We start from the raw sequence: 144179 nt of genomic DNA on the forward strand, positions 1-144179 counted from the left end.
TGTGGAGATTCGATCCAACACTGAAACACCAGTCTAATGTCTCTCTTTTAGTTCTCAATAATTGTAATTGGGAAATGGTTAACTATTTTCACAGGTAGTATATTCTTTCTACGATATTACATTATTTTTTCCCCAGTATATGCCTCATAATTCCTAACAAAACAAAACAAAACAAAACAAAACACAGATTTGTTCAACAGCTGGCATTGTGGAACTCTCATCCATATTCTTCCAGCTGATAAAAGACCAGAGCCACCATCAGGGGGGGACTGCCAGGACTGCAGTACCGGGCCCAGAAAGATAGGGGGCCCACCTCTGCAGCTGTGAGGATATCTGTATAGAAATGTTGGCAACAAAATTGGCGCTGCCATGGAGGAGACAAAACATGACAATATGGACAAACAAATACATTGGAACACAAGGGAAAATCAAGTTTAACATAAGCCAGAGAGAAGGCAACATTGTGTCTGCAGTATCATGGCAGACTAAGTAGCACACTGTGAAACTCTGGCTGACAGAGGTGAGGCAGGCTATGGTATATATATCTGTGAGAGGGAGGTGGCTGTGGTATACTGTATGTGTGTGAGAGGGAGGTGGATGGGGCAGGGCTTGGGTATCATTTATTTATATAATAGTTTGACATGTTATAATAACACCTGCACCTACAGCCCAAACTTTGACATTTTTTTTAACTGTTTTGCGTATCAAGTGATGCCCCACCCCACTGAAGCTTCATCCACATGATACACAGCTCCACACCGGGCTGCCTATTTTGTTAAGCCCAGTACTCACGGGCCGATCAAGGAGAGATGCGTGCTGAGCGAACCGCTCAGCACACATCTCTCCTGCCGCTCAGCACAGCGCGATCTGTGCTGAGCGTGCGGGGGGAGACGGGGGGGCCGCTCACTTCACCCAGCGGGTGAAGTGAGCGACCCGCTAGATTGGCCTGCATGCAGGCCAATCTAGCAGCGGCGATAGCGATGTGCGGGGCCGCGCATCGCTATCGCCGAGGGGGCTACACACGGAGCGATCCTGCCGATATTCTAAGCAATCTAGTCAGATTGCTTAGAATATCGCTCCGTGAGTACCCCCCTTTAAGCCCAGTACTCACGGGCCGATCAAGGAGAGATGCGTGCTGAGCGAACCGCTCAGCACACATCTCTCCTGCCGCTCAGCACAGCGCGATCTGTGCTGAGCGTGCGGGGGGAGACGGGGGGGCCGCTCACTTCACCCAGCGGGTGAAGTGAGCGACCCGCTAGATTGGCCTGCATGCAGGCCAATCTAGCAGCGGCGATAGCGATGTGCGGGGCCGCGCATCGCTATCGCCGAGGGGGCTACACACGGAGCGATCCTGCCGATATTCTAAGCAATCTAGTCAGATTGCTTAGAATATCGCTCCGTGAGTACCCCCCTTTAGTCTGAGGCCCCACAATTTCTGATGGCAGCCCTGTGAAAGACACACAACGTATTTTAATCAATAAGAATACTTAGGTAGCTCTGTTTAGTAAATATCACAAAAAACTCAGACTATCTATGTGCAGCAGTCATATACTGTATATAATTATCTCCTCCCAGAGATTTCTAAATTGGTATTCAATAATAAAATGTGAATACAATGTGCTATGTCTGCTTCAGTAAAAGGATCACATACCTATTTTTGGACAGTTATTCTAAATCCAGTAAAGTGCTATCTGTTATTTATTATATATCTTTTTTTCAATGTGTAAACTGTCTACAAGGGTTACTTTGCATCTTTATAATACTCTTTCCCTTTTTTATTGTTACTTGAATCCTCTTTTCTTTCCTTTTCACTATTTTGTTTTTATGTTTTTGGGTTGTTTACTTTCATAATCTTTAAACTCCTTTTTGGCTGATGTCTGCATATGCTTCCCAGACAGTTGACAAAACATGCACTTATCTAAAACACAGATGCAAATATTGGTGAGTAAAAAGGGTCACCTTTATTTATTTAATTAATGTTACTAAATAGATGCTAATAAGGGGATGTTATGAAGAAAGATCAGCCCTACTAACAGCATAACCGTCTGCACAACTCAGAATACCAGACTAAGTTGGGGGCCTTCTGCCCACTCATCATACTACAGTTAAGGTATCCAACTTCCCTACCAATTACACAAACCCATAAGGCCCACGTGGACCAGTAATACAGCCAACCAAATTAGGGTACAATCTTCCAAGTCCATGTATTGTTGGGAATAGCACCTCAAGATCTATATCAAGGTGGCAAATGTAGAGGTTCTTTCCCCATCAAATAATGTTGCTAAATGAAGTTGCCACCATTCAAGTCAAGGACTCCCTGTAAACCCCAAACTATTTCTCTAAAAACAAAAACATGCCATTCTGAGTAAGATGGATCCCATTGGGCCAAATAAAATGCACATCTCTAAATCTAATTAATGGATAACTACTACATTACCAAGCAACTCCTCACAATGACTCATAAACACAATAAGTCTCCTACAAGCCATATCCAAAGCCACCACAATGTAGCAACAGCTCCGCGCACAGTAAGGAATCACATGGCACTAAATCTAGGTACAAAAAGCCTCCTGATATACAAGGTAGACAGTTCTTGAATAATAGTTCAACATTGATCCAGACAAGGATGATCTGCCAAATCATTGCCTCCTAAGTGAACCAGGATAATGGATGGGCAACCAAAAGACTCACTGTACTACGATAACAAAGATAAAAAATGGTAGGTGGAAAAAACTAAATTCCTCATGGACTCCACCTGTGATGGTGAGTGACTAGTTCACAGGTTAGGACATGAGAGATAGCAAAATCTGATGTCTCATTTGTAAACATCAGATTTCCATGTCCGCTCTCTTTTATTTCTAAGGTCGAAAAACAACTGAGGCAGACGACATAGCAACAACAATTTGGAAGGAATCCCCTTGTAATAGTCTTATAAGTAGAATGCAATGCTTCAAAACCCAAATGAACTAGAACTTAGTGGCCAGGTATCCAGCTTTGTAACTCAGACATGCACCATCAAACTGAGGTGAATGAACTAAATAAGTAGAGGCCACTGGCACAGGACATATAGTAACATCAGCACAAACAGCTATAGACACACAATGTCCCTTACCGAGCTGGTCAGCCTTGGAGTGTGGAATCCCACATATAAGGCAAACAAGTGCTAAAAATAACATCAGAAAGTGGTAAAGAAAGTTATATTTGGAGGGGATACTAACTCACTAACATTTGAAGCCCCATGAAAACACCATAGCAAATTAAAAAGCAAACATTCATAAAAAGAAAAACATACCAACTTAACTCTCAAAGCAATTGTGGAATTAAAAAATAGGCTGTAGAGAACCCACAGCCATAAAGACAATTCTCACTCAACACTTTAACGCCCTAGACATGAGGAAGGACTTAGTAATGTTGTGGGCCCACAGCTAAGGACTTAGGTCTTGATTCAGGTTTGTTAGCAAAGTAAAAAAGCACACAACTGGGCAAAACAACGTTGCACTGCAGGTGGGGCAGATGTAACATGTGCAGGGAGAAAGTAGGTGTGGTCTACTTGGAAATTAGCATGGCACCATGGGGAACTGGGCATGACAATTACTAATCCAAACTACATATGGTATCAAACAGAGCCGGCCCTAACCAATATGATGCCCTAGGCAAGATTTTGGCTTGTGCCCCCTAACACCACCGCTGGTTCCGCCTCTGACCTTGCACCTCTTTCCCAGCACCATCACCCCTCACCCATAGCAGTCTTTATTTTGGTGTTTGTACCCCCTATACTGTAAATAGGAACAGTTCGCACATTTGGCGCACAGCCCAAAAAGGGGTGTGTTTTTGCTGGCAAGGGGAATGGCCACACAATAGTAACCCCAATTCAAATTACGCCACACAGTACTGCAACTTTATTCACATTTGATCATGCGATAGTGTCCATAATTCATATTACATCCCACAGTAGTATCACTTTACCTTATAAACATTACTCCTCACAGTAGAGCCCCTTATTCACATTACATCACACTGAATTGCTCCTTATTCACATTACACCACACCCTATTGCTCTTTATTCACATTAGACGACACAGTAGTGCTCTTTCTATACGCAATGCCACATATTAGTAATGCATTTATACACATAATTCCGCACCGTAATGCCCCTTACACATATGAGACTCATTATTAATGTCCTTATAAACATAATGCGCCTTACACGTTATGACAACCTTTATCAATGCCCTTTTACACATAATGTCCCTTACACATATGCCGCACATTATTAATGCCCTTATACACATAATGACACACATTGTGCCCCCTACACATTTGCTGCACATTATTAGTGCCCCTATACACATAAAGACACACACATATTAGTGCCCCTTACACATATGTTGCACATTATTAATGCATTTTTACATGACACACATAATGCTCCTTACACATATTCCAAACACTACTGCACAACCAACCAACTCACATGCACACAGCACTCACACTGCCGCTAACACTGTGACCTCTGCCTCTGCTTGGATACAGATGTGTCCTCATAATTCTTGCTTCAATGCTAATGTTGGGCAACTTTTTTTATGAAAATACATCTTATTTGCATTGCTATGTGGCTAGGATGCACAAGCCGCTTCTGCTGATTAAAATGATATGCAGTATGCCTATATACTGTGTGAGACTGTGGCTGTATCTGCATATAAAATGATACACACAGAATATAGGCATGCCGCATATCATTTTAATCAGCAGAAGCTGCTGATGCCCCTAGGCATATCAAATGCCCTAGGCAATTGCCTAGTTTGTCTATGCCTATGTCCAGCTCTGGTATCAAATAATTTGTAGTCAGGCAAGTCATACTGATTGTTTGCCTATTCTATCTACAGTACAGTAAAAGTTATTTGGGAGATGTACTAAACCTTGGAGAGAAATAAAGTGGAGAGAAATATACTACCAACCAATCAGCTCCTAACTGCCATGTTACAGGTTGTGTTTGAAAAATGTCAGGAGCTGATTGGCTAGTACTTTATCTCCATCCACTTTAACTCTCACCAAATCTTAGTATATTCACCTCTATAGGCCGGATGTATTGGAATTTGAGACAGCAGGAGCTCCAAGACTCCGGCGGAACTCGTACGTTTTTTTTAAGCAGCAAACATTTACAAGGCAAAACCTGGTTGGTTTTGCCTTGTAAACATTTTCTGCTTTAAAAAAACGTACGAGTTCGGCCGGAGTCTTGGCGCTCCTGCCGTCTCGCATTCCAATACATCCGGGCCTATACAGTATGTCAAAATACAGGTACTAACCATTTGAACAATGACATCACTTTGGTTGAAAGACCTAACTAAAGGGAGTATCCAAGACATTAAAAGTGTCAAATTAAAAAATCACCTACCCTTAAGTAACCATTTTAATTTTAAATATACACCAACCACACTCAGGTTTACATACTTTTCCAGTACATAATATAGACATTCAAGGGCCTTATTCAAACTGGATTGCAAAATCTGAGAATCACTATCCGGCCGATATTCGATTGACTGCGCACAATGGGAAATAGAAACAGAAATTGCATACAGATCGTAATTGCAATGCAGCCGCTGTCTGACTTACAGGTAGCCGGTGTTTCTGGGCGGAAACCTGCCGTTTTCTGGGTGTGTCTGAAAAAACTCAGGCGTTCCCAGGCGTTTTAAGGGGGGGCTCTGACGTCAGCAATGACCACTTTCAGCCTCTTGCATCACCAAAATTGTGGACGACCTTGCCTGGCACAGATAGGGGAAATCTTTAATGTTCCAGTAATTGCGAATGGTTTTGCGATCAGAACCCACATTGCGATGCACTTGCATTTTCTGCAATGGCCATTTTTTTCTCTATTTCTGGGCAGCAGCTATTTGATCGCAGCATCTGCTTTTTAGCAGAAACTGCAATCCTTACTGAATGAAGTCCTTAGATGCATTATATAGCTATAAATAATTCGATTCAATGTACTCATTTAATATCTGTCCTCATTTACTTTCTCACTGTGCTTATTTGAATGCATTGCACTTCTGTCTCATATTTATTATAATCTTTTGTTCTGCCTTTTAACAGTATGTTCAGGAAAGCAGACAGTCTCATACAGAATGCAGTCTTAAGCTAAAAGCATACATTCAGCTTGTGTTATCCTCATATAACCTTACTTACTGCCTGTAAGTGTAGCATTACAGCTCATGCATTACCCGAATGGAAAATAAGTCTCAGAAATTGTTGCTTTTACATTGCACATACTGTACAGAACGTACTGCAATAATATCAAGTATTTAAGAGAATTTAGGAAAAAATTATGCTCCCAGACACAGACAGTCTATTTTGAAGAACCATTATGCATAGTGAAAAAACACAAAGCTGAAAGTATACGGTGTGTCCTTGGCAGAATTACAAAGTGTAACAGCTAAATATTCAGCCTTCTAGACTTTTTCTCACAGACTTAAGGTATCTACTACTCACAGTTAGGAATTTAACCCAATATTTAAGTAGGTTTATTCTCTATTTTTGATCTATATTATACAGTAACGCATCTTGCCAATCATTCTATGGCCATCATGGGGCCAAATGTGTAGTAGTGAAGCTTTCTCAAGGCCCCCACTCTGCTCTCCTTTTCTGCTTTAAAAAAACGTACGAGTTCGGCCGGAGTCTTGGCGCTCCTGCCGTCTCGCATTCCAATACATCCGGGCCTATACAGTATGTCAAAATACAGGTACTAACAATTTGAACAATGACATCACTTTGGTTGAAAGAGACCCCATTTTGTTCTTCTGGAAGTAGAGCAGATGTCTGGAGTGTCATTGCCACGCCCTCTGCATATTTTACTATGGGGTCCAGTGATACAGATTTACTAAAAACACTTGTAACACTGATAGGTGAGATAGAAATTATAAAGTACCTGGTTTGTAATTATGGACAAGAGTCCAAAAGTGTCTACATTTTACCACATCACTGGCCAAAATTGTAGTTAGAAACATATTGTAGTTACATGGTATATAACCAAAATCTGAAAAGAGTAATAAACAAAAGCTATCATGAATTACTTCTATAATCATCAGCACCATTACTGTATTTCATGCCACTGGAATCAAGCATAATATTCAATAGTAAACAAACTGACTAGTCTTAATGACTATTGGACATGGTAAATTATATCACTTAGTTGCCTCCACTATGTTCTCAATACGTTTTGAACATTTTACTTTGTTTGCAGTATTTATTACCTAACAATTTACTGATCAAGTTTTCTAGAAGTGGGGCAAAGCTTAACTGCTGAAGACCCATTCAGGGGTGTAGCAAGGGTGGCTCCGGTGGAGCTCAAGCTCCAGGCGCCAGAAAAACTAGAAGGCGCGCTGTTTCCTGCCCCCCTCCCTTGGCCCACTATACCATGGCCTGCTGTACAGACTGATGCAGAGCAGGAGGAGGAAAAGCTGAAGGCGCTCACTGACTCGGACTCAGAGACTAGGTAGGGAACAGGGCAGGCCAGAGGCCACAGCAGGAGACACTGACAGCTGGCACATGCCAAAGCTCTGCTGCCCTCTTTATATTTCTCACTGTCTGCTTGTAGCTGTGCAGCAGGATATTTATGTCCTGCTACACTACTCTCTGCCCCTGCTGGCTGCTGCAGCGCTTCTTTCTGCCCCAGCTGCTGCAGCCTCTCTCTCTGCTTCGGCTGCTACAGCACCTCTCTCTACATTGATGCTGCAGCTCTTCCCTCTGTCTAGCTGCTGCTGCTGCAGCACCTCTCTCTGCATTAGAAGCTGCAGAGTAACATGTATACGTGGCTCTACTGTGGCATAACATGTATAAGTGGCTCTACTGTTGTGTAACATGTTTAAACGGCTCTACTGTGGCATAACGTGTATAAGCTAAGTGTCTCTACTGCTGTGTAACATGTATAAGCAGCTCTACTGCGGTGTAACGTGTATAAACGGCTCTACTGTGGTGTAACGTATATAAGCAGCTCTACTGTGGCATAACATGTATAAGCAGCTCTACTGTGGTGTAACGGATATAAGTGGCTCTACTGTGGCATAACATGCATAAGTAGCTCTACTGTGTTGTGTAACATGTATAAGGGGCTCTACTGTGTGGCGTAAAGTGTATAAGGGGCACTAGCATGTGGAGGTATGTGAATAACGGACACTACTGTCTGGAGTTATATGAATAACAGACACTACTGTGTGGTGTAATGGGAATAACTGACACTACTGTGTGGTGTAAACTGTATTGGTACTATTCTGTAGCCATACCCCTTCCCCATGAAGCTACGCCCCTATATTTTTGTTGTGCGCCTTCAGCGCGCACTGTCCCTACTTTATACATGGGGCACCCAAAGGAAACTTTTGCCCTGAGCTCCACAAGGTCTAGAACTGGCCCTATCACTAATTTTTTTATATTTTTTATTTTCAAATGTAACATGCACCCAAAATACGCTTGCTCTGGGCACCATGGCACCTAGCTACACCTCTGGACCCAATATGTTTTTATTTAAAAAAAAAAGGTAAGATTTGTTACTCCATGAAAGTCAGAACACCTTTGAGAAAGTCAAGTGAATGTGACGAAAAGCGTTAGGACTGCGCCCTCTTTCAGCTGCAATCGATCCATTTTATTGGATTCTCCAACACCACATACCGCTTTTGGCTCCGGTCCAATTTGGGGAGATACGGTCAGCACACACGTTGAGGCAGCATCCCTGCAAGCGGCTAGCTGGGACTCACGTCTGTCAGCTCCCTCAATAGAACAAAGCAGCTGCCACACTTGAGGTGAGCAAAGCCTTGCTCCAGCTCTCCCTCCCTATACGGCCAGGTAACTAGCACTGTGGGACGCCACAGAATCACCTGGTCCGTCTACTGATATCTCTTCAATTACAAAGAGCAAAGACGGCTTAGCTGCTTTCTATGGCCATTGTATTCATCACATACCCCATACAGCTGTACAAATTCGGACCACAACGGTGATTGGAGTAAGTGATGCACATAATATCCATGAACTAATTCTATACAAGCCTGTGAGAGTTATTATAATACACACAGGGGCGTCGGAACTGGGGGGGCAAGGGGGCAGCTCACCCCCCCAAACATAGAGAGGCACCGATCATGTATAGGAGGAGCAGAGGTGTGATGTGCGGTCAGGTGAAAGACCGCACATTACATCCTTCGCTCCATACAGTCAGTGAATGTAGTCACAGCAGAAGCAGCATCGTGCATGTTGCGCCCCTCCTACTCCCTGCTGGTTCCGGGTATCATACAGAGGGGTGAGACTGCAGGATGAGTTTGCAGCTCCCTCCTTGCTCTCCTGTTTGCTTCATTTAACATCAGTGTGTGCAGTGCTGAACAGGAGAGCCCCAGGAAATTTGAAAGTACAGGAGTATGCATCCAATTATGTGAAATAGAGGAGCATAAATTAGCACAATCTCATTTTAGCTAGGTTTATTTTAGCTGTACCGATGACTCCATGCAATCTCTTTGACATCCCCCTTCTCTCCTTCTCTCTCTCTCCCCTCTCTGCCCACTCTCTCTCTCTCTCTCTCTCTCTCTCCTCTCTGTGCCTCTTTATCTCCTCTCTCTGCTTCTCTCTCCTCTCTCATCTCTGTGCCCCCCTCTATTCTCTCTGTGCCTCTCTTTATCTCCTCTCTCTGCCTCTCTCTCCTCTCTGTGCCTCTCTTTATCTGCTCTCTCTGCCTCTCTCTCTCTCTCTCTCTCTCTCTCTCTCTCTCATCTCTGTGCCCCCCTCTCTCCTCTCTGTGCCACTCTTTATCTCCTTTCTCTCATCTCTGTGCCCCTCTCTCCTCTCTGTGCCTCTCTTTATCTCCTCTCTCTGTTTCTCTCTCCCCTCTCATCTCTGTGCCCCCTCTCTCCTCTCTGTGCCTCTCTCGTTCTCTCCGCTCTGCCCCCTCTTTCTCTCCTTTCTATGCCTCTCTAACATCTCTCTCCTCTCCACTCTGTGCCTCTCTCTTTCTCTCCTCTGTACTTCTCTATCTCCACTCTGCCCCCCTCTCCTTTCTATGCCTCTTTCTCACTCCATGCCTCTCTCTCTCTCATCTCATTTCCTCTCTGTGCATCTTTCTCTCCTTTTCTGCATCTCTCTCTCCTCTCTGTCCTCCTATCTCTCTCCTTTCTATGCCTCTCTCATCTCTCTCTGCCCCCCCCCCCCTACTATCTGCATCTCTCTGCTGCTCGCTCTCTCCTCTCTGCCTCTCTCTCATCTCTATTCTCTATTCATCTCTTTCTATCCCCCTACTCTCTGTGCATCTCTCTCTGCCTCTCTCTCATCTCTATTCTCTATTTATATCTTTCGGTCCCCCTCCTCTCTCTGCATCTCTGCCACTCACTCTCTCCTCTCTCTCTCTCTGCCTCTCCTGCTTCTCTCTCTCTTCCGCCGCACTCCTCTCTCAGCATCTCTCTGCTGCTCGCTCTCTCCTCTCTCTCTGCCTCTCTTGCTCTCTCTTCATAAACATCTACCACCAGATCCCATCTTGTTCCTTGCCCTTGTTCACAGTCTCTCTCTTCCCTTTGTTGTTGCTCCCCTTTGATTTCCTTCTCTCTCTCTAAACCTGCAACACAAACCTCTAATGGGCCCTACACACTGGCAGATAGAATGCACAATATGAAAGTTCTCATTCATTAATGAACGAGAACTCGTTCATATCGTGCAGTGTGTAGGCACGAACGATTAACGATGCACGGCCACGCGCATGTTAATCGTTGGTGCCCCATCGCTTATGCATGCAAGCCAATATGGACGAGATTGTCCATATTAGCATGCAGTGCTATGGAGCCGTCACTGCCCCCCTGCCGCTGGGTCGCCCGTCGGCCATATCTGCTGTCGGGCAGCTCGGCTGCAGATCTGCCAGTGTGTAGGGCCCATTACAGTGGGTGATGTCAATTGTCAGCTCCACCTAAGGAAAATAATAGAACTGTCCCTGTTGGTGCTGCTCTTTGGGGACAATTCTGCTCATCTCCAGTCTCCACCGCCAGCAGCTCTCCCAGCAGCAGTGTGGCTATAATTTAGCGATTCAGCAATTTAGGGGCGCTGAAATGAGATTGATTATATGTTGCCCCCCCAACCTAAAAACATTCTGACACCCCTGAATACACAGGACCGTTATAACAAAATCTGACTGTGAATGTATGAACTCTTAAGGTCCAATTAATACGGCCCTCAATTGAGACACACAGCTTATTACCATTGTTGCTTTTTTCTTTTAAAACAAATCTGAAACATTGTATTAACTCAATGTCTATCTGACACATGTTTGCACAGTACTATTTTAATATTTTTTTCCCTTTTACTATAAAATTGAATTTGTATAAACATATTGAGCGGTTTTAATTGACACAAGGTGGTATTCTATATACAAATATTGGTACATAACATCAATACCCGTTTAACCCAAGCACAGATGGTTTTTTTCTTTAAAAAAAAAAAAAAGCTAAGATTTGTTACTCCATGACAGTCAGAACCCCATCATCAGAAGCAGCCATTTTGCTTTACTGTACATCTTTATTAACTGTTTTAAGAGGGGAAGAAACTGATACAAGTTAAGTCTCCCATATCCAAAATTCCAAAATACGTAATAATCCAAAACACAGAATTTTTGGAGCGTGACTGAGATACAGTACTGATACTTTTGCTTTCTGACGGCTCAGTGTCACAAACTTCATGCACAAAATTATTACAAATATTGTATAAAATGACCTTCACTTTATGGACCTGATATAATGAAGTCCGAGGCTGACCTGCAGTACAGGTTCCCGGCTGAACTCGGATGTTTTTTTTAAAGCAGCAATCATGTACAATGCACAGCCAACTTGCACTTCACTAGATCCAGCCCATGTGTATAAGTTGTATATGAAACATAAATGCATTCTGTGTTTAGACTTGGGTCCCATCCAGTGGTGGCACAAGAGGTGAGGTTACAGCACAGTACAAACTTCAAATAGAGCCACACCAACTGCCACCCCAAATGCTGCCAAACATTGTCCTAGAAGCCCCCTTGGACTTTCCTCCATGGTGCCCTCCACTGTCTCCAGAAGTTACACCACTGGTAAAGGGAATTCAATTGCCCCTTCAGCTGTGATGTCAAGATAACAAATTGAGGTACCGATCAGTTTGTTCATATGATTACCTGCAGTGGCCGCACTGTTGGAGCAATAGCAGATCCACCATCAAGTTGACAAGGTGTGTCAACAGCCTAACCTAACCAATAATAGGCCTAATTCAGACCTGATCGCTGCTGTGTGTTTTCGCACAGCAGCTGATCAGGTTTTGAACAGCACATACGCCGGCACGAAGTGCGCCGGCACATGCCAGACAGCCGATGGCTGTCTCAGCACTGCGATCGCCTCTGCCTGATTGACAGGCAGAGGTGGTCGCTGGGTGAGAGGGGGCGGGCCGGCGGCATTTGCCCGCCATTTTAGGGGGCGTGGTCCGGGCAACGCTGGCATGCCCGGACCGTGCAGGGGGCAGGCTGCAGAGGCTGCGTTATGTCACACGCAACCGCTGCGACCCAGACAGCGACGAGTAGCTCCCTGCCAGCGCGCAGGAGTTGCTCTGGTAGGGAGCTACTCTTCAAGTACAAAAGGATCACCGCCGTGCAATGCTTTTGTACTTGTGCAGCGGGGTAGGGCCTGACATGTGGGGCGGACTAGCCCTGTGCTGGGCGTCCCACCGCATGTCAGGGAAGCTGATCGTAGTTGTGCTAAAGTTAGCACATCTATGATCAGGTCTGAATTAGGCACTATGGGGGTCATTCCGAGTTGTTCGTTCGTTATTTTTTTGTCGCAACGGAGCGATTAGTCGCTAATGCGCATGCGCAATGTCCGCAGTGCGACTGCACCAAGTAAATTTGCTATGCAGTTAGGTATTTTACTCACGGCATTACAAGGTTTTTTCTTCGTTCTGGTGATCGTAATGTGATTGACAGGAAATGGGTGTTTCTGGGCGGAAACTAGCCGTTTTATGGGAGTGTGTGAAAAAACGCTACCGTTTCTGGGAAAAACGCGGGAGTGGCTGGAGAAACGGAGGAGTGTCTGGGCGAACGCTGGGTGTGTTTGTGACGTCAAACCAGGAACGACAAGCACTGAACTGATCGCACTGGCAGAGTAAGTCTGGAGCTACTCAGAAACTGCACAGAGATGTCTTATCGCAATATTGCAAATCTTTCGTTCGCAATTTTGATAAGCTAAGATTCACTCCCAGTAGGCGGCGGCTTAGCGTGTGCAAAGCTGCTAAAAGCAGCTTGCGAGCGAACAACTCGGAATGACCCCCCATGTTTTGCTATTAAAAAACAAATTGCTGTTTTAAAAATATGCAGGCAAAAATCACTGAAAATCTGCAATTTCAGAGTCAGATTTAACTATGAGTATTCTTGTTATCACTGGCTTCAAATGATAAATGGTGCTCCAGTTAATCAGCTCCTAACTGTCATTTTTCACATGACAGTTAGGAGCTGATTGGCTGGAGTGCTATCTATAATTCATAACAAGTGATAACAAGAATATCACTCATTGTTAAATCTGCCTCTAAATATGCAAACTCTCCACTTTCTCCTGTTCTGTAGACATGACCATTTTATTTCGCTTCAGGATCCAATGGTACCAGTGCAAACATGAATTACAGTAACAAAAACCATGGTTTATACTGTACATAATAGATGCATAAGTTTAAAACTAGAGATGAGCGGGCCCAGATCTGAGAGATCCAAGCCCAAACAAATTTACCTAATCTGAGGAATCCAGAACTGCTGTTCAGATCTACCCGCCATTTCGTCCCTACTTTATACATGGGGCGCCCAAAGGAAATTTTTGCCCTGAGCCTCCACAAGGTCTAGAACCGGCCCTATCACCAATTTATTTGTATTTTTTTCAAATGTAACATGCACCCAATTCAGTACAGGGGAGTACAGGGGAGGGGGCACCGAAACATACGCTTGCTCCGGGCACCATGGTACGTAGCTACACCTCTGTGTGTCCATCAACTCCAGTGGCTGCTGATGTGCTGTGTCCATCAACTACAGTGGCTGAGACATTTTCAAGTGCTGGGCAATGTTGCTGATAATGGTATGCAGAAGAGGGCACTCGCCACCCAAACAAGTGCTGTGCCGGCAATATCTGGATCAGGGGCGTAGCCAGAACTTTGTGGGCCCCATAGCAACATTTTGAAGGGGCCTCCGTCCCAATGCTTCTAGAGAGACACTTCTCTGCATCAGTTGTTAATTTTATGCCCTATAATACTGCCCTAGTTAATTTTCTGAATCATAGTAGAGCCTTATTTAATGTTGTGCCCCATAGTAGTGCCCTAGTTTCTTTTATGAATCGTAGTAGTGCTTAAGTTCTCCCTATGTCACACTGTAGGGCTACCAGTACACATTATGCCACACAGTAACCCCAATTCACATTATGATATATAGTGCTCCCTGTTCATATTGTGCCTCATTACAGAGCCCCCGTTCATATTATATAACATTAAAATGTCCTCCAGTTCATTTTATACCACAATACAATGAGCAGGTGTAGGGGCATACCTAGATATATTGCAGGCCCCAAGGAAAAAGTTTTAAAGGGCCCCTATGTACCACCCAAGGGTGAAACATGTATGTAACACATGTAACTGTGACAGGAAAGGTGGGCCCCTCTCAGCTCTGGGCCCCATAGCAGCTGCACTGCCTGCACCTATGGTAGCTACGCCCTTGATCTGGATCAGAGGTTCTCAAACTCGGTCCTCGGGGGCCCACACAGTGCATGTTTTGCAGGTAACCCAGCAGGTGCACAGGTGTATTAATTACTCACTGACACATTTTAAAAGGTCCACAGGTGGAGCTAATTATTTCACTTGCGATTCTGTGAGGAGACCTGCAAAACATGCACTGTGTGGGCCCCCGAGGACCGAGTTTGAGAACCTCTGATCTGGATCATCAACAAATCACTGAACTGTAGGGCAAGCAAGGGTCCATTCGCTTGCACACGACTGCCAATCCATGCCCCCCTCTCCCTGGCCCAGCAACCAAGTTACATGACAGCCACTGCACTGTAAGCACAAGACTAGGGGTGGCTCAGATGTATGAATTGAATGGGGATGAATGGGGGTTGTTAGGTTTCGGGGATTAGAGTAGTTCTGGGACATGATTCTAATTGAGGGAGAAGGAAAGGTTATAAGGCATTGGAGGGTAGTTCTGGGGTGTGATTTTAATTGAGGAAGAATGGGGGATTGCTAGGTTTAGAGGGACAATTCTGGGGCAACAGAAGAAAAAGTAGAGGTGTCAGATTTAATTTTTTTTTTTTTTTGGGAGGGGCAGTTCTGGGATGTGATTTTAATTAATGGAGAAGATTGGGATGTCAGGTCTGGTAGGACAATTTTGGGACATGAGTTTAACTGAGTTTTAAGGGGGAGGTTGTCAGGTTTAGTGTTCTAGGAAATTATTTTTCACAAATATGTTTTTAATTGAGGGAGTTGTCAGGTTTGAGACTGATTTAATTTATTATTTGTTTAACCAATATAAATTAGTCACTATTTTGCTGAAGTGGCTGATGTACATGTAGCACGTTTTTTGTTTTAAGGGTGATGCTGGGGGAGAGAAAGTGTGTGAGGGAAGCTGCTGCTGGGGAGAGTGAGAGTGTGCTGCTGGGGAGAGTGAGAGTGTGCTGCTGGGGGAGAGAAAGTTTGTGAGGGCTGCTGCTGCAGGGGAGAGTGAGAGTGTGCTGCTGGGGAGAGTGAGAGTGTGCTGCTGGGGAAGAGAAAGTTTGTGAGGGCTGCTGCTGCAGGGGAGAGTGAGAGTGTGCTCCTGGGGAGAGTGAGAGTGTGCTGCTGGGGGAGAGAAAGTTTGTGAGGGCTGCTGCTGCAGGGGAGAGTGAGAGTGTGCTGCTGGGGAGAGTGAGAGTGTGCTGCTGGGGGAGAGAAAGTGTGTGAGGGAAGCTGCTGCTGGGGAGAGTGAGAGTGTGTTGCTGGGGAGAGTGAGAGTGTGTTGCTGGGGGAGAGAAAGTTTGTGAAGGAAGCTGCTGCTGGGGAGAGTGAGAGTGTGTTGCTGGGGGAGAGAAAGTTTGTGAAGGAAGCTGCTGCTGGGGAGAGTGAGAGTGTGCTGCTGGGGAGAGTGAGAGTGTGCTGCTGGGGGAGAGAAAGTGTGTGAGGGCTGCTGCTGCTGGGGAGAGTGAGAGTGTGCTCCTGGAGAGAGTGAGAGTGTGCTGCTGGGGAGAGTGAGAGTGTGCTGCTGGGGGAGAGAAAGTTTGTGAGGGAAGCTGCTGCTGCAGCCACAACCTTCGTGAGAGAGGTCTGCGAACTGTGGACAAAGTAGGTGCCGGAAGCTGGGTGCACGGCAGCAAGTGATGAGGTGAAGAAAGCTGGAGCAACTGCAAGGAGGAGTATCGGTGATGCAGGAGAGGGCCCACACAGAAAAGTATTGATTACTTACTTCATTGTAATTGTGATTGAATTTGCTGTTTTTGCTGTGTTCTGAATATTGATTCTCTTCACAGCTAGGTCATAGTCAATATCGTATTGCATAGTTTGTGTTGTTTTGCATTGTTCTTCAGAAGGTAATAGGGAGTTAGAGCTGTCAAGCAATGGGAGGGGCCGTGACTGAGAATCTCAATCCCTATTACCTTCTGAAGAACGTGTTGTGCACCTGGAGCAGACGACCCACTGTGAATACATATGCATGAGGTGTGTGCGAACATTTGCCCTGGAAGCCCAGGTAGCTGATCTAGAGCAGACAGTTACTCGACTGAGGGATATTCATAATCTCGAGCAAAGTTTAGATAGAATGGTGAAGGAGTTGCAGGGGGGACACTGGTAGACAAGGATAATCAGGTAGCTAGCTGGGTCACTGTTAGAAGAAAGAAAAAGAGGGGGAGGCACGACATCTCTGACATATCATACCCGAACAAATTCGCCCGATTGGACGAATATTCGGTGGATGATAGTGAGGAAATGATGGAGCTGGAGGAGACTGTTCCCTCTAGCAACCGGAGGAGTGGTCCCTCTGGAAGAAATGGGATGAAAGATAGAGAGGTACCTAGGCAGATTGTGGTGGTAGGGGACGCTATCATCAGGAAGACAGATAGGGCAATCTGCTATCGGGATCGCATTACGGACTGTTGTCTCCTGGGTGCTTGGGTATGGCACAAATCGCAGATGAGTAGATAGATTGTTGGGAGGGGCTGGGACAGACCCTGCGGCCTTGGTGCATGTTGGCACCAATGACAAAGTTAGTGGTAGGTGGGATGTCCTTAAGAAAGATTATAGGGACTTAGGCCAGAAACTAAAGTAAAGGACATCTAAGGTAATATACTCTGAAATACTACCTGTGCCATGCGATATCCCAGGGAGGCTGAAGGAGATCAGGGAGGTAAACGTGTGGCTTAGAGACTGGTACAGAAAGAGTGTTTTGTGTTCCTAGAACACTGGGTGGACTTCTCAGTCAGGCGCCATCTTTTTTGTCAGAATGGATTGCACCTGAATGAGGAGGGAGCTGCGGTGCTGGGGAGAAGGATGGTTAGAAGGTTTTAGGAGCTTTTAAACTAGGAGCCTGGGGGGAGGGTTTAGCTATAAACTATGGGTCATGCAGTGAGAATAGTAAGGATAGTGGTAGTGAACTAAATGGGGGTGGAGAAGGGGGGAGGGTAAGAGCAGCCGGTAAGGGTATTTACATGGGTAAAAAAAAAGGGTATTACCAAAGGTATTGCCAATACATTAATTAACAACTATGGGTCATCATTGCAGCATATAGAAAATGATGCATGCAGCATAAGGAAAAATACTTATGTCGGGGCGGAGAGTTTTGAAAGACTCAATGTGTTGATCAAAGAAAATAGTAAGGTGGGCTGTATTAAGTATGATGGGGTTGAGAGGGAGGGAGGAGAAGAACAGTCAGTAAGAGTAACTCTAGGAAGGCACTTGTGAACAATGAGAGGATACCTTTAAAAAAACAAATGGACAAGGGAAACACTAAACTAAAATGTATGCTTGCAAACGCAAGAAGCCTAGCAGGTAAAATGGGGGAATTGTTAGCATCAAAGGCTCAGTATGATATTATAGGTATTACAGAAACATGGTGGGACGACTCTCACGACTGGGTTGCAAACTTGGAGGGGTATTCTCTTTTTAGGAGGGACAGGGCTAACAAAAGAGGAGGAGGTGTATGTCTTTATGTTAAACCATGTCTTAAACCATACTTAAAGGAGGTTATTTATGAGGGGACTGGAGATAATGTGGAGTCACTATGGGTTGAAATCTCAAGTGGGGAGTATTGATGCAAAAAAACTAGTTATAGGCACATGCTACAAACAGACGGATATTAGCATACATGAGGAAGAACAACTTTTGCAGCAAATTTAAAAGGCTGCGGGATTGGGGACATCCTAGTGATTGGAGATTTTAATTATCCTTATATAAATTGGAGTAACGATTAATTCGTTAAAGCTAGGGGCAACAGGTTCTTAAATACGTTAAAGGATTACTACTTGTCTCAATTAGTCGAGGACCCAACTAGAGGTAAAACTACTATGGATCTAGTAATTACCAATAATGTGGACATTATATCAAACACTAAAGTTGGGGGGACTTTGGATAACAGTGATCACTATATGATCACATACGACATCAGTTTCAAGAAGCATAGCTATAAGGGATCAACCAAAACATTTAACTTTAGAAAAGCTTACTTCAGTATGCTGAGATGTGCACTAAACGACATTGACTGGGAAGCTTTGTTTCATGGCAAAAACACTACGGAAATGGGGGATGCTGTAAAACGGTTGCTAGATAGCAATATTCACAAATTCATTTCCATGGGCAGTAAACGGAGGAGTAATAAACTCAAACCGACGTGGCTTAATAAGGTGGTCAAGGAAGAAATTGCTAAAAAGAAGCATGCTTTCCAAGCATTTAAATCTAATGGAAAGGAGGAGTCATTCCAGTACTACAAGGAATGCAATAAAAGATGCAAAAAAGTAATAAAAGTAGCTAAAATTGAAAACGAAAAGCAAATCGCTATGGAGAGTAAAACCAACTCTAAAAAGTTTTTTAAATACATAAACAGTAAAAGGTTAAAAAAGGAAAACATAGGTCCAATAAAAGATTAGTTTTGAGTATTGATAAATGATGACGAAATAAAAGCGGTAATACTGAACAAATTTTTTTCATCAGTGTTCACCAGAGAAGAACTGACGGTGGGAGTAGTGCATAACGATAGTGGCAGTAATGATTCGTGGCTAGATACTTGTTTAAGTGAAGAACTAGTCTGGGAGAGACTAAGCAAAATTAAGATGAATAAATCACCTGGCCCAGATGGACTTCACCCGAGGGTTCTTATGGAGCTCAGGTCACAACTAGCAAGACCTCTATACTTGATATTCAATAGTTAAATTAGATCAGGCATGGTACCGAAAGGTTGGCGAATAGCTGAGACAGTACCATTATTTAAAAAGGATCTAAAAATCATCCGGGTAACTACAGACCGGTTAGTTTGACATCTATAGTGGGGAATATATTGGAAGGAATTATAAGGGATAGCATACAGGAGTATCTGCAGACCGCTAAGATTATTAGCAGGAACCAGCATGGGTTTGTGAGTGACAGATCATGTCAAACTAACTTAGTTAGCTTCTATGAAGAAGTGAGCGACAATCTTGACCAGGGAAAAGCAGTGGATGTGGTTTATTTAGATTTTGCAAAAAAAGCCTTCGATACAGTACCTCACAGGAGACTGATCATCAAATTAAAGGAGCTTGGCCTAGGAAAACTATTTGTATATGGATAAGTAACTGACTGGATAACAGGGTACAGCGAGTAGTGGTCAATGGGATGTCCTCCAGCTGGGCACCAGTAGTCAGCGGAATACCACAAGGGTTCGTACTCGGGCCACTACTGTTCAACATATTTATCAATGACCTAGAAATAGGCCTGGAAAGCACAGTGTCAATTCAGATGATACTAAACTGTGTAAGGTAATTAATTTGGAAATAGATGTGGAGTCTCTACAGAATGACTTATCTAAACTTGAAATCTGGGCGTCTAAATGGAGAATGAGGTTCAATATAGAAAAATGCAAAGTTATGCACTTTGGGACTAAAAACAAACTTGCATCCTACACATTAAATGGGGAAAATCTAGGGGTAACAGTATTGGAAAAAGATTTGGGGGTACTCATTGATAATAGGCTTAATAACCGTATACAATATCAAAGTGAAGGCAAGTAAAGTGCTAGCATGCATAAAACGGGGAATTGAGACAAGGGATGAGAGTGTAATCCTGTCGCTGTACAAATCATTGGTACGTCCGCACCTGGAATATTGTGTTCAATTTTGGGCACCACATTATAAAAAAAGATATCTGTGAACTGGAAAGGGTTCAAAGGCGAGCTACTAAATTGATTAAAGGGCTAGAGGGACTGGATTATGAAGAAAGGCTTACTAGGTTGAATATGTATACACTAGAAAAGATGCGTCTAAGAGGAGACATCATTAATATCTTCAAATATATAAAGGGACATTACAAAGAGTAATCAGAGGAATTGTTTATGAAAGAACTCTGTATAGGACACGAGGGCACCCGCTGAGGCTAGAGTAGAGAAAATTAAATACGCAATGTAGAAAAGGGTTCTTCACAGTTAGGGCAATAAGAATTTGGAATTCCCTGCCAGAGAAGGTGGTAATGGCGGACTCTGTAAATGCATTTAAAAACGGATTGGATACATTTCTGACTGAAAAAGATATCCAAGGTTATAGCATTTAAAATATTGACATTGATAATCTGGGAAGAACAGGATTTATAGTTGTTAAATAGACATACAACATTACTTCAGCAGGGACAATATAATGAACTCAGCTAATACAGGATACAGGTTGAACCCCATGGGCATTTTGCCTCTTTTCAACCTCATTAACTATGTTACTATGTTACTATAAATGTATGTAAATCAGTAATATTTTTATTTGTTTTTACCTTTAGGGGTCTGTGAAAGTCACACCGAGAGGGTTCACCCCGCATGTAAGTGCAGCTATTTGCCACATTTATGGTAGCTACAAACTAGAGATGAGCGGGTTCGGTTCGTCGAGATCCGAACCCCCCAAACTTCACATGGTTTACACGGGTCCGAGGCAGCCTCGGTTCTTCCTGCCTAACACACAAAACTTGAACGGGAGAAAATGTCATCATCCCATTGTCGGATTCTCGTGAGATTCAAATTCCATATAAAGAGCCGCGAATCGCCGCCATTTTCACTCGTACATTGTCGAGATAGCAAGAGGATGTGGCTACGTTCTCTGCCTGAATAGCCCAATATCAGCTAAATCTCAGCTCAATATCTGTGCTCAGTATCAGTGCTGCATTGTGGTGACCTGTATATATGTAGTAGTACAGTACAGTAGTCCAATGCTGTATTTTGCTGCCCCGTGTCAGTTCTATTATCCAGAACAGTGCTCAGTATCTGTGCTCATTATTATCATTGCTGCATTGTGGTGACCACTGACCAGTATGTAGTAGTACAGTACAGTAGTCCATTGCTGTATTTTGCTGCTCCGTGTCAGTTCTATTATCCAGAACAGTGCTCAGTATCTGTGCTCATTATTATCATTGCTGCATTGTGGTGACCACTGACTAGTATATAGTAGTACAGTACAGTAGTCCATTGCTGTATTTTGCTGCCCCGTGTCAGTTCTATTATCCTGAATAGTGCTCAGTATATGTGCTCATTTATTATCATTGCTGCATTGTGGTGACCACTGACCAATATATAGTAGTATAGTAGTCCATTGCTGCATTATGGTGACCAGTATATATATAGTAGTACGGTACAGAAGTCCATTGCTGCATTTTGCTGCCCCATGTCAGTTCTATTATCCTGAACAGTGCTCAGTATCTGTGCTCATTATTATCATTGCTGCATTATGGTGACCAGTATATATATAGTAGTACAGTACAGTAGTCCATTGCTGTATTTTGCTGCCCCGTGTCAGTTCTATTATCCTGAACAGTGCTCAGTATTTGTGCTCATTATTATCATTGCTGCATTGTGGTGACCACTAACCAGTATATAGTAGTACAGTACAGTAGTCCAGTGCTGTATTTTGCTGTCCTGTGTCAGTTCTATTATCCTGAACAGTGCTCAGTATCTGTGCTCATTATTATCATTGCTGCATTGTGGTGACCACTGACCAGTATATAGTAGTACAGTACAGTAGTCCAGTGCTGTATTTTGCTGCCCCGTGTCAGTTCTATTATCCAGAACAGTGCTCAGTATCTGTGCTCATTATTATCATTGCTGCATTGTGGTGACCACTGACCAGTATATAGTAGTACAGTACAGTTGTCCAGTGCTGTATTTTGCTGCCCAGTGTCAGTTCTATTATCCTGAACAGTGCTCAATATCTGTGCTCGGTATCAGTGCTGCATTGTGGTGACTAAAAGTCCAGTGTCTTGTGCTGCATCTTGCTGCTGTAGGGTGTTGTGGTAGTGTCCTGTCACTGTGCATAGGTCATCATCATTCCAGTCACAGTGTTATCTGGTATCTATCTAGTGGTATCTAATTCCAGACATTACTGCCATCTAATTCCAGATATATTACTGGCATATAATTCCACACATTAAAAAATGGAGAACAAAAATGTGGAGGGTAAAATAGGGAAAGATCAAGATCCACTTCCACCTAGTGCTGAAGCTGCTGCCACTAGTCATGGCAGAGACGATGAAAGGCCATCAACGTCGTCTGCCAAGGCCGATGCCCAATGTCATATCAGAGACCATGTAAAATCCAAAAATAAACGTTATGGTAAGAACTTACCGTTGATAACGTGATTTCTCTTATGGCCACAGGTATCCACAGGATAACATTGGGATATACTGGAGCGACAGCGGAAATGGCACCAAACGGTCACGAGCCTACTGGCCTCCCAGGATGCATCGGGGCTTCTCCATATAATCCTACCCACTGACTCAGTCAAATCAGTTCTTTCCACAGCAATTTAGGCAGGAGCATCAGGTAGAAACCTATTCAGGCGATAAGAACACACATGCACACCATTTCATGCAAGAGGGAAGAGGTTTAGTGATTGTAAAGATCCTCAAATCAGGTGCGACAGGGTGGGACCCCTGTGGATACCTTTGGACATAAGAGAAATCACGTTATCAACGGTAAGTTCTTACCATAACGTATATTTCTCTGGCTGGGTCCACAGGTTATCCACAGGATAACATTGGGATTCCCAAAGCCAGTTTTAGTGGTGGGGACGCTCCTGATTAGACAGGAGAACCTTTCGCCCGAATTCAGCATCATGAGAGGCAAAAGTATCCAAGGCAATGTCTAATGAATGTGTTAATGGAAGACCATGTGGCCGCCTTACAAATCTGTTCTGCTGAAGCACCATGTTGTGCTGCCCATGAAGGACCTACCTTACGTGTAGAGTGAGCAGAGACATTAGCAGGAGTAGGGAGATCAGTACGAGAATAAGCTTCTGAAATTACCATTCGGAGCCATCTTGCCAGCGTCTGTTTACTAGCAGGCCATCCTCTTCTATGAAATCCGTAGAGGATGAAGAGAGAATCTGTTTTTATGATGGCACTAGTACGATCTATGTAGATTCTTAATACTCGGACCACGTCCAGCGACGCTTCTCCCTCAGAAAGTCCCGATTCCTGAAAAGCTGGGACTACAATCTCTTTGTTAAGGTGAAACTTTGAAACCACCTTTGGAAGATAACCAGATCTAGTTCTGAGAACTGCCTTATCTGGAAAAAAACTTAGGAAAGGAGACTTACACGACAGTGCTCCTAAATCTGACACTCTTCTAGCTGACGCCATTGCCAGTAGAAAGAGCACCTTAGCCGTCAACCATTTAAGATCTGCTCTCTTAAGTGGTTCAAACGGAGGTCCCTGAAGGATTTTAAGAACCAGGGGGGTCATTCCGAGTTGTTTGCTCGTTGCCAATTTTTGCAACGGAGCAATTAAGGCTAAAATGCGCATGCGCATGGTACGCAGCGCGCATGCGCTAAGTATTTTAGCACAAAACTTAGTAGATTTACTCACGTCTGAACAAAGAATTTTCATTGCTCCAGTGATCGGAGTGTGATTGACAGGAAGTGGGTGTTTCTGGGCGGAAACTGACCGTTTTCTGGGAGTGTGCGGAAAAACGCAGGCATGCCAGGATAAAACGCGGAAGTGGCTGGAGAAACGGGGGAGTGGCTGGCCGAACGCAGGGTGTGTTTGTGACGTCAAACCAGGAACAAAACAGGCTGAGCTGATCGCAGTGTAGGAGTAAGTCTCGAGATACTCAGAAACTGCTAAGAATTATTTATTCGCTATTCTGCTAATCTTTCATTTGCTATTCTGCTAAACTAAGATACACTCCCAGAGGGCGGGGGCCTAGCGTGTGCAATGCTGCTATAAGCAGCTAGCGAGTGAACAACTCAGAATGACCCCCCAGATTCAAATCCCAGGGAGCTGCAGGAGGAACAGATGGAGGTAAAATATGTACAACTCCCTGAAAGAAAGTACGCACATCCTGTAAGTCAGCAATCTTTTACTGCAACCATACAGTGATACTTGAACTCTCAAGGAAGCTACTTTCAAACCCTTATCCAATCCTGCTTGAAGAAAATCCCAAATCCTGGATACTTTAAAAGATCTTGGATTCAAACTTTTTTCACTACACCAATGAATATAGGCTTGCCATATTTGATGATAAATACGAGCTGAAGAAGGTTTTCTTGCTCTAAGCATAGTTTGAATTACTTGTTTTGAAAATCCTCTAGCTTCTAGGATAGAGGTTTCAACAGCCACGCCATCAAAGACAGACGATCCAGATGGCTGTGACAACAAGGACCCTCCATTAGCAGATCTGGACGTTGAGGGAGCAATATTGGTGCTTCCACGGAGATCCTTAGTAGATCTGTGTACCAATGCCTTCTTGGCCAAGCTGGAGCTATTAGAATTATGGCTCCCTCTGCTTGCTCTATTTTCCTCACTACTCTGGGTAACAGAGTGATTGGAAGAAACAGATATGCCAGACGAAATTTCCATTTTAATGACAGTGCGTCTACAAGGATCGCTCCGGGATCCTTTGTTCTTGATCTATACCCCGGAACTTTGTTGTTTAGACGAGATGCCATGAGATCTATTCACTATAATCTGAAACACTTCTGGGTGTAATGTCCATTCGGTTTCCTGAATGGTGTGTCGATTGAGAAAATCCGCTTCCCAGTTCAGTACACCCGGAAAAAACACTGCTGACAATGCTGGAAGATTGAGCTCTGCCCACCTCAGTATGGGAGTTACTTCCTCTATCAATCTTTTGCTGTGAGTTTCTCCCTGATGATTGAGGTACGCTACTGCTGTTGCATTGTCTGAGTGAATCTGGACTGGTCTTCCTTGCAGACTGTCCTTTGCCTGAACTAGAGCCATATAAATGGCCCTTATTTCCAACAGATTTATTGGCAGGCAACTTTCCCTTATGGTCCATTTTCCCTGGAACCAAAGGCTTTCGAGCACCGCTCCCCAGCCCTGAAGACTGGCATCTGTTGTCAGGACTTGCTATTCTTTTATCCAAAAGGGTCTCCCCTTGTTTAAATGGTCCCTCTGTAGCCACCAGGCTAGAGACCTTCTTACGATCACCGGAAACTTTATCATCTGTTTTTTTATTGTCAGATGATTTCCGTTCCATTTGGTTAGAATAAGGTGCTGTAGTGGTCTGGAGTGGAATTGTGCATATTCCACCAGGTCGAAGGTTGACACCATCAGACCCAACAGTCGCATTGCTGCATGGACTGACATAGTCTGAGTGTGCAACGCCTCCTGAGTCATAACTGCACCTTGACTATCTTTTTCTCTGGTCAGAAAATTCTCTGTAGACCTGAATCCAATATGGCCCCCAAATGAACCATCCGCTGTGACGGATTCAGAGACGACTTTTCCCAGTTTATGAGCCACCCGTGTCTTTGCAGACAAACTACTGTCTGTTGAAGATGGCTCAAAAGTAATTCCTGCGAATGTGCTAGGATTAAAAGGTCATCGAGGTATGAAAATATTCTTAATCCCTGTTTGCGGAGATAAGCTGCCATAGCTACCATAATTTCGGTAAACACCCTGGGTGCTGCTGCTAGCCCGAAGGGCAAGGCTTGGAACTGAAAATGTTGCTGGAGGATGGCAAACCTGAGGTAACATTGATGAGACCGTGCTATAGGCACATGTAGGTAAGCATCCTGTATATCCAGAGATACCATGTAATCTCCTGGTTCCATAGCCAACACTATGGAGTGTAACGTCTCCATGTGGAACCTTGGAACCCAAATGTATTTGTTTAACATTTTGAGATTGAGAATTGGTCGGAATGACCCATTTGGTTTCTGAATCAAAAATAGATTGGAGTAAAAACCCTGACCCTGTTTTGATGGGGGTACCGGGATAATCACACCAGACTGAAGCAATTTCTGAACTGCTTCTTGCAGGGCATTGGCCTTCGACTCTATACGAGACGGGCTGGTGCAAAAAAACCTTTGAGGAGGCTGCCTCCTGAATGGGAACCCATAACCGAGAGATACCACCTTCTGCACCCAAGCATCTGTCGTCGACTGTTGCTATATGTGTGCAAAAGGAAAGTAGTCGGCCCCCAACCCTGGAATCCTCCAGGCGGAGGCCCGTCTCCTCATGCTGATGGCTTCTGTTCAGGCTTGGAAGCTGGCTTTCTACTAGCCCATTGCTTCCTACCCCTGGCTGACCTATTGAACTGTTGTTGCTTAGACTTTTCTTTAGTTTTTGCTTTACCTTGCCATCAAAATAGCCAAAATTTTGAACCCCTAGTCTTAGGGTTATAACTAGCCGGAAACCTGACTTTTTTGGATTCAGCTTCCGATTCTAGAATATCTGACAATTGTTTTCCAAACAATATATTACCAATGAAAGGCAATGCTTCCAGAGCTTTCTTGGATTCAGCATCTGCTTTCCAAGTGCGTAGCCAAACTGCTCTACGAGCGGCTACTGTCAAGGCTGATGCTTTAGAAGCAATCGTACCCATATCAATTGCTGCTTCTTCCAAATATTGGGCAGCTTGTCTTAAACGGCCCAGATGATACTCCTGCTCCCTATTAGGAGGGGAGAGGCCATTCTCTAGTTTCTCCATTCTACCATTGCCCTTGCCATCCAGGCTGAAGCCATAGCAGGCCTTACCACTGCTCCCGAGAGAAAAAAAATATTTTTCAAGAAGCTATCTACCCTTCTGTCTGTGACATCATTTAGTGAGGTAGATGACAGTGGTAAAGCAGATTTATGCACAAGTCGCAGCACATGTGCATCCAATTTAGGAGGAACTTCTCTTTTCAGCTGGAAATGGATAATAAGAATCCCACTTTTTCGGAATCTTATATTTTTTTACTGGGCGTCGCCCAGGATTCTTCCAACATTTCCGTCAGATCCTCTGACGCAGGGAATTTAGTCTTAACTGTTTTTGTTCGTTTGAACACAGGTGCTTTAGATTTTGACACTGTTTTGGCTGACTCCTCCAAAGAGAGAATAGCCTTCATTGCATCAATAAGTTCAGCTACATAGTCTGAGCTGAAACTCTGTGATTGATCATCATACGGAGTATTTGAATATACTGTATCATCATCTCTTGTATCATTTTGTGTAGTCTGTAACATAGACGTATCTACATTAGTCTTACCTGTACCCTGGTTAACAGCCTGATTACTTGTAGAGGCTACTGGAACCAAACCATAGGGAGGGAGCTGCATGTATGGGTTAATAGTATAACCTATTTCCTGGGGTGAAGCTGCAGGAGTTAATCTGTCTGCTATTGAAGACAATGTCTGCACAAACATATTCCATGGTGGCTCTACTGGTTGTTGAACCAATTCCTGCTTTTTACTTTGCTGAAAAGCAAAACAGTTTGCACATAACCCCTCATAAGTGACCAACTGACCTATTCCAATTAACCCTGTTTTACAAGATAAACATGTTAAGGATGTAGGAGTGCCTGATAAATTCTCCTCGTCACTTTTGCCGCTCACAGACATGGTAATAATCTGTTTTTATGACTACACAATTTGTGACTGAAAATCACCTATATATTAATATATAGACGTTAGATCAATCTGACCACAACCGTGCACCTGAATTGAGGTTCAGAACAGGACTGACAACAAATAAAAGTCAGCACACATACTAGCCGTCAGTCACATGTTAAAATATTAGACATTGTCATATGAGAATACAATCACCATCATAATAACTTACAAGTAAGTAGGAAAATGTATTTCTGTTTTTAACCAGTTTTTCAGACATATCATGCAGAAAACAACAGTAATATACAGGCCTCATATGCAATATGTACCAAAAATTAACAATTTATACTATTAAGTAGATGATAATTTTTAGTACTGTATAACCCATTTCTCCATAGAGTGGGATACAGGGAGACTCACCACACTTCCATATCCATCAATACGCTCGCAAGACGCTGAGTGGATTCAGACGCTACTAGTGTACACTGCCGCTCTTGATGACTGATGAGAGACACAGACGCTCTTTAATGGACACAGATGCTCATTGAACGATAAGTGTATGCAGACGCTCCTGTCTGCGACCGGGACTAGGTGGAAAGTCTAGTGTACTCCATCGCAGCGTCTAAGCTGCGACCAAGTACCCTCGTGGTAGCGTCTGAGCCAGAAGTGAGGTCATTAGTTCATGGATGGGAGACGCACGGAAACTGGTCATGAACTTGGGAAGGGGTGGCCAGGAGAGTGTCTAACTCCCCCTGTTGACTTAAACTCTAAGGATCGCGGCCTCACCTAGTCCTGGCGCCTATGATTCCTAAAGCATAGCGCTGTTGCACTTAAGAGTGGCGGCGCATCAACCACTTTTTGTAGTCTCCTCAATACAGTGAAGCTGTGTCCGGACCCCCTAGTAAGAGAAAACCGATGCCTTACCTTCTCCCCATGCTCCGGCCACAACCTGGTTACATTGCTGGACATGCTAGAATCATCCGACACAGACGCCCGTCGACACAGCACTATACCACGAAGGTAAGCGTTGTTGCGACACGGTGGAGAGTTGTTGGAGCGACTCTTTCTAGTATGCGTTTAAGACGCTGTTGAGAAAAGTCACTCAAGAGAAAAAAAAACATAGTAAGACCATAAAAAAATAATAAAAAAAGCTTCAGGCTGCTATTTAATCGCAGCCCTGTGACCATGGTCCGGCTCCTGCCGAACCAAATAAAAAACTTATTTGGCCGAGTCAGTGGGCGGGATTATATGGAGAAGCCCCGATGCATCCTGGGAGGCCAGAAAGCTTGTGACCATTTGGTGCCATTTCCGCTGTCGCTCCGGCATATCCCAATGTTATCCTGTGGATAACCTGTGGACCCAGCCAGATAAATCTAAATTAAAAGCGTCTGAAAAGAAGCGTAAACTTTTACGACACGGAGTGGCAAGGAACGGCTGAGGCCCTGGCCTATAGTATGTTCATGGCTAGTGGTTCAGCTTCACATGAGGATGGAAGCACTCATCCTCCCGCTAGAAAAATGAAAAGAGTTAAGCTGGCAAAAGCCCAGCAAAGAACGGTGCGTTCTTCTAAATCACAAATCCCCAAGGAGAGTCCAATTGTGTCGGTTGCGATGCCTGACCTTCCCAACACTGGACGGGAAGAGGTGGCTCCTTCCACCATTTGCACGCCCCCTGCAATTGCTGGAAGGAGCACCCACAGTCCAGTTCCTGATAGTCAAATTGAAGATGTCACTGTTGAAGTACACCAGGATGAGGATATGGGTGTTGCTGGCGCTGAGGAGGAAATTGACAAGGAGGGTTCTGATGGAGAGGTGGTTTGTTTAAGTCAGGCACCCGGGGAGACACCTGTTGTCCGTGGTATGAATAAGGCCATTGACATGCCTGGTCAAAATACAAAAAAAAAATCACCTTCTTCGGTGTGGAATTATTTCAACAGAAATGTGGACAACTGGTGTCAAGCCGTGTGTTGCCTTTGTCAAGCTGTAATAAGTAGGGGTAAGGACGTTAACCACCTAGGAACATCCTCCCTTATACGTCACCTGGAGCGCATTCATCAGAAGTTATTGACAAGTTCAAAAGCTTTGGGTGACAGTGGAAGCAGGCCACTGACAACTAAATCCCTTCTTCCTCTTGTACCCAAGCTCCTGCAAACCACACCACCAACTCACTCAGTGTCAATTTCCTCCTTAGACAGGAATGCCAATAGTCCTGCAGGCCATGTCACTGTCAAGTCTGACGAGTACTCTCCTGCCTGGGATTCCTCCGATGGATCCTTGAGTGTAACACCTACTGCTGCTGGCACTGCTGTTGTTGCTGCTGGGAGTCGATCGTCATCCCAGAGGGGAAGTCGGAAGACCACATATACTACTTCCAGTAAGCAATTGACTGTCCAACAGTCCTTTGCGAGGAAGATGAAATATCACAGCAGTCATCCTGTTGCAAAGCGGATAACTCAGGCCTTGACAACTATGTTGGTGTTAGACGTGCATCCGGTATCCGCCGTTAGTTCACAGGGACTTAGAGAATTGCTTGAGGTAGTGTGTTCCCGGTACCAAATACCATCTAGGTTCCACTTCTCTAGGCAGACGATACCGAGAATGTACACAGACATCAGAAAAAGTCACCAGTGTCCTAAAAAATGCAGTTGTACCCAATGTCCACTTAACCATGGACATGTGGACAAGTGGAGCAAGGCAGACTAAGGACTATATGACTGACAGCCCACTGCGTAGATGTATTGCCTCCCGCAGCAACAACAGCAGCGGCGGCACCAGTAGCAGCATCTCGCAAACGCCAACTCATTCCTAGGCAGGCTACGCTTTGTATCACCGCTTGCTGACAACCTCTTACGGAAAATGAGGAACATCATCGCAGATTAGCTTACCCCAATTGGACTCTGCTGGGGATTTGTGACATCGGACAACGCCACCAATATCGTGCGTGCATTACATGTGGGCAAATTCCAGCACGTCCCATGTTTTGCATATACAATGAATTTGGTGATGCAGAATTTTTAAAAAAATGACAGAGGCATGCAAGAGATGCTGTCGGTGGCCCGAAAAATTGCGGGCCACTTTCGGCATTCAGCCACCACGTGCCGAAGACTGGAGCACCAGCAAACACTCCTGAACATGCCCTGCCATCAGCTGAAGCAAGAGGTGGTAACGAGGAGGAATTCAACCCTCTATATGCTTCAGAGGATGGAGGAGCAGCAAAAGGCCATTCAAGCATATACATCTGCCTACGATATAGGCAAAGGAGGGGGAATGCACCTGACTCAAGCGCAGTGGAGAATGATTTCAACCGAGTGCAAGGTTCTGCAACCCTTTGAACTTGCCACACGTGAAGTCAGTTCAGACACTGCCAGCCTAAGTCAGGTCATTCCCCTCATCAGGCTTTTGCAGAAGCAGCTGGAGAGATTGAAGGAGGAGCTAAAATGGAGCAATTCCGCTAGGCATGTGGGACTTGTGGATGGAGCCCTTAATTCGCTTAACCAGGATTCACGGGTGGTCAATCTGTTGAAATCAGAGCACTACATTTTGGCCACCGTGCTCGATCCTAGGTTTAAAGCCTACATTATATCTCTTTTTCCGGCAGATACAAGTCTGCAGATGTTCAAAGACCTGCTGGTGAGACAATTGTCAAGTCAAGCGGAACGTGACCCGTCAACAGCTCCTCCTTCATTTTCACCCGCCACTGGAGCTGCCAGGAAAAGGATAACATTTTCAAAACCACCCACTGGCAGTGATGCAGGGCAGTCAGGAGCGATAGCTGACATCTGATCCGGACTGAAGGACCTGCCAACGATTACTGACATGTCGTCTACTGTCACTGCATATGATTCTGTCACCATTGAAAGAATGGTGGAGGATTATATGAGTGACAGCATCCAAGTAGGCATGTCAGACAGTCCATACGTATACTGGCAGGAAAAAGAGGCAATTTGGAGGCCCTTGCACAAACTGGCTTTATTTTACCTAAGTTGCCCCCCCCTCCAGTGTGTACTCCGAAAGAGTGTTTAGTGCAGCCGGTAACCTTGTCAGCGATCAGCGTAGGAGGTTACTTCCAGGAAATGTGGAGAAGATGATGTTCATCTGTGATGGTGGATTCCAGTGGGAACGAATTAATACTCTGTGAGGAGGGGGATGTACACAGTGAAAGGGGTGAGGAATCGGACGATGAGGAGGAGGTGGACATCTTGCCTCTGTAGAGCCAGTTTGTGCAAGGAGTGATTGATTGTTTCTTTTTTGGTGGGGGCCCAAACCAACCAGTTATTTCAGCCACAGTCGTGTGGCAGACCCTGTGGCTGAAATGATTGGTTTGTTAAAGTGTGCATGTCCTGTTTATACAACATAAGGGTGGGTGGGAGGGCCCAAGGACAATTCCATCTTGCACCTCTTTTTTTTATTTATCTTTGCATCATGTGATGTTTGGGGCCAATTTTTTTAAGTGCCATCCTGTCTGACACTGCAGTGCCACTCCTAGATGGGCCAGGTATTTGTGCCGCCCACTTGGGTCGCTTGGCTTAGTCATCCAGCAACCTTGGTGCAAATTTTAGGACTAAAAATAATATTGTGAGGTATTCAGAATAGACTGGAAATGAGTGGAAATTATGGTTATTGAGGTTAATAATACTATAGGATCAAAATTACCCCCAAATTCTATGATTTAAGCTGTTTTTGAGGGGGGTTTTGGAAAAAAACACCCGACTCCGACAGGGAGGTTTTGCCAAAACGCAGCCGAATCCAAAACACGGCCGCGGAACCGAATCCAAAACCAAAACACAAAACCCGAAAAATGTCCGGTGCACATCTCTACTCCAAACACGCAACTTTGTGCACATGTTGAACACATTAAATGACTGTCCTTTATGGAGAACAGTTCAGCCTGTAATTCCAACAAAAAATGTGTTGTAACTTTTGAACTATAACTGCTATTTCAAATCCGTTTGCAGCAATAGACTTTTCCACAAATTCTGATGTTGATTGACATGTTAAACGACCCCCTTTCCATTTGAAAAACTGGCTTAGATTCAAGATGGCTAATTTCAAGATGGTGCCTATGTTCAATATATACCCTAAAAGATAGCCCACCTCATCCATACCTTACTGGAGTATTCAGTTTTTAAAACAAAAGGGTGTACTGCGACTGTTGAATCACCCTGTACATAAAACTGCCTGTTACAGCCCAGTAACGCTGCTTCACAAGTAAGTGGAGACACTCTGGATATGTGTACAAATCTGTGTTAGTTGTATTTGCATATGCTTGGCTCATACCCATTTTTCGGTTGCCATTTGCTTGTATTTGCCCCACAGACTAACAGTTGCCAGATAGCTCCTGTCTGCAGCATAAAGAGCTGTCACAGAGTTGCCTGGTGTGTCCCTACAATGTGCCAGGCACTGAGTGTCTTTCAGGCTCCAGTAGCACCACCCCTTGCCATGACACCCTGTTGTCACATGTACAGGCTGGTGCATTATAACCCTGCTACAGCCCACTTGGCAATTACAGTATTGGTCCTCTGGCTACTGGGAAACCATTAAAAGTTGGTCAAAATAAATGATCAAATGCAATTACTGCTTAAAATGTATTCGCTGGGACACAGTTCTGCCATGTTCTGGCCCACTTTAACATCTGTATTGCACTAGATTGTTTGTTTGTTTGTTTTGCTATTATAGGCTAGTTGTTTCAAATCATTATAATATATACTGTGTTTATATGTGTGTTATAATGTACTGTGTTATAATATATACATTGACCAAGGATGCTGTTAACCTATGCAGCATTTTTACATTTTTAGAATTAAAATGATATTCCACATATTCTTTCATTGTTATTACAGCTTATTGTTTGGTGAATGTTTCCTTTTAGTGACTTTCTGTTATTGAAATCACTGCAATACAATACATACAGAAGAGAGAGAGAGAGAGAGAGAGAGAGAGAGAGAGAGAGAGAGAGCGACACCACAAATATACACAGACGAGAACATTAATATATATCAGTGGTGAGATTTTTCTATTCTTAGACCAGCGTCAGAAGCAGTGGTTTCTATTGGATACGAATTTAGTAACCCTGTTCTATTTTTAACAGATATAAACTAACCATTCAGCGTATATCACATAGAAATAGCCAGGATTATACTGCAATGCGTTAGATGTGTATGCAGTCACTCTACCGATAAAATAGCAAAGCTATTATTATGTTGGCAATCATTTTAGAGCTAGGCTTTTTCAGCTGTTACTAGCATTTTTGCAGTGTGCTTTTCAAATATTTCCTTTAGGATTTTTTTTTTCTTTAATAATGTAAACGTTTATAAGTACACATTTTAATTTTGCCTGTAAAATCTAGTGGGGGAAACAGTTTTGTGGAAGAAATGTGTATATCAGATTTTTGAATTTAAGATAAGCTTACATTACCTCAGCTGACTTACTGAAGGAATGTGTTTCTCATTGCCAAATTTCAGGTTATTTAATATAGTATGTCTGGAAACAGGGCTTTGTTCAAATTGTTTTGACTACAAAATCATCATGATGAATATGAAGTAAAGCTGTGTATATCTGAGGCATCTCAGTATAGTTCAGTTTCTACTATATATGCAAAATCTAAAATACAATTTAGAAGGGAATTTAGTCATAGGGATATAAGCTTCCCCCCATCCCCTTGCCCCAAATTAACTGCTCAAGTTACTGTACTTTGGGGCAGCTAGATTTTTTTTCCAACAGCTCACAGAATAGAGGCTATATGTTTGGTGTGCAATGAATGGGTTGGCATCTAGGCAACACTTTGGAAATGTTGATTAACAACTTTTTGGTAACAATTTTTTGAAACATATTGCCCAATACAGAGTTGCACGTAAAGCCACTACAATAGTGATCACTCTCCATGTTTGGAAATAAATACAGACTTTGCCCGTATACAGAGCTGGCTGCACCGATGCAACCAAGTAGTCATCATCATCAGCAGCAGCAGCAGAAAGCATTTGCTCCAATCCTTGCTGCAGGAGATCTGTCTGACTTCGGATGGAGCCCTGTATATGCTCACCTCTGAATAGACTGTAATTTTATCAGCACACCCTCGGCAAACTTATCCTACACGCAAGTGTGCCCAGTTGCACCCACTCAGTCACACGTCGAGAATCAACTGATATCTATAAGATTCATAATTAATAACTCAAATAATTGCTCTAAGTGGAATATGCAGGCCCCACTGTATGCCCAGTTTCCATCATTAAAAAATGATGAGCTTTCTCTGACTTCAAAGAAGATTTCAACCAAGGTTAAAATCAGGCGCAAAATGGGCTGGTGTTCTAATTTCAGCAGCTGCTATAAAACAGGTCTAGTCAAACCTGTACACACAAAAAACAATATACAACAAACAAGGTAGCAGCGCTTTGCAATCAATATTATAATCATAAATCAATTTAAAATATAGTGGAGCTGATTGAGGCATGTGGAGATGAATGGACTGAAGGTGGAAAAAACGAATTATTTAATAATAAAAAATAGAAATACAAACGTATTAGATAAAAATTAAAATTGTAATCAAAACCATACAGAATCACCATGGGGCTGCTCTAGTAATAGTGGGGGTAATTCTGAGTTGATCGCAGCAGGAATTTTGTTAGCAATTGGGCAAAACCATGTGCACTGCATGGGAGGAAGATATAACGTGCAGATGGAGTTAGATTTGGGTGGGTTATTTTGTTTCTGTGCAGGGTAAATACTGTCTGCTTATTTTTACGATGCAATTTAGATTGCAGATTGAACACACCCCACCCAAATCTAACTCTCTCTGCACATGTTATATCTGCCTCCCCTGCAGTGCACATGGTTTTGCCCAACTGCTAACAAAATTCCTGCTGCGATCAACTCAGAATTACCCCCAGTGTCCGTTCCTTATTTAATGTGGACTGCAGATGAATACGGGATGAGAAGGGTAAATGAGGGCTGATGGCACAGTCCTGATAGCAATATTACCACAGTGTTTGCCACTGGAGGAAGGAGTCCCCTGGATAGCGTCCCTTTGTATGGGTGAAATCGTTGAGATCCTATATCCTCACCAGGTTGCGTAGTCCTCAATGCTGGATGGATGAGCAAATATCACCAATTGGTAGAGCTGTTCACCCGATCATCTGCAAATCTTTGTAGGAGTCCACTAAAGATCCGGATATGGCACAGGCAGCTTCCAATAGATGAGGGGCGATCTGGATAAAACAGCTGACGCGTTTCGCTGCAGAACCTGCAGCTCCATCAGCCCCATTGTTAATCCTGTTCTGGGAACACACAGCAGCCAAATGGCAGAGCCTCCCATAACCTGTGTGGGAGGGCATTTCTTGCCCAATCAGCTGTGGACTGGGTGGGATAGACCTGCTGCTAACCCAATGAGAGCTCCTGGTTATGCCCAGCGTTATCCACACAGTCACAGAGTGACAGATCTGGGCTATTACATAGGAGATAGAGTATTTGTCATGGCCGAGCAGTGGCGGCAGCCACACTTACCCTTCTGTGTGTGCTGGTCTCCAGGGCGGCTTCCCTCCCTGCCGGCTTCTGGGTCCCGGTGTGCTGGTGACGCTGCCGCCGGCGCTTCCATGGTTCGAGGAGGGCGGGAAGTTTAAAAGGAGGCGCCGGGCAAAGCCCCGGTGCATGAGTATCGTTGCTGCAAAGCTACCCCCAGGCTCATGTCTCTATGCTCTCAGAGTCCCAGTGCTCCAGCATACTCGTGTGTCTCTCAGCTTACAGACTCCAGTGCTTCCAGCATTACTACGTGTTCTTCAGCATCATTCACAAGTTATCTTTCATTCAGCATTCTTCAGCATTGTTCACAAGTCATCTTTCATTCAGTGTTCTTCAGCATCGTCCACAAGTCATCTTTCATTCAGCGTTCTTCAGCATTGTTCACAAGTCATCTTTCATTCAGTGTTCTTCAGCATCGTTCACAAGTTATCTTTCATTCAGCGTTCTTCAGCATTGTTCACAAGTCATCTTTCATTCAGTGTTCTTCAGCATCATTCACAAGTCATCTTTCATTCAGCGTTCTTCAGCATTGTTCACAAGTCATCTTTCATTCAGTGTTCTTCAGCATCGTTCACAAGTTATCTTTCATTCAGCATTCTTCAGCATTGTTCACATGTCATCTTTAATTCAGTGTTCTTCAGCATCGTTCACAAGTCATCTTTCATTCAGTGTTCTTCAGCATCGTCCACAAGTCAGTGAGGTAGCGTCTAGTTTCCCTTCGCAGAGAGGACCTATGCCCGCTACTGGTGCCTGCCCTGCAGTGCCCCCCGATGTCATCGAGTACCGCATGGCAGTTAATAACAGCCATAGACGCTAGATGCCATAAATTAACTCTAGTGTCTGTGCGCTCCTATAGGAGAGACGTCATGACGTCTCTCCCATAGATCCGAGGAGCGGCCTCAGTGGCTAGAGGGGATCCGGACTGAAAGTCGACAGTAACTAGGTCGACAATGTCTAGGTCGACCACTATTGGTCGACAGTAACTAGGTCGACAGGGTCAAAAGGTCGACAGGGTCAAAAGGTCGACATGTTCTAGGTCGACAGGTCAAAAGGTCGACATGAGTTTTTCACAATTTTTTTCTTTTTTTGAACCTTTTCATACTTAACGATCCACGTGGACTACAATTGGAACGGTAATCTGTGCCGAGCGAAGCGGTAGCGGAGCGAAGGCACCATGCCCGAAGCATGGCGAGCGAAGCGAGCCATGCGAGGGGACGCGGTGCACTAATTGGGGTTCCCGGTCACTCTACGAAGAAAATGACACCAAAATAACATTAAAAATTCATGTCGACCTTTTGACCTGTCGACCTAGAGCATGTCGACCTTTTGACCCTGTCGACCTTTTGACCCTGTCGACCTAGTTACTGTCGACCAATAGTGGTCGACCTAGACATTGTCGACCTAGTTACTGTCGACTTTCAATACCACACCCGGCTAGAGACGGAGGGCAGCAGCGGTCGAGAAACAGGAATGGGGCTGGTGAGTATTATTTATTTTTTTACTAGGGCACAGCTACTGGTGGGCAGTGTAATGGGGGCACAACTACTCGGGGAAAAACTAATGGGGGCACAACTACTGAGGGCGCAGTACTGGGGACAAAACTATTGGGGGCACAGCTGCAGGGGGCACAACACCTACTGGGGGCACAACTGCTACTGGGGGTACAACTCTACAGGGAGCAATACTGTGACCATGCCCCTTCCCTATGAAGCCACACCCCTATTTCCCCTATCGGGGGGAGGCACCAAAAGATACTTTCGCTCTGGGCGCAACAAGGTCTAGGACTGGCCCTGCTTAAAATAACACTGCAACTCTCCCCCACCCCTCCACCCCCATCCCCACTCCAGCCTGATAGTATGTGAATGTTATATAATATTAATAAAAATAATGTAATGAAGTACACTGGTAGACCTCATGTTTTTTCTGTGCACATCCCAGCTCCTCTCTCTAAGCATCTGACATCATACACACGTGTCATTACTGGTCACATGCACAGTACTGCAGGACTGGATACACAGGAATGTGCTGGAGCTTGCACCCAACAGTCCAGCTCTTGGAAAATGCAAATAAAGTTTGTGTTCTGCCAGAAATGCCCTTTACACAGCCTTCTCAGTGGGCCCCCTGGGACCAACAGGGCCCTAAGCATCTGCTTTAGTTGCCTTGTGGTAAATCCACCTCTGGGCAGGGCTGGCTCAAGGCACATTCCTTAGGAGTGGCTGTGTGGGTTGCCGGACTCCTACGGGCAGCTGTCAGCTTCAGGCATTTCAAATCAGGCACCGGTTCATCAGCTAATCAGAGCTTGGGGACCGGCTGTGGCAGCACCTCCATATTTGATATGTCCGCCTCCAAACTTGAAGATGGGAGACCGGACTGAGGGTCAGGAGAGGCATGCATTGTGCCCTCCTCCCCTCGGTCATAGCGGCAGCAGCAGAGCCTGGCAGAGGTGAGCAGCCAGTAGAGTCCGGCAGCAGTGAGCAGCCTGCAGAGCCCCGGCAGTGGTGAGCAGCCAGCATAGTCCGGTGGCGGTGAGCACCCAGCAAAACCTGGTGGCAGTGAGCAGCCAGTAGAGCCTGGTGGTGGTTAGCAGCTGGTGGAGCCCAGTGGCAGTGAGCAGCACTACTGGGGGCATATGTGTATCTGGCACTATGAGGGCTGTATGTGTATCTGGCACTACTGTGGGGCAGTATGTTTATCTGGCACTACTGGAGGCATATATGTATCTGGCACTACTGGTGGCATATGTGTATCTGGCACTACTGGTGGCATATGTGTTTCTGGCACTATGGGGAGTAGTATGTGTATCTGGCACTACACGGGGCAGTATGTGTATCTGGCACTATTGGGGCAGTATGTGTATCTGGCACTATTAGAGGCATTATGTGTATCTGACACTATGCTGGGGGGTCATTATGTGTATCTGGCACTATGCAAGATAATAATTTGTATCTGGCACTATACTGGAGACATTATGTGTATCTGGCACTATACTGGAATGTTAAATGTATCTGGCATTATTCTTGGGCATTATGTGTATCTGGCACTATACTTGGGACATTGTATATATCTGGCACTATACTGGGGCCATTATATATATCTGGCACTATACTGAGGACATTATGGGGGGGGGGATTAAAATGTTCTCACTCTGGGTGCTAGTAGGCCTATTGCTGTATTGCTGGCCCTGATAGACGAATATCCAATTACCCACAAAAACATGGTTTTGAGATGAACACAGAGTTTTTTTTTAACGCATTTGTGATAACTCTGTATTCAATTAGCTGCAAAAAGTTCTTGGCGAAAAGTCTCCATAGGTTTTATCCCAAATGTAATTTCACCATCTCTGAGCAGGTGATACATATTGCAAAAGCCATATTTCAAGGTAAAAATATGGGGATTTCATTCAGAACCCCTGGGACACGCCCCTGAATGACTAATTAGGCACTTAAATGCTTTTAATTATTTTTAATTGGCCAAAATTGACATTAGTCATTATTAGTCATTAAGTAAATCAGTACGTTTCCAATTTTATTAAAACTCCCTTAAAATTACCCAAATATATACTTATACCCATTTTTATGTACCCCAAATTTAATGAGAGCACTTATTTTGCATGAAAAAAAAATGCTTACTATCATTTTTTCAATTTTTTTTTAAAAATATGCGTATAACAGCCATTTGGCCTAATTTAATTACACCAAATAGTTTTATTGTGGCCACTGATAGACTTCTATAATGTTTTCCTATATTAGTTTGGCTTTTTGGGGGGCACAGGCAGATTTCACCATTTTCTCCTATACTTATCTCTTGTTTTGCCGTCTAGAATTATAGGCCCTCATTCCGAGTTGATCGGTCGCAAGGCGAATTTAGCAGAGTTACACACGCTAAGCCGCCGCCTACTGGGAGTGAATCTTAGCTTCTTAAAATTGCGACCGATGTATTCGCAATATTGCGATTACTAACTACTTAGCAGTTTCAGAGTAGCTTCAGACTTACTCTGCCTGTGCGATCAGTTCAGTGCTTGTCGTTCCTGTTTGACGTCACAAACACACCCAGCGTTCGCCCAGGCACTCCCACCGTTTCTCCGGCCACTCCTGCGTTTTTTCCGGAAACGGTAGCGTTTTCAGCCACACGCCCCTGAAACGCCGTGTTTCCGCCCAGTAACACCCATTTCCTGTCAATCACATTACGATCGCCGGAGCGATGAAAAAGCCGTGAGTAAAATTACTTTCTACATAGCAAAGTTACTTGGCGCAGTCGCAGTGCGAACATTGCGCATGCGTACTAAGCGGATTTTCATTGCGATGCGATGAAAAATACCGAGCGAACAACTCGGAATGAGGGCCATAGTGCAAATCCCATTTTTGCCATTTTAGAATAGGATAGGTGTGAAAAACGGGCGTGTACAGGATGCAATAAGCAGTTTCTTCAGGAGATAGGTGCAATAACTTAACCACGATCGTGGATTGCATTATTGCGATTAATTGGATACTCCCCACAGTGTATTATATATAGGAATGTGCTTGTTTCTCGGGGTTAATCAAAGTGTTCTGCTTTAGAATGGGATTTGGTGGATACATAATGTGGATGTATGTACTATTTATTGTGTTATTGATGTACGGTTCTGCTGTGGGACAAAGGTGGACAGACTGTTCTGGAAAGCCAGGGTACGAGGAAAGGAAAGTGCGTTAGTGTTGTGTGTCTAAGTGCCAGCTTGCAGAAGAGACTGCAGGATGAAGGAGGGAGCTGCTCATGGCCAGCTAATCAGACGGAGCTGCATTGTGACAGATCAGGGATCCCATCCAGAACAGAAGGCGTCTGTTCCTGTCAAGATGTCCACTTATAGGGAGGAGTCTGACGAGAAGTCTGGAGAGCAGGTGAACTGTCAGGAAGTGATGTTGGTAGTGAATAGGTACAGCACTATACTGAATGTTCCCATTGCTCCCATAGTACAGCAATTGCCAGTTACCTTTACCATAGTGAACTAACTATTGAAGGCACAGCAAGCTTTAGTTAGTAAATGTTACTATCTACATATCTCCTTATGTTAAGGAAATCAATAGTACATACATACCTGTATAATTCACTGACTTGCAGGGTGCAAGTATATAGTGAAGATCAACATCATTTTATCAAAGGAGAACAGTTGAAGTGGATCTATTGACTTCTCAACTACCCACAATAGTTTACCAAAAGTGAGGTCAGAATAGGAAGACTATATAATAAATGTAACAAATTGTCCATATAATATAATAGTGTTTTCCATGCCATTCACATCCTCATTATCCCAAATCAATGCCATATCTATTTCTGGATATATAATAATTATGGAAGGTCAGGTTGATCAAACGCAAGTTTGCAAGACACTAAGAAGACCACTGGTTAATTGGACAATAATCTGTATTACACTAAACAAACTGTAATGATGAACCATTCTTTTATAATTTAGTAGTTTATATTATTTAGTAGTTTATATTATTACTATATTAATATTATTATATTAGTGTGCCTGACAATTTTTGCCAATTTTGGTTTTGGCTCTAATTCATCGATTTTGGTCTTGCGAAAATTTAGTGACAAAGAAAAGCTAAAATCACATCATTTGGGCCTTTTTTGTGGGCCTAGAGTATTATTAACCTCAATAACATAAATTTCTAGTCATTTCCATTCAATTTTAACCACTTCACAATTTTTGTTTTCATCTAGCCAAAAGGCTGCATCGAGCTAGCTGGCTGAGTAAGATAAGCGACAGTAAGGTGAGGTCTAGTGGCAAAAAGACGATAAAAGAAGCAAAAAAGATGGATTAATTATGGTAGTCAATTGTATTATCCACGTTATCCATATTGATGAACTCAACATACAATTGAAAAGAGCAATTATTTTTTACTTTTTTTTGCAAATAACAACTCACTGCAGTGAAACATCCTGCTTGTATTTATTATGTCAACAATAAAAGAATACAAAAAAAAATTGATTGATTGTTTGATTGATTGTGGAAGGCATTGGCAACTGTATTGTCCCCTAGTTAATACACTGATGTGAATAAACTTTTCTCTGTGAGGCCTAGCAGCAAAAAGAAAATAGAAAAATATTTTAAATAAAGATTGATTGATTGATTGATTGATTGTGGTAGGTATTGGCAACTGTATGCCAGGGACGTGCAGTCAGGGGAGGCAGTGCCTCCCCTGTCATTAATTATAACATTAAAACAATCTTCTTTATCTTACTGTAATAATTTTTCAGTTTAAATCTTGTTTAAATCTATTTAGGAGGCACTACGAACGGTGCCTCTCGCTGACAAGTATAAATGTCTGGAAGCAGGGGGAGGACAGGGGGCGGGGCCAAGCAGAGGGCTGTAAAAGCCCATTAGAAAAATCAGTGTAAGCGGCACCAGTGTGAGTGCCTCAGCGCAGGGATGTGCTTTCAGCCCATATGAAAGCACGCCCCTGACACTGAAGGCAGATGTGATTGGGCAGCAGATGCAGCACTGACAGTGGCTGTATCCAGTCACTGTCAGTGCCGTACAGGGAGGGAGAATGTCCGAGTCAAATACGCGGCGGATCCGGGGGCGGGGAAGGACGCGGCCCTGTGCCCCCCTGGTCATTTCTGAGACTCTTAAAAAAAACAAAAAACACAGCAGTACCTGGCTTGATTGAAGAAGCCAGCTTCGGTGCCCGCCACGTTGAAGGGGCTAATAGCGGCAGGAGGAGGAGAGTCTTTTCCCTCCCCTCTCCTCCGCTCCTGCACCGTTCAGCAGCCACAAGCGGCATGCGCGCTGCCGAGGGGCTCACTGACCATCAGCCCCTGGTGCCTGACTCGCCCGTACAGCATAGGGGTAGCTAAAACAGGTAAAGGGGGTGCGGCTGCTACGGGGCCCCCGATCAGTCTTCTCAGAGCCCCTGCACCCAATAATGCTGCACCATGACTGTCCTGCTGTGAGTGATTGCCAACCATGGGCTATGCTTGGCACACCACTCCTCCCACCATCAGTGACGGACTGCGGTGGGTATCCCCTCCTGCCAGCTCCAGAGACAAACCGCGCCGGGCAGCCCCCCTGACAGTCCCCCACAGATGGATCGAGCCATGAAGCCCCACAGACAGGCCATGCCGGGCACCCCCCCGACAGCTGCGCAGATGTACCATGCTGGGTAGCCCCACAGACACACCGCAGCGGCCAGCTCCCTCCTGACAGCTCCACAGATGGACCATGCCGGGCAGACCCCTCCTGACAGCAACTTGGCGAGAGGAGCCTATGGGGGTCATTCCGACCCATTCGCACGCAGCGGTTTATCGCTGCGGTGCGAACGGGTGTGGAATGCACATGCGTGGCGGCCGCAGTGCGCGACGTTGCACGGCAACAGGGATCGCCAGGTTACGTCGCGTCTTGAGAAGGAAGCGGTCGCAGAGCGGACCGCAAAGAAGATGGACAGGAAGAAGTCGGACCTGGGCGTCACCACAGCGTTTCCAGCCGTTTTCGAGGAGTGGATTTGTAAACGCAGGCGTGTCCAGGAGAATGGAGGGCGGATGTCTGACGTCAAAGCCGGCTCCAGCATCGCAGAGATCGTCGCACAGGGTAAGTAGGTATAGGGCTAGTCTACTTCTGCTTGAATTTTTTTTTAGCTTCGCAGGGCTGCACTAGCGATCGCAGCCCTGCTAAGCTAAAATACACTCCCCCATAGGTGTGGACTAGATGATCGCAGCAGCAGCAAAAAGTTGCTGGCTGCGATCAACTGGGAATGACCCCCTATGTCACTACCGCAGCAGAACTCTGAAGCCGCTGCCTGCATGACCAAGGGAAAGGCGAGTACTCAGAGCCTGGGGATGGTCCTATAGGGACGTTTCGGTCCCTATAGGACCATCATCAGGACCAGCTGCTGCTGGTCCTGATGATGGTCCTGTAGGGACCGAAACGTCGACTCAATATGCACGTTTGCACTTTTCCTTATGTTCTGTAATAAAAGATAAATTTTTTCACCTGGCTTTTGAGTGCCTATCTACATTTTTGTATGCATGTATTTCATTTTTAACCCGGGCACCCATTTACAGTGCCAGGATGCACTTGTGCCTTATTAATTGTTACATAGGATGTAGTAGGCTGCTTGCTGAGATTAGGAGCCCCTGCCTTTCTCTCTCTTTCTCTGTCTCTCTCACTCTCTCCCTTTCACCATCTCTCCCCAGTCACAATAACTCCCCCTGCGTCCCGCTCCTCACAATCCCAACGGTCGGCATGCCAACCAACAGGGACTATTGTCCACGACACCCATAGAGTGCAAGTAGATCCCACCACTGATCCCGCAGCTTGGGCTTGTTGCACTCGCCCCCCTGCCCATGCACGCCGGCATTCCGCTGCTGGAATACCGGCGTCTGTATGCTGACCGCCGGTCACGCATACCACACCTGTGCAGAGAGAGTTAGATTTGGGGAAGGGTGTTCAAACTGAAATCTAAATTGCAGTGTAAAAATAAAGCAGCCAGTATTTACCCTGCACAGAAACAATATAACCCACCCAAATCTAGCTCTCTCTGCACATGTTACATCTGCCCCACCTGCAGTGCACATGGTTTTTGAAAGATAGTGCTGTTGCGATCAAGTCTGAATTAGGCCCTTAGTCGGACGATGCCAGCTAACGCACCTTGAGCCGTGTATTTAGTCACAGAAACCAGAATTCTCATACTTAAATGCCAGATGTTTGCACACGTGCTAAGGCAGAAAACAGCATCACGGCACTAGTTTAGTTGGATTCCTTCTGCCAACTCAGGAGGGGTGCGAGCAGAAATTGTGTATTGCGCTAAATTGAATCACCCCCATTGTCCCTACAGATGGAGCCTTCTTTATCTTGGCTCTTTATGTGACTAGGCGTGCCCGCCTGGGCGCAGCTAGTCACTGTGAGCGTCTCCGTCTGGACGGGTGCGTGCGCCCAGACAGAGACGCTCCCCATTCACTTTAATGTAGAGTGTCTCTGTCCGCTCCCCGACAGAGATGCTCTGAATGGGAAGCAGCTCGTGAACTCCCGGCGTGACTAGGTGGACGGATAGCCTAGTCACGCTGGGAGTGCCCACCTGCGACTAAGCAGGGTGAGATTAAGAAGGCTCCATCTGTATATCGTGGATTTGGAGTTAGATTTTAAATATATTTATTATATAGAGGTCACTATTATGCTAGTAGGTTTATGTTTATAGCTTTTTGACAAAGGATTTTTTTTATATATTTAAATGTTTTCTTAAACCACACCCACATTAGATAAACCATTGTTGTAAACGTTTTGTTGCACACATTTTTCCGTTGCAGTTTACTGGTAGAAAAGCAGGGGCCACATGCTTGTGTTTGCCCCCCCCCCCCTCCCCCCAAGCTAAAAGTTGCCAGCCCCTGAGTTTCAGCGCATGTGATAGCCACCATGGCTTTTTTGTTGTCCAGAAATTCCATTAACTTAATAGCACCGCACCCACGGCGAACCCTACACATTTTGTACACACACCAGCCAGTGCCTCACCAGCCACTGACCTCACCGCACGCCACTGCTGTATGCGCTACTAGGGAAGACAGTGATGCAAATGAACTTTTCTCTGTCAGGAGGTGCCTAGATGGCTAATGTAATAATTTATTTATTTTTATTTAATTTAAAATGTTTTAACTTTTTTTGCTGACAAATATGGAGTCACGCTGTGAACGCAGTGGGTAGGGCCTTCAGAGTCACCGCAGCACCACTGTGATGGAATTAGACTAAGTGGACAGCCATTTAGATGGACACAGTGACAGCACAGCCCCTTAGATGGACACAGTAACAGCAGCACAGCCCCTTAGATGGACACAGTAACAGCAGCACAGCCCCTTAGATGGACACTGTTAAAGCAGGACAGCCACTTAGATGGACACAGTGACAGCAGCACTGCCCCTTAGGTGGACACAGTGACAGCAGCATAGCCCTTAGATTGACACAGTGACAGCATCAAAGCCCCTTAGATGGACACAGTGACCACCGCACAGCCCCTTATGGACACAGAGACAGAACTTGTATTCCACACAGCCACTTGAATGGACATTGCTGAGAGAGTGCTGCATCCGGCAGCCTGACTGGAGGGAAATTGTGCCGAGTCCCGGCTGCAGCCTTTACAGAATCCAAAACCCACAAGAATCTGACACCGGGAGGATGGTGTTCAGCCTCAATTTGAAATCCAAGTCTGGCAGTAGAGCCCTGAGCCAGGACTTAGATTTGATTTGGATCTTCAAATTTGGATCTGTTCAAATTTAAGGTAATCCAAACCACTCATCTCTAGTATATATATATATATATATATATATATATATATATATTAGGGATGTGCACTTGAAATTTTTCGGGTTTTGTGTTTTGGTTTTGGGTTCGGTTCCGCGGCCGTGTTTTGGGTTCGACCGCGTTTTGGCAAAACCTCACCGAATTTTTTTTGTCGGATTCGGGTGTGTTTTGGATTCGGGTGTTTTTTTCAAAAAACCCTAAAAAACAGCTTAAATCATAGAATTTGGGGGTCATTTTGATCCCAAAGTATTATTAACCTCAAAAACCATAATTTCCACTCATTTTCAGTCTATTCTGATTACCTCACACCTCACAATATTATTTTTAGTCCTAAAATTTGCACCGAGGTCGCTGGATGACTAAGCTAAGTGACCCTAGTGGCCGACACAAACACCTGGCCCATCTAGGAGTGTCACTGCAGTGTCACGCAGGATGGCCCTTCCAAAAAACACTCCCCAAACAGCACATGACGCAAAGAAGAAAAAAAGAGGCGCAATGAGGTAGCTGTGTGAGTAAGCTAAGCGACCCTAGTGGCCGACACAAACACCTGGCCCATCTAGGAGTGGCACTGCAATGTCACGCAGGATGGCCCTTCCAAAAAACACTCCCCAAACAGCACATGACGCAAAGAAGAAAAAAAGAGGCGCAATGAGGTAGCTGTGTGAGTAAGCTAAGCGACCCTAGTGGCCGACACAAACACCTGGCCCATCTAGGAGTGGCACTGCAGTGTCACGCAGGATGGCCCTTCCAAAAAACACTCCCCAAACAGCACATGACGCAAAGAAGAAAAAAGAGGCGCAATGAGGTAGCTGTGTGAGTAAGCTAAGCGACCCTAGTGGCCGACACAAACACCTGGCCCATTTAGGAGTGGCACTGCAGTGTCACGCAGGATGGCCCTTCCAAAAAACACTCCCCAAACAGCACATGACGCAAAGAAGAAAAAAAGAGGCGCAATGAGGTAGCTGTGTGAGTAAGATAAGCGACCCTAGTGGCCGACACAAACACCTGGCCCATCTAGGAGTGGCACTGCAGTGTCACGCAGGATGGCCCTTCCAAAAAACACTCCCCAAACAGCACATGACGCAAAGAAGAAAAAAAGAGGCGCAATGAGGTAGCTGTGTGAGTAAGCTAAGCGACCCTAGTGGCCGACACAAACACCTGGCCCATCTAGGAGTGGCACTGCAGTGTCACGCAGGATGGCCCTTCCAAAAAACACTCCCCAAACAGCACATGACGCAAAGAAGAAAAAAAGAGGCGCAATGAGGTAGCTGTGTGAGTAAGATAAGCGACCCTAGTGGCCGACACAAACACCTGGCCCATCTAGGAGTGGCACTGCAGTGTCACGCAGGATGGCCCTTCCAAAAAACACTCCCCAAACAGCACATGACGCAAAGAAGAAAAAAAGAGGCGCAATGAGGTAGCTGTGTGAGTAAGCTAAGCGACCCTAGTGGCCGACACAAACACCTGGCCCATCTAGGAGTGGCACTGCAGTGTCACGCAGGATGGCCCTTCCAAAAAACACTCCCCAAACAGCACATGACGCAAATAAAAATGAAAGAAAAAAGAGGTGCAAGATGGAATTGTCCTTGGGCCCTCCCACCCACCCTTATGTTGTATAAACAGGACATGCACACTTTAACCAACCCATCATTTCAGTGACAGGGTCTGCCACACGACTGTGACTGAAATGACGGGTTGGTTTGGACCCCCACCGAAAAAGAAGCAATTAATCTCTCCTTGCACAAACTGGTTCTACAGAGGCAAGATGTCCACCTCATCATCATCCTCCGATATATCACCGTGTACATCGCGCTCCTCACAGATTATCAATTCGTCCCCACTGGAATCCACCATCTCAGCTCCCTGTGTACTTTGTGGAGGCAATTGCTGCTGGTCAATGTCTCCACGGAGGAATTGATTATAATTCATTTTAATGAACATCATCTTCTCCACATTTTCTGGAAGTAACCTCGTACGCAGATTGCTGACAAGGTGAGCGGCGGCACTAAACACTCTTTCGGAGTACACACTTGTGGGAGGGCAACTTAGGTAGAATAAAGCCAGTTTGTGCAAGGGCCTCCAAATTGCCTCTTTTTCCTGCCAGTATAAGTACGGACTGTCTGACGTGCCTACTTGGATGCGGTCACTCATATAATCCTCCACCATTCTTTCAATGGTAAGAGAATCATATGCAGTGACAGTAGACGACATGTCCGTAATCGTTGTCAGGTCCTTCAGTCCGGACCAGATGTCAGCATCAGCAGTCGCTCCAGACTGCCCTGCATCACCGCCAGCGGGTGGGCTCGGAATTCTGAGCCTTTTCCTCGCACCCCCAGTTGCGGGAGAATGTGAAGGAGGAGATGTTGACAGGTCGCGTTCCGCTTGACTTGACAATTTTCTCACCAGCAGGTCTTTGAACCCCAGCAGACTTGTGTCTGCCGGAAAGAGAGATCCAAGGTAGGTTTTAAATCTAGGATCGAGCACGGTGGCCAAAATGTAGTGCTCTGATTTCAACAGATTGACCACCCGTGAATCCTTGTTAAGCGAATTAAGGGCTCCATCCACAAGTCCCACATGCCTAGCGGAATCGCTCCCTTTTAGCTCCTCCTTCAATGCCTCCAGCTTCTTCTGCAAAAGCCTGATGAGGGGAATGACCTGACTCAGGCTGGCAGTGTCTGAACTGACTTCACGTGTGGCAAGTTCAAAAGGTTGCAGAACCTTGCACAACGTTGAAATCATTCTCCACTGCGCTTGAGACAGGTACATTCCACCTCCTATATCGTGCTCAATTGTATAGGCTTGAATGGCCTTTTGCTGCTCCTCCAACCTCTGAAGCATATAGAGGGTTGAATTCCACCTCGTTACCACTTCTTGCTTCAGATGATGGCAGGGCAGGTTCAGGCGTTTTTGGTGGTGCTCCAGTCTTCTGTACGTGGTGCCTGTACGCCGAAAGTGTCCCGCAATTCTTCTGGCCACCGACAGCATCTCTTGCACGCCCCTGTCGTTTTTAAAAAAATTCTGCACCACCAAATTCAAGGTATGTGCAAAACATGGGACGTGCTGGAATTTGCCCATATTTAATGCACACACAATATTGCTGGCGTTGTCCGATGCCACAAATCCACAGGAGAGTCCAATTGGGGTAAGCCATTCCGCGATGATCTTCCTCAGTTGCCGTAAGAGGTTTTTAGCTGTGTGTGTATTCTGGAAACCGGTGATACAAAGCGTAGCCTGCCTAGGAAAGAGTTGGCGTTTGCGAGATGCTGCTACTGGTGCCGCCGCTGCTGTTCTTGCGGCGGGAGTAAATACATCTACCCAGTGGGCTGTCACAGTCATATAGTCCTGACCCTGCCCTGCTCCACTTGTCCACATGTCCGTGGTTAAGTGGACATTGGGTACAACTGCATTTTTTAGGACACTGGTGAGTCTTTTTCTGACGTCCGTGTACATTCTCGGTATCGCCTGCCTAGAGAAGTGGAACCTAGATGGTATTTGGTAACGGGGGCACACTGCCTCAATAAATTGTCTAGTTCCCTGTGAACTAACGGCGGATACCGGACGCACGTCTAACACCAACATAGTTGTCAAGGCCTCAGTTATCCGCTTTGCAACAGGATGACTGCTGTGATATTTCATCTTCCTCGCAAAGGACTGTTGGACAGTCAATTGCTTGGTGGAAGTAGTAAAAGTGGGCTTACGACTTCCCCTCTGGGATGACCATCGACTCCCAGCAGCAACAACAGCAGCGCCAGCAGCAGTAGGCGTTACACGCAAGGATGCATCGGAGGAATCCCAGGCAGGAGAGGACTCGTCAGAATTGCCAGTGACATGGCATGCAGGACTATTGGCATTCCTGGGGAAGGAGGAAATTGACACTGAGGGAGTTGGTGGGGTGGTTTGCGTGAGCTTGGTTACAAGAGGAAGGGATTTACTGGTCAGTGGACTGCTTCCGCTGTCGCCCAAAGTTTTTGAACTTGTCACTGACTTATTATGAATGCGCTGCAGGTGACGTATAAGGGAGGATGTTCCGAGGTGGTTAACGTCCTTACCCCTACTTATTACAGCTTGACAAAGGCAACACACGGCTTGACAAATGTTGTCCGCATTTCTGGTGAAATACTTCCACACCGAAGAGCTGATTTTTTTGGTATTTTCACCAGGCATGTCAACGGCCCTATTCCTCCCACGGACAACAGGTGTCTCCCCGGGTGCCTGACTTAAACAAACCACCTCACCATCAGAATCCTCCTGGTCAATTTCCTCCCCAGCGCCAGCAACACCCATATCCTCCTCATCCTGGTGTACTTCAACACTGACATCTTCAATCTGACTATCAGGAACTGGACTGCGGGTGCTCCTTCCAGCACTTGCAGGGGGCGTGCAAATGGTGGAAGGCGCATGCTCTTCACGTCCAGTGTTGGGAAGGTCAGGCATCGCAACCGACACAATTGGACTCTCCTTGTGGATTTGGGATTTCGAAGAACGCACAGTTCTTTGCGGTGCTTTTGCCAGCTTGAGTCTTTTCAGTTTTCTAGCGAGAGGCTGAGTGCTTCCATCCTCATGTGAAGCTGAACCACTAGCCATGAACATAGGCCAGGGCCTCAGCCGTTCCTTGCCACTCCATGTGGTAAATGGCATATTGGCAAGTTTACGCTTCTCCTCCGACAATTTTATTTTAGATTTTGGAGTCCTTTTTTTACTGATATTTGGTGTTTTGGATTTTACATGCTCTGTACTATGACATTGGGCATCGGCCTTGGCAGACGACGTTGCTGGCATTTCATCGTCTCGGCCATGACTAGTGGCAGCAGCTTCAGCACGAGGTGGAAGTGGATCTTGATCTTTCCCTAATTTTGGAACCTCAACATTTTTGTTCTCCATATTTTAATAGGCACAACTAAAAGGCACCTCAGGTAAACAATGGAGATGGATGGATACTAGTATACTTATGGATGGACGAGCGACTGCCGACACAGAGGTAGCTACAGCCGTGGACTACCGTACTGTGTCTGCTGCTAATATAGACTGGATGATAATGAGATGAAATCAATATATATATATTTAATATCACTAGTACTGCAGCCGGACAGGTATATATATTTATTATGTAATGACTGATGACGGACCTGCTGGACACTGTCAGCTCAGCAGCACCGCAGACTGCTACAGTGAGCTACTATAGTAGTATATATAAAGAAGAAAGAAAAAAAAAACACGGGTAGGTGGTATACAATTATGGATGGACGAGCGACTGCCGACACAGAGGTAGCTACAGCCGTGGACTACCGTACTGTGTCTGCTGCTAATATAGACTGGATGATAATGAGATGAAATCAATATATATATATATATAATATCACTAGTACTGCAGCCGGACAGGTATATGTATTTATTATGTAATGACTGATGACGGACCTGCTGGACACTGTCAGCTCAGCAGCACCGCAGACTGCTACAGTAAGCTACTATAGTAGTATGTATAAAGAAGAAAGAAAAGAAAAAAAAACCACGGGTAGGTGGTATACAATTATGGATGGACGAGCGACTGCCGACACAGAGGTAGCTACAGCCGTGGACTACCGTACTGTGTCTGCTGCTAATATAGACTGGATGATAATGAGATGAAATCAATATATATATATATATAATATCACTAGTACTGCAGCCGGACAGGTATATATATTTATTATGTAATGACTGATGACGGACCTGCTGGACACTGTCAGCTCAGCAGCACCGCAGACTGCTACAGTAAGCTACTATAGTAGTATGTATAAAGAAGAAAGAAAAAAAAACCACGGGTAGGTGGTATACAATTATGGATGGACGAGCGACTGCCGACACAGAGGTAGCTACAGCCGTGGACTACCGTACTGTGTCTGCTGCTAATATAGACTGGATGATAATGAGATGAAATCAATATATATATATATATATAATATCACTAGTACTGCAGCCGGACAGGTATATATATTTATTATGTAATGACTGATGACGGACCTGCTGGACACTGTCAGCTCAGCAGCACCGCAGACTGCTACAGTAAGCTACTATAGTAGTATGTATAAAGAAGAAAGAAAAAAAAAAACCACGGGTAGGTGGTATACAATTATGGATGGACGAGCGACTGCCGACACAGAGGTCGCTACAGCCGTGGACTACCGTACTGTGTATGCTGCTAATATAGACTGGATGATAATGAGATGAAATCAATATATATATATATATAGAAATCAATGGTTACCCGGCACTCCTATATGGGATGAAGGATAATTCTTGCTGCGGTGCCCTCCGTGGGTTGACGGCACAACCCCCAATATTCATCAAGCAGTTACGGCGGCACTCAAGCAGACTTGTTCAATCTTTTATAAACATAGCAAGTTTATTTTCCAACGTCGTTTCGGGGATATACCCCGTCGTCAGGGACAGCACATCACAAACAGACTATAACAGTGTTACATATATATAGGCAAGACAATCCTATCTAAAATTGATTAATCATACTCACCTGTCCTACACCGCTGACCGCCCGCTCTCCGCTACTGACATAGTGGGAACTCGAAAATGACGTGTACAGCCGGCGCCGGACAGGCGAGCTGACGTCTTGACGCAGGTTGCCATAGTAACGTGCTATAACAAAGAATACAGATAAATATTCACTGAAGAGTATGAGCAATCCTCAGGTTATAGTTAAACTAAACAAATTGTGAAAAAAGCAACCAACACCAGACATAACTAAAGAATAAAAAACATGTCACTTGCGGAATTAGATGGATTAATTATGACAAAATTAGTGTGATATTTATCTATTATCAAAACATGCATTGCAATCCAAGGTTCTCGTTCAATCCACCTGGGGCTATTGTCTTTAATTTGAATATCCATTTAGTTTCCAATTGTAATAAAAGCTTTCCCCTGTTACCACCTCTATGTGACATCGGGACATGATCTATCAGCATCGCCCTAATACTAGTAGGGCTATGCCTGGCTGTCAGCCAATGCCGCGCTACTGGCTGATCGCTGACACCCTTCTCCAGGGCTTGTTTAATTGCACTTCTATGCCCGGCCATTCGGTCCCGAAATTGCCTCTGCGTTTTACCGATATATGCCAAACCACACGGGCATTTAAGTATATATACAACGTGTGTGGTTGTGCAAGTGAGGCGATGATAAATATTACATTTCTTACCCGTAGAGGGATGATGAAATATAGGGCCCGTCATCAGTATGTTACACGCTGAACACCCAAGGCAGCGGTAACAGCCTAATTTGGGTCTCAGAAAATGCATCTGTTGGGTCTTAGTTAGTGGGAACACATCTAATTTGACTAATTGGTCAGCAAGATTTCGCCCTCTGGTGTAACTCGGGAGCAATCGACTTTTATTCAAAGCTGGTAATTCAGTATCTGTAGATACTATTGGCCAATATGTTTTAGCTTTTTTAGTGGTGTAATTAGTATTTACTGTGTACTTGTTAACCCAAGGGATGACCTTAGTGTCCTTGGTTAATTTGTTCAAAGGATTTGTCGATTTCCCCTTTAGGGCCTCGTCCCTAGAAATGCTGAGCACTTTCTGTTTCAATTTGTTAAGTTCTTTTCTTGGGTAGCCTCTTTCTATGAATTTCTCCACCATTAAATCCATAGTGGCTACTGTCTCTACCGGGTCTGAGGTAATTCTCCGCACTCTTAAAAATTGTGAGTACGGTAATCCCTTTCTTAATGGGAGCGGATGAAAGCTATCATGGGCCAACAGTGAATTCCTATCTGTTGGCTTAACAAACAATGAGGTTCTTAAGATGCCTTCCTGATGTGTAATTAACACATCCAAAAAGTGGATAGAACTTGTGCTGTGTTCAAAAGTGAATTTTACACAGCTGTCTGATCCATTATGTGATTCAAAAAAAGACTCTAAATTCTCTATTGAGCCCTCCCAGAACAGAAGCAAGTCATCTATGTATCTCTTATAGTAAAAGACTTGCTCTCTTACTGGTGCATTATCATAGATGATACGTTGTTCAATATTGTACATGAATGCATTTGCGTACGAAGGGGCCACAGGGGACCCCATCGCACACCCCTTTAATTGACGGTAATATTTACCATTAAATGTAAAGTAATTTCTAGTCAAAATCAACAACAACAATTGTACAAATAATTCTATTGGGGGACCTTTATATAATGCATTATCTGTTATTAATAACTTGACCGACTCAATACCTGCATCGTGCGGGATGCAGGTATAAAGGCTGGTTACATCAGCACTGCACATAACTAAGGACTCAGGTAAAGAGCCTAATTGCTGTAATTGTAGCAATAAAGCTGTCGTATCCTTTAAGTGTGAGGGTATTGCCTGTATACATGGGTTAAGGTAAGCATCTAGAAAAGCGGAAATTGGATGGAACAGAGATTCCCTGGCTGACACAATAGGACGCCCTGGTGGATGCTGAAGTGACTTGTGTATTTTTGGGACCGTATAGAATAATGGTACCCGGGGAAATTCTACCTTTAGAGCTGTAAGAATTTCTGGTGAAATATCACCGTTCATAACTGCCTGCTGTAGAATCTCATCCAATTCCCGCTTATATGCTACGGTGGGGTCCCTAGGAAGCAACTCATATGTATTCACATCCAACAATTGTTTGTTACATTCCAAAACATAATCACTTAAATCTTGAACCACTACGGATCCCCCCTTATCTGCCTTCCGTATAACAAGATCAGTCCTCTTAGCTAAATTATTGAGGGCTTCTATCTCCTCCCTGGACATGTTGGAGTGATAGTGTGGCTCTTGGGGCCCCAAGGGTGCTGATTGGTCCAATAAGCGGGTGAATGTTCGGATGGAAGAGTTATAGGATACTGGATCGAATTTCGACCTTGGGGCAAGTTTCTTAAGCTGTGTTGGAATGGACTCCCTCGCTATCAAACTTGACTCTCCTTGTCCGAAATGTTCTTTCAAACGTAATGTCCTATTAAGCCGTGCCACGTCAATTTTCCACTGTAAGGGATCGGGTTCACAGGTAGGTATAAATGTTAAGCCCTTTGAAAGAACTTTTGTCTCTATATCGGTGAGAGGGGCTGATGATAAATTGTAAACTATGTCCGTCCTCGCCTTGGAGTTCTTGTGCCCTTGTTGTCTTTCATTCTGCCCTGCCCTCCGCGTCCTCTTCCTGGGCTGGGGTTTGCGTCCGCTCTGGTCCATGCCCCTAAAGGGAAATGACCACTGGTGGAAGGTACTGCTGAATTATAATTATCAGAGTCACTGTTAGATGTACCTGAGGCTGTGTTTTCCCAATACCTTTTGCGTGTTCTAGGTCGTCTGTTGGGGTATGATCGCTCATTGAAGTTAGATGAGCTACCTAGCCATGGGTACACTCTCCTTTGTTGATAGTCTTGCTGGACTTTGAGTAGTTTTTCTTTTTTAAATTTAATTAAATCCTTCCTATATTGGTCCATCTGAGTGTTTAATTTGTCTGTCCAGTTGGTGGTAGTGTCTTTGGACAAGGTGTCTCGATGCTGCGCCTCAAACTCCTTAATTAACTCCTTGGTCGAATTCAGCTCCTTGGTGGACTCTTCTACTACCAACAATAGTAGGTCCATGGAGCACTTGTTTAGTATCGCCACCCACCGCCGACAGAAGGGGACACTATATCTGCCTATTGTGGGTGTGTTTTTGATTCTGAACCCTCTTGGGATCTGATTATTCCGATAATATTCAGAGAGGCTGATGCCGTGATAAGTGTAATCACATTCTCTTTGTTTTAAACGTAGTAGTTGTCTATATAGATCCTCCGCTGTGTTTGATGCTGGATCATTCTCCCATGTTGTAGTCACCAGGATGGATTGTGCCTCTGCATCAGAATAGCTGAATCTTTCACGAGCATCCATATGAAGGAGCTCCAGTGCTTCATCCAGATTTTTTTCAACATTCATCCGTGCTTGTGACATGTCGTATGCCTGGAACAGCTTTCCAGGCTATTAAAACACCAATGTGAAACTGACCTCAATTAAAGATGAAATGTCCCAAAGTAAAAGTATCCGACGGTGCCTTGGTATGACCAATTCCTGCTGGGACCGATTATCCTCATGCAGCTTGGTCTGTATAGAAATCAATGGTTACCCGGCACTCCTATATGGGATGAAGGATAATTCTTGCTGCGGTGCCCTCCGTGGGTTGACGGCACAACCCCCAATATTCATCAAGCAGTTACGGCGGCACTCAAGCAGACTTGTTCAATCTTTTATAAACATAGCAAGTTTATTTTCCAACGTCGTTTCGGGGATATACCCCGTCGTCAGGGACAGCACATCACAAACAGACTATAACAGTGTTACATATATATAGGCAAGACAATCCTATCTAAAATTGATTAATCATACTCACCTGTCCTACACCGCTGACCGCCCGCTCTCCGCTACTGACATAGTGGGAACTCGAAAATGACGTGTACAGCCGGCGCCGGACAGGCGAGCTGACGTCTTGACGCAGGTTGCCATAGTAACGTGCTATAACAAAGAATACAGATAAATATTCACTGAAGAGTATGAGCAATCCTCAGGTTATAGTTAAACTAAACAAATTGTGAAAAAAACAACCAACACCAGACATAACTAAAGAATAAAAAACATGTCACTTGCGGAATTAGATGGATTAATTATGACAAAATTAGTGTGATATTTATCTATTATCAAAACATGCATTGCAATCCAAGGTTCTCGTTCAATCCACCTGGGGCTATTGTCTTTAATTTGAATATCCATTTAGTTTCCAATTGTAATAAAAGCTTTCCCCTGTTACCACCTCTATGTGACATCGGGACATGATCTATCAGCATCGCCCTAATACTAGTAGGGCTATGCCTGGCTGTCAGCCAATGCCGCGCTACTGGCTGATCGCTGACACCCTTCTCCAGGGCTTGTTTAATTGCACTTCTATGCCCGGCCATTCGGTCCCGAAATTGCCTCTGCGTTTTACCGATATATGCCAAACCACACGGGCATTTAAGCATATATACAACGTGTGTGGTTGTGCAAGTGAGGCGACCAAGTGAATTAACCAAGGACACTAAGGTCATCCCTTGGGTTAACAAGTACACAGTAAATACTAATTACACCACTAAAAAAGCTAAAACATATTGGCCAATAGTATCTACAGATACTGAATTACCAGCTTTGAATAAAAGTCGATTGCTCCCGAGTTACACCAGAGGGCGAAATCTTGCTGACCAATTAGTCAAATTAGATGTGTTCCCACTAACTAAGACCCAACAGATGCATTTTCTGAGACCCAAATTAGGCTGTTACCGCTGCCTTGGGTGTTCAGCGTGTAACATACTGATGACGGGCCCTATATTTCATCATCCCTCTACGGGTAAGAAATTTAATATTTATCATCGCCTCACTTGCACAACCACACACGTTGTATATATGCTTAAATGCCCGTGTGGTTTGGCATATATCGGTAAAACGCAGAGGCAATTTCGGGACCGAATGGCCGGGCATAGAAGTGCAATTAAACAAGCCCTGGAGAAGGGTGTCAGCGATCAGCCAGTAGCGCGGCATTGGCTGACAGCCAGGCATAGCCCTACTAGTATTAGGGCGATGCTGATAGATCATGTCCCGATGTCACATAGAGGTGGTAACAGGGGAAAGCTTTTATTACAATTGGAAACTAAATGGATATTCAAATTAAAGACAATAGCCCCAGGTGGATTGAACGAGAACCTTGGATTGCAATGCATGTTTTGATAATAGATAAATATCACACTAATTTTGTCATAATTAATCCATCTAATTCCGCAAGTGACATGTTTTTTATTCTTTAGTTATGTCTGGTGTTGGTTGTTTTTTTCACAATTTGTTTAGTTTAACTATAACCTGAGGATTGCTCATACTCTTCAGTGAATATTTATCTGTATTCTTTGTTATAGCACGTTACTATGGCAACCTGCGTCAAGACGTCAGCTCGCCTGTCCGGCGCCGGCTGTACACGTCATTTTCGAGTTCCCACTATGTCAGTAGCGGAGAGCGGGCGGTCAGCGGTGTAGGACAGGTGAGTATGATTAATCAATTTTAGATAGGATTGTCTTGCCTATATATATGTAACACTGTTATAGTCTGTTTGTGATGTGCTGTCCCTGACGACGGGGTATATCCCCGAAACGACGTTGGAAAATAAACTTGCTATGTTTATAAAAGATTGAACAAGTCTGCTTGAGTGCCGCCGTAACTGCTTGATGAATATTGGGGGTTGTGCCGTCAACCCACGGAGGGCACCGCAGCAAGAATTATCCTTCATCCCATATAGGAGTGCCGGGTAACCATTGATTTCTATACAGACCAAGCTGCATGAGGATAATCGGTCCCAGCAGGAATTGGTCATACCAAGGCACCGTCGGATACTTTTACTTTGGGACATTTCATCTTTAATTGAGGTCAGTTTCACATTGGTGTTTTAATAGCCTGGAAAGCTGTTCCAGGCATACGACATGTCACAAGCACGGATGAATGTTGAAAAAAATCTGGATGAAGCACTGGAGCTCCTTCATATGGATGCTCGTGAAAGATTCAGCTATTCTGATGCAGAGGCACAATCCATCCTGGTGACTACAACATGGGAGAATGATCCAGCATCAAACACAGCGGAGGATCTATATAGACAACTACTACGTTTAAAACAAAGAGAATGTGATTACACTTATCACGGCATCAGCCTCTCCGAATATTATCGGAATAATCAGATCCCAAGAGGGTTCAGAATCAAAAACACACCCACAATAGGCAGATATAGTGTCCCCTTCTGTCGGCGGTGGGTGGCGATACTAAACAAGTGCTCCATGGACCTACTATTGTTGGTAGTAGAAGAGTCCACCAAGGAGCTGAATTCGACCAAGGAGTTAATTAAGGAGTTTGAGGCGCAGCATCGAGACACCTTGTCCAAAGACACTACCACCAACTGGACAGACAAATTAAACACTCAGATGGACCAATATAGGAAGGATTTAATTAAATTTAAAAAAGAAAAACTACTCAAAGTCCAGCAAGACTATCAACAAAGGAGAGTGTACCCATGGCTAGGTAGCTCATCTAACTTCAATGAGCGATCATACCCCAACAGACGACCTAGAACACGCAAAAGGTATTGGGAAAACACAGCCTCAGGTACATCTAACAGTGACTCTGATAATTATAATTCAGCAGTACCTTCCACCAGTGGTCATTTCCCTTTAGGGGCACGGACCAGAGCGGACGCAAACCCCAGCCCAGGAAGAGGACGCGGAGGGCAGGGCAGAATGAAAGACAACAAGGGCACAAGACCTCCAAGGCGAGGACGGACATAGTTTACAATTTATCATCAGCCCCTCTCACCGATATAGAGACAAAAGTTCTTTCAAAGGGCTTAACATTTATACCTACCTGTGAACCCGATCCCTTACAGTGGAAAATTGACGTGGCACGGCTTAATAGGACATTACGTTTGAAAGAACATTTCGGACAAGGAGAGTCAAGTTTGATAGCGAGGGAGTCCATTCCAACACAGCTTAAGAAACTTGCCCCAAGGTCGAAATTCGATCCAGTATCCTATAACTCTTCCATCCGAACATTCACCCGCTTATTGGACCAATCAGCACCCTTGGGGCCCCAAGAGCCACACTATCACTCCAACATGTCCAGGGAGGAGATAGAAGCCCTCAATAATTTAGCTAAGAGGACTGATCTTGTTATACGGAAGGCAGATAAGGGGGGATCCGTAGTGGTTCAAGATTTAAGTGATTATGTTTTGGAATGTAACAAACAATTGTTGGATGTGAATACATATGAGTTGCTTCCTAGGGACCCCACCGTAGCATATAAGCGGGAATTGGATGAGATTCTACAGCAGGCAGTTATGAACGGTGATATTTCACCAGAAATTCTTACAGCTCTAAAGGTAGAATTTCCCCGGGTACCATTATTCTATACGGTCCCAAAAATACACAAGTCACTTCAGCATCCACCAGGGCGTCCTATTGTGTCAGCCAGGGAATCTCTGTTCCATCCAATTTCCGCTTTTCTAGATGCTTACCTTAACCCATGTATACAGGCAATACCCTCACACTTAAAGGATACGACAGCTTTATTGCTACAATTACAGCAATTAGGCTCTTTACCTGAGTCCTTAGTTATGTGCAGTGCTGATGTAACCAGCCTTTATACCTGCATCCCGCACGATGCAGGTATTGAGTCGGTCAAGTTATTAATAACAGATAATGCATTATATAAAGGTCCCCCAATAGAATTATTTGTACAATTGTTGTTGTTGATTTTGACTAGAAATTACTTTACATTTAATGGTAAATATTACCGTCAATTAAAGGGGTGTGCGATGGGGTCCCCTGTGGCCCCTTCGTACGCAAATGCATTCATGTACAATATTGAACAACGTATCATCTATGATAATGCACCAGTAAGAGAGCAAGTCTTTTACTATAAGAGATACATAGATGACTTGCTTCTGTTCTGGGAGGGCTCAATAGAGAATTTAGAGTCTTTTTTTGAATCACATAATGGATCAGACAGCTGTGTAAAATTCACTTTTGAACACAGCACAAGTTCTATCCACTTTTTGGATGTGTTAATTACACATCAGGAAGGCATCTTAAGAACCTCATTGTTTGTTAAGCCAACAGATAGGAATTCACTGTTGGCCCATGATAGCTTTCATCCGCTCCCATTAAGAAAGGGATTACCGTACTCACAATTTTTAAGAGTGCGGAGAATTACCTCAGACCCGGCAGAGACAGTAGCCACTATGGATTTAATGGTGGAGAAATTCATAGAAAGAGGCTACCCAAGAAAAGAACTTAACAAATTGAAACAGAAAGTGCTCAGCATTTCTAGGGACGAGGCCCTAAAGGGGAAATCGACAAATCCTTTGAACAAATTAACCAAGGACACTAAGGTCATCCCTTGGGTTAACAAGTACACAGTAAATACTAATTACACCACTAAAAAAGCTAAAACATATTGGCCAATAGTATCTACAGATACTGAATTACCAGCTTTGAATAAAAGTCGATTGCTCCCGAGTTACACCAGAGGGCGAAATCTTGCTGACCAATTAGTCAAATTAGATGTGTTCCCACTAACTAAGACCCAACAGATGCATTTTCTGAGACCCAAATTAGGCTGTTACCGCTGCCTTGGGTGTTCAGCGTGTAACATACTGATGACGGGCCCTATATTTCATCACCCCTCTACGGGTAAGAAATTTAATATTTATCATCGCCTCACTTGCACAACCACACACGTTGTATATATGCTTAAATGCCCGTGTGGTTTGGCATATATCGGTAAAACGCAGAGGCAATTTCGGGACCGAATGGCCGGGCATAGAAGTGCAATTAAACAAGCCCTGGAGAAGGGTGTCAGCGATCAGCCAGTAGCGCGGCATTGGCTGACAGCCAGGCATAGCCCTACTAGTATTAGGGCGATGCTGATAGATCATGTCCCGATGTCACATAGAGGTGGTAACAGGGGAAAGCTTTTATTACAATTGGAAACTAAATGGATATTCAAATTAAAGACAATAGCCCCAGGTGGATTGAACGAGAACCTTGGATTGCAATGCATGTTTTGATAATAGATAAATATCACACTAATTTTGTCATAATTAATCCATCTAATTCCGCAAGTGACATGTTTTTTATTCTTTAGTTATGTCTGGTGTTGGTTGTTTTTTTCACAATTTGTTTAGTTTAACTATAACCTGAGGATTGCTCATACTCTTCAGTGAATATTTATCTGTATTCTTTGTTATAGCACGTTACTATGGCAACCTGCGTCAAGACGTCAGCTCGCCTGTCCGGCGCCGGCTGTACACGTCATTTTCGAGTTCCCACTATGTCAGTAGCGGAGAGCGGGCGGTCAGCGGTGTAGGACAGGTGAGTATGATTAATCAATTTTAGATAGGATTGTCTTGCCTATATATATGTAACACTGTTATAGTCTGTTTGTGATGTGCTGTCCCTGACGACGGGGTATATCCCCGAAACGACGTTGGAAAATAAACTTGCTATGTTTATAAAAGATTGAACAAGTCTGCTTGAGTGCCGCCGTAACTGCTTGATGTATATATATATATATATATAATATCACTAGTACTGCAGCCGGACAGGTATATATATTTATTATGTAATGACTGATGACGGACCTGCTGGACACAGTCAGCTCAGCAGCACCGCAGACTGCTACAGTAAGCTACTATAGTAGTATGTATAAAGAAGAAAGAAAAAAAAAAAAACACGGGTAGGTGGTATACAATATTATATATATATATATTATATACAATTATATATATATATATATATATATATATATATATTAAACTGGTGGTGACTGGTGGTCAGGTCACTGGTCACACTATCAGCAACTTGCAAGTAGTACTCCTAAGCAGACAATCACAATATATATTATACTGGTGGTCAGTGTGGTCACAATGGCAGTGTGGCACTCTGGCAGCAAAAGTGTGCACTGTACGTTATATGTACTCCTGAGTCCTGCTCTCAGACTCTAACTGCTCCCCACTGTCAGTGTCTCCCCCACAAGTCAGATAATATACAGTCACACGATCTATCACTTCAGCAAGTAACTAGTACTCCTCCTAATGCTCCCCAAAATTACTACTGTGTCTCTCTCTACTGTCTCACTCTCTTCTCTATAAACGGAGAGGACGCCAGCCACGTCCTCTCCCTATGAATCTCAATGCACGTGTGAAAATGGCGGCGATGCGCGGCTCCTTATATAGAATCCGAGTCTCGCGATAGAATCCGAGCCTCGCGAGAATCCGACAGCGGGATGATGACGTTCGGGCGCGCTCGGGTTAACCGAGCAAGGCGGGAAGATCCGAGTCGCTCGGCCCCGTGTAAAAAAACAAGAAGTTCGGGCGGGTTCGGATTCAGAGGAACCGAACCCGCTCATCCCTAATATATATATATATATATACATACATATATACACACACATCCTCAACATCCTAATTAGTGCCAGCATCAGCTACACAAATATCCCATATGTTTGCACTTCCACAGTGGCACACTCTATTTCTATCTCATCAGCTATACTTCTGCTGCTCATCACCACATTTGCAGAGGGTGCAGAAGTGGTGGAAGGTGGCTTCCTGCGAGTACAGCATCAGAGAGGTCAGGCTAACACATTAAAATCGCACCACAGAGGGCTGCCACGAAGCAGTGCAGCTCCACCAAAATATCCCCTTGTCTCCCCCAGCCCTTGACTATCTCCCCTGCGAGGGAACAACCACGTACAGCAGGGAGATCCTCATGAGATGGAGCACGGCCCCGCCACTTACCCTCAGACGGACCCCATAAGCATCTGAGTGGCTGGTTAGAAGATCTCGCAGATGGCCCAGCAGAGATCACCGCGCCCCCCGGGACCATGGGCAGTGGCAGACAGGCAGGCTGGCTCCCCCAGCATGGGCGAGGCTCCGACGGTACGATACCTCCCGGCCAAGACGCACAAGGCTTAGCAGAGTTTGCTGCGGCCCCTGGGACCACAGGCAGCAGTTGGCAGGCAGGCTGGCTCCCCTGACACAGATGAGGCACCGATGGTGGCAACGGAGATGGGACGATACGCCGCGGCCAAAATGCTGACCATCTGCGGCCCCAGCAGGATGCATCACCAGGATAGTACAGACAGCAACCCCCCGCTGGTAGCTCCATCTCTGCCACCCAGGCCTCCAACTGACCCTGCTTCTGGTAATCCCCCTCACAGCCCCCCCAGCACTCAGCCCAATTGCTCTGGCTATGACCGGCGGAGCCACCGGTGAGCAGATTGGGGGCTCCCACTGCCGAGGATGCAGAGGAGCGCCAGCCCGGATGAGGACCTGCACAGAGAGGCGGAGGTGCTTCGACCACCCAAAAGGTATGGCTTCCCATGGCACAGACCTGGCCCTGCTGCGACAACCCCAACACGGCAGTGTTACCCTCCCCACGACCTCCAGACAGGGTGTCCGCAACCCCAGTAGCCCCAGGAGACCGCTCCATGGAAGTGCACGCAGAGGCGACACCCAGGATAGCAGAAGAGGGGCCAAACACTGCAGCAAAGCCATGGCTCCCGGCAGGGCATCCACAGCCCCAAGGAGACCACCCTTGCACACACATCCTCATCCTGCCGTTCGGCCCCACAACTAATGATGGAGACCAACTGTCCCCGGCTGGCCCTGACGCAGCCCTCTCAAACTTTACTGCACCCTGCACATGCAGAAGCTATGCAACCAGCACAGCGGAGGGCGTGATGGCGGGCGAAAGACTTAATGCAGGCCCTAGCAGGACACCAAGGTCTAGGAGGAGAGGCCAACGCGCGGGCACCCTAGTGAGGTGGTGGTGGAAAGGGCATAGGTCAGCACTCCCTGCGATCGTACTCTCAAATGTGCGCTCACTGACAAACAAGCTTGATGAGCTGTCCCTCTTCCTGGGTAGTGCGAGGTCAGGCGTTGCTGGGTCATCAGTCCTTTGCTTCACGGGGACGTGGCTGGATGCCCTCACTGCGGACCCCCCGGTGTCCCTTCCTGGCTTTGGACTCTACAGGGTGGCAGCATCTGTTATTACATCAATGACAGATGGTGCACCAATGTCACGATATTAGGCAAATCTTGCAGCCCCCACCTGGAGATGCTATGCATCAACTGCAACTCCTTCTGATCCCCCCGGGAATTTGCCTCAATTGCCCCCGTAGAAATGTACATCCCCCCGCAAACCTGGCCACTAGCATATCAGATATAGAGCAAAAACACCCAGACTCTAACCCAGACTTCAACAGGACCAACCTAAGCAAGGATCTACCAAAGTTCAAACAACAGGTGGCTTGCCCCACCAGGGAAGGGCGCACCTTGGATCATTGCTACATCACCCTCAAGTCTGCCTTCTGGTCAATCCCCCGTGCAGCTCTTGGCCTATCTGACCACTGCCTTGTCCATCTTCTCCGCACATACACACAGAAGCTGAAAGCGGCCAAGCCAGTTGTCAAAACGGTCAAGAAATGGACCGGTGAGGCTAATCTGAAGCTACAGGCCTGCTTCGACTGCACGGACTGGGAGGTTTCGCAGCTGCGGCATCTGACCTGACTGACACCACAACATCCTACATCAGATTCTGCGAGAGCATGTGTGTACCTACCAAGACTTACCGCATCAACAAGCCATGGTTCAATGCCCAGCTGAAGAAACTTTGCCGGGCCAAAGAGAAGGCCTACAGCTGCAAAGATAAAGCGCTATACAACCGTGCAAGGAACTCCCTAATGAAAGGAATCAGGCAGGTGAAAAAGCAGTTGTCGGACAAGCTGGCAAAAGATCTCTCAACCAAGGACCATGTATCAGTATGGAAAGGTATGCAGACCATCACCAACTACAAGACACCCTCAAAGCACTCTGCCATGAACCAGAGGCTAACAAACGAGCTGAACCTATTCTACTGCAGGTTCGACAAAGAAGCTCCCTGTGAACCACACCAACTCCTCCCCACTGCCCTCACCTCTGATTTCCAACCTCAAGCACTGCAGATTGCCCATGAAGGGGTGGAGAAGATGTTCAAGAGGATCAATCAAAGGAAGGCACCCAGTCCTGATGGGGTATCCCCATCTACCCTGAGGGCATGCGCTGGTCAGCTAGCCCCCATAGTCTCCTAAATATTTAATAAATCGCTAGAAACACGCAAAGTTCCCTCCTGCTTCAAAATCTTCACAATCATTTCGATACCCAAGAAACCTACTATCACAAGTCTGAACGACTACAGACCGATTGCACTGACGTCTGTGGTCATGAAAGTGTTTGAGCGCCTGGTTCTGAACCACCTTAAAGCTGTGACCAGCCCCCATCTAGACCCCCTTCAGTTTGCCTACTGAGTGAATCGGTGCATTGAGGATGCTGTCAACCTGGGCCTGAACCACATCCTGCGTCATCTGGACATGCCCGGAACCTACGCGAGGATCCTGTTTGTAGAATTCAGCTCGGCCTTTAATACAATCTCCCCCAACATTCTCTAGCACAAACTACTCCGCCAAGGGGTCCTGGAAGCAACCTGTTCCAGGATCATGGACTTTCTGACCGACAGAATATAGGTGGTCAAAGTGGGGGGATTCACCTCCCAAGCTTGGTCCATCAGTATCGGGGCACCCCAGGGCTGTGTCCTCTCACCCCTGCTCTTCTCTCTGTACACTAATGACTGTTCCTCTGAGTCCCAGTCAGTTAAAATCATTAAATTTGCAGACGACACCACCGTCATCGGCCTCATAAAAAAAGGGGACGAATCGGACTATAGACGGGAAGTGGATCGGTTGGCCCGGTGGTGTAGCTGTAACAACCTAGAGCGCAACCCACTTAAAACTGTCGAGATGGTAGTAGACTTTAACCCAGTGGAAGCACCCCCGCTAATCATAGCCGATAGTGTGGTGTCGTTAGTGGACTCCTTCAAGTTCCTGGGGACCACGATCTCTAGAGACCTCCAGTGGGGACGAAATGCAGATGCCACCATCGGAAAGGCGCAGCAGAGGCTGCTCTTCCTAAGGCAACTTAAGAAGTTTAACATCCCACAGAATCTCCTGCTCCTCTTCTACTCCGCAATTGTAGAATCTGTTCTGTGCTCCTCGATTATCATCTGATATAGCTCCACCAGCGAGAGAGACAAACACAGGCTCCAAAGAGTGGTAAGGTCTGCTGAGAAGATCATCGGAGTTGTCCTCCCGCCTGTCCACAACCTGTACCGGTCCAGAGCCAAAAAAAGGGCAACCAGGATAGTCAATGATCCACCTCACCCGGGCTATGGCAAGCTCAACCTGCTGCCATCAGGAAAAAGATACAGGGCCATTCCCACCAGAACCAATATAAGCTTCAAAAGCTTATTTCCTCAAGCAGTCTACCTGCTGAACTCCTGACAAACCGCTGGGTTGACTGTCCAGCCACTCTACTCCAATCTTCTGATAGTAACGAACACTGTGTACTTTTACTTAAGCTGTATACTTCATATATTCCCCCTCCCCATCCCCCGCTCTTGTCTACGTGTTCCCCCCTGGCTGCTGCACTGTAAACTGAAACCAAATTCCTAGTATACACAAGTATAACTGGCCAATAAAGCTGATTCTGATTGTACTTGTGGACACACTTAGACTCTCCTCAGGACTGGTGACATTTCTTTTTCTGAATGCAGTTTGTTCTACTGCCTTAGTGGTTTTAATTTTTTTTACACCTCTTCTAGATTCTGAGTGAAAAGGACTTGCATTGTCATGAGAGGCAGAAGATGCCTCACTGACAATTGCAGTACCACCACTCATAAAAAAAGGACAAGGCCTGAGTCTTTCCTTGCCACTGCATGGGGTGACTGGCATGTTTCCAATTTTATGCTTTCTGCACTACACTTTACGTTGAATAGAGATAGTTTTTTCTTTACCACTGTATCTTTTTTTTAATGTTAGATGCTCTGACTTAAACCTTATATGCTCTTGAGCATTGGCTTTAGATGATGTTAAAGGACTAGCATCATCTTTATGACTGGTTGCAGCAGTTGCAGCACTAGTATTTGCTTGCTGCTCCTGATCTTCTCTCAACTGTCATGACTGATCGTCGTAACCCATATTGGTGAACACTCTCAAGTTGTACATAAACAACTACAGTATTGTTAATTTACTTGAAACTTTTTTTTTTATTTACCACTCACTACTGAATTACAGTATTTATGGGCTATGGGTATGCAGTGCGGTATGGACTGCATTGTCTCAGTACTTGTTTGTTATAGATACACAGTAGTGTATGGACTGCATTGTCACAGAACATGTATGTTATGGATATACAGTGCGGTACAGCACAAAAATAACAATTGTTTTAAAAAAAAATTTACTTTTTTAATTTGTTTTAACTTTTCTTTACACTATGTTCACAAATGATACTGCAGTGTCACACCACTTATTTGAACGCAGTGGGGTATGGCCTACAACATCACAGTACTTGTATGGGTACACAGTGGGGTATGACCTGTGAAGTCACAGTACTTGTATGTTATGGATACACAGTGGGGTACAGCCTGGGAAGCCACAGAACGTGTACAGTATGTTATGGATACACAGTGGGGTACAGCACAAAAGAAAAACTTTGTTATTTTTCATTTTTTATTTATTTGTTTTAACTTTTTTTAAATGTGTTAGCAAATGACACTGCAGAGTCACACCACTTATGTGAACAAAGTGGGGTATGGCCTATAACATCACAGTACTTGTATGGATACACAGTGGGGTATGACCTGTAAAGTTACTGTACTTGTATGTTATGGATACACAGTAATCACAGTACTTGTATATTATGGATACACAGTGGGTTACAGCCTGCGAAGTCACAGAACTTGTACAGTATGTTATGGATACACAGTGGGGTACAGGACAAAAGAAAAAAAAATCTTAATGTATTTATTTATTTATTTGTTTTAACTTTTTTTAAACTGTGTTTGCAAATAATGCTGCAGACCACCATGTGAACACAGTGGGGTACAGCCTGCAAAGTCACAGTACTTGTATGTTATGGATACTCAGTGGGGTATGGCCTGCAAAGCCAAGTTAAAGAAGGTGTGTTAGCAGTACTGGAGTGGATGAACACTGGACATGTTAATCGGCAGCACAGGAGTGGATGGAACCTGGACAGGTGAGTATTTTTCTTTTGTTTTATTTAAGTCAGTGGATCTCAGTTTTAATTTTAGTCTAGTTTTAGTCAATGTTTTAGTTATAACTTTTGCAAAGTTTAATGAAACTACAATGGATTTTGTGGAAGAACATTTCTCTAAAAATTCCCATTAGATGTTTGCATACCTTTAACTATGTGTTTAGTAATCTAGGCTCAGTAGGCTGGAGCTATTGGAATTTTGGATGGTATATTCTGAAATACTACACTATGGTCCTTTTGTTGTTTTTATTTCCCTTCTGAGGTACTGTATTGTGGAAGTGAATTCACATTGACAAAAAGAGACTGTTTGCATAAGAATATATATGCAAACAAAAGGACTCATATACGGACTTATCACTTGTTAAGTACTTTTTATATATTTACATATTTTTTTTTAATTTTGAAATGGGATTGAGCACCCATTCTGTAATTCTTCTTTACAGTCCAAATACATTACAAATGCCATAGGAATTTGCCTATGCCTAGGGCCGTTTCCGGCTGCCGGTCTTTCTTTTTCACAGCACTCCCCCTTAGGTAAGCAGCTCACAGATTAGCTCCACTCTCTTCAGCCTCCAGACCTCAACACAACTGTCCTCTCCAACTGTCACTTCACAAACTGCCATGAGCACCTCTTCAGTGCTAGGGATACTGCACCAGTCTACAGTCCTCCCAATATACAATCCCACTGTGACAATTGTTTACAAATAAAATACACTACAGTTTTGTTCAGTACATTCAATTCCCCTCTTAGGTTATATAAAAAACACAGTATATTCATCTTACATATATGTACTATCCCTCTACTCAGGGGCATTTCTGCAGAGGAGGGGGCCCGTGTGCACCTCCGGGTGGGCCCCCTCCCCTGCATGGCGCTGTAGACTCCGGCATTGCGTCAGAGTCTACTGCGCATGCGCAGGTCTCCGTAAACATGGCGCCCAACATGATCCGGAGACCAATTTGGGTACCGCGCATGCGCAGCGGCCATTTTGGCTGTGATTTCCAGCACGAACACAGCTCCCGGTGCTGGACTTCGGAAAGGTAAGTATTAAAATGGGTGCGGTGTGGGCCCCCCTGGACCCAGGGGCCCATGTGCACCGCACCCATTGCACCCATTATAGAAACGTCAATGCCTCTATTCCATAACTCCCATCATGTGGAAGGGGGTTACATATTGATATATTATTAATATATGCACATAGCAATCATAAAGTTAATTCTTAATATATTGGGATAATTTCTATACTTCCCATGTACTGACATAATTCTATGACAAGTATTGATATAGATCACTGGTTCCCAAACTTGGTCCTCAAGTACCTCTAACAGGTCATGTTTTTCATGTAACCCACCCAGTGGGTGCACTGTGTATCACCAAATGTCACATTTTTAAAATCCCCAGTTGACCTGGAAAATGTGAACTGTTAGAAGTCCTTGAGGACCGAGTTTGGGAACCACTTATATAGATTATAAAAATATCCAGAACACTTACTGTACATTGCAAACTACCCAAGAGGAAGTATATTGTGCTTGATTTAATATATAATGACACATTTTCTGAAAGTGTGTTCTAAGTATTTAAAATAGGTAAGTAATAAAATGTTTCTATCATTTTTCATTACCAATGAAATGTAATTGGAACAATATTACAAATATGTCTTAGAGATAAACAAATCTGGTACCACTACTTCAAATTTCCATAAGTGGGAGGAAGTGAAGAAAAGCAACATGCACTCCAGGTGTCCATTAAACTAAACAAAAGTCATTCATTTATTAGTCTATTTTTTTCATTTACACTCACTGTAAAAATTTAACAGTTAAGACTCTTCTCTACACATCGCTAGAGTGCATTTACATCATTGGTGGTCATTCCGAGTTGATCACTAGCTGCCGTTGTTCGCAGCGCAGCGATCAGGCTAAAAATCGGCACTTCTGCGCATGCGTATGCGACTCAATGCGCACGCACGACGTACTTTAACAAAAGCCGATGCAGTTTTACACAAGCTCTAGCAACGCTTTTCAGTCGCACTGCTGGCCGCAGAGTGATTGACAGAAAGTGGGTGTTTCTGGGTGGCTACTGACCGTTTTCGGGGAGTGTGTGTAAAAACGCAGGCGTGTCAGATAATACCGCAGGAGTGGCTGGGGAAACGTAGGCGTGGCTGGGCGAACGCAGGGCGTGTTCATGACATCAAAACAGGAACTAAATAGTCTGAAGTGATCGCAAGCTAGGAGTAGGCCTGGAGCTACTCTGAAGCTGCACAAAATTATTTTGAAGCCACGCTGCGATCCAGGGACGTGCAGTCAGGGGAGGCAGGGGAGGCAGTGCCTCCCCTGTCATTAATTGTTAAAATAATACAAAGAACATACTTATGACACATATTTTGTGTTATAAGTATGAACTTTAGCCTTTGCATTATTTTAATAATTTTTTACCTACTAAAAAACATTTCTAAACATGTTTTGGAGGCACCGTTCTCGGTGCCTCCCGCTGTCAGTGATACAGTTCCGGAAGCGGGGGGCGGGGCCAGCCACAGGGCAGTCATATCCCATTAAAAAAAAACACTAGAAGCGGCACCTCTAGCAGTGCCGCTTTCACTGGGGCGTGCTGACAGCAAGCACATGCAGCACGCCCCTGTCACTGAGTCCCATGTGATTGGCCTGTGGGCGATTCCGGGGGCGTGCAGCAACTATTATGTTTAGACTAGAGAACATTTACATACCTGCCCGTCCCCCAGTAGCTGCTGCCAAGTTTAGTCCGACCCGAGAGGGAGGAGGGGCAGCAATTCCCTCTCCTCTGCAGTCTGCACTGTGTCATGCTGCGTGTGACACCAGGCCGGCGCTCCCCGCTGAAAGCCTCCTCTCCTCTCCCCCTCCCATCCTGTGCCAATGCAGTGACTGATCGTATAGAGGGGGCGGGGCTACACGAATGGAGGGCGGAGCTACACGGGTGGAGGGGGTGGAGCTACATGGGACCATCAGACTGCAGCCATGGTGGAGGAGGACATGCTGCTCCAGATCCTGCCAGCCAGGGAGAGTACTGTAAGTGAGAAAGTGTGTGTGTGTGTGTTTGTGTGTGTGTGCGCATATGTCCATATGTGCATTTATGTATGTGTGCGGGGTAGGGGGGGAATGTGAATAAACTGCACTTCTGTGGGCGTTACATGTAAGCTGCGCTACTACTGGGGCATTACGGGAAAGCTGCGCTACTGTTGGGGCGTTACGTGTAAGCAGCGCTATAACGTGTAAGCAGCTCTACTACTGGGGCGTTACATGTAAGCTGTGCTACTACTGGGCCATTACGGGAAAGCTGCGCTACTGTTGGGGCGTTACGTGTAAGCAGCACTATTACTGGGGCGTTACGTGTAAGCAGCTCTACTATTAGGGCGTTACATGTAAGCTGCGCTACTACTGGGGCGTTACATGTAAGCTGCGCTACTACTGGGGCGTTACATGTAAGCTGCGCTACTACTGGGGCGTTACATGTAAGCTGCGCTACTACTGGGGCATTATGTGTAAGCTGCGCTACTACTGGGGCGTTATGTGTAAGCTGCGCTACTACTGGGGCGTTATGTGTAAGCTGCGCTACTACTGGGGCGTTACATGTAAGCTGCGCTACTACTGGGGCGTTATGTGTAAGCTGCGCTACTACTGGGTTCATTACGTGTAAGCGGCGCTAATACTGGGGCGTTACAGGAAAGCTGCGCTACTGTTGGGGCATTACGTGTAAACAGCGCTATTACTGGGGCGTTACGTGTAAGCAGCGCTACTACTGTGGGCGTTACATGTAAGCTGCGTTACTACTGGGGCATTATGGGTAAGCTGCACTACTGCTGGGCATTACGTGTAAGCAGCGCTACTACTGGGGCATTACGTGTAAGCTGCGTTACTACTGGGGCGCTACGTGGAAGCTGCGCTACTACTGGGGCATTACGTGGAAGCTGCGCAACTACTGGGGTGTTACGTTTAAGCTGAGTTACTACTGGGGCATAAGTGTAAGCTGCGCTACTACTGGGGCGTTACGTATAAGCTGCGCTACTACTGGGGCGTTACGTATAAGCTGCGCTACTACTGGGGCATTACATGTAAGCTGCGCTACTACTGGGGCGTTATGTGTAAGCTGCGCTACTACTGGGTTCGTTACGTGTAAGCTGCGCTATTACTATGGCGTTACGTGTAAGCTGTGCTACTAGTGGGGTCATTATGTGTAAGCGGCGCTACTACTGGGGTTATGTGTAAGCGGTGCTACAACTGGGGTGTTATGTGTAAGCAGCGCCACTACTGGGGTGTTTAAAATGGGGGTACAATTGAGTGGCCATGCCCCTTCCCTGTGAGACCACATCCCTTTTTCGACACGCGCTGTCCCTTTGTAAAGTATGGGAGGGGAAAAATAAGATTTTACTTACCGGTAAATCTATTTCTCGTAGTCCGTAGTGGATGCTGGGGACTCCGTAAGGACCATGGGGAATAGACAGGCTCCGCAGGAGACAGGGCACTTTAAGAAAGAATTTGGATTCTGGTGTGTTCTGGCTCCTCCCTCTATGTCCCTCCTCCAGACCTCAGTTAGAGAAACTGTGCCCGGAAGAGCTGACAGTACAAGGAAAGGATTTTGGAATCCAGGGCAAGACTCATACCAGTCACACCAATCATACCGTATCACTCGTGATAAATTTACCCAGTTAACAGTATGAACAACAACGGAGCATCAGATCAACCCTGATGCAACCAAACATAACCCTTATTTAAGCAATAACTATATACAAGCATTGCAGAAGAAGTCCGCACTTGGGACGGGCGCCCAGCATCCACTACGGACTATGAGAAATAGATTTACTGGTAAGTAAAATCTTATTTTCTCTAACGTCCTAGTGGATGCTGGGGACTCCGTAAGGACCATGGGGATTCTACCAAAGCTCCCAAACGGGCGGGAGAGTGCGGATGACTTTGCAGCACCGAATGAGCAAACACAAGGTCCTCCTCAGCCAGGGTATCAAACTTGTAAAACTTTCCAAAAGTGTTCGAACCTGACCAAGTAGCTGCTCGGCAAAGGTGTAATGCCGAGACCCCTCGGGCAGCCGCCCAAGAAGAGCCCACCTTCCTTGTGGAGTGGGCTTTTACTGATTTTGGAAGCGACAATCCAGCCGCAGAATGAGCCTGCTGAATCGTGTTACAGATCCAGCGAGCAATAGTTTGCTTTGAAGCGGGAGCACCCAGCTTGTTGGGTGCGTACAGGATAAACAGAGACTCAGTTTTCCTGACTCTAGCCATTCTGGCTACATAAACCTTCAAAGCCCTGACCACATCTAGTAACTCGGAATCCTCCAAGTCACGAGTAGCCACAGGCACCACAATAGGTTGGTTCATATGAAAAGATGACACCACTTTTGGCAGAAATTGTGGACAGGTCCGAAATTCTGCCCTGTCCATATGGAAAAACCAGATAGGGGCTTTTATGTGACAAAGCCGCTAATTCTGACACACGCCTAGCTGAAGCCATGGCTAATAGCATGGCCATCTTCCACGTGAGAAATTTTAACTCCACGATTTTGAGTGGCTCAAACCAGTGTGACTTCAGGAAACTCAACACCACGTTAAGATCCCAAGGTGCCACTGGAGGCACAAAAGGGGGCTGAACATGCAGCACTCCCTTTACAACGTCTGAACTTCAGGAAGAGAAGCCAGTTTTTTTTTAAAGAAAATGGATAGGGCCGAAATCTGGACCTTAATGGAACCCAATTTCAGGCCCAAAGTCACTCCCGACTGTAGGAAGTGAAGGAAAACGGCCCAGCTGGAATTCCTCCGTAGGGGCATTCCTGGCCTCACACCAAGCAACATATTTTCGCCATATACGGTGATAATGTTGAGCCGTCACATCCTTCCTAGCCTCTATCAGCGTAGGAATGACCTCATCCGGAATGCCTTTTTCTGCTAGGATCCGGCATTCAACCGCCATGCCGTCAAATGCAGCCGTGGTAAGTCTAGGAACAGACAGGGCCCCTGTTGCACAAGTCCTGTCTTAGCGGCCGAGGCCACGGGTCCTCTGTGAGCATTTCTTGCAGATCTGGATACCAAGTCCTTCTTGGCCAATCCGGAACAAAGAGTATTGTTCTCACTCCTCTTTTCCTTATGATTCTCAGCACCTTGGGTATGAGAGGAAGAGGAAGAAATACATAGACCGACGGGAACACCCACGGTGTCACCAGTGCGTCCACAGCTATCGCCTGAGGGTCTCTTGACCTGGCGCAATATCTCTGCAGCTTTTTGTTGAGGCGGGATGCCATCATGTCCACCTGTGGCAGTTCCCACCGACTTGCAATCTGCATGAAGACTTCTTGATGAAGTCCCCACTCTCCCGGGTGGAGGTCGTGCCTACTGAGGAAGTCTGCTTCCCAGTTGTCCACTCCCGGAATGAACACTGCTGACAGTGCGCTTACGTGATTCTCCGCCCAGCGAAGAATTCTGGTGGCTTCTACCATCGCCACCCTGCTCCTTGTGCCGCCTTGGCGGTTTACATGAGCCACTGCGGTGATATTGTCTGACTGAATCAGAACCGGTTGGTCGCGAAGCAGGGTCTCTGCTTGACTTAGGGCGTTGTATATGGCCCTTAGTTCCAGGATATTGATGTGAAGGCAAGTCTCCTGCCTTGACCACAGCCCTTGGAAATTTCTTCCCTGTGTGACTGCCCCCCACCCTCGGAGGCTTGCATCCGTGGTCACCAGGACCCAGTCCTGAATGCCGAATCTGCAACCTTCGAGAAGGTGAGCATTCTGCAGCCTCCACAGGAGAGACACCCTGGTCCTGGGGGATAGGGTGATTAATCTGAAGATGTGATCCGGACCACTTGTCCAGTAAGTCCCATTGGAAAGTCCTCGCATGGAACCTGCCGAAGGGAATGGCCTCGTATGCTGCCACCCTCCTTCCCAGGACTCGAGTGCAGTGATGCACTGACACCTGTTTTGGTTTTAATAGATTCCTGACCAGTGTCACGAGCTCCTGAGCTCTCTCTATCGGGAGATAAACCCTTTTCTAGTCTGTGTCTAGGATCATGCCTAGGAGAGGCAGATGAGCTGTAGGAACCAACTGCGACTTTGGAATATATAGAATCCAGCCGTGTTGCCATTACACTTCCAGAGAAAGTGATACGCTGTTCAGCAACTGTTCTCTTGATCTCGCTTTTATGAGGAGATCGTCCAAGTACGTGATAATAGTGACACCTTGCTTCCGCAGGAGCACCATCATTCCCGCCATTACCTTGGCGAATATTCTTAAGGCCGTGGAGAGACCAAACGGCAACGTCTGAAATTGGTAATGACAATCCCGTCCCGCAATTCTGAGGTACGCCTGATGAGGTGGATAAATGGGGACATGAAGGTATGCATCCTTTATGTCCCGAGTCACCATAAAATCTCCCCCTTTCAGGCTTGCAATGACCGCTCTTAGCGATTCCATCTTGAACTTGAACCTTTTCAGGTATATGTTCAGGGATTTTAAATTCAATATGGGTCTGACCGAACCGTCTGGTTTCGGGACTACAACATGGTCGAATAATAACCCCCTCTTTGTTGAAGGAGGGGAACCTCGACCACCACCTGTTGAAGATACAATTTGTGAATTGCAGTTAACACTGTTTCCCTCTCGTTGGGGGAAGCCGGCAGGGCCGTCGGTGAGAGGGCATCTTCTCAAAGTCCAGCTCGTATCCCTGAGACACAATATCTATTGCCCAGGGATCTAAGAGGGAGTGAACCCACTTGTGGCTGAACTTACGAAGGCGTGCCCCCACCGGGCCTAGCTCCGCCTGTGGAGCCCCAGCGACATGCGGTGGATTTTTTTGTAGAGGCCGGGGAGGACTTCTGTTCCTGGGAACTAGCTGTGTTGTGCAGCGTCTTTCCTCTGCCCCCGCCTCTGGCAAGAAAGGACGCACCTCTGACTTTCTTGTTTCTTTATTCGAAAGGCTGCATTTGATAATGTCGTGCTTTCCTAGGCTGTGCAGGAATTTAAGGCAAAATATCAGAATTACCAGCTATAGCTGTGGAGACCAGGTCCGAGAACCCTTCTCCACACAATCCTCAGCCTTACATATGCCTCTTAAGTCGGCATCATCTGTCCATTGCATATTCTACAGGACACGTCAAGCAGAAATCGACATAGCTTTGACTCTAGGACCCAGTATACTCATGTCTCTTTGGGCATGTTTTATATATACATATCTCTTAAGACAGCATCTTTAATATATATATATCTCTATATATAGAATGGGGGAATATGGGTATCAGCGACTGGTGTTGTTTAAAACAGAATCATTAGAGATTAAAATTTATGAGCCAAAAAATATATAAAATTAACAAACAAGCTTTTTAATATATAAAAGTTGAATAAAATAAAAAAAATTTCAAGTACTGATAAAAGCATAAAAATCTTTGTAAAAGGTAAGGATTTCGGACTTTGCTTTTAAGATAGGCAAGGGGGGTCACTACAGGGAACCCAACGCGTTTTGTCTCAATCAGACTTCTTCAGGGGTATCTCTATATATACATATGTATATCTATATACATACTAAGGTCTCAATCTCTGCTGATAAGGTACCTGTCCACGCTGCCACAGCGCTATAAACCCATGCCGACACAATCGCCGGTCTGAGTAGTGTACCAGAATGTGCACGCTATCTGCAGGATCCCTGAGAATAGCTGTTACGTCAGGGCTACCTTTTGGGCAAACGTGACACCCTAGGGGAAGATTCCCATCATATCCTGGCCCTAGTGGGGAAAGGATACTGCCTGAGAATTCTTTGTGGGAAACTGCAGTCTCTTGTCTGGAGATTCCTGCTCTTTTTCCTCATGAGAGGAGGGAAATTTACCTCAGCTTTCTTCCCCTTAAACATGTGTACCCTTGTGTCAGGGACAGATGAGTCATCAGTGATATGCAAAACATCTTTTATTACAATAATCATATATTGAATACTTTTCTGCCATTTTGGCTGTGACTTTGCATTATCGTAGTCGACACTGGAGTCAAACTCCGTGTCGACAATCGACATCAGTGTCTATTATTTTGGATAGTGAGCATTGAGAGACTGTGAAGGTCTCTGCGACATAGGGACAGACATGGGTAGATTTCCTGTCTGTTCTCTAATCTTTTGTGCAATAAATTCACCTTAGCACTTAATTACACATATCCAAACAGGTGTCGGCGTTGTCGACGGAGACACCCTCTCACACACATATTTGCTCCATCTCCTCCTTAGGGGAGCCTTTTACCTCAGACATGTCGACACACACGTACCGACACACCACACACTCAGGGAATGCTCATCTGAAGACAATTCCCCAATAAGGCCCTTTGGAGAGACAGAGAGAGAGTATGCCAGCACACACCCCAGCGCTATTAACCCAGGAATAACACAGTAACTTAATGTTAACCCAGTAGCTGCTGTTTATATTGATTTTTGCGCCTAATTATGTGCCCCCCCTCTCTTTTCACCCTCTTCTACCGTGTAACTGCAGGGGAGAGACTGGGGAGCTTCCTCTCAGCTGTGCTGTGGAGAAAAAACATGGCGCTGGTGAGTGCTGAGGAAGAAGCCCCGCCCCCTCGATGGCGGGCTTCTGTCCCGCTTTTATGTACAATTTTGGCGGGGGCTCATACATATATACAGTGCCCAACTGTATATTATGCAAACTTTTGCCAAAGAGGTCTCTAATTGCTGCCCAGGGCGCCCCCCCCCCCTGCGCCCTGCACCCTACAGTGACCGGAGTATGTGGGTTTAGTGTGGGAGCAATGGCGCACAGCTGCAGTGCTGTGCGCTACCTCATATGAAGACTGGAGTCTTCTGCCGCCGATTTCGAAGTCTTCTTGCTTCTGTCACCGGCTTCTGTCTTCTGGCTCTGCGAGGGGGACGGCGGCGCGGCTCCGGGATCGGACGACCAAGGATGCGATCCTGTGTACGATCCCTCTGGAGCTAATGGTGTCCAGTAGCCTAAGAAGCAGGACCTATCTTCAGTGAGTAGGGCTGCTTCTCTCCCCTCAGTCCCACGTAGCAGAGAGCCTGTTGCCAGCAGATCTCCCTGAAAATAAAAAACCTAACAAAATACTTTCTTTTTAGCAAGCTCAGGAGAGCTCACTAAGTAGCACCCAGCTCGTCCGGGCACAGATTCTAACTGAGGTCTGGAGGAGGGACATAGAGGGAGGAGCCAAAACACACCAGAATCCAAATTCTTTCTTAAAGTGCCCTGTCTCCTGCGGAGCCCGTCTATTCCCCATGGTCCTTACGGAGTCCCCAGCATCCACTAGGACGTTAGAGAAATTTATAGTTTGCAGGGGGGCGCCGAACATCCTAGCACCAGCCCTGTGTGACATGTTACGTCACACGGTCAGTGAGAGGAGCCGTAAAGCCAGAAGTGAGGTGCGCTGCTGTCCAGAGAGGTTACAAGAGAATACAAGTTGGTGAGTTACTGTCTGGGAGGGTTGCGGTGGGGAAGGGGTGGCCGCGACATTCACTTGCTGTGACATTTAGCCGCTACAGTGCGGAAGGTGGAGGTGAAGACAGTGAGATGTGGTAGGATCCTGCTAGGCTTAGGTTTTTTGTGGTGCTGTTACAGCAGTGTGCCTCCCAGCGAGAGTCTAGATGCAAAGCTGTACTTACCCCACTGTGTTTCTAAAGGGGGGGGGGGTGCCACAAGGGGGGAGCGTTTTAGACATGGTTGCTTGCATCTCCCCTGTGTGCCACTGCTGTCATGCAGAACATGATAAAGCATACTAAGGCTGCCCTAACGTTAGTCAAACCCTTAAAAAAAATGTTTTTTGTTTATTTAAATACAGTGTTTCTGTTTATTTCTCACAATACCAAGATACAAATGTGGTTATAACTATCCATAATAATTAATCTATGCTGCTTAATAGTGTTGTCTGTACAAATACCCACCAGGAGTCAAATACTTTGATTTAGATTTAGTGGTGTGGAGGGAGACAGGGCAGTACGCTGGCGTGGATGGAGACAGGGAAGGATGGTGGCATAGAAGGAGACAGGGCAGTATGCTGGCATGGAGGGAGACAGGGAAGGATGGTGGCATAGAAGGAGACAGGGCAGTACACTGGCATGGAGGGAGACAGGGAAGGATGGAGGCATAGAAGGAGACAGGGCAGGATGCTGGCATGGAGGGAGACAGCGCAGCATGGTGGCGTAGAAGGAGACAGTGCAGGATGGTGGCATGGAGGGAGACAGGGCAGGATGCTGGCGTGGAGGGAGACAGGGAAGGATGGTGGCGTGGAGGGAGACAGGGAAGGATGGTGGCGTGGAGGGAGACAGGGAAGGATGGTGGCATGGAAGGAGACAGGGAAGGATGGTGGCGTAGAAGGAGACAGGGCAGTACGCTGGCGTGGAGGGAGACAGGGAAGGATGGTGGCATAGAAGGAGACAGGGCAGTACGCTGGCATGGAGGGAGACAGCGCAGCATGGTGGCGTAGAAGGAGACAGGGCAGGATGGTGGCATGGAGGGAGACAGGGCAGGATGGTGGTGTGAAAGGAGACAGGGCAGTATGGTGGTGTAGAAGGAGACAGGGCAGGACGCTGGCGTGGAGGGAGATACGGCAGCATGGTGGCGTAGAAGGAGACAGGGCAGTACGCTGGCGTGGACGGAGACAGGGAAGGATGGCGGCATAGAAGGAGACAGGGCAGTACGCTGGCATGGAGGGAGACAGGGCAGGATGGTAGCATAGAAGGAGACAGGGCAGTACGCTGGCATGGAGGGAGACAGGGCAGGATGGTAGCATAGAAGGAGACAGGGCAGTACACTGGCATGGAGGGAGACAGGAAAGGATGGTGGCATAGAAGGAGACAGGGCAGTACACTGGCATGGAGGGAGACAGGGAAGGATGGTGGCATAGAAGGAGACAGGGCAGTACGCTGGCATGGAGGGAGACAGCGCAGCATGGTGGCGTAGAAGGAGACAGGGCAGGATGGTGGCATGGAGGGAGACAGGGCAGGATGGTGGTGTGAAAGGAGACAGGGCAGTATGGTGGTGTAGAAGGAGACAGGGCAGGACGCTGGCGTGGAGGGAGATACGGCAGCATGGTGGCGTAGAAGGAGACAGGGCAGTACGCTGGCGTGGACGGAGACAGGGAAGGATGGCGGCATAGAAGGAGACAGGGCAGTACGCTGGCATGGAGGGAGACAGGGCAGGATGGTAGCATAGAAGGAGACAGGGCAGTACGCTGGCATGGAGGGAGACAGGGCAGGATGGTAGCATAGAAGGAGACAGGGCAGTACACTGGCATGGAGGGAGACAGGAAAGGATGGTGGCATAGAAGGAGACAGGGCAGTACACTGGCATGGAGGGAGACAGGGAAGGATGGTGGCATAGAAGGAGACAGGGCAGTACGCTGGCATGGAGGGAGACAGCGCAGCATGGTGGCGTAGAAGGAGACAGGGCAGGATGGTGGCATGGAGGGAGACAGGGCAGGATGGTGGTGTGGAAGGAGACAGGGCAGGATGGTGGCACTGGAGGGAGACACGGCAGCATGATGGAGTAGAAGGAGACAGGGCAGGACGCTGGCGTGGAGGAAGACAGGGCAGGATGGTGGCACTGGAGGGAGATACGGCAGCATGGTGGCGTAGAAGGAGACAGGGTAGGACGCTGGTGTGGAGGGAGACGGGGAAGGATGGTGGCACTGGAGGGAGACAGGGCAGGATGGTGGCGTAGAAGGAGACAGGGCAGGACGCTGGCGTGGAGGGAGACGGGGAAGGATGGTGGCACTGGAGGGAGACAGGGCAGGATGGTGGCGTAGAAGGAGACAGGGCAGGACACTGGTGTGGAGGGAGACGGGGAAGGATGGTGGCATAGAAGGAGACCGGGCTGGATGGTGGTGTGGAGGGAGACAGGGCAGGATGGTGGCGTGGAGGGAGACGGGGAAGGATGGTGGCACTGGAGGGAGATACGGCAGCATGGTGGCGTAGAAGGAGACAGGGCAGGACGCTGGCGTGGAGGGAGACGGGGAAGGATGGTGGCGTAAAAGGAGACAGGGAAGGATGGTGGCGCTGGAAGGAGACAGGGCAGGATGCTGATATGAAGGGAGACAGGGCAGGATGCTGGCATGGAGGGAGACAGGGCAGGATGGTGGTGTGGAAGGAGACAGGGCAGGATGGTGGCACTGGAGGGAGACAGGGCAGGAAGGTGGCGGCCAATGGCTTGGGCAGAGGCCATTTGTGGTGGTGGTATTGGGCATGGGCTTGGGGGCAGTAGCAGGCTTTGGGTTGGCGGTGGTAGGGGTCATCGGCAGGACTCGGTCGACATTATGGCTGCAGTGCCTCACCAGTCACTGACCTCACCGCACGCCACTGCTGCGATCCTTTCGTTCGCACTTCTGCTAAGCTAAGATACACTCCCAGAGGGCAGCGGCTTAGCGTTTGCACTGCTGCTAAAAGCAGCTAGCGAGCGAACAACTCGGAATGAGGGTCTTTGTCTGTAACCACAGTACTTTTCAAAGACTCAGTAAGCAAAGTCAACCTATTGCCTGCATTAAGGTACGCATCATATTAAAAGGAAACAATAATGATAATTCACCTACATAAACTAACCATGTGACCATATTTACAAAGTTATTTTCTACCTGTCCATATATGCCCAGCATGAGCATATTGGGCCTGATTCATGGTTGAAAGTAAAGCAAAAAAAAAAAGCAAGTATCCTTGTGTCTGGAACAAACTATGTTGATATGCAAAGGGAGCGAATATATTTATATTTTTCTGTGGAGGGTAAATACTGGCTGCTTCTGGATGTAGCCCACAAACATTACAGCTTTATATTTACTCTGCAATTTAGATTTCAGTTGAAACACAACCCACCCAAATCAAAATCTCTCTGCACTTGTTACATCTACCCCACCTGCAGTGCAACATGGTTTTGCTCAGTTGCTTGCTTTTTTGCTTTGCTTGCAAACATGAATCAAGCCTTTTGACAGCTACAATGATAATTCTTCATTAATATATAAAGCACATCCAGTGCACAGGGATCAGAGAGGATCATTAGTGCCATCCCTTTTTATAAAATAAATATGGAGGAATGAAAGGTATCCCATTAGAAGTATCGCGTGAAAAACTGTCTTGATACATATAGGCGCTTGTTACATATTTCACTTGGTGTCCAGTGTTTCCTCCTTCTTAACAACATACTAATCTCTGTTCTGCTGCACAGGGTGGGAGCATGTCTCTCTCATCCTTTTCTAAGCAGGGCCAGCGACACCTGTACCGGGCCCCAAGGTTCAGAGGGGCCCCAAGGATATGTCACTTAGTGTCCGGCAGGGATGTAAGCCGTCTTGTCCAAATAGGGCAGCGAGCTGTAGGCGGTGTGGGCGCAGCCTCAGAGTGACAGGAGCCTCTTACACACAGTGACTGTTCATCGTGTGTGTGTGTGCGCACGCACTTCCAGGGCCACCTCTGTTGCAGGCAGTTGAGGGACATGGCAGAAGCTCCGCTGGCCAGGATTCCCATGCCCTGCGCCGGCTTCTCTTTGTGGGGTGTGAGGGCCACATGGTACCTGTTGTGTGGCGTTCAGGTCTGGATACTGGGGAGTGTAGCACAGGTGAGTCTATCCATGGGGTAAGAGTGAATTGGTGAGGGGTTACAGGGTTTTGGGATGGGGTGGGGGAACTGGGAATGTTGCATGGAGTCATTGAGGAGAGACAGACTGTGGAGTGTGTGGGGGAGGAAGAATATATATATATATATGTATATATATATTATTAACAGTTTCTTACATTTAATAATCTAAGGAGGCCCCAGAGGTATCACTGTTCCAGGCCCCAAGATTTCTGTTGCCGACTCTGTTTCTAAGTTGGGGGTCAGCTGACAGTATCCAGAAATGTTCCTGTGCTTACCTGTGTTTTAGTCATCTGCTTGTTAAGACCATCCTTCTAGTACAAATTTTCTTTATTGACTTTAAGAAAATAGAAACAAAACTCATAGCTTAAACAGACACATTGGTAGACAATATTAAACAAAAGTGGTCCACAATGTTCTACAATAAACATATGATCGTGAGGCAATAAAAAAATATGGAGACAGTAGTGCAACAGCATAGCCAGATTAAGGGGGGGGATGCAGTTCATACTGTAAACCGGGCCCCCCCTTTGTCAGGGGCCCACCTGACCATAGCACATTGACATCACTAGCTTTCCCTCTTAAGCAGCAATAGAATCAGCAGCCAGAATGCGAGCAGAACAGTGCAGGCCGAGACACAGGAATACCATGTTTCATGAGCTACCAACAGAGCTTTCTGACCAGGGGAGAAATAGAAGGGTGGAGAGAAATATTCATTAAAACCAATATACACCATTGGTTTAAATTTAATATACACAATCTATACCTCCCACCATGATCCATTCCAGAAGGAACAAAATGCTCTCTACCTGGACTTACTTCTTAATTTATGATTGCAATTACCTGTCTTGAAGTACGTTTCTTATAAATTAAATAGTTCAACACAGGTGACGCCAATCATTTATTATTAGTGGGAAGTCCAGGTAGAGAGCATTTTGTCCCTCCTGGAATGGGACATGTTGGGAGGTATGCACAATTTAATATACATCCCCCACCTTCCATCGGGGCCCCCCAATCTTAAGTGCCCCAGGAACCCCCAAGGCTTCAAACATGTAGTTTGGCTATGTGGACAAGAGAGCCAGTGTGTAGCAAATCCAAACCATTAACCCTACAAGAACAAAATACATGAGGCTGAAAAGGAGGATGGGAAGGGAATGCAGGGGGAAGGAAGATTGAGTGGTCTACGCATATGAATTGGTAGATGATAATTGAGGAGAGCTGAATGTGGACAGTAGGGCAAAATGGAAGTAAAATGTTAGAGAGTGCAATGTGTGGTATTATTGTAGGATGCTGTAATAACTGCTTTGTCAGCCCCAAAGAGATGAAAAGCTCTGACTCCTTATTCCTAAACATCCAAACCATCAATATTGGTGAAGATAATATGTAAGGTTCTTATATAGAAAATGGAGGAAAGAACAGTGTCAGTAGGAAGCTGAAAGAGATTGGTTACCCAAAGTAGAAAGGTCATATACAATATCTTACATGACCAGGTGAGGAGAAAAAGGTGAGTTAGATGGCAGAGAGAGAGGAGGGGCAGTAGGGGAGCCAAGTGAGTGTAGTAGGGAAATTTGACAAAACCACAGTAAAGATAGGGAGTGAAGAAGGTGATGGATGGAGGAGAGAATGATAGGGAGAGGCAGAGAGGATGTAAACAAAGTCAATGAAGTGACATAATAATATATAACAACTCTAGAAAACCACATTGGAACAACAAGTGATCAACAAGGACTCCTGCCATGGGGATTTGTGCAATGGAGAGCACACTGAAGGTTTAACAAGACCACTGTAAAAAGCAAGATAATAAAATGAAACAAGCAGATAAATAAACACATGAGGAAAGGCAACACTTTTACAGCCCAAGGGAGTAGCCCTTAGACAAATCATATACAGAGATCTCCTGGTTTCTCAACCTGCCCAAGGGAAGAGGAATAGAAAATGAGACTGTGGAAAAGTTACACTCCACCAAAATGGCAAAAAAAACTGCAGAGAGAGAAGAGAATGTGGGCTGCAAGATCTTGCAAGTCAGAGATGTCAATCTTATCATGGCCCATTGTAAAGCAATATTCATCAAGATCAGAAGGGTGACTAACCTTCCACTGCTTGGCATCTGGAGGTGAATGGGTGATCCCCACCTATATTTCTCTGACGTCCTAGTGGATGCTGGGGACTCCGAAAGGACCATGGGGAATAGCGGCTCCGCAGGAGACTGGGCACAAAAGTAAAGCTTTAGAACTACCTGGTGTGCACTGGCTCCTCCCCCTATGACCCTCCTCCAAGCCTCAGTTAGATTTTAGTGCCCGAACGAGAAGGGTGCAGTCTAGGTGGCTCTCCTGAGCTGCTTAGAAAAAAGTTTAGTTTTAGGTTTTTTATTTTCAGTGAGACCTGCTGGCAACAGGCTCACTGCATCGAGGGACTAAGGGGAGAAGAAGCGAACTCACCTGCGTGCAGAGTGGATTGGGCTTCTTAGGCTACTGGACATTAGCTCCAGAGGGACGATCACAGGCCCAGCCATGGATGGGTCCCAGTGCCGCGCCGCCGTCCCCCTTACAGAGCCAGAAGAGAAGAAGAGGTCCGGAAAAATCGGCGGCAGAAGACGTCCTGTCTTCAATAAGGTAGCGCACAGCACCGCAGCTGTGCGCCATTGCTCTCAGCACACTTCACACTCCGGTCACTGAGGGTGCAGGGCGCTGGGTGGGGGCGCCCTGAGACGCAATATAAACACCTTAGGGGGCAAAAAATGCATCACATATAGCTCCTGGGCTATATGGATGCATTTAACTCATGCCTGTTTTTCCATAAAAAAAGCGGGAGAACGGCCGCCGAGAAGGGGGCGGAGCCTATCTCCTCAGCATACTGGCGCCATTTTTCCTCACAGCTCCGTTGGAGGGAAGCTCCCTGACTCTCCCCTGCAGTCCTGCACTACAGAAACAGGGTAAAACAAGAGAGGGGGGGCACTAATTTGGCAGATAAATCTATACAGCAGCTATATAAGGGAAAAACACTTATATAAGGTTATCCCTGTATATATATAGCGCTCTGGTGTGTGCTGGCAAACTCTCCCTCTGTCTCCCCAAAGGGCTAGTGGGGTCCTGTCCTCTATCAGAGCATTCCCTGTGTGTGTGCTGTGTGTCGGTACGTTGTGTCGACATGTATGAGGAGGAAAATGGTATGGAGGCGGAGCAATTGCCTGTATTAGTGATGTCACCCCCTAGGGAGTCGACACCTGACTGGATGGTCTTATGGAAGGAATTACGTGATAGTGTCAGCACTTTACAAAAGACTGTTGACGACATGAGACAGCCGGCAAATCAGTTAATACATGATCACGGCAATGAAGGAGGTTTTGAACATTTCTGATACTACAAGTACCACAAAAAAGGGTATTATGTGGGGTGTGAAAAAACTACCCGTAGTTTTTCCTGAATCAGATTAATTAAATGAGGTGTGTGATGAAGCGTGGGTTTCCCCCGATAAAAAACTGCTAATTTCTAAAAAATTATTGGCATTATACCCTTTCCCGCCAGAGGTTAGGGCGCGTTGGGAAACACCCCCTAGGGTAGATAAGGCGCTCACACGCTTATCAAAACAAGTGGCGTTACCGTCTCCTGATACGGCCGCCCTCAAGGAACCAGCTGATAGGAAGCTGGAAAATATCCTAAAAAGTATATACACACATACTGGTATTATACTGCGACCAGCAATCGCCTCAGCCTGGATGTGCAGTGCTGGGGTGGCTTGGTCGGATTCCCTGACTGAAAATATTGATACCCTGGACAGGGACAATATATTATTGACTATAGAGCATTTAAAGGATGCATTTCTATATATGAGAAATGCACAGAGGGATATTTGCACTCTGGCATCAAGAGTAAGTGCGCTGTCCATTTCTGCCAGAAGAGGGTCATGGACGCGACAGTGGTCAGGTGATGCGGATTCCAAACGGCATATGGAAGTATTGCCGTATAAAGGGGAGGAGTTATTTGGGGTCGGTCTATCGGACCTGGTGGCCACGGCAACGGCTGGGAAATCCACCTTTTTACCCCAGGTCACCTCTCAGCAGAAAAAGACACCGTCTTTTCAGGCTCAGTCCTTTCGTCCCCATAAGGGCAAGCGGGCAAAAGGCCACTCGTATCTGCCCCGGGGCAGAGGAAGGGGAAAAAGACTGCAGCAGACAGCCTCTTCCCGGGAACAGAAGCCCTCCCCCGCTTCTGCCAAGTCCTCAGCATGACGCTGGGGCCTTACAAGCGGACTCAGGCACGGTGGGGGCCCGTCTCAAGAATTTCAGCGCGCAGTGGGCTCACTCGCAAGTGGACCCCTGGATCCTGCAGGTAGTATCTCAGGGGTACAAATTGGAATTCGAGACGTCTCCCCCTCGCCGGTTCCTGAAGTCTGCTTTACCAACGTCTCCCCCTGACAGGGAGGCGGTATTGGAAGCCATTCACAAGCTGTATTCCCAGCAGGTGATAATCAAGGTACCCCTCCTACAACAGGGAAAGGGGTATTATTCCACGCTGTTTGTGGTACCGAAGCCGGACGGCTCGGTGAGACCTATTTTAAAATCTGAAATCCTTGAACACTTACATACAAAGGTTCAAATTCAAGATGGAATCACTCAGAGCAGTGATAGCGAACCTGGAAGAAGGGGACTATATGGTGTCTCTGGACATCAAGGATGCTTACCTCCATGTCACAATTTGCCCTTCTCACCAAGGGTACCTCTGGTTTGTGGTACAGAACTGTCACTATCAGTTTCAGACGCTGCCGTTTGGATTGTCCACGGCACCCCGGGTCTTTACCAAGGTAATGGCCGAAATGATGATTCTTCTTCGAAGAAAAGGCGTCTTAATTATCCCTTACTTGGACGATCTCCTGATAAGGGCAAGGTCCAGAGAACAGTTAGAGGTCGGAGTAGCACTATCTCAAGTAGTACTACGACAGCACGGATGGATTCTAAATATTCCAAAATCGCAGCTGATTCCGACGACACGTCTGCTGTTCCTAGGGATGATTCTGGACACAGTACAGAAAAAGGTGTTTCTCCCGGAGGAGAAAGCCAGGGAGTTATCCGACCTAGTCAGGAACCTCCTAAAACCAGGCCAAGTGTCAGTGCATCAATGCACAAGGGTCCTGGGAAAAATGGTGGCTTCTTACGAAGCGATTCCATTCGGCAGATTCCACGCAAGAACTTTTCAGTGGGATCTGCTGGACAAATGGTCCGGATCGCATCTTCAAATGCATCAGCGGATAACCCTGTCTCCAAGGACAAGGGTGTCTCTCCTGTGGTGGTTGCAGAGTGCTCATCTTCTAGAGGGCCGCAGATTCGGCATTCAGGACTGGGTCCTGGTGACCACGGATGCCAGCCTGAGAGGCTGGGGAGCAGTCACACAGGGAAGAAATTTCCAGGGCTTGTGGTCAAGCATGGAAACGTCACTTCACATAAATATCCTGGAACTAAGGGCCATTTACAATGCCCTAAGTCAGGCAAGGCCTCTGCTTCAGGGTCAGCCGGTGCTGATCCAGTCGGACAACATCACGGCAGTCGCCCACGTAAACAGACAGGGCGGCACAAGAAGCAGGAGGGCAATGACGGAAGTTGCAAGGATTCTTCGCTGGGCGGAAAATCATGTGATAGCACTGTCAGCAGTGTTCATTCCGGGAGTGGACAACTGGGAAGCAGACTTCCTCAGCAGACACGATCTCCACCCGGGGGAGTGGGGACTTCACCCAGAAGTCTTCCACATGATTGTGAACCGTTGGGAAAAACCAAAGGTGGACATGATGGCGTCCCGCCTCAACAAAAAACTGGACAGATATTGCGCCAGGTCAAGGGACCCTCAGGCAATAGCTGTGGACGCTCTGGTAACACCGTGGGTGTACCAGTCAGTGTATGTGTTCCCTCCTCTGCCTCTCATACCCAAGGTACTGAGAATCATAAGAAGGAGAGGAGTAAGGACTATACTCGTGGCTCCGGATTGGCCAAGAAGGACTTGGTACCCGGAACTTCAAGAGATGCTCACGGAAGACCCGTGGCCTCTACCTCTAAGAAAGGACCTGCTCCAGCAGGGACCATGTCTGTTCCAAGACTTACCGCGGCTGCGTTTGACGGCATGGCGGTTGAACGCCGGATCCTGAAGGAAAAAGGCATTCCGGATGAAGTCATCCCTACCCTGATCAAAGCCAGGAAGGATGTAACTGTGCAACATTATCACCGTATTTGGCGTAAATATGTTGCGTGGTGTGAGGCCAGGAAGGCCCCTACAGAGGAATTTCAACTGGGTCATTTCCTGCATTTCCTGCAAACAGGACTGTCTATGGGCCTAAAATTAGGGTCCATTAAGGTTCAAATTTCGGCCCTGTCGATTTTCTTCCAAAAAGAACTGGCTTCAGTTCCTGAAGTTCAGACGTTTGTCAAGGGGGTACTGCATATAAAGCCTCCTTTTGTGCCTCCAGTGGCACCTTGGGATCTCAATGTAGTTTTGGGGTTCCAAAAATCACATTGGTTTGAACCACTCACCACTGTGGACTTAAAATATCTCACATGGAAAGTGGTAATGCTGTTAGCCCTGGCCTCAGCCAGGCGTGTCTCAGAATTGGCGGCTTTATCCTATAAAAGCCCTTACCTAATTTTTCATACGGACAGGGCAGAATTGAGGACTCGTCCTCAATTTCTCCCTAAGGTGGTTTCAGCATTTCACTTAAACCAGCCTATTGTGGTGCCTGCGGCTACTAGGGACTTGGAGGATTCCAAGTTGCTGGACGTAGTCAGGGCCCTGAAAATATATGTTTCCAGGACGGCTGGAGTCAGAAAATCTGACTCGCTGTTTATCCTGTATGCACCCAACAAGCTGGGTGCTCCTGCTTCTAAGCAGACTATTGCTCGTTGGATTTGTAGTACAATTCAGCTTGCACATTCTGTGGCAGGCCTGCCACAGCCAAAATCTGTAAAAGCCCATTCCACACGGAAAGTGGGCTCATCTTGGGCGGCTGCCCGAGGGGTCTCGGCTTTACAACTTTGCCGAGCAGCTACTTGGTCAGGGGCAAACACGTTTGCTAAATTCTACAAATTTGATACCCTGGCTGAGGAGGACCTGGAGTTCTCTCATTCGGTGCTGCAGAGTCATCCGCACTCTCCCGCCCGTTTGGGAGCTTTGGTATAATCCCCATGGTCCTTTCGGAGTCCCCAGCATCCACTAGGACGTCAGAGAAAATAAGAATTTACTTACCGATAATTCTATTTCTCATAGTCCGTAGTGGATGCTGGGCGCCCATCCCAAGTGCGGATTGTCTGCAATACTTGTACATAGTTATTGTTACAAAAAATCGGGTTATTATTGTTGTGAGCCATCTTTTCAGAGGCTCCTCTGTTATCATGCTGTTAACTGGGTTCAGATCACAAGTTGTACGGTGTGATTGGTGTGGCTGGTATGAGTCTTACCCGGGATTCAAAATCCTTCCTTATTGTGTACGCTCGTCCGGGCACAGTATCCTAACTGAGGCTTGGAGGAGGGTCATAGGGGGAGGAGCCAGTGCACACCAGGTAGTTCTAAAGCTTTACTTTTGTGCCCAGTCTCATGCGGAGCCGCTATTCCCCATGGTCCTTTTCGGAGTCCCCAGCATCCACTACGGACTATGAGAAATAGAATTATCGGTAAGTAAATTCTTATTATAACAACCCACTTACGAAATTCCTTGATTGGATGTCTCAGTCATTGTTGGAAGTTGTTCCAGGAGAGGTATGTGAAGATTTGAAGTGTGCTGTTATTAAATTCCAAACGTTCCACACGTTCTCTTTGGTAGAAGTAGAGGATCCTGCAGATCACATCTTGAGGTTAACCCCTTGCTGGACCTTTCAATCTTAGGACCCTGTGTGCTTGATCAAATTCTATAGTACTATTGGGGTCCAGTTCCAGACAATCCCCAAATATTTTGCTGAGCACATCAAAAAGATCATGTAGGGGTAACATCTTTAGGAAGGCCTTGTATTCTAAGATGATAGTGACAACAACTTTAGTCCAGAATTTTAATCTTGTATTGCATGGCTCTCATTTATTGCATGGCTTGCAAATGGAGATCATCAGAAGTAAATTTAGCTTTCTTCAAGGTGGTGATCTCAGATCCCATGTAGGTGATCTCTACTTTAATGTGAGTCATCCTGATCTGTGTAGAAAATTGCACCCTTGATTCAAGTACAGGCATATCTTGTTTGGAGGGGAGTGTCTTCCATAGTTGGAGTAACGGGGTGTGGAGGTATCCAAGCTGTGGGGACTGTGTCATTGCTACAGGAGTGGTCTTAGTAGCCACTGGAGAGTCTCTTTCAGTATCAATAGTTTGAGAGATTCATAAGAAGCAGCACAGATCAGACTGATGGAATTGTATGGCCTTCAATGTTCCTTCTTCTGTAACCCTTTATTATCCTTCCCATCAAGAAACCAAAGTGAGACAATCTGCTTCAGTAAAGGGCACAACTAGGACATAGACTGGTTACATTACCCTGTTAGTGGGTGCTAAACAGTATAATGTTATATAAAGTCACAGGGTGTAGACATACATGGCCACAAAACATAAAGGAATGCAGTAGACAGGCTTGAGTGGGAGAGTGCATAACTCATTCAGAAGAATGAGACTGCACTCTTACTGCTAGTCACTGGGTGGCGGGACCACACTGACACTAATATTGAATAAATGAAAAATAAATGATGCCAGGTGTAGCAGGAACAAGCCAGGGCAAAAGGGTAATGGAACCTAGACAGGCAGAAAAATGATGGATTTCCCCATGGCTCCAGATGCTCACAACCTCATGGAAGCACTGAGTGTATCTTGGCTGCAAAATCCACAGATATTAAGATCCAATATAGTCCCTGCAGGCTACAGATCTCAGGACTGCAGCAGATCTAATGGGACAGTAAATGGGTAAAGATACAGTCAATGTTGAAGAGGGACTGATTATAGTGCCCCCTGTAATGCTGCTAAAAACATAGCACAGTGCATGCAGTACCAATGCTCAGTAAATTTTAATTCAAATGAACAGGGACAGTATTTAACTGATATATTGATCTTGGCTTCTAATGATGTTTGTGGCATGTAAAGTAAACTGGTAATTGTGAAAGAGACACTAAATATAGGGCCTAATTCATACCTGATCGCTAGCCAGCGATTTTTGCATTGCTGCGATCAGATAGTGGCCGCCTACAGGGGGAGTGTATGTTAACTGTGCAAATGTGCGAACGCATGTGTAGCAGAGCTGTACAAACAGATTTTGTGCAGTCTCTGCGCAGCCCAGGACTTACTCAGCTGCTGCAATCACATCAGCCTGTCCGGGACCAGAACCGACATCAGGAACCCTCCCTGCAAACGCATGAACACGCCTGCGTTTTTCCAGACACTCTCTGAAAATGGTCAGTTGACACCCACAAATGCCTTCTTCCTGTCAATCTCCTTGTGATTGCCCGTGCAAATGAATCCGTCGCACAAACCCATCGCTGAGCGGCGATCCGCTTTGTACTCGTGCAACGCTCCTTTGCATTGCAGTGCATACGCATGTGCAGTTTGGACCTTATCACCCACTGTGGGAAAACGCACAGCAGCGATCAGGTCTGAATTACCCCCATAGTTATTTAAAGCGCTTCAGTATACCCAGATTGTGCTGTAGCACAATGTACATGGGGGGTCATTCTGAGTTGATCGCTCGCTAGCAGTTTTTAGCAGCCGTGCAAACGCATTGTCGCCGCCTACCGGGGAGTGTATTTTCGCTTTGCAGAAGTGCAAACGCCTGTGCAGCAGAGCGCCTGCAAAAACATTCTGTGCAAAACAAGACCAGTCCTAGACTTACTCTTCATGTGCGTTGAGTCTAACGTTGGAGGGTTGGCTTTTGACGTCACACACCCGCCCAGCGTTCGCCCAGCCATGCCTGCATTTTCCCCGGCACGCCTGCGTTTTTCCAAACACTCCCTGAAAACGGTCAGTTGACACCCAGAAACGCCCCCTTCCTGTCAATCTTCTTGCGTTGTGTCGTGCGACTGAAAGCTTCACTAGAACCTGTGCAAAACCACAAAGGACTTTGTACCTGTACGTCGCGCGTGCGCATTGCGGTGCATATGCAGAAATGCCAATTTTTAGCTTAATCGCTGCGCTGCGAACAATGGCAGCTAGCGATCAACTTGGAATGACCCCCATTAAACAAAGGTTTTACAAGTAAAACCTTTGCTAGTAGTCGTTTTGAAAATGTTCCCCTCAACACTGCTGTGTGATGGCTTGATAACTAACAAGCTTCTTTAATTAAGGAAGGATTGCTGCAACAGGATAAAGTCTTAGTAGTTCAACATGCATAGTTTAGCCAGGTAGACATATAGGACTGGAGCTGGACAGTGGGGTTAGGTGCCGCTGGTCTGTGTGTGAAAGATGAACAAGTGACAATGCTTAGGTGGTGCCAAGGGCCCGAGGCCACTGAGTACCTGCTGATAGAATGCAGCAGAATACCAACAGTGTGTGCAAGAGATTTGGTCAGGCAGCAGCAGATCACGGCATCTATTAACAAAAGATGTCTCCTGCAGCTTTAGCACATTTACACCAGTGACGTGCGGTGAGGTGAGGTAAGTGAGGCAGGTGAGGCAGAGCCTTTCCTGTCATACTAACGTTTGTTGGAATGCTAGTATGTTTCCGCACCAATAGCTACTCAAAAAATGATATATCTGTATAAATTTTAATAAAACCAACTCTGAATGTTCAGAATGCTAGATTGCCGATTATAATGAGTTGGCGGTGCACCAGGGTACAGTAGAATCCTACGGATAATCACAATTTGGAGAACAAGAAAGAAAGACCCTGTGTTGGCACACTCATTAGTTAGAAATAGATATTATAAAACTTAGCTTTTAATCAAAACCATTTAAAAAGACATATTCAAAAAGTTTATCCACTCTACCAACATATACCTTGTAAGCGAATATATACAATATTTTCTAAGGTGAAAGATAATATTTTTTTCTAAGGCGGAAATTTGCTTAAAAAATGCAACTTACCCTATATTAAGGAGTAGGCATTTGGCGCTCTAAATAGAATACTAGAATTTTTAAACTTATTAAATTAGAAACAGATACCAATATATCGTTATGACCAACAATTGTGATGAGTGGAATTGAAGAAAAGGAGGAATGAGAGAATGTATGAATCTGCTGTCAACATTAGGCTGGTTTGTCGTAGTCTTTTTGGGGTATCGACAAACCAGCCTAACGTTGACATTCCTCTCATTCCTCCTTTTCTTCAATTCCACTCATCACAATGGTTGGTCATAACGATATATTGGTATCTGTTTCTAATTTAATAAGTTTAAAAATTTTAGTATTCTATTTAGAGCGCCAAATGCCTACTCCTTAATATAGGGTAAGTTGGTACCCTGCTGCATATTAGGCTATTTTCTGCCTGAGAAAATATTGCATTTTTTAGGCAAATTTCCGCCTTAGAAAAAACTATTATCTTTCACCTTAGAAAATATTGTATACAGTATATTCGCTTACAAGGTATATGTTGGTAGAGTGGATAAACTTTTTGAATATGTCTTTTTAAATGGTTTTGATTAAAAGCTAAGTTTTATAATATCTATTTCTAACTAATGAGTGCGCCAACACAGGGTCTTTCTTTCTTGTTCTCCAAATACTAACATTTGTGCTAGAGTTTTGACTGCATAAAGTATATTACAAATACAAAGAATATGTTTGAAATATCTTCTTTGCATTATTCTAATCATTTTTATAGCCAAAACTCTGGAGTAAAAAGTCTATGGCAGGTGAGGCAGTGCCTCACCTGGCTAACTTTTCCGCACATATCTGATCAAAACTCACCAAATTTCCAGGAGTTTATCTTGCTGTACCTGTGTATAATGCCCAGATGTACCTTTTGGCTCATATATTGCATGTAAATCTGGCTCTGGCGCTAGCCAGTGCCTCCTGAGCTATTTAGCTCACCGCATGTCCCTGATTTACACACAGCAGCTGCATCAAAAGAAGCAGCTGCCGTGTATACTGCAAACATCTCTTAATCAGGCCCATAATACAGGAGAGCTACAAAGATTACTGAGTGCTGAAGATAATTATGCTGTTAAAGTCTGAACTTTATTTACTGTGCATTATCACTGGTGCTGTTGTTTTCTCTGAATCAAGAAAGGTAAGCAAATGCTAACTTTGCTTATTATGATTCCCTATTGTGGATTACAAATACTGTACATGCATGTAATAGGACAGTGACCACCTAGCAAGAGAGTACTCCAATGAAAGAACTCTGTTCATCTTAAAGTAAATGGCAGATTAATCTGGGGTTTTGGTAGTTTGCCGAGTGAAAATTGCTATTGAGAAAGTCATTGCGTGTTTAGAAAATAATGTATTGAAGTTACCAAGAAAAATACAGTATAGCCATAGCCAAACGTATTGCAGTAGTTTGGATAAAGAAATGTATTTAATTGCCAAGAGAAAAATCACTGCATTGCAGTATTAATAACCATGTGAAATACCTATATTGTTTCATTTGTGTATAATTGCATGTCATTTATATACTGATCATTATTTTCTGCATACCATTCCCTGGACTTAAGAAATGTGCTAGTTTGTTCTAAAGATGAGTGGTTTGTATTAACTGAAATCCGAGCTCCCCTCCCCCTGGACATTGCACATCTGAGTATATCCTAGTAGTGGCTTGGATTTTCCCGCCAAGCTCAGATTCCAAATCAAAGTAAAATGTCATCCACCCGGCACTGGATTCTCGCATGTTTTGGATTCTATATAAGTACCCAGTGGCGTGCATTTGGCACAATTTCACTATAGGCATGCTGCTGTTGCTGCACTGTTCTCTGCTTTGTGTATTCACAAGCCTGTATCCATCCACAACTGTGTCCTGCTGTGTGTATCCACAAGCCTTTGTCTATCCACAACTGTGTCTATCCACAAGCCTATGCTCTGATGTGTGTATCCACAAGACTGTGTCCATCTACAACTGTGTCAATCCACAAGTGCTTTGTCCATCCACAAGTGCAGTGTCCATTAACAAGTGATGTGTCCACCCACAAGCACTGTGTCCATGCATAAGTTAAAAAAGTTAAAAAAATGTAAAAAGTTTTAAAAAATTATTTTTTACGTTTGTACAACCTGTGTACGCTGTACCTTAGTGCTCTCTGTTCATGAACATATATAAGTCCTGTGACTCCATGCATCGTGAGCCGAGCTGCAAGTTAAAAATAGAAAAAAATAATTATTCTAAGGTGTACCCTAGTGGGCTTTGTTCACGTATATATATATATATATATATATATATATATAAGCCATGTGACTCCACACAGTGTCAGTAGAGCTGTAAGATAAAATAAGAAAAATATATATTCTATTGTTTATACTGTTTGGTGTGCTGTACCCTGGTGTGTTTTGCTCATATGCATATATAAGCCCTGAGGCTCCACATATTGTGAGCAGAGCTGAAAGTTAAAAAAAGAAAGAAAAAAATGATTCTATTGTTTGTACTGTTTGGTTTCACTGATATTGCTCAACAAATGGAAATCTTTTTGTAGAATGCTTTCATTTCAATGCACCATAGGGTGTGCCAAAAACCCAATTTCTACAGTGAACAAACACCGAAGAAACTTTGCTTTTAAATAATCCAATGGAAAGACAATTACACTTTGTTACGTAAGTTTTTTGCCATCTTTAGCATAATTGTTTATTGTTAGGCAAAAAACTGATCCCCAGCCCATTCATGTGATTTACATGCGATCACAATAGATGTACACCAATATACACTATTGTAAATAATGTAGTGCTTTAAAAGTGTTTGCTACACAGCACACATACAGGTCTGGTTCATTATTTATTTTGTAATCTAATTCTGCTTTCAGAAATTGTGTATGGTTTTGGCATTCTACAAACCTTATATTTAAGTGAATGTACAGTTATTGTTGTGACCAAAGAACACAGGTGAAAGGACACCATAGTTTGACAACTCAATGAATTTAAAATAATTAAATTGTAAAAGCAACTTGAGAAATTAATCTAGCAGCTGTCTTTCTGAGGCTCTGCCATCATTTCCTGAACTTCATCTGTCACTAGTCTATGAAACAATTATGAGAAAAACAAAATGAATATGTCTACTGACAGAAATCATAAAATATATTAATTAGTGTGATCCATAGATGTATTAAATGTTTCCAGATAATCTACAGTATGTGTAAAGTGCAGCATTATTTGATTACATTGAACTTGATATTTGAGTAAATTAACACCATGTAGTGAAATGAACATATTTACTGTTGATATGGGTTTGAAAGGACTTATCTGAGTCTATGAATGGTTGTCAGCTGATTCACAGAATCCCTTCACCACATAACTGAGCAGTATCATAACTAGAGTTGAGCGCAGACCCTCGTGTTTTGCAGGGCTGTGTGGTGAGGTAAATGGCTCAGGAGGCACTGGCTGGTACCAGAGCCAGATTTAGACTCAATATATGAGCCAAAGGGTTCATGTGGGCATTATAAAAAGATGCAGCGGTGTATATTGCCTCACCTGCCATAGACTTTTTACTCCAGAGTTTTGACAATAAAAATGATTAGAATAATACAAAGAAGATATTTATAATATATTCTTTGTATTTTTGTGATACTTTATATAATCAAAACTCTGGAATATATGTAAGTATGACAGGAACGGCTCTGCCTCACCTGCCTCACGTCACTGGTGTTTAGGTTTTGGTTCTAGCTCATTGTCATGTTTTGGTTTTGGCAAAACTCTCCTCAAGTGTTTTGGATCTACAGGTATATTTCTTAAAACATTTCAAACCACTAAAATCATGTATCTCAGATGCAAGTGTATAGCATTACAGCATGAAGTACAGCCTACACCCTCTCCATATACTTTCCTGTGTGAAATGGTGCCTGAAATCATGGGGAAAGAGGGGTGGGGTTGAGTTACTAAGCAGTGATCGCGCTGAGCCCCAAAAAAAAGTGGGTCCCAGGGACCCCTCACTTTTAAAAAATTGGTGTCCTACCTGTCCTTTTGTGGGTTTCATCAGAATAAAGGTTCTTATTAATCTTATTAATGATTCAACTATAAAAACACAGACTTGATGTTGACACTACAAAAGTGCTGCAAGGGGGAGGATGGGGTGACGATGCTGCTGGGCTGTGTAGCATACAGGACACTCTGCACCAGAGCTGTAACTAGACATTTTGGTGCCCTTTGGCAGAAACTGAATTGGTTCTCTCCCTCTCATCCTGAAAAGCATGGACAGTGCGTGCCGAAGGCGCACAGCAAAAATTTAGGGGCATGGCTTTGTGGAGAAGGGGTGTGGCCACATCATAGTAGCACCACTTGTACACACTGCACCAGGTAGAACCTCCTATACACATTGCACCAGGTAGAGCACATTACACATTGCACCAGGTACAGCACGTTGTACAAATTACACCAGGTAGAGCACATTATACACATTGCACCAGGTAGAGCACGTTATACACATTGCACCAGGCAGAGCAGATTATACACATTGCACCATGTAGAGCACGTTATACACATTGCACCAGGTAGAGCACGTTAAACACATTGCACCAGGTAGAGCACGTTATACACATATAAGGGGAGGAGCACTGCAAGGGGAGGAGCACCGATAGCCACCACTGCCCATTATTCAGTAATCAGTGGAAACGTCCTGCCTGGCCGGCGTTGCACACACACATTGAGACACGGTGCAGATAGAAGGGGGTGGAGCCGGTGAGGCTAAGTGGAGGGGCTGGCAGGAGAGGGGGCGGTGTGCGCGCGGAGCAGACAGTGAGGGTAGGTGGGGCGTGAGAACACACTCTCCATGGTCTCCTTCCCTTCCAAGTTTCTCCCTCTGCTGCTGTGGAGACAGAAATTGACTGACAGCGCAGGATAGCGCTGCTGGTCAGAGTGCGTCCTGAGGGACCCTGTGGTTTTTTAATTTTGAGTCCCCACCATCAATTCTTGGGTAAAATAAGTGCCATAGTGACTATCTGAATGCAGGACAGCAAAGTTAGCAGCCCAGCGATCAGGTCTGAATCACCCCCTTTGTTTGGGAAAAGGCTCTGTTAAAGTTGTCCATGACAAAATACTGGAGATGGTAAATATATACCAATATATGTTGAAATTTTGACCTTGGCTTCTTTTTTGGTCACCCCAAAAGAAAGTCTGATAGGAAGGAACCTGTGTTAGCTTTAAAATAAAGGGTAAATTATTGTCACTTGGTACAAAAACAATTCTGGGGACAAATTTCATTCTACCCTTTGAAGATCCTGTAAGGACTTTACAGTCAATCAACCTTCACATCATTATCAATCCAGTGCCATTATGCAAGGTTTAGCTGAAGATTTTGTAGTAGAATAACTATTACCCGGGGTGCTGAGAAGTGGGTGTGGTGAGTACAGTTTACCCAGGCCCAGACCTTTCCGGGGAGCCCTAGCGTGGACCCAATTCAATCAGACAGACTGTGAAAAACCCATTTCTGTGTGTTTGTCTGCACCCCCATTATTGGCCAAGCCCCCTCTGTAGCATTGTAGGTCTGCCTCATGTCTCTGCAGTGCAAACTATTGCTTCACATTTTAAAATAAGCTTATGAGGTGACATTCCTCCAAAATTCCTCCAAAAGTAAGGGCTCCATTTAAAAATGAATAATAACTCATTTAGCGCTCTCTAAAGGGGTTATGACATCTGTTCTGTAATTAGCAAAAGCTGTTTATGACACTTAAACCATCTATAATTGGCATACTGTAAATGATACAGTCCCCATTGCTGAGAAGAAGCTTTGTTGAGTCCCCTCCAGTGCCATGCAATTATGTTAATTACTAGCCGCATAAGTATTACTAGCCATGTAAGTATCAATGGGATACTAAACAAAATATACCACCAGTACATTATTTTGTATCATTCTTTAATGGAGCCCCAAGACTGTTAAGAAACTCTACTGGACAATTTTCCTCAGAATTTGCATTGACCTCTGCAACACTATCTTTCAGTCTCTTATAGTGAAAGTATTATTTACCTTTTGTATCTGTACCACCCCTTTACCTTGGTCTTCTGAGTAATGGTGTATAGTTAAAGATTTTCCACTTGCAATGCTTCTAACTTTATAATTCTCTTAGATTTTACGCCTCCACCCAAATCTTGACATGATATGCTCTCCTGGGAAGGGTTCGCAGTCAGGACACCAGGTGAAAACCACAAACACCAGGAATATGCGAGACAGATATATTAGAAAATCCACTCTGACACATTTATTAAAGTGGTTTTGATACCTACTGCTCTTATGCGTTTCATATCAAAAGTAACTTTGAAAGATCCATGCAAGAAAACATATTCAATTTGGGTACATAGAGATAAATTGAACAGTTGGTAATGTACACCTAAAGGACATGTAATGCAGTAATCAACAGTAACCATGTCAATATTTATAATGTTGACCCCACAATGTCTATATCAGAATGTCAGCATGGTTAAAACTATCGATAAGCATCAGGCCGACATCTTCAGACTGTTGACAGGTTCACAATGGCAACATCTGAAATTTTGCCATTTGGAGCTGCCACTGATGACTGGAATATGTAAAAAGCCACTAGACCACCAGGGACAGTTTGTCAACAGTTCATCTTGTTTACATATCATCCAGGTCGGCATGATGAATGCTGGCCTGGTCAATGTTGACGTGTTGAGCATGCCAACATGCTGAGCATTGACAGTTCAATCTTGTCAACAATCTCATGTAAACCTGATGACTATCGACATGATAACTGTTGACACTTTATACCACACCCCAAAAAAAACAAAAACATAGCATGAACCTGCTCTCTTCAGTCTTTCCTATCCGGAACCTTCCTTCTGAGTACTAATACCACACAGGCTGGGTAATGGCAACATAAACAGCAGTATGACAAATGGCTTCCACACACACACACCACACTTAGCATTATTCTACCTTTTCCCCACTATCTATAATGCACTGGTGGGTTGTAGCTCATACTTTATCTTCTGTGTGCTATTACTTGAAGAAAGTTGTATTTTAAATATTTGCAGTAGAATGTCTAAACAAATAACTTTCTTAAGTACCCACAGGTAGATCTCTTGTCACTTCTAGCAATGCTGGGACTTGTAGTTCCACAAATTGGTTGGTGATGAAGTAACACACTTTTAGTTAGCTAATGACTCTCAGGCTTTAGTGCTAAATACACGCACAGAGAGCATGGAATTGCACAGCCACATGGATGCGCTGTGCAATTCTGTATCATTAAAACTTCAAATGCAGCAGGAGGCGTCTGTAGGAGATGCATGCATTTCCAAGATCCAAGTGCTGACATTTCTATTTCAGTGCAGCATGACTTTCGTCCACGTCACAGTGCTCGGTGTCAGGGGAATTTTGTCTCAATACCCAATGGTTGTTTTTTTTTATCTTCTAACATGCATCCCCAATGTAATTCCTTCTGTAGTATTATTTAAACTTTAAATAGTAATCCTTCCCATGAATGAATTTATGCTCCTCCACCATAAATTCCTGTTGTATTATTATTTTTCACATCTCTTTTAATAAAGGACATCCTATTGAATCATTCCACCCCTCCACCTGGTATCCCCTCTGGGTAGCATGCATCCACCCCTGTTTCACATGAGGGGACTTTCTCTACCATTTCTTGTTGATGTTTTTGGTTCCTTCCCCTTTCAGCTCTTTGCATGCTGGGGGCTGTTGTTTCATTGTTATAGAGTCTTTTCTAGTGAGAAAAAAGTAACTAAACAGCGATTTGCAGCCAAAATATTTGGTGAGTTATGGGTAAAGTGGATGAATGGCCTGGCTAAGCTGCCCCACGGTGTTCCTGGATGTTCTCCATTTTAATACTTCATCTGGCGATTGGTGCTAAAGAAAGGTTGGATACAAATCCGGTAGTGTGCCCAAAAAGGCATATTAACAAAGCTACATTACAGTTAATAACAGTTGGCATAACCCCTGACCCCTCCCACCAGTGTCAGTTATGTCATTTCCAGAGTTACGACATCTACTGAGCATGTGAGAGACAGATGTTTAATAGGATTATATATGTTGCCCTTCTATAAAATAATCCATATATGTTGCCTTATAATAAAATAATATTACCCATGTAGTAATAAAATAACATGTTTATATTGGTCACCTTTTAAAATATTATATAATATTGACTGTTTAATAAATACATTTTTATTGACCACATAATTAATAAGTCAGTGTTGTGTCCCGAAATATTTACATTCATTTGTTCTTGTTCTGACAGGCCAAGTTGCTAAAATCACTATTTTGCTGGTCAGAAACATGGCTCTAAAATCTGCCTTCTTTTCTGGTGGTTTGGCCAAAATTGCATTCCACTTTATGTGAACCACATGAGGTTTGGGATATGGCAAATTGCCACACGTTGTATGCTGTTTGAGGTTTCAGCCTACAAATCACAGGGCTTGATTCACTATCATTTGCTAATGTGAGAATGCACACACTTATTGATTATTGGCAGACTGCGCATGCGCTGCGAACACATTGCGCGTGCGCGGAGGTCAAACTGTGATCGATCTGCATTTACAGCCTAAGGACGGTATTCAAATTATATATCACGCCCAATCTCCTTTCTAAAGTGATCCCCATTATCACGTATATCGCTCTCATAGTAATTAGGTTTAGCTGCATAAAGGGCTGGACGCCCTCGCTACCCCGGGGGTAGCAAGCTGCAATGATGATACCACACCCTACAGCAGAAACAGAACAGGCGTGGAAAGGGGTGAAAAGAATTGAATACTGCCCTAAGTGTAAAGTGTTCACAATTTAATTGACAGGAAGTGACTGTTCGTTGGTGGTTACATGGCGTTTGGAGAGAGGGTGGGGAAAACGTGTGTTGTGGCCGTTTTCGGGGCTTGTAACTGACATCATCTGCAAAAGCTGCAATGAAAAATATGGTGCAGTTTTCGCAGATGACGTTAGGTGCGACCGTATGCTCATTATTTTGAGTAGACATGGGTCAGCCACAACTGTCGATTGTGCTCGTTTTTTGCGTATGAATTGGGATTTGCGATCCCATCGGTGGGTGTCTATTATGCTTTCTGGGCGGCTCTTCACATGCAATTTTTAGCAGCAGTAGGTATGTGAAAATCGCTATTTCAGCCTCAATAGCGATCCATAGTGAATTAGGCCCACAGTTAATAAATCTTTGGCTTTAAAAGCAATCAATTTGTGGTGGTTTGCAAATGCTCATTAATAAATACCCTGCTTAGTTTGTTTGTGACTTAACGTTTATAGTCCAACAAGTTGGTAGAAGCTAGACTTTGGCTTTAGGGGCCAGATGTTAAACTTCAGCCAGCGGGGCAAGTTCATTGCAGTGGACCATCTTTTAGTAGTAGAACTCAGCACCTTAGCACCAGAGTCAGCTGAAAATAAAAGTGTACAATACGGCCACTGGAGCAGGTATAATGATCCTAATACCTATCTTCTCATACCAAAGTCATACATATGAATAGCAAAATGCTGAGAATGATAATATCAGCAATATTCATATTACTCATGAAACCACAGCAATCTGTTAGTAAATGTCAAGATATGGTTGAATACCGCAGCTGTAGTTATATCTCCTATGAAGTCTCAGTATATATCGGCAGATGCGGGATAATAGCACTAGTGATATCACTGACTGTGTCTTCCACAAGTCAGGAGTATATACCACTTAATAAAAGGACAAAAAGCTTAAATTGGGGCTGCAATGCCAGATGAAAGCTGGAGCTAGTAATTAAATGCAGTTTATGTCTTCTCACAAGAAGATAACTAGAATTATGCATTGGGAAGGAAATGCCATCAGTCGGGATGCCGGCTGTCAGAAGAAGGACCGTGGCATCCCGATGCTTAGAATCCTGACATGGGGATGGTAAGTATACTTACCATACCCCAATGCCCCCCTAACTCTAACCCTCTCTCCCTGCAGCCTAAACCTAACCAGTGGTGCCTAAATCTAACCCCTCCCTTCCAGCAGCCCAAACGTAACCCTCCCTCCCCCGATGCCTAACCCTGACCCTCCCTTGGGTTGCCTAAACCTAACTATCCCCTTTCCGCAGCCTAACCCTAGCCCTCCCTTCCCTGCAGAATAATTATAACCCTCTCCCTGCAGCCTAAACCTAACACCCACCCCGCGGCTTACCTGCCTGGTGTCCCGGTCCATGCTCAATCGGGATTCCGGCTGACGGGATTCTGACGCAGCAATGGTGCCCCTTGCCAGGATGCCAGCAGCGGCATTTTGAACATTGCATTGACTGCCGAGATCCTGACTAGATCCCATAATTATATCTCCTGTAGAGCCACAGTATATATCCCCAGGTGCTGGGTGATACACACCATATGCTAACAGCAGCTATGTCTCCCACAATGTCAGTAGTTGATGCCACTTAATAATAAAAAGACTTGTTGAACATAAGACTGCTGTGTTAAATTGGGGATATACCCAAATAGGTAGATGTAGACTGTGCCCAATGCATTTCTTCCGTTCCAGTGGATTTTATCAAAGGAAGTTTGATAAGGGGCTGATTATTCAAAGGGTAAAGTGCCCTTCTTCTGGAAAAAATTTATGTTATTGCTGATAAAAGAAATTGGGGTATATTTCCGAAGCAAACGCCAATACTTCTCAGCAGGTGTAAAGTGAAAATTTAAAGTGGCACTAAAGGGCCCCATACACTACCACGACATGTCAAACGGACATGTCGTGGGCGATCACCCCCCCCGGGAGGCTCGCCCACGATACATCGTATGCTGTCTTTTTGCATACAATGTATCTTGGGCGATCCTGGGCGATCCCAGCCACATCCGCGGGGTCGGACCAGATTGAATGTGCAGCACATTCAATCTGGAGGATCCAATCAGATGCTCATGGGAACGCGCATCGGATCGGATCGGAAACACCTCCAAAATGCCCGATTTCATCCGATATATTGGGCCGAATGCCCGAAATCGGATGAAATCGGGCATTATCGCTCAAGTGTATGGGGCCCTTAACAGTAAGTAGAAAGCATGTCAAGCTTTACACTTAATGTTAGTGCCACTTTAAATTTTCACCTCAAACCCATCAAGAAGCTGTGGCTTACAAAGTCTCTGCTTTGTAAATATACTGTAGCTTTTTGTTTTCATTTAACCATATATATTAGTGTGCTTCCCTACTAGGATAGCTTCCATTATGGAAGCCTATTAATCAAACATCAAAGATGTGCACCTACATTCTCAATGGTGTTACCAGTACAGTAGCATTAGAAAATGCTTTGTTCTTAATAGAGATGAGCAGGACCGTTTCACTGAGAACTGGACCCACCCTAACATAGGGCACCTGGGGCTATCCGAGCCGCCACTCAGGTCTCCCTGCCTGCCCTGGATCACAAATCAAGGCAAAACCTCGGATTCCCGCTGTCGAATCTTGAGGTTTTGCCTCAGGTATCAGTCCCATTTCAATAGGCTGACAACTGATTGTCTGAGAGAGCCGTCTTTCATGGCTCTCAGCCAATTAGCACTTGCCTGTATAGTTCAGTGGGCATAGCAAGCACCCCGTGCTTCTGACACAGCCTGCACCCCCGCACAGAGAACATCACCAACACCCCCTTACTGCCAACACAGCCAACACCCCCGCACAGAGGAAACAGCGAGCATCCACTGCTGACACTGCTGACACACCTGCATAGAAAATACTGCTATCACCGCCACACTGCCAACAGCGCGAGCACCCCCGCACATAGGACACAGCCGGCACCCCTGCACAGAGCACTCACTCCCCCCCACTAGCACTGCTGTCACCACCAGCATCTGCCGGTACTGCCGGCATCATCCTTCTCACAGACACTATCAGTGCACTATTGATGTCAGAGGCGTAACTAAGGGGGGTTAAGCAGGGCACGTACCCTGGGCACCTTGGCAGGCCCAGCAAAGGGGGGCACTGCCGGCAGCCAGGGCATCATGCCTATTTGCCCCCACTGCTGTTGCTCTCCCCAGGGTCATCCCCCATCCCGCTGCTATGTGAGGGGAGGAGAGCTGCCCCTCAATGTGCTCAGTGTCTGGTCTCCGGCGGCGGCGGGGTGAGTCTTATTGGTTTGGTTTGTTAGCCAATCAGAGCTCGTGGACCAGCTCTGGACTTCATGGTGCATTGAGGGGCAGGAGAGGCGCTGCGCTCTCCTTCACGTAGCAGATAGCATCGGTGAGTGTGTGTGTGTGGGGGGGTAATATGTATCTGAAACTGTGGGGCAATGTATATCTCTGTGGGGCAATGTGTATCTGGCACTGGGGCAATGTGTATCTGGCACTGTGGGGCAATGTGTATCCGGCACTGTGGGGCAATGTGTATCTGGCACTTTGGGGCAATGTGTATCTGGCACTGTGGGGTAATATGTATCTGGCACTGTGGGGTAATGTGTATCTGGCACTGTGTGTACTGTGTAATAAAGGGGACTCTGCCTGCGTACTGTGTAAAAAGGGGACTCTGCCTGCGTACTGTGTAAAAAGGGGACTCTGCCTGTGTACTGTGTAAATAGGGAACTCTACTGCCATAAAGTGCAAAAATTGAATGAAGGTGTGCTGAGAGACGACGCAAGGGGTAGGTAATAGTGTGCTGAGAGACAACATAAGGGGTAGGTGATAGTGTGCTGAGAGACGATGCAGGGGGAGGTGATAGTGTGCTGAGAGGCGACACAGGGGGTATGTGATAGTCAAGTTAGCATGCCCCATTGTCAGTGCCCACGCCCCTTCTGGTATGTGACCACACCCTTTTTTTGGTGCATGCCGAAGGCGCGCACACATAGTTGATTTTATGTTTTTTTTTGTTGTTTTTTTTGGGGTGGTGGTGTGGGGGGCGCCACTCTTCATCTTGCCCTGGGCTCCGAAAACCCTAGTTACGCCTTTGATTGGTGTATCCAACCTACACTGTATCCGACCTGCACTGTATTCAACCTGCACTGTATTTGACCCACACTGTATCTGACCTAAACTGTATCTGACCCACACTGTATCCAACTCACACTCTGCAACCTGCACTGTATCCGAACTGCATTGTATCAAACCTACACTATAGCCAACCCACACTGTATACGACCTGCATTGTATCTGACCCACAATATCTGTAACCTGCACTGTATCTGTCCTGCACTTTATCCAACCCACATTGTATCCGACCCACACTTTATCCAATCCACACTCTGCAACCTGCACTTTATCCAACCTACACTGTATCCGATCAATACTGTATCCGACTGACACTGTATTTGACCCACATTGTATTTGACTAGCACTGTATCCAACCCGCAGGTATGGAACGCTGTTTTTATGGTTGGCGAGATCTGAGGGACTGCTCAACAAAAAGGCTGATCGATCTAAGCTTTATATGGACACAGAGTACCAATCATCAGTGGCCCAGGGCCCCCAGGAGGGAGGTCCAGATTGGACACTGAGAAAAGGCATGTGCTGGGGGCATGTGCACTTGTGTAGGGGGTCTGTTGTTGCTATTTTACACATGGTTTAGTTTTTTTTTGTCTTTGCCGTTTGTTACCTACTACTGCTTTAGAGCAATGATATTCCACAAACGATTCTTAGTAAATGTCTGTGTTGTCTTGTTTTCTTTTGAAAGTACTTGCAAGTTGGTTTGATAGGTTATTGCTAATAAATTACTAATTTGCTAAACATAAATTACCAGAAATAACTACCGTGTGTTTATGTCACTGCTCTGTTGCTTAGTTTAGCCAGCCAGCCTTTGGCCTATGTTGGTGAACATTATTATAAGCTGTAAAGTGGTCAAAATTGACTGGAAATGACTGGAAATTATTGTTATTGATGTTAATTACACTGTAGGAACAAAGGGGTGATTCTGACCTGATCGCTGCTGTGCGTTTTCGCACAGCGGGCAATCAGGCCATAACTGCGCCTGCACCGCAATGCGCATGCACATTGGACAACAACGGGCATCGCCGGTTCAGTGACAGGATAGCGCGAAAATTCAGATTGCACAGATGTTCGCAAGGTGATTGACAGGACTAGGCCGTATGTGGGTGGTAACTGACCATTTACTGTGTCCCGAAAAACGCAGGAATGCCCAAACGTTTTTAGAGAGGTTGTCTGACGTCAGCTCTGGTCCCAATCTGATCGCACACTGCAAGAGTTAGTCCTGGGCTGCTCAGAGACAGCACACTCGGTGTACACATGGGATCGCACACTTGCACGGCTAATTTACACTCCCCCTTGGGGTGGCGACTATCTGAACGCTGGACAGCAAAGTTAGCAGCCCAGTGATCAGGTCTGAATTACCCCCTAAATCAGGCCAAAATTCAGTGATTTTAGCTGTTTTGTTAAAATATACAGATCCAAAACCAAATTCATAACCCGCAAGGTTTTTTTTTGGCAAAACCAAATACAGATCCAACACAGAAAGAAGATAAAGATCCAAAACCCATGACGGGGACCGGCGAACATCCCTAGATCTTAATATAAAACATTTTCCTAAATGCAGTACTGTGTAATTTATTTATATTTTCTAGAAACCTACTATTTGTTCATACTGTATGTTTTAAAATTCCACGCTGCACCCACCAGATCAGTAAAAAAGTCATTATGTCAGCAATGCAACGGAAGATTAAATACATACATACTTTAATGAATATCAAACATATTTAGATGTGAGAATGAAAGTGTTCTGACATAACAGTGATCCTTGAGCATAATGTAATTAGCTAGTTAAACTAATTTTCTCTTGTCTCATGTGTGTAAATACATGCTAAATAGTCCACTTACGTGCAACTCAAAATAATAATAAAAACATCTTAACCATTTTTAAAAAATAATAAAAAATAAAATAAAAATACAAAAATAAAAGATAGATAGATAGATAGATAGATAGATAGATAGATAGAATGTAAGCTCTAACACCATCTTGTAATTTTTTAAATGGCTGCAGTATTAGTTTATACAATTGTAAGAGAACAGGAGAGAACTTCGTTTAATTCAACTATGCTTTTTGAATAACTCTTACATAAAGTTGTGTTGACGTGGCCACAGTTAAATTGGATCTGTACGTGGCTGGCAGCTGCTGTTCATTCCAAAGTACTACTCGCTTCTGAGTACAAGATGACTACATTCAGTTCTGCTACAATTTGAAATCCTAATTGCATTCATAAATTTCAAATATGTCTTACTTCTACCTAGAACAGCTTTGTTTTTGTTTTGTAATTTGCATTCATAAGATTTTAATTAGCATGAAAGTCTGAAATCTGTTACTCATTATGGCATCACAGTACTCAACTCCAAATCCTCCCACAGCTTCTTGGAGCTCTGTCTGTGTATGAAAAACAAAGTTTTGTATGAATAACTTTTGAAATAGACACAAATCTGCTATTTAACAGGTGAAATGATATGCTGTATAGATTTCCTAAAGGAAAGCTGTAATCTACATAAATGTTTTAAAAAGTAAAGTAAAAAGACACGGTTTTTCAATTGATAGAAAAGCTACAATGTACAGTAAATACTTTGCATTTGTTTCCATTCTAAAAATAGTCCCAGTTTTACCAATCTGAGGTCAAGAAATTTGACTTCAGACTATATTTTTATTAGCTCTAGTTTTTGAGCTACACTACGTGTCTACTTGCACTATATGTACGTCAGTAATATAGTCATACTGAAAAGCAACTTTAAAATAATCTGATATTTTCTTCCTAAGCATAAATAACACTTGTCAATCAATCGACACTAAGAATACAAAACGAACGAAAAAACATGCAGCAACTTAAAGAGCTATCTCAAATAGTGGCCTATTCATGGCTTTCTCCGTGGTTGATGCTTGTACTCCTCTTCTGTGGCATCTGTTGTCACTGTCCAACAGTAGTCAGAAAGCATAGAAGCAGTCCACTTACCCTTCTTCATCCCAATGCTGAAATGTCTTTATGGAATCGCTCACCATGCTCGTCACTCCAGATGAGTTGAGAATGTGGATTTTAATTGACATGTTGCAGCCTAATTGATGATACTTTTCTAGAAGGTTGTTCACAATCGCAACATAGTTTCCAGCTCTTCTTTTACCCAGGAGGCCATGTGCAACACCTTTAAAAGCTTCTCAAGTCACTTTCTTATTCACCTTGAGGACCAGGTCAAAGTTTGTCCTTTTCCCTACCTTGACGCCAAAATAATGATAGTAGGCTGGCTTCATGAGTGGAGTAATTTGGCATTTGTGGGTGTAAAATGTCACATCACCACACAAATAATAGAAATTGCCAGCAACGTTATTACATTTACATGGTGTCCTGGCTTTTAACATAAATGATAACCACAAAACTCAAACATATTAAAGGAACATCACTCATAACCTTCATTTGATGCAAGCTATACATGGCCTATGTTCCTGTATTCAGGTTTGCCAACCTATTTATTTTCTAGATGTCAAAATTCCCTAGTATTTAACAAAATACCCCTACATTATCAGAAATTGGCTATATTTCAGAAACGAGAATTAATTGAAAGTTTAAATGTCATATTCATTCTTTGAATGCTGAAATCAATCATAAGTAACTTTTCACATCGGAAACATTTTCACTGTGCAATGTTATCAATATATAAAGGCATGAAAGCTTCATATCGGCAGGTTAATAAAATAGCTTAGATTTGGTGAAGTTTTGTTTTCAAAAAAACTTGGGCGATCCGGCACCGGATTTATAATTAAAGATAGTACTGTAATTAAGAAGAAATACCAAAATTGGACAATAGAGTTCCCTTGTAACTCAAGGGAGAGAAGGGGCAAAAAGTGGCCCTTCCTATGTTGTGTATGGAAAATATATACACATGTATATGTTAGTCTTGTCCTGTTGGTGGTGCACCCAGAGCCAGAAAGTATGCAAACTTTAGAACATGGGGAGAAAAAAGAAGGCTCTTGTGTGGGCGCACTCTTGTAGAAAAAATTCAAAATAATATGATAATTGAGAAAAATTACTTAAAACATAACTTTTATTAGCATAGTTACAATTATATGTTTTTCCCTGAGATCTGTCCTTCAAAATGCAATATATGTAGCATCTTAATTAAAATGTTCTGGTCTCTTTAATGGTAAAGAATGTATGAAAGGGTTGTAGACATTGAATTGGTCATACCCCCATTCCCCTTGACCAGTACAGACTTGCTGTATTGATGGAACCACGGGGTGGTCGACACACAATGATATATGAGAGGTATAAGGTTATGCTCTATGGCTTATAAGAGATTAGAGTAATGATCAAAGGTCATTCCTCTAAGATGATAGACAAAATTCACTTTATACTTATGAGCGTTGAAAACACTGATGATAATAGTAAGAAGTTTTGTACATCACGGTAATGGTGCCACTGACATTAGAATAAAATCAGAAAAATAGTAGAAAGTGGTGATACTGCTGTTGGTGATATTTCCACATAAATGAGGAAGAAATCCTGCTCTACAACACCAAGTATTCCCAGGTGGTCTCCCTTCCTGGTACTGACCTGGCCCAACGTTGTTTAGCTTCCAAGATCAGACGAGATCGGGCGCTGGCAACGTGGTATGGTAGTAGAGGGTTTTATGCGAACGCCAATGAGAGTGCACCTATTTAGGAATATGGAAAATATAGGGTAGAGGTTGATAGAAAAGTATCAGATAAGAATCGTGGAAATGTGTGGATCTGCTTTTTACGTTAGACCCGATTCCAAAATTCCCACTCTCGTGGTGCAATGTACCGAGAATCGTAAATGAGAGTCCACGAAAATTTTTTTAGTGATCTTAGAGAAATATATTAATCAAATTGACACTAGGATTAGCAGTTGAAGAAAAACTGGCTGCTGATATGTAATAAAAATATTGAGACAGATAATAACATAATCTGCAATCCTAAGTGAGCTTGATAAATACGTCGTTGCTCTAGTAATGCAATTTTGTTCTAAGGCACAGGAAGAGGCAGGAATCTGCCAAGTTATGTGCTGGTATATCAGATTATCTCCAGACTCTACACGTATGAATCAATTTCCAAATGCATTAACACATGAATCACAAGATATTTGCTATTGCCACCGGCTACAAATAAGATATTGGAGTACTAAGAACCTATACTCCTTATGATGCTGCATTAATTGCTGAGGAGGTATGAGGTAATACAGGCAGATAAGAACAAATGCATTTCTGGAAAAAATAGATATATATTGTTTGCATGCAACAACTGGTGAAACTTTGGATGTTATCACTGCTTAAATTATAACCAATTAGGTGCCCCCAATTAGTTGTCACTTGTGATACACATAGAAAGCTAGATAATTGGGGCAGATCAGCTGAGATTTACAGTGAAAATTACTATCCGTGGCATGCAGTCACCGGATAGTAGACCTTACGGTTTCACCAAGGATTGAGAAAGCCAACAGAGCACATAGATGGATGTGACAAGATGCCAGGATAGGGTGGTGTCGACGAGACCCCTGTTGTAGGATGCGGAAGACGCGTTTCGCCCTAAGGCTTGTTCACTTCCGGGTTCCGGAACCCGGAAGTGAACAAGCCTTAGGGCGAAACGCGTCTTCCGCATCCTACAACAGGGGTCTCGTCGACACCACCCTATCCTGGCATCTTGTCACATCCATCTATGTGCTCTGTTGGCTTTCTCAATCCTTGGTGAAACCGTAAGGTCTACTATCCGGTGACTGCATGCCACGGATAGTAATTTTCACTGTAAATCTCAGCTGATCTGCCCCAATTATCTAGCTTTCTATGTGTATCACAAGTGACAACTAATTGGGGGCACCTAATTGGTTATAATTTAAGCAGTGATAACATCCAAAGTTTCACCAGTTGTTGCATGCAAACAATATATATCTATTTTTTCCAGAAATGCATTTGTTCTTATCTGCCTGTATTACCTCATACCTCCTCAGCAATTAATGCAGCATCATAAGGAGTATAGGTTCTTAGTACTCCAATATCTTATTTGTAGCCGGTGGCAATAGCAAATATCTTGTGATTCATGTGTTAATGCATTTGGAAATTGATTCATACGTGTAGAGTCTGGAGATAATCTGATATACCAGCACATAACTTGGCAGATTCCTGCCTCTTCCTGTGCCTTAGAACAAAATTGCATTACTAGAGCAACGACGTATTTATCAAGCTCACTTAGGATTGCAGATTATGTTATTATCTGTCTCAATATTTTTATTACATATCAGCAGCCAGTTTTTCTTCAACTGCTAATCCTAGTGTCAATTTGATTAATATATTTCTCTAAGATCACTAAAAATTTTTTCGTGGACTCTCATTTACGATTCTCGGTACATTGCACCACGAGAGTGGGAATTTTGGAATCGGGTCTAACGTAAAAAGCAGATCCACACATTTCCACGATTCTTATCTGATACTTTTCTATCAACCTCTACCCTATATTTTCCATATTCCTAAATAGGTGCACTCTCATTGGCGTTCGCATAAAACCCTCTACTACCATACCACGTTGCCAGCGCCCGATCTCGTCTGATCTTGGAAGCTAAACAACGTTGGGCCAGGTCAGTACCAGGAAGGGAGACCACCTGGGAATACTTGGTGTTGTAGAGCAGGATTTCTTCCTCATTTATGTGGAAATATCACCAACAGCAGTATCACCACTTTCTACTATTTTTCTGATTTTATTCTAATGTCAGTGGCACCATTACCGTGATGTACAAAACTTCTTACTATTATCATCAGTGTTTTCAACGCTCATAAGTATAAAGTGAATTTTGTCTATCATCTTAGAGGAATGACCTTTGATCATTACTCTAATCTCTTATAAGCCATAGAGCATAACCTTATACCTCTCATATATCATTGTGTGTCGACCACCCCGTGGTTCCATCAATACAGCAAGTCTGTACTGGTCAAGGGGAATGGGGGTATGACCAATTCAATGTCTACAACCCTTTCATACATTCTTTACCATTAAAGAGACCAGAACATTTTAATTAAGATGCTACATATATTGCATTTTGAAGGACAGATCTCAGGGAAAAACATATAATTGTAACTATGCTAATAAAAGTTATGTTTTAAGTAATTTTTCTCAATTATCATATTATTTTGAATTTTTTCTACAAGAGTGCGCCCACACAAGAGCCTTCTTTTTTCTCCCCATGTTCTGAAGTTTTGTTTTCATCAGAAATTAATTTTTTAATTTCTTTTTTATTTTACAGTTTTTCCTCCATTAACATTAAATGCATATGTACCTGTCCCTGACTCTAGATGTGGTCTGACTAACATCTTGTTACAAGTCTATAGTGGATGCTTTGACACTGTTTTTGTGGATACCAGCCATCTATTTAGAAATGATTGCTTGATTTAGATTATTTCTGCATTTCTCCAGAGTTTTTAAGACATTAATATTCCAATCTATGTACTTTCTAGTGATATTAGGTCATACGCCTTGTTTATATATTCAGCCTAATTTGTACCTACTCTATTCTTTGCTTGATCAAAAGGTTTCAATGTTTTTGGTCATTAGTACCATTACAAAACTGTGTGAATCATCATGTTTTACCAAACTAGTTACTATTTCCCATATGTTGTTTAAAGAGGTCTTTTTATTTTTATCATGTCACTCATTTTGTCCTATTTACCTGACCCTTGCATTGCTTCTGGTAAATGCTGAGCTGTATATTAATGTTGTTAATCTCCTAATCGAACACTTGCATCAGGAGCCTAGTTACTTTGTTAAGATTATTGGGAAAACTTTTGGTGATAATTAGACTCTTCACCAAAAAGAAAAACCCTATATTGGTGGCAAGGTCTAGTAGGCATACCATCTTACATTGGCAAGTTATGTTTAAAAAGGACACAAACATCTCGAGCTAACTACAATACTGAAATATACAGGCAGGTACTTATCTATCGTGCAATACCATTAGACAGGCATCTCTGATTGGGTCTAAATTTATTTTGCAGCAGGACAACGACCCCAAACATATAGCCAATATCATTAAGAACTATCTTCAGCGTAAAGAAGAAAAAGGAGTACTGGAAGTGATGAGATGGCGCCCACAGATCCCTGATCTCAATATCCTCCTGCTATTTGAGTGGCAGAAAGTTTTGCAATGGACTGCATTCCCTACTATGGTGGTAATTCTCCATGAACTATAAAACTTAAAACATCCCAGCTAAAGAATCATTGTTTTTTTTAACAATCTGATTAATTAGTGCTAATGTGCCCTTAGGATTTTTCTTGTATTCATACATGTAATATTGTGGGCGGTTTTATGTCTGCTCTGTTGCAACAGTATATATTTTAATTGTATCAGCATAATAAATGCAACATTTTATCTTTACCATATTCAGCTTTTAAGTGCTGTCAGTTCTATCTTTTGTATAATTTCTATGTGGGATCAACTATCCCTTTAACAGCTGCTCTTAGTGAACTCAACTCGTTTCAAGCGCCAAATATTTTTACCTTGGTAAAAAATGTATTTGCATCTCAACATCATTGAGTCTGTCTGTGATCACACAAAAAGACCGAAGGATTTGAGCAAGCCTACATCCACAGAAGATCTGTGGTTAGTTCTCCAAGATGTTTGGAACAACCTTCCTACCGAGTTCCTTCAAAAACTGTTTGCAGGTGTACCTAGAAGATTTGATGCTGTTTTGAAGACCAAGGGTGGTCACACCAAATATTGATTTGATTTAGATTTCTCTTCTGTTCATTCACTTTGCATTTTTTTATTGATAAAAATAAACTCATCCTAACTCTCTGTTCCACGCTCTCTCTGTACCCCATCTGTGTCACCCCTGTCTGTCTACCCCTCCCCTTTAGAATGCAAGCTCTCACGAGCAGGGCCCTCTTCCCTCATGTGCTTATCCTTTTTCTTACTTAAATAATCTTCAATGGCACCAAATCCAGCAGTCTTCTGCCACCTAATACTTATTCCAGTGTCATCTGCTGATGTAGCTATGTTTATTTACCCTGTACTTGTCCTATATTATCATTAACTGTAAGTTGCTGTTTTCCTGTTTGATTATTTGTTTATGTACTCTGTAATTTGTTTTCCTGTTTGATTATTTGTTTATGTACTCTGTAATTGGGCGCTGCTGAACCCTTATGGTGCCTTATAAATAAAGGATCATAATAATAATAATAATAATAATAATAATAATAATAACTATTACTTTTATTTTTGAAAGCATTCTTACATTGCAGCATTTTTTTCACACCTGACTAAAACTTTTAAACTTTTCTCCGTACATCTGAGAAGCTACCTCCAAGTCACTGCCTAGGAATGCCCAACACAATACATTTCTGATACCGTGTGTCTCAACTGCAACTGTGGCTTTGTGCATACACACATGTGCTATAGTAGATTTGCGGTAATTTTTGTGCACGAGCAGTAGCAAAGTATCTCTCAACTCTGTAAACATTGTCATTGTGTGTGAATCAGGCCCTTAATCTGCTCACAATTTAGGGGTCTATGTACTAAGCCATAGAGAGAGATAAAGTGGACAGAGATAAAGTATCAGCCAATCAGCTCCTAACTGACATGGTACAAGCTGTGTTTTAAAAAGGCCATTAGGAGCCGTTGGGTGGTACTTTATCTCTGTCCACTTTATCTCTCTACAATGCTTAGTACATAGACCCTTTACATTTTAAAAAATGAGTCCACTGTTGTAGATGGATGTTGATTCTTTATACATATGTGCCAAAGGTGCTTGAAAGGTTCACAGCATGTTCAACAAATGGCAAGATATGGGAGACCTTCCTACACGTTTCAACATGAAGACTTTAGCAGACCCATAATAGTTCAAAAATATTAATTGGTCCAAACTGAGAACACATTTTTTAGTGCAAATGCTTTATGGGGGTAATTTTAAGTTAGATTTGGGTGTGGTGTGTTCAATCTAAAATCTAAATTGCAGTGTAAAAATAAAGCAGCCATTAGTTACCCTGCACAGAAACAAAATAACCCACCCAAATCTAACTCTCTCTGCACATGTTCTATCTGGCTCCCCTGCAGTGTACATGGTTTTGCCCAACTGCTAACAAAGTTCCTGCTGCGATCAACTCAGAATTACCCTCTATATCCAATATTTTAAATATTGAATTGGTTTATTGTTTGATGTAAAATATCTAGTGAATTTTATAATTAACATTTAAAAATGTTTTTTTAAATCCACCACCCTGCTTAGTGGCTTATGATGCACTGGCTTCACTGTGACTGGCAGTCACTTCCTCTTGGAAGTGCTACCTGTCAGAGACACACAAGGCAGTACCATTGTGAGGTGTTTCCTCCCTCCAGGACTGCCAGACCGGGCTGTGATAAGCAGATAGCTGGCTTCCTGTAGGAAGCCACTGCCTGTTTTTGGTGCAGCCTAATCTTATCTGGCTTCTATGGACTGCAGCCGATGAAGTCCATAGAAGCCAGGGGTTTGCACATGCACAGTCACACCAGGGTGTCTGTGCATGTGCTGGTCCCTGCATCTGCCGGATCACTTGAGCAGGTGCCAGGATCTGGAGCTGGAGGCAGGCTGTCTCCTCTCCTCTCAAGGTCAGATCTCCTATTAAACATTAAGTAGGACCCACCGCTGCATAAGGGTTAAAGTATAATGGATATCTTTACAAATTGGTATTATTTATTTTGAAGAAAAAAAAACTACTTTAATAGTATTATGTTGTCTACATTTATATTAAGGCAGTACACATAGGTTTGCCTGGAAAACTTTACCCCCAGGAACGACAAGGGGACATCCAGTGTTCCAGGGGAGGTAGTATTGGCAGAATGACTTTAAAAATAGAGTAGATGCCTTTCTTTTAAGAAATGATGTCAGTAATTATAACGAGCAGATTAGGCAGTTAGTGTGTTTGATGTAGGGAATACTTCTGATTGACATGCATGAAGGAAGGTTTTCACAATCTAGGTTAAATTAATAGATGCATCTAAGTGGAAGGGATCCCCTTCATTTGGATCAACACAAGTAGAATTTACAGAATGTTGAACTTGATAACTTGCTGGACATATTTTTTTTTAAAGATTACTATGTAACAAGCGACCTTCCACCAGGCAAGACGCTGACACAGTTGTATGAAAGAAATGCAGTCCGTTTACTTCCACAGCATAGTAAGCAGACTTTGCACAGCAAGTTTACTAACAGCATGTACACAGTCTTAGGCTCCCTGTCTCTAACCCACTGGCCCGCCCTCTATCGCCTGGCCACTTGTTGGCATCAGGAGCCCTGAGCCCTTGCCCTAACGAGCTTTATAAAAGCACAGGTGTGCCTGATTGCTGGGAATGCTTGCTCCAATACCTGGACCGGACCTACATGGCTGGGATCTCATGTTTGAAATTGCCAAGTATTTCTGTGTATCAACAGCAATACAATAATATCATTTCCAACTGCCAGATAATCTTTGACACAACATTAAAGAGACAACCTGCTGTATCCCAACACCTCCCTGGGCTTCCTCTTGGTACAGCCCTAAACCCAGGTCGCCTTAGCTCGGGGCACCCGAACTGTTATGCCCTGTCCTGCAAACACCCAGGGTGGCATCCGGACTGGACTGACACATATCCTCCCCCTAAGCTTCAATCCAACGGGTGAAGCTGAGTCCTTCTTTGGCGCACATACCTGCTCGCCAATCTCAGCAGGCGTCTCTCCGAGTCCTTTTTTCCCCCCTCTAGCTTCATCCCACAGAGTTCTGCACCTTTTGAGGAGAGGAACTTCCTTGAAAGGGCATCCGCGTTGCCCTGTAATCCTCCTGCTCTGTGCTGGACCTTGAATCGGTACGGCTGGAGGGCAAGGAACCATCGTGTTACCCAGGTGTTGGTCTCCTTATTTAGACACATCCATTGGAGTGGAGCATGATCGGTGATTAAGCTGAACTCCCATCCCAGAAGATAGTACCTCAGAGTCTCTACTGCCCACTTGATAGCCAGGCATTCCTGCTCTACCGTGGCATATCGCTGTTCCCTAGGCAGTGGTTTCTTGCTGAAGACTGGTTTCTCTTCCCCACCTACCTCCTGAGACAACACTGCACTAAGGCCTGTTCCTGAAGCATCCGTCTGCAGGATGAACCTTTTACCGAAGTCCAGGGCTATCAAAAAGTGCCTTGTGTAAAGCACCAGTGTTAAGTCCTTCCAGGCCTCATGTACCTGGGACGTCCACACAAGCTTGTCCAGACTTTGCTTTTTCAAGCAATCAGTGAGCGGGGCTGCTCTGGTGGCAAAGTTCAGGATAAACTTGCGGTAATATCCCACCAGGCCTAAGAAGGCCCTGAGTTGGGTTTTCCTCTCAGGCCTTGCCCAGGCAGCAACCGCCTCCACCTTATTGACCTGAGGTTTGATTTGGCCCTGGCCTACCATGTACCCCAAGTACTTGGCCTCCGACATACCTATCGCACACTTCTCGGGGTTGGCCGTGAAGCTGTGTAAGCGCAGAGTCTTTAATACGGCTTCCACTTTGGCCAGATAGACTCCCAGTCATCGCTGAAGATAACAATGTCATCTAGGTACGCGGCTGTATACTTTTGGTGGGGCTGCAGGAGCTTATTCATAGTGCGCTGGAACGTGGCCGGGGCCTTGTGAAGACCAAATGGCAAGACTCGATACTGAAATAGGCCATCTGGGGTGGAAAAAGCCGTTTTCGCCTTGGCAGCCTCGGTGAGGGGAATCTGACAATAGCCTTTAGTAAGGTCAAGAGTAGTCAAGTACTGGCTTTGGGCCAGTTGCTCGATCATCTCATCAATGCATGGCATCAAATTTAGATACTTGGTTGAACCTGCGGAAGTCGTTGCAGAACCGTAGTGCTCTGGACGGCTTAGGGACCAGCACTATGGGGTTATTCCACCCGCTGGTGGACTCTTCAATAACCCTCAGGCATAACATGTACTCCACTTCCTTGTGTACTGCGTCCCTCTTTTCCTCAGGTATCCGGTACGGCCGCAGATTGACCACTACTCCCCTGGGGAGTAACAATATAGTGCTCGATGATCTTAGTCCTCCCTGGAATCGCCGAAAAGACATCTAAATTTCTCCTGACCATGTCTTGAGCTTGATGCGTTTTGACCTTGTTGAGAAATGTGTCAATTGGGACCGTGCATGCCGAGATCTTAGCCACTCTTGCAGTCGCTGTCTCTGAGCTTTCCTTCCAAGGCTTCAGCAGATTTATATGATAGATCTGTGTAAGCTTTCACTTTCCCGGTTGGCTCATACGATAAGTCACTGGTCCTACAGCCTCGAGCACTGTATATGGCCCTTGCCAATGGGCATAAAGCTTGCCCTCTACTGTGGGTACCAGGACCTTGTCTCCAGGGTTAAAACTCCATTTCTCAGCTGGGACATCATAATGACGTTTCTGTCTAGACTGGGCCTGAGTCATATGGTCCCTGACCAACGGAGCTATCTGCTGGAACCGCCCGTAGAGCTGGTGAACGAACTGTACTACATTTGTTTCCGGGGACGTCTGTTGTTGCCATCCCTCCTTTTGGAGGTCCAGGATTCCCCAATGCTGTCTGTCGTACAACAGCTCAAAGGGGCTGCAGCCCGTAGAGGACTGGGGAACCTCTCGGATAGCAAACATCAGAAAAGGTAGGAGCTGGTCCCAATCCCTTTTGTCCTGGGCGACCGCCCTCCTGAGCATCTGCTTGAGTGTGTGGTTAAAATGCTCCACCAAGCCATCAGTCTGGTGATGATACACTGAGGTGGAATCTTCTTAACCCACAACAGCCGATATAAGTCGCTCATCAGCCGGAATATAAAGGGGGTCCCCTGGTCAGTGAGGACCTCTTTGGGTATGCCCAGGCGGGAGAAGATCAGCAATAGTTCTTTGGCAATGGTTGCTGTCTTCATATTTCTTAGAGCAGTGATGGCTAACCTTGACACTCCAGCTGTTGTTGAACTTCACATCCCAGCATGCCCTGCTACAGTTTTGCTATTTGGCCTTGCTAAAACTGATGCAGGGTATGCTGGGATGTGTAGTTCAACAACAGCTGGAGTGTCAAGGTTAGCCATCACTGTCTTACAGGGATGGCTTCAGGGTATCGTGTGGCATAATCAAGGAGGACCAAGATATACCGATGTCCCATTGTTGATTTTTCTACTGGCCCCACAATATCCATCCCAATCCTTTCAAACGGAATGGAAATTACCAGAAGAGGGATGAAGGGAGCTCTGTATTGGGGCTTTGGTGTGGTACGCTGGCAGATGGGACACTCCTGACAGTAGTTTGCTACCGACGCTCGGATTCCCGGCCAGAAAAACCGCTGCTGTATCCTCTGCAGAGTTTTCTCCTCCTCCAAATGTCCTCCCCACAACTGTGAATGGGCAGCTTCCAGGACCAGAGGCTGATGGACCCGTGGTACTATAAGCTGCTCAACTTTCTTGCCCCGTTCCTCGACAACCCGATATAGTAAATCCTTCTCTACTATGAAATAAGGGCTGCCCCATCCTGGGTAAGGGTGAATACATTTTCCCATTATAAGTACAAATGTTCTGGAAAGCATTCGCAAGGTTCGGGTCTTCCTGCTGGTCTCGTCCGAAATCCTGAAGCGACATAACAGTTCTTAATGTCCTTTCATCACTCACCTCCTGCGGATCGGTTGGCTCTTCTGGCATAGAGGTACCAACTCCACACACACACACACTTGGTTCCCGAGGACTTACTCGACCTTCGACTGGGAGGGCAGCTCCTCGAGTTGAAATGCCAACTGTTCCAATAGGCTAGAGAAATCTCACCCCAAGATCAAAGGATAGGGCGAGCATGGGGCAACGGCTGCCACCAGCTGGATTGTCCACCCCCGATGTTGTACTGGAAACCACACTCTGGGGTACTTGTGAGTGGCACCATGGACGCAGAGCACCTCAACCGCAGGTAAGACTTGGTCACCGCCTTCAGGGACCGACCCTGCGGAGATTATTGACAATTCACTCCCGGTATCGACAAGCGCCTGGATTGGCCGTGCTGCGATCTGGAGGGTCACCTGGAATCGGGAGGGCACAGACGAACCCTTGCTTCTGACACAGCTGTAGGCTGGTTGCCCTGATTTCCCTGCTCCACACTCCATAGGCTCAGGTTGTTTGGTACAGTCCTTTCAGATGTGGCCCTGTTCCCCGAACTCATAGCAGATGACCGGATTGGTCCGGGCCCCCGTTTCCAGAGGTTGACGGGTCTGGGGTCTTGGGACTGGTCGAGTCTCTCGGTCTGAGGGCTTAGCCATTTTCCCCAGCAAAGTATCTCTCCATTGCGGCGGCTAGGTCCTCTATATTTTGAGGGTCAGTCTGGAGAACCCACCTCTGCATGCCTATGTCTAAGACCCACACACAGTGGTCTATGGCTACGGTCTCCACCACTTGGCAGCCGTATTCTTTTCTGGCTGAAGCCAAGACCTCACCATTTTGAGAATTCTCTATTGAGGTGCAACGCCAGTCCTGGAACTGCTGGGCTTTGCAGGCCTTGGTTACGCCGATGCGACCCAGTATGGCAGCTTTAAGCTGTGAATAGGTAGATGCCTTGTCCACCGGGAGATAATGGTACGTTTTCTGGGGATCCCCCATCAAAAATGGGGCCAGCTTATTCACCCAGCTATCCTCTGACCATCCCAGGCATGCGGCCGTGCGCTCAAAGGTTCCCAGGTAGGCTTCAACATCGTCTGAGGGACACATCTTTTGCAACGGCCTAGGCTCCTGGTGATGCTGTCCCAGGAGACCCACTTCATCACGAATCAGGCACAGGGTTTCCTGCTGAACTTGTACTTGTGTTTGGAGAAGCTGCATCTGGGATTAACATAGTAATTGAGGTTGAAAAGAGGCAAAATGCCCATCGCGTTCAACCTGTATTTTGTATTAAGTTTAGTTGATTTTACTGTACCTGCTGAAGAATGTTTTATGACTAGTTAACAACTACAAATCATGTTACACCCAGATTAACAACGTCAATATTTTAAATATTGTAACATTGGATATCCTTTTCAATCAGAATTTCATCCAATCCCCTTTTAAATGCATTTACAGAGTCCACCATTACCACCTTCCCTGGCAAGGAATTCCAAATCCTTATCGCCATAACAGTGAAGAACCGTTTCCTCCGTTGCGTACGGAATTTTCACTCCTCCAGCCTCAGCGAGTGCCCACGTGTCCTAAACAGAGTTCTTTTAATAAATAATTCCTCTGATAACTCTTTGTAGTGCCCCTTTACATATTTGAAGACATTAATAATGTCTGCTCTTAGACGCCTCTTTTCCAGTGTATACATGTTCAACCTAGTAAGCCTTTCCTCATAATCCAGTCCTTCTAGCCCTTTAATCAATTTTAGTAGCTCGCCTTTGAACCCTTTCGAGTTCACAGATATCTTTTTTATACAGTGGTGCCAAAACTGAACACAATATTCCAGGTGCGGACATACCAATGATTTGTACAGCAGCAAGATTACATCCTTGTCCCTTGTCTCAATTCCCCGTTTTATGCGTGCTAACGCCTTACTTGCCTTCTTTACTGTGCTTTGACATTGTATACAGTTATTAAGAATGTTGCCCCGCAGTCACATTAGTTAGAGTCCTTAACAACTCCTCCATGGTGGAGGGGACGGATGCACGATATATGAATTTGCATCCCTTAACATACACCACCAAACCACAATTCAACAACAAAAAAAAAAACACACAAAAGGAAAAAAAAAAAAAATTTTAAACTAATTGACACACACACCCTGGCTGGTTACTAACCTGACCAGAGGAAGTTTGCAGAGTCTGTGGAGACTGTCACGGCTTCGGCGGCTCCTGCAGCCGCTGGGTTCCCACTGCGCTTGGTGCATCCAGCAGAGGGTCCCTGTTCGGGTGCCAATTTGTAACAAGCGACCTTCCACCAGGCAAGACGCTGACACAGTTGTATGAAAGAAATGCAGTCCATTTACTTCCACAGCATAGTAAGCAGACTCTTCACAGCAAGTTTACAAACAGCATGTACACAGTCTCAGGCTCCTTGTCTCTAACCCACTGGCCCGCCCTCTATCGCCTGGCCACTTGTTGGCGTCAGGAGCCCTGAGCCCTTGCCCTAACGAGCTTTATAAAAGTGTGGCACAGGTGTGCCTGATTGCTGGGAGCGCTTGCTCCAATACCTGGACTGGACCTGCATGGATGGGATCTCATGTATGAAATTGCAGGGTATTTCTGTGTATCAACAGCAATACAATAATATCATTTCCAACTGCCAGATAATCTTTGACATAACATTAAAGAGACAACCTGCTATATCCCAACACCTTCCTGGACTTCCTGTTGGTCCAGCCCTAAACCCAGGTCGCCTTAGCTCGGGGCACCCGAACTGTTGTGCCCTGTCCGGCAAACACCAAGGGTGGCATCCGGACTGGACTGCCACACTATGTAATACATCAATTAATGCAATAAATATACTGAAAACTGTTTCCGTAAAGAATTGTCTTGTAGGGCGTAATTCCTATCTCACATATAACTATGAGTAAATTATTGTAGGCAGCATTTATTTTTCATGAATTTATAAATCACAAAATGTTCTAGGTTTTAAAATAATCTAATTTCCATAATTATTTAGACAGAAAATATTTTGGGCAAGAACAAAGTGAAATCATTTCATATTTTTGAAGTCATGTTACAGTACTAGTTTAATGCTAGAATTTGATGGCTGGAAAAGACTACAGGTGCAAGGTGCAAAAAGAGTTTAGTAGGCTAAACCACACTTGGTACCACACAGATAAGTGTGAAAGTGTTGTAACTGTAATTCCTGGCAGAAGATAAGAACAATCAGGGAATGAAAGTTTGCTTAGCACAAACAGGAACTAGTCACAATCTTAGGGCCATGTTGCTAACACAATGTGACTATTTAAATGCCCAAATAGAAAATAGGAAGCAAGGTGGTGATCAGTGATGCAGCGCCATCCAACCTGACTGAGGGCAAGCAAGAGCCTCTGGTGCCCAGAAATATTAAAACATCTAAACAGTCATCATGTCCTCACTAAGGGGGCTATTCAGACCTGGATGCAGCCGTGCGGCCACATCCAGGTGGTTTGCACACATACACCGGCCATTGGGCGTATGCATACCTCCCAACTTTTAGTATCAGAGACCCGGGACAGTTCTGTGCTGCAAATCCGTGGCACCTTGAAAAGGAGGTGTGACCTCAGGGAAAGGGGGCGTGGCTTCACAACAATACTACGACCGTCTGTTGCGCCTCCAGTTTCATCACAGTGTTGGCATGACCAGCTCTCCGTAAGCTACTGGCATGCCCCCAGTTCCTCTGTCTCCTGTGAATAGACGCTGTGTACGTGCGCACAGCGTCTATTCTCCGGCGCTGCTCTGCTAAGAGCAGAGTGACAGAAGACCTCCCAACTGCCACCCCCACCGCGGGACACTGTGGCTCGCGGATGGGATAGCAGGACTATCCCCAAAAAATGGGACTGTCCCGCAAAAATCGGGACAGTTGGGAGGTATGGCGTATGCGCGACCTTACACATTGCACCCGCATCTAGGAAGGATGCGGCCTCATTGTGGTTAACAGTGGCGGCCATTGGGGGAGCATCATCGCAACATTAGGGGGAGGGCTGTTCTGAATGGGGGTGGGTTGGGACTGTTTTTGGGGTGGCTGCGTGGCAGAACTAATGGGTCAACCTTAGTTCCGATGTGACCGCAATGTAATTGTGGACGCATCGGGAGGCAGCCTTGCCCTGTGCTGGGAGGCTCCCAGCATGTGAGAAGATGAACGCAGATCTGGCTGCATATGCAGCAATCTGTGTTCATCTCTGAATAAGGTCCCAAATACAATAGTGCAGGTGCCATAAAATTGTTACAAATAAGGAATGTGACAACACTCTTAAAAAACAGGTACACATAGTGACAGAGCTAAAGGGTGACAGACATACTCAGTTACTCAGAAACCAGATTTTATTTTTTTCCCAATAGTGATTAATTAAAAATTATTTCACTGTGATGAAGTAAAAAGGTGAGTAGCCTCATACCAAACTATAATAAAATAGTAACATATTAGAGTGCATACGCATGACTTATTTTTGGAATTGAGTAAAGTAGAATTACTTTGCAACATTCCATAATTATCTCGAACCTACGAGATATGCACAAACCATAGTGTAATACAATTTCAAATATTTTTTATAGTAACAATGTACAAAGCACATACATGAAAGAATTAAAAAGTAAGCTTTCTGACCAAACAATGTTCCTGGATGAATACTGTATATGTAGTTTTATTGTCCCTTCTGCAGCATGGAGACAGTGGGGGCAGGGACAATATTCAAAGAGCCCATCCAGCCAGAACAAACAATGCCTGTGGGACACCCAGGCATGTTACCCTCAGGACTTCTTCAGGAGAAGTGATCATCAGAGTAAATAAGCATATCCTCCTAATATAAGGGGTCATTCCGAGTTGATCGCTAGCAGAAAATGTTCGCTGTGCAGCGATGATACAAAAAAAGGCACTTCTGTGCATGCGTATGCGGCGCAATGCGCACACGCGATGTACTTTCACAATGGCTGATGTAGTTTCACACAAGGTCTAGTGATGCTTTTCAGTCGCACTGCTGGCCGCAGAGTGATTGACATGAAGTGGGCGTTTCTGGGTGTCAACTGACTATTTTCAGGGAGTGCTCGGAAAAACGCAGGCGTGCCAGGAAAAACGCAGGCGTGGCTGGGCGAACGCAGGGCGTGTTCGTGACGTCAAAACAGGAACTGAACAGTCTGAAGTCATTGCAAGTGCTGAGTAGGTCTGAAGCTACTCTGAAACTGCACAAAATTATTTTGTAGCCGCTGTGCGATCCTTTCGTTTGCACTTCTGCTAAGCTAAAATACACTCCCAGTGGGAGGCGGCATAGCGTTTGCATGGCTGCTAAAAACAGCTAGCAAGCAATCAACTCGGAATGACCCCCATAGTCCATTCCAATAAACAGAGTACATGAATCAGGGTGTCTGCATCTCACAGAAAGCAACCCAAGGTGGTCCAAGGTATAATCCACAAAAACACTATAAATAAGAAAGGGCACTCACCAAATCCAAAGAAAATTTGTTTATTTACACACACACACACACACACACACACACACACACACACACACACACACACACACACACACACACACACACACAATAACATTGCTTTTTTTTTTTTATATGACTAATTGTCAAGAGTGTTTTCCAATATCCCAATTTTTACACAACAACAATACAACAACTGATTTCACCTATATTCAGATTGAGGAGATGAAACTCAGCTTTCTGCACCATTTTAATCCCCAAAAGTGATAAAGGATGCCTCTCCAGAGCCTTGTCATGTTATTCAGTCATGAACAATATGCTTAGTTTAACCTGTGGCCCCGGTTGGATGATCTTTATCAGCACGTTTGACAATTTGTCACATAGGGTGTAATTTAGAGGTGATCGCAGCAGCAAATTTGTTAGCAGTTGGGCAAAACCATTGGGGTCATTCCGAGTTGATCGCACGCTGCCGATTTTTGCAGCGCAGCGATCAGGCTACTACTGCACATGCTTATGCACCGCACTGCACACGCGCGTCATACGGGTACAAACAGCATCGTTGCTGGGCAATGCTTCTAGCGACGAATCTATTCGCACAACCGATCGCAAGGAGATTGACAGGAAGAGAGCGTTTATGGGTGTCAACTGACAGTTTTCTATTAGTGGTAGTGAAAACGCAGGCATGTCCATGAGTTTGCAGGGCGGGTGTCTGACGTCAATTCCGGGACCGGACAGGCTAAAGTGATCGCAAGGGCTGAGTAAGTCCAGAGTTACTCAGAAACTGCAAAAAACGTTTTCATCCCGCTCGGCTGCACAAGCGTTTGCACACTTGCAAAGCGAAAATACACTCCCCTAGAGGCGGCGACTATCTGATCGCTGCTCTGCAAAAAATAGCTAGCGAGCGATCAACTCGGAATAAGGGCCCATGTGCACTGCAGGGGAGGCAGATGTAACATTTGCAGAGAGAGTTAGATTTGGGTGGGTTATATTGTTTCTGTGCAGGGTAAATACTGGCTGCTTTATTTTTACACTGCAATTTAGATTTCAGTTGACACACCCCACCCAAATCTAACTCTCTCTGCAAATGTTATATCTGCCCCCCCTGCAGTGCACATGGTTTTGCCCAATTGTTAACAAATTTGCTGCTGCGATCAACTATGAATTAGGCACTTAAAGCCTATAATTCTTTTTAAAAAACATTAGCCTTTAATGAGTGATTCTGCTTTGAAGATGAATAATTAGACACCACCACTCTGTACGGGATCGGTATGCGTGACCGAAGTCAGCATCCCGATGGTCATATTCTTAACAGGGGAGAGGTAAGTATCCTAACTCTCCCCCCTAATCCTAACCTTCCTTTACCACAGCCTAACCTTAACCTCCCCCTTAGTGCCTAACCCTAACCTCCCGTTTTAGTGCCTAAACCAACCCCCCCCCCACCCGCCAGTGCTGCCTAACCTTAACTCTTACAGCCCAACACTAACTGACCCAGCCACCTAACACCCCCACCCCCAGGTGGTGCCTAAACCTAAATACTCTCTCCCCACACAGCCAAACCCTAACCCTCCCAGCTATACTTACCCTGGGGATTTGGACGTTGGGACGTTGACGTGTTCGGGATTCAGACGTCGGTGTTCTGATGTGGGTTGGGATCCCAACAGCCGGTATCTTGAATGTATATCGTGTATATAATGTGCAGCATCTGCATTTCTATTGCAATATAAGCAAATAAAAATCACATATTTAAATTGAGGGCGTTGCCACATGCTCTAATAGTGTGAACTCCTACATAAAGTAAGTTTATATATAGCGTGTAGCATGGAGGCTACTCATCTGGAGGTAATAAACAGTGCAAGTGCAGGAATTCAGACTTCTACATGCCCTGCTGTCAATCTCATCTATGTTAACATGATTTATGCTTCCTTTTCTCATACTGTTAATTAAGCATTTTTAGAAGCAGATAGAGATCACCATTAGGATCAAGTTATATTAGGGCAGATGTATTAACCTGCAGAAGGCATAAGGAAGTGATAAACCAGTGATAAGTGTAAGGAGATAAATGTACCAGCCAATCAGCTCCAATGTGCAAATTGACAGTTAGGAGCTGACTGGCTGGTGCGTTTATCACCTTGCACTTATCACTGGTTTATCACTTCCTTATACCTTCTCTAGGTTAATACATCTGCCCCTATGTTACCTGTACGGTATAACAAGTCAGTAGTAGTATTTGCACAAAACCAATATTTCCGGGTGAAGTGTGTTTAATGCACATATTGCTATATCTGGTTACATTTGGGAAAATCTTGTGGTTTCAAAAGTATTGAAGTTCCCAGTTCTAAGTAGGAAATAAAGGCTACAACGAGAGAACTATTTCAGTAAAGCATAACTTTTTAGCACAGAGGTTCTCAAACGCAGTCCTCAAGGCACCCAACAGTCCAGATGTTTAGTTTATCCACACTTGGCCACAGGTGACTTAACTAGCACCTCAGTCAATTTGATTTAACCATCTTTGCTGAGCCATGGATATACCTAAAACTGGGACTGTTGGGGTGCCTTGAGGACTGCGTTTTAGAACCTCTGTTTTAGCCAATAAAGGTAATTTATCAATATGAGGGCACACAATCACATAACACTGTTTTTTTTAATCAAATATACCTAAGTGTAATACTTACATTCTGTGAGTTAGTTTATCTGGCATCTATTTAATGACCAAAGAGGAGGTGTTGCGTTTAACTGTACCACCTAATTTTAAACATAACATGCTGAGACTTGTAGTGTCATGCAGAAAATGCCAGTGCACACTCTATGCACTGTAAAAACTGATAATCAAAACAATTATGATAAACTGTACAATTTTCACAAAATATAAATGAGGTTCATAGTACATGTTCCATCAAAAATGCATGCCAATCTACCATGTCATGGTGAACCTCATCAGATGAGTCCCTAAAATCCCTAACACTAGCACATTTGTAAGCTTGGTTTCATTTTTTTCCATGTTTCCAATTTACTTTCCTTATAGTAGTAGTAATAATAATAATAATAATAATAATAATAATCATTTAATGCTTTAGCCTCCACTAAATATAAATAGTATTCCACCTCCAATCACCTGTACTGGTATACGGCCTGCAATTTGTATTTTTGTTGTCAATAAACTAGAGATGAGTAGGTCCGGTTCGCCAAGAACTGAACCCTACCAAACTCCACATGTCAAACACGGTTCCGAGCCTGGCTCGGTTATTCCCGCCTTACTCGGAAAACCTGAACGAGGCAAAACGTCATCATCCCGCTGTCGGATTATCGAGAGATTCAGATTCCATATAAAGAGCCACGCGTCGCCGCCATTTTCACTCGGACATTGTAGAGTGTACAGAGAGGACGTGGCTATGTTCTCTCAGTGTCAGTTCTCAGTATCAGTGCTCAGTATCAGTGCTCATTGTCTTGTGCTTCATTGTGCTGCTCAGTAATACTAGTACAGTGTCTTGTGCTGCATCTTGCTGCTGTAGGGTGCTGTGGTAGTAGTGTCCTGTGACTGCATCGGTCATCATCATTCCAGTCACAGTGGTATCTGGGGGGTGACAATTCCAGAGTGCTTTTGTGCTGCTCACTAATACTAATACTAGTACAGTGTATTGTGCTGCATCATGCTGCGCAGTGTCAGTACTCAGTAGTATCATCAGTGCTCAGTATCACTGCTCAGTAGTATCATCAGTGCTCAGTATCACTGGTCAGTGCTCAGTGTCTTGTGCTGCTCAGTGTCAGTTCTCAGTAGTATCAGTGCTCAGTATCACTGCTCAGTAGTATCATCAGTGCTCAGTATCACTGGTCAGTGCTCAGTGTCTTGTGCTGCATCGTGCTGCTCAGTGTCAGTTCTCAGTATCACTGCTCAGTAGTATCAGTGCTCAGTATCACTGGTCAGTGCTCGGTGTATTGTGCTGCATTGTGCTGCTCAGTGTCAGTTCTCAGTATCACTTCTCAGTAGTGTCAGTGCTCAGTATCACTGGTCAGTGCTCAGTGTCTTGTGCTGCATCGTGCTGCTCAGTATCAGTTCTCAGTATCACTGTTCAGTAGTATCAACAGTGCTCAGTATCACTGCTCAGTAGTATCATCAGTGCTCAGTATCAATGGTCAGTGCTCAGTGTCTTGTGCTGCATTGTGTTGCTCAGTGTCAGTTCTCAGTATCACTGCTCAGTAGTACCATCAGTGCTCAGTATCACTGCTCAGTAGTATCATCAGTGCTCACTATCACTGGTCAGTGCTCAGTGTCTTGTGCTGCATCGTGCTGCTCAGTGTCAGTTCTCAGTATCACTGCTCAGTAGTGTCATCAGTGCTCAGTATCACTGCTCAGTAGTATCAGTGCTCAGTATCACTGGTCAGTGCTCAGTGCTCAGTGTCTTGTGTTGCATCGTGCTGCTCAGTATCAGTTCTCAGTATCACTGTTCAGTAGTATCAACAGTGCTCAGTATCACTGCTCAGTAGTATCATCAGTGCTCAGTATCAATGGTCAGTGCTCAGTGTCTTGTGCTGCATTGTGCTGCTCAGTGTCAGTTCTCAGTATCACTGCTCAGTAGTATCAGTGCTCAGTATCACTGGTCAGTGCTCGGTGTATTGTGCTGCATTGTGCTGCTCAGTGTCAGTTCTCAGTATCACTTCTCAGTAGTGTCAGTGCTCAGTATCACTGGTCAGTGCTCAGTGTCTTGTGCTGCATCGTGCTGCTCAGTATCAGTTCTCAGTATCACTGTTCAGTAGTATCAACAGTGCTCAGTATCACTGCTCAGTAGTATCATCAGTGCTCAGTATCAATGGTCAGTGCTCAGTGTCTTGTGCTGCATTGTGTTGCTCAGTGTCAGTTCTCAGTATCACTGCTCAGTAGTACCATCAGTGCTCAGTATCACTGCTCAGTAGTATCATCAGTGCTCACTATCACTGGTCAGTGCTCAGTGTCTTGTGCTGCATCGTGCTGCTCAGTGTCAGTTCTCAGTATCACTGCTCAGTAGTGTCATCAGTGCTCAGTATCACTGCTCAGTAGTATCAGTGCTCAGTATCACTGGTCAGTGCTCAGTGCTCAGTGTCTTGTGTTGCATCGTGCTGCTCAGTATCAGTTCTCAGTATCACTGTTCAGTAGTATCAACAGTGCTCAGTATCACTGCTCAGTAGTATCATCAGTGCTCAGTATCAATGGTCAGTGCTCAGTGTCTTGTGCTGCATTGTGCTGCTCAGTGTCAGTTCTCAGTATCACTGCTCAGTAGTACCATCAGTGCTCAGTATCACTGCTCAGTAGTATCATCAGTGCTCACTATCACTGGTCAGTGCTCAGTGTCTTGTGCTGCATCGTGCTGCTCAGTGTCAGTTCTCAGTATCACTGCTCAGTAGTATCATCAGTGCTCAGTATCACTGCTCAGTAGTATCATCAGTGCTCAGTATGACTGGTCAGTGCTCAGTGTCTTGTGCTGCATCGTGCTGCTCAGTGTCAGTTCTCAGTATCACTGCTCAGTAGTATCATCAGTGCTCAGTATCACTGCTCAGTAGTATCAGTGCTCAGTATCACTGGTCAGTGCTCGGTGTATTGTGCTGCATTGTGCTTCTCAGTGTCAGTTCTCAGTATCACTGCTCAGTAGTATCATCAGTGCACAGTAACACTGCTCAGTAGTATCATCAGTGCTCAGTATCACTGGTCAGTGCTCAGTGTCTTGTGCTGCATTGTGCTGCTCAATGTCAGTTCTCAGTATCACTGCTCAGTAGTATCATCAGTACTCAGTATCACTGCTCAGTAGTATCATCAGTGCTCAGTATCACTAGTCAGTGCTCAGTGTCTTGTGCTGCATCGTACTGCTCAGTGTCAGTTCTCAGTATCACTGCTCAGTAGTATCAGTGCTCAGTATCACTGGTCAGTGCTCGGTGTATTGTGCTGCATCGTGCTGCTCAGTGTCAGTTCTCAGTATCACTGCTCAGTAGTATCGTCAGTGCTCAGTATCACTGCTCATTAGTATCATCAGTGCTCAGTATCACTGGTCAGTGCTCAGTGTCTTGTGCTGCATCGTGCTGCTCAGTGTCAGTTCTCAGTATCACTGCTCAGTAGTATCATCAGTAGTATCATCAATGCTCAGTATCACTGCTCAGTAGTATCATCAGTGCTCAGTATCACTGCTCAGTAATATCATCAGTGCTCAGTATCACTGGTCAGTGCTCAGTGTATTGTGCTGCATCGTGCTGGTCAGTGTCAGTTCTCAGTATCACTGCTCAGTAGTATCATCAGTGCTCAGTATCACTGGTCAGCGTTCAGTGTCTTGTGCTGCATCTTGCTGCTGTAGGGTGTTGTGGTTGTGTCCTGTCACTGTGCATAGGTCATCATCATTCCAGTCTGGTATCTATCTAGTGGTATCTAATTCCAGACATTACTGCCGTCTAATTCCAGATATATTACTGGTATATAATTCCACACATTAAAAAATGGAGAACAAAAATTTGGAGGGTAAAATAGGGAAAGATCAAGATCCACTTCCACCTAGTGCTGAAGCTGCTGCCACTAGTCATAGCAGAGACGATGAAATGCCATCATCGTCGTCTGCCAAGGCCGATGCCCAATGTCATAGTAGAGAGCATGTAAAATCCAAAAAGCAAAAGTTCAATAAAATGACCCAAAAATATAAATTAAAATCGTCTGAAGAGAAGCGTAAACTTGCCAATATGCCATTTACGACACGGAGTGGCAAGGAACGGCTAAGGCCCTCTCCTGTGTTCCTCATGACTAGTGGTTCAGCTTCACATGACGATGGAAGCACTCATCCTCCCGCTAGAAAAATGAAAAGAGTTAAGCTGGCAAAAGCACAGCAAAGAACTGTGCATTCTAAATCACAAATCCCCAAGGAGAGTCCAAATGTGTCGGCGGGTGCGATGCCTGACCTTCCCAACACTGGACGGGAAGAGGTGGCTCCTTCCACCATTTGCACGCCCTCTGCAATTGCTGGAAAGAGCACCCACAGTCCAGTTCCTGATATTCAAATTGAAGATATCACTGTTGATGTACACCAGGATGAGGATATGGGTGTTGCTGGCGCTGAGGAGGAAGTTGACGAGGAGGATTCTGATGGTGATGTGGTTTGTTTAAATCAGGCACCCGGGGAGACAGTTGTTGTCCGTGGGATGAATAAGGCCATTGACATGCCTGGTCAAAATACCCAAAAAATCACCTCTTCGGTGTGGAATTATTTCAACAGAAATGCGGACAACAGGTGTCTAGCTGTGTGTTGCCTTTGTCAAGCCGTAATAAGTAAGGGGGTAAGGACATTAATCACCTAGGAACATCCTCCCTTATACGTCACCTGGAGCACATTCATCAGAAGTCATTGACAAGTTCAAAAACTTTGGGTGACAGCGGAAGCAGTCCACTGACAACTAAATCCCTTCTTCCACCTGTACCCAAGCTCCTGCAAACCACACCACCAACTCCCTCAATGTCAATTTCCTCCTTAGACAGGAACGCCAATAGTCCTGCAGGCCATGTCACTGGCAAGACTGACGAGTCCTCTCCTAACTGGGAATCCTCCGATGGATCCTTGAGTGGAACGCCTACTGCTGCTGTTGCTGCTGCTGCTGCTGCTGTTGTTGCTGCTGGGAGTCGATCGTCATCCCAGAGGGGAAGTCGGAAGACCACTTGTACTACTTCCTTTAAGCAATTGACTGTCCAACAGTCCTTTGCGAGGAAGATGAAATATCACAGCAGTCATCCTGTTGCAAAGTGGATAACTCAGGCCTTGACAGCTATGTTGGTGTTAGAAGTGTGTCCGGTATCCACTGTTAGTTCACAGGGACTTAGAGAATTGCTTGAGGTAGTGTGTCCCTGGTACCAAATCTCTTATAGGTTCCACTTCAGTAGGCAGGCAATACCGAGAATGTACAGGGACGTCAGAAAAAATGTCCTCAGTGTCCTAAAAAATGCAGTTGTACCCACTGTCCACTTATCCACGGATATGTGGACAAGTGGAGCAGGGCAGACTAAGGACTATATGACTGTGACAGCCCACTGGGTAGATGTATTGTGTCCCACAGCAACAACAGTGGCGGCACCAGTAGCAGCATCTCGCAAATGCCAACTCAATCCTAGGCAGGCTACGCTTTGTATCACCGCTTTCCATAAGAGGCAAACCACTGACAACCTGTTACAGAAACTGAGGGACATCATCGCAGATTGACTTACCCCACTTAGACTCTCCTGGGGATTTGTGATATCGGACAACGCCACCAATATTGTGTGTGCATTACATGTGGGCAAATTCCAGCATGTCCAATGTTTTGCACATACAATTAATTTGGTGGTGCAGAATTTTTGAAAAATGACAGGGGCGTGCAGGAGATGCTGTCGGTGGCCCGAAAAATTGCGGGACACTTTCGGCATTCAGCCACCACATGCCAAAGACTGTAGCGCCAGCAAACACTCCTGAACCTGCCCTGCCATCACCTGAAGCAAGAGGTGGTAACGAGGTGGAATTCAACCCTCTATATGCTTCAGAGGATGGAGGAGCAGCAAAAGACCATTCAAGCCTATACATCCACCTACGATATAGACAAAGGAGGGGGAATGCACCTGACTCAAGCGCAGTGGAGAATGATTTCCGTGTTGTGCAAGGTTCTCCAACCCTTTGAACTTGCCACACGTGAAGTCAGTTCAGACACTGCCAGCCTAAGTCAGGTCATTCCCCTCATCAGGCTTTTGCAGAAGCAGCTGGAGAGATTGAAGGAGGAGATAAGATGGAGCGATTCCGCAAAGTATGTGGGACTTGTGGATGGAGCCCTTCATTCGCTTTGCCAGGATTCACAGGTGGTCAATCTGTTGAAATCAGAGCACTACATTTTGGCAACCGTGCTCGATCCTAGGTTTAAAGCCTACGTTGTATCTCTTTTTCCAGCAGACACAAGTCTGCAGATGTTCAAAGACCTGCTGGTGAGACAATTGTCAAGTCAAGCGGAACGTGATCCATCAAAAGCTCCTCCTTCATTTTCTACCGCAACTGGAGCTGCCAGGAAAAGGATAACATTTCCAAATTCACCCGCTGGCGGTGATGCAGGGCAGTCAGGAGCCGGTGCTGACATCTGGTCCGGACTGAAGGACCTGCTAACGATTACTGACATGTCGTCTACTGTCACTGCATATGATTCTGTCATCATTGAACGAATGGTGGAGGATTATATGGGTGACAGCATCACTATATGCATGTCAGACTGGCAGGAAAAAGAGCCAATTTGGAGGCCCTTGCACAAACTGGCTTTATTTTACCTAAGTTGCCCCCCCCCCCCCTCTCCAGTGTGTACTCTGAAAGAGTGTTTAGTGCGGCCGGTCACCTTGTCGACGATCGGCGTAGGAGGTTACTTCCAGAAAATGTGGAGAAGATGATGTTCATCAAAATTAATTATAAAGTCCTCCGTGGAGACATTTACCAGCAATTGCCTCCAGAAAGTACTCAGGGACCTGTGATGGTGGATTCCAGTGGGGACGAATTAATAATCTCTGATAAGGAGGAGGATCTACACTTTGAAAGGGGTGAGGAATTCAAGGGTGAGGGTGATGATGAGGATGACATCCTGCCTCTGTAGAGCCAGTTTGTGCAAGGAGAGATGAATTGCTTCTTTTTTGGTGGGGTGATTAATTTCTTCTTTTTTTGTGGGGGCCCAAACAAACCAATCATTTCAGCCACAGTCGTGTGGCAGACCCTGTCACTGAAATGATTGGTTTGTTAAAGTGTGCATGTCCTGTTTATACAACATAAGGGTGGGTGGGAGGGCCCAAGGACAATTCCATCTTTCACCTCTTTTATTATTTATTATTTGCATCATGTGCTGTTTGGGGACTATTTTTTTAAGTGCCATCCTGTCTGACACTGCAGTGCCACTCCTAGATGGGCCAGGTGTTTGTGCCACCCACTTGGGTCACTTAGCTTAGTCATCCAGCAATCTCGGTGCAAATTTTAGGACTAAAAATAATATTGTGAGGTGTTCAGAATAGACTGGAAATGAGTGGAAATTATTGTTATTGAGGTTAATAATACTATAGGATCAAAATTACCCCCAAATTCTATGATTTTAGCTGTTTTTGAGTTTCTTTTTTAAATCACCCGAATCCAAAACACATCCGAATCCAAAACCCGAAAGGGTAGTTTTACCAAAACGTGTCCGAATCCAAAACACGACCGCGGACCCAAATCTAAAACCAAAACACAAAACACGGAAAATGCCCGCTGCACATCTCTACAATAAACATATTTATTTATTATTTTTTCTAAAAGGCTGTTACTCTGCCTTGAATTACTTTTGTTGGCCTGAGGCCTGTGATTTGCTGTTTGGATGAGGTTTGTTATTAATGAAATTATTATTTTATTATCTTTCCTAATAGGCTTTTACTCTACCTTGAATCTCCTATATTGGCTGAGGCCTGTTTTTTGCTAGGTGGTTGAAGTTTATTATTAATTAACATTAAATTATTATCTTTTTTACAAGGTTGTTACTCTGGCTTGAATCGCCTGTATTATCCTGATGCCTGTGGTTTGCTGGTTGGATGAAGTTTGCATTTGATATGTCACATTTGGAAGCTTGTATTTTAATAGTTTGTTTTATGTATTCAGCTGTACTGTACTCTAGCTTGTGATTAGTTCTTTGGAGTAGGTTTGATGGTAACATTTTATATTTTCTACTAGGCTTTTACTTTTAGGCTATTAATTTTTGATTAGTCATAACATTGCATAGTGTAATATTGCTGTGACACTATATTTCATAGATGTACTATACAGTAGTCTTTTAAACTACCATGTATTTGGGCCGCTACTGTGTTGCTTAGTTTAGCGAGCCAGATCTCTGCTGTCTTTGGCTAATATTGGTGAAAACAATATTGTAACCTGTGAAGTTATCAAAATTGACTGGAAATGAAATGGAAATTAATTTAATTTAATGATATTAATAATACAATAGGAACAAAAACAGGTCCAAAATACATGATTTCAGTTGTTTTTCTCAATTTTTAAAGAAATCAAAACCCTAAATAATTGAGGGTGGTTTTGTCATGATGATGATTTAAAACAAAACCATCTCTAATTTAAACTTGGTTTCATGCCAATCCTTGTCAAAAACAACCAGTAACACGTACAGTAAATAATGTTGTATCTAAATATATTCATACATTGTGTGAGAGTGAGATAAGTATCTTACAGTTTCACTTCTTACTAGCATAACAGTATGCTTTTGTAATGATTGTGACAAAATACTGTCTGTCACCAGTAACACTGAATTTAAAGGGAGTCATTTGTAATATAATTCTGATGGCAGCTCATCCATCACCTTGGCTGATTCCTCTATTCCCTATGCTCCTAATCATCGTTTTGCAGGTTTACTTTAAAATATGCAAACAGTATAAAATATGCTTTCCCTGCTGAAACAACGTGACTCAAGCTGGCTGCTGACTGAACGGACATGCTCTGAATAGCTATGATCACAAGAATTGCCTCTGGTATTTCCCCAAAACTTTGAATTAAAATACCATTTACTAGCTGGCACTATACTGTAAATTGAATAGATTTTTAAAACTGTACATCCAGTTTTACAAATATGTAATTTATTTTAAAAATTTTAGGAAAATTATTTTAGGATTATGAATTTACAAACTGTAATCTTTTCATACAGTATGTGCCCAGAAATGTTCACATGTAATTAATGTTTCTAAGCTAAAATACATAGATAATTGACATGAATATAAACTACTGTATGTTAAAAATTCCTCTTATTTAATACTAGTACATTAACTGTAAACATATGCCATTCATTTATTTAAAATTATTTGTTAATAATACTATTCTGCTTATTGAAATACACCATTTAAACTTTTTAGGCCCTCTGGATAAAAAAAAAGTACTATACGGTTTAAGCAACATAAAATAATTACAATAATCATAGCTATCTGATAAGTCATAGGAGTCGATTGATTAGACTGTGATTTTGGTAGAGATCTCAAACTCACCAAAAATGGGTAGTTTAGCCTGCAAAAGTGCTGGATTAAGTATCCAGTGGTTTAGAGGGATAAAATACAAACTAGCAGCGATGTACAGTGAATTTGAAAGCCCTAAATTGTCAGCTGTTTTGCTGGTTAGTGAAAACATTTGCCATTCTAGGATAGTTGCTTGAACAACTGTTCATGCCAGTTTAACTAGTCAGTCACAGATAACGCACTAAGCTGATTTTAGTACTCATGCCGATGCCCCTTTCACCACTTTCCAGGCATCAAACACTCTAATTTTTCATCTTTCATCAGCTAAACATTTGCCTTACTGGTAACCTGTGTACATTAACCACAGTTTATATACTTGCAAATAGTGTATGAATTACTGTACCTTTGTATTACTATCACCTGCATTTCTGAAATCATACTGCTCTGTTTATCCAAGGGCGTAGCTACCATAGGTGCAGGCAGTGCAGCTGCTATTGGGCCCAGAGCTGAGAGGGGCCCACCTTCTCTGTGAAAGTTACATGTGTTATATACATTTTTTTGCCATTGGGTGGTACATAGGAGTCCTTTCAAACTTTTTATTTGGGGCCTGCAATATATCTAGGTATGCCCCTGGACCTGCTCATTATAGTGTGGTATAAAATGAACTGGAGGGCATTTTAATGTTATATAATATGAACCTGGGCACTGTAATGAGGCACAATATGAATGGGGAGCACTATATATCATAATGTGAATTGGGGGTACTGTGTGGCATAATGTGTACTGGCAGCTCTGAAATGTGACATAGGGTGAACTAAAGCACTACTACGATTCATAAAAGAAATGAGGGCACTATTATTGGGCATACAATTAACAACTTCTGCCAAGAAGTGTCTCCGAATCTAGAAGCATTGGGATGGGGACCCTTGAAAATGTTGCTATGGGGCCCACAAAGTTCTGGCTATGCCCCTGTGTCTATCATTATGCCACCACTCTTATTTTCAATTTACTACCCTTATTTGCTGTACCTCATCCACACTATGTCCACGCTGACAACACCCCCCAAGACTCCTTGTCTTCCTAAACCTTTATTTTGCCTTCTGGTTCCACCCCTATCCTTCTTTCCTAGTCTCCTACATCTCATCCTCTCTCCTCTCCTTTGTTTCCCAACCTCCCCTGTGCTTCACTTTCCCTCTTATCCTGTTACCCCACTGTCATTTACTTCTGCCCTATTATGGGAACTCAACCTATCACCTAGCCCTTCTCTCTCCCTCCTCCTCCTGTCACCTCAGCTCTCCTCCACCAGTATCATACTGCACTCCCTCTGTGCTCCACTCCTGCAGTTTCCCTTCCTAGCCCAGGTCCCAGCACCATTACTACACACTCTATATCCCTTCCTACCAAATTCATCTCACCTTATCGCTATAGCAACCGTGATAACCTCATTCACATCACTCCCTCAGACTCTATCCCTCTCTCCTGTGCCCTCTGGAATGCCAGATCTGTCTGTAACAAAGTGAATTACCCCCTCGACACAGTTTCTCCTGCTGCTCTCTCTGCTGGAGGACTCACATTCTCACATACCCTCTGACCCAGGGATTGCCATGGTGGGGGTGTTTTACCCTCTAGCTGCACCTACCAACTCATACCTTTAGAACCATCCCTGGCATTCTCTACACTTGAGGTCCATGCTATATATCTCTATTAACATGCTAATCTTCGAGTTTTCACTCACCATTGTGATATCTCTGATTTCTCCAACATCCCTTTTCCCCTCTCTGACCACCATCTGCTCTCTTTTAACTAGAGATGAGCGGGTTCAGTTTTGCTCAGTTAAAGTTCGGTTTTCCGTATTTTTCTTATTGGCTATCCAAAACACGTGACATCCGTGAGCCAATAAATGCCATTTTGAGAGCCAAGTAAATCTGCGTAAAACCGAACCTGCTCTTCTCTACTTTTAAATGATCTCTCTCTGCTTCCCCATCTCTACCTCCTAAAGTCTACCATCAACATGCGTAACATTGAGGCTATTTACACCTCATCCCTATCCTCCCTGTTTAACTCACTTTTCTCTTCTATTCTCTCTCTCTCTCATGCCCTGAACAAGCCATTTCCTATACATTGAATCCCTTACTTCTACTCTTGACTCTGTCGCTCCACTGACCACTATTCACCCTCGCAGATTAAAAACTCAACCCTGGCACACCAAATGCACCAGACATCTTCAAAAATGCTCATGTACTGCCAAGCAACAGTGGAGGAAATCACTCTCTAAGGCATGTATCTGGTGAAGAACTCATGGCCCTCATCCGTTTTTACCCACCACAACCTCCCCACTTGACCCTATTCCCTTCAGCCTTCTCTGCTACCTCCCTCCTTCTAGCCTTCTCCGCTACCTCCCTCCTTATGCATGTTCCCAATCTTTCCCTCTCATCAGGCACTGTCCCCTCTTCCTTCAAGCATGCACTTGTCTCTGAAGTGCTTAATTTATTTGGGCTTCCACAAAATGTTTTGGAAGTACTACCTCCGATCATTAGTGAAAAGGTTGATGATGAGGGTGGTGGAGATTGCATGTGCTGGTAACTGATACTGGACTGCTTGTTATTATTTTACAAATTATTAGAATTTTGTTAAAAACAGTAAGTTGCATGAACTCACCGCAAATTACGTAACAGGGAGTGCCTAGATGGTTAACATCCCTACCTCTACTAACTTTAGTCTCACAAATGGAGCAGATGCCTTCAGAAATGTCAGGATTTGGATAACAATAATTTCACACCCAAGGGGTGGCTTTATGCTTTAAAGCCCAGTCAGCACAATGGCTTTATTTTAATCATAAGCAAGAACTCCTGCAACTGGTGGCTGGCTTACACAAACAACATCCTCATCAACAACATTAGCGTCAGATGTTACACAAATATCCCTCTCATCTTGTTGCACTTCCACACTAGCAACCTCAATTTCTATTATGTCACCACCTTTACTTGTTCTGCTCATCCCCATATTTGCAGAGGGTACAGAATCATGAAAGGAGGCTTCTCTATGAGTACATTGTCAGAAATGTCAGACTCATGTCAGGCTAATGTGGACACCCGTAGATTCAGCTATTTGTGAACACACAGATTGTTCTTCGACACTAATGTTCTTCTTTTTTGGGGGGGTAATGACTTGTCTTTTTTAAAGCTGACACCTCTACTTCTTTTCTTTATCATTGTGAAATATTTAGATTTCAGTTGCCCTTTCTTAAACGTTCTGTCCCCTGGGCTTTAGATGTTGAAGTACTATCATGACTGACAGCAGCCATAGCACTAGTACTGGGTTGCTGCTCATGCTCTTCTATCAGCTGATCCACAGTACTATTAGTAATGGTGGACCTACTGAAGTTTATTTTTTAAGTACAATGCCTAAACGACTACACACACACTTTATTTTTGTATTTTTAACAGTGTAGTAAGTAAACAGATGGGTGGCACCTACTGTCACAGTAGCCCTTAATCACACTGCAGCCTGACCCACACCCTCTCCCTCCATTGCTGGCAGGGTGACATTTTGCCTTGTTTTGGATCCGAGCCTGGTTGGAAATACAGAGCCCAAGATCAAATACAGAGCCCAAGATCAAATGTACTCAGAAACTGGAAGTCCAAGGAAACCGAACTGCACATATCTAGTCTAATATGCAATAGCATATGCATTATTAATAATGTTATTTTACTCTGCCAGAGTGTAGCTTAATGTGTTGTAGTTTCATTCATATTTATATCAGCAGATCTTTGCATGTACTCTTATGATGCATTTTGCCCCTTTCAAGCTTCTGTAGCCTAGTATCTTTGTTGTTACAGGAGAAGGGTCATACTCTGATTATGTCAGAAAGCAGCATCTGTGACATGCTCCTGCTCGTACTGCATGTAGTGAATGCTTTAAAATGGGTTGGGCACGGGATCCTGGTAGTCTGGATGCCAGCGGTAATAATACAGACCCCGGCATCCTGTTTGAAATGCTGTCAGGGGTGTAGGAGCTATTCCTAATTCTATCCCTCTCCCTAACCCTCCCTCCCTGCAGCCTAAACCTTATCCTCAGTTCCCGCAGCTTAACCCTAACCTCCCCTCCCTGCAGCCTAACCATAACCCTCCCTCCCCACAGCCTAAACCTAACCCTTCCC

General features: G+C 44.7%; 1 long non-coding RNA gene and 2 other non-coding genes across 3 annotated transcripts; 2 read left to right on the forward strand and 1 right to left on the reverse strand.

Moving 5' to 3' along the window:
- The first annotated feature begins 15684 nt into the window (after positions 1 to 15684).
- On the forward strand, positions 15685 to 117144 carry LOC134935360 (uncharacterized). Its single transcript, XR_010180089.1, has 3 exons — positions 15685 to 16417; positions 20971 to 21009; positions 116001 to 117144. It is a non-coding gene; the product is annotated as an uncharacterized LOC134935360 (long non-coding RNA).
- Positions 112507 to 112625, reverse strand: LOC134937862 (5S ribosomal RNA). The gene has a single exon (XR_010180587.1). It is a non-coding gene; the product is annotated as a 5S ribosomal RNA (ribosomal RNA).
- LOC134937875 (5S ribosomal RNA) lies at positions 114520 to 114638 on the forward strand. Its single transcript, XR_010180589.1, has one exon. It is a non-coding gene; the product is annotated as a 5S ribosomal RNA (ribosomal RNA).
- Positions 117145 to 144179: the final 27035 nt, after the last annotated feature.

The sequence above is a fragment of the Pseudophryne corroboree genome, chromosome 6 (genome assembly GCF_028390025.1).
Source record: "Pseudophryne corroboree isolate aPseCor3 chromosome 6, aPseCor3.hap2, whole genome shotgun sequence".
In the NCBI taxonomy this organism is placed as follows: Eukaryota; Metazoa; Chordata; class Amphibia; order Anura; family Myobatrachidae; genus Pseudophryne; species Pseudophryne corroboree.